Genomic DNA, 132,472 nt, shown 5'->3' on the forward strand with positions numbered 1-132,472 from the left:
GGGGGATGGGGGAAGGGAAAGGCAGCCTCCCTGGGTCCTCTCTGTCTTCCTGGAAACCTGGGTTGGTGGCAGCCAGGAGGCCACCTCCTCGCAACTCCTCCCCATGACTCAGGCCCTGAACTGGGATGGCTGGAGAGCAGAGTACGCCGGAGTCACCTCCATGAGTCCCCACGCTGCCTGGCCTGGGTGCAGGCTGAGAGCCACAGAGGGACTGCAGAATGTCACAGAATTGAAGCTGGCTGTGCATCTGCCCGGGAGCCAGGTTGTGCCTTGTCTCTGTCCCCCATCTTGGGATGCAGAGCCCTGGGTGGAGGGACTGGCTGCTTTCCTCCTCTGAATCCAGGCAGCAGATGGGGCCTCTGGGCACAGGAACCAGGGAGGGTCCTGGCCATGTTTGCCTTTGCTGGCTGATGGGTGTGCTGAGACAGAAGACCTGCAATGTGCCTGGGACACAGGAAGGGGCCATGCCTGCCAACCAGAAGACCAGGCGAGGCTTCCTGGAAAAGGAGGCCGGGTGCACCACACTGTTAGAACCTTGTTAACAGGAGCCTCTGCCCTCACTATCACTTGCTCTCCGACAGTCTCTTCTTTTCCCATCCTTCCTCAACATCTGCACAGTTTGGGGCACCTTCAGGCTGAGCTGGGGGTGGGAGGGGGGCCAGGATGCACCAGGACAGGCTGGGCAAGGGCAAGGCCTCAGGGTCCTGTATGGTGGTAGGCAGGGGCTCCAAGGGTCCTGACTGGGAGGCTAACCTAGACTTGCTGCGTCCACAGTTAACTCCTCTGCATGTGAATCCCCTAAGTACTCGCCATTCTGGTCACCCCCACACAGAGGCCCTTCAGCCTGTGGCTGGCAAAGTCCATTGAGTACCTCGAGAGGACCAGGGGTCCCCTTCCTCCTGCGCCCCCATGCGACCTCAGCCCTAGGAAGCACTGGCTGACACAAAGTGCCCTCATTCTGCCCTGGGGGTCCCTGCAGACAGCTCTGGGGGACCATGAAACGGGAGTCATGGAGCTGGGTTGTAGACTGCCCTGGCTCCCCTATGGCCTCAAACACACACCCCCCTCCCTGAGGATGGGACAGTCCTATGTGAAAATGGCTGGAAATACAGGACTTTGAGGCACACTTCCTGCTGCCCCACTCTGAGGCCTCATACCCCCCTTTCTGTTTCCCATCAATCAGGGACGCCTTAGTCTACACTTAGCCTTGGGACCAAAGCTCTGGATGTGTAAAGCGGCCATGAGATCAGGGCTCAGTCTGTACCAGGATGGAAGCTCGTGTGTGGCCAGAGCTCAGTGTGTGACCAGGATCAGGGCTCAGCATGTGACCAAGCTCAGTGTACGACCAGGATCAGGGCTCGGCGTGTGACCAGAGCTCAGTGTGTGACCAGGATCAGGGCTCAGCATGTGACCAAGCTCAGTGTACAACCAGGATCAGGGCTCAGCATGTCACCAAGCTCAGTGTATGACCAGGATCAGGGCTCAGCATGTGACTAAGCTCAGTGTGTGACCAGGATCAGGGCTCAGTATGTGACCAAGCTCAGTGTGTGACCAGGATCAGGGCTCAGCGTGTGACCAAGCTCAGTGTACAACCAGGATCAGGGCTCAGCATGTCACCAAGCTCAGTGTATGACCAGGATCAGGGCTCAGCATGTGACTAAGCTCAGTGTGTGACCAGGATCAGGGCTCAGCATGTCACCAAGCTCAGTGTATGACCAGGATCAGGGTTCAGCATGTCACCAAGCTCAGTGTATGACCAGGATCAGGGTTCAGCATGTGACCAAGCTCAGTGTGTGACCAGGATCAGGGCTCAGCGTGTGACCAAGCTCAGTGTACGACCAGGATCAGGGCTCAGCATGTCACCAAGCTCAGTGTATGACCAGGATCAGGGCTCAGCATGTGACTAAGCTCAGTGTGTGACCAGGATCAGGGCTCAGCATGTCACCAAGCTCAGTGTATGACCAGGATCAGGGTTCAGCATGTCACCAAGCTCAGTGTATGACCAGGATCAGGGTTCAGCATGTGACCAAGCTCAGTGTGTGACCAGGATCAGGGTTCAGCATGTGACCAAGCTCAGTGTGTGACCAGGATCAGGGCTCAGTGTGTGACCAAGCTCAGTGTACGACCAGGATCAGGGCTCAGCGTGTGACCAAGCTCAGTGTATGACCAGGATCAGGGTTCAGTATGTGACTAAGCTCAGTGTGTGACCAGGATCAGGGTTCAGCGTGTGACTAAGCTCAGTGTGTGACCAGGATCAGGGCTCAGCATGTGACTGAGTTCAGTGTGTGACCAGGATCAGGGCTCAGCATGTGACTAAGCTCAGTGTGTGACCAGGATCAGGGCTCAGCATGTGACCAAGCTCAGTGTGTGACCAGGATCAGGGTTCAGCATGTGACCAAGCTCAGTGTGTGACCAGGATCAGGGCTCAGCATGTGACCAAACTCAGTGTGTGACCAGGATCAGGGTTCAGCATGTGACCAAGCTCAGTGTGTGACCAGGATCAGGGTTCAGCATGTGACCAAACTCAGTGTATGACCAGGATCAGGGTTCAGCGTGTGACTAAGCTCAGTGTACGACCAGGATCAGGGCTCAGCATGTGACCAAGCTCAGTGTGTGACCAGGATCAGGGCTCAGCGTGTGACCAAGCTCAGTGTGTGACCAGGATCAGGGTTCAGCGTGTGACCAAGCTCAGTGTGTGACCAGGATCAGGGCTCAGTATGTGACCAAGCTCAGTGTATGACCAGGATCAGGGCTCAGCATGTGACTAAGCTCAGTGTACGACCAGGATCAGGGTTCAGCATGTGACCAAGCTCAGTGTGTGACCAGGATCAGGGCTCAGCGTGTGACCAAACTCAGTGTGTGACCAGGATCAGGGTTCAGCATGTGACCAAGCTCAGTGTGTGACCAGGATCAGGGCTCAGCGTGTGACCAAACGCAGTGTGTGACCAGGATCAGGGCTCAGTATGTGACCAAGCTCAGTGTACGACCAGGATCAGGGCTCAGCATGTGACCAAGCTCAGTGTACGACCAGGATCAGGGCTCAGCATGTGACTAAGCTCAGTGTGTGACCAGGATCAGGGCTCAGCATGTGACCAAGGTCAGTGGTCATTGATTCCAATGTCGGGGGCAGGGTCACAGCTGAGTGGCTGTGGCCAGGGATCATTTTGTGGCTATGGAGAACACTGAGAAGATACCATGGGTTACAATCCCTCTGGGCTGCGCGAGGAGGTTCTAGGGCCCAGCATCCAGCTGGGTGTGGTCCCCAGCAGGGACCGTCAATTCTAGCCTCCCAGTGCTGGGCCCACCCTGGGTTCTTCAGGCTGTGGACAGGACCCTGAAAGGAAGCTGATCTGGGCGTGAGACGTGCAGTGGCAGGCAGGGAGGGGGGTGAGCAGGTGAGGGGAAGGGAGTTCAGGGTGCACACTGAGGCAAGCCTCCTGAAAGCCAGTCGCCGGTTTAGGTTCTAGAATCCCGGAGTGTCTAGGCTGGAAGATACCTTCAAAGCCATTCAGACACACACGTGCCAACAGGGAGACGGGGCTGAGGTGGGGTGAGCGGGACTGCTTCAGGGCGCCCTGCTGGGAGCTGGTCTCGGCGGGCAGAACTCCTTACGCCTGACCTTCTCCCTCCCTGGGGAGGGGCTGAGGGCTGGGCCGGGGGTGGGAGGTGGAACCCTCTGAGTCCTGGATCAGGAGCTGGGCTGAGAGGGCGATTTTCTAAAAGGGGCGAGTTGGGGAGGGAAGCAGAGAAGGCCCCATGCTGGGAGAGGAAAGGCCCTGCCGAGAAGCTGGGCCCAGACGGGAGACCGCCTCACCCTGGATGGCCGCATTGGAGAAGGCCCCGGCCCTGAGAACCTGGGGCTGGATTCCCCAGCGGAGGCAACGGGATCGCTGCCACCCTCCGGGCTCCGAGGAGGAAGGCTGAGTCCTGACTCAGAGCTGCTGGCCTCCTGGCCTGACATCAGCCGCCCCCTGGTGGCCATGACTGCTGGTGCAGCGAGGAGACAGCAGGGCATCGCCGCCAGGACTGGGAGGAGGGGGTGCCGCTCGGCAGGGGATCCTCAGAGGCAGCCCGGGCACCCTGCCCTTTTGTCAACAATCCTGTCAAAGCCTTGGAGAAGAAGGCCTTTTCCCCAGGAGGAAGGAGGTGTGACACTGCCCAAGAGGTTGGACCGGGAAGCGGACTGCCCCCGCCCTTTCCTGGCTGCCCTGTGGCCTGTGTCTCTGGGCAACTTCTCGCAGTCCCTGTGGACACCCCTAGGAGCCTTGGCCACAGATCAGCCTTGAGGAGGGGACTGATATGGACACAACAGTGTCCGGCGAGCTGTGCGCCATGCCCAGGGGCTCGGTGGACTTGAGTTCCCTCGTCTCCTGGTGACCTGTGTTGACGGTGGTGACTGCCGTTGAGGGCCATGGGAGGACAGGGTGGGGTGGGTGCTGACATTCAGGTAGGGGTGGTGGTGGTCCTTGTGAATTCGTGTTGGTGGTGGCAGTGGTGGTACCCAGTGGAGACTGGCTGATGGGCTGACAGAAGCAGCCAGGCCGACGGTGGGCCTGGGAAGCAGCAGCAGCGTGACCTGCTGAGATGCTTCAGTGTACAGAGTGCTGGACATCCACACAAGGGGACTTGCGCTCAGAGTGGACCACACGTTGAGAGCTAGGAGAAAAGGGTTGAGGCAGAAGCATCTTGGTGGAGAAGGATCCCACAGTCACTTCTCCAAGGTCTTTCCTTCTGGGAAGGCTCCCTCTGGGTACCTGTCCAGCGGTCCTGGAAGCAGAAGAGGGGCCGTGGATGATCCAAGGCAGCCGAAGGGGCCATCTCCATCAGCTGATGAAGAACGAAACCTGAATATGGGGCTGGGAGGTCCCCCATGTCATCAAGTCAAAGGAGGACGGATGGTGACAATGGGAGGAAGTGCCTGGGGACAGCCACCCAGGGTCAGTGGTGGGTTCGACCTCACCTTCAAATCCATCTCCTGGCTCTTTCCCCAGCCACTCCCCTCAACATCTCTCAGCACAGGGTCCATGAGGAAGAACTGGACAAGCCCCCCCGAGCAGTTCAACTGGCCCTACCCAGTCCCCGCCCAGCCCCCACTCTCTGACCCTCTTGGATGGGGTCAGGAGTCTATGCCTCCACTCTCTCTCCTGCCCATCCCCCACTCAGCCCGCTCTCACCCCCATCCATGCCTGGTCCTTGCACCTGCACAGCCTTCGGCCAAGCCGACCTCCACTGGGTGCTGCCCATCCACTTACCCACCTATCCTGTCCATCCTCACCCATCTCTTCCCTCAATCCATCCTCACCCATCTCTTCCCTCAATCCCCATCGTCCCCCCGCCAGCTCTCCAGTCATCCGTCCATCCATCCGTCCACCCCACTTCCATCTACACCCACCAACTCATCCATCCGTCCACCGTCCATCCACCCACGCACCTGCATTGCCTAGGCACAACCCCTCACTTCCTTCCCTCCATTCATCTGTGTGTCCGTCCTGCCGTCCACCATCCATCATCCAGCCAGCCAGTGGGGCCACTCCCCTGCTCCTGGAGAAGGCCGAGAGCAGGAACCCAACTCTTGGCTTCTCTGCTGCGCGGGGCAGGCACCGGGCTCTCCTAGGTGTGCGCGCGTGTGTGCATTTTATCCGCCCCCCCTTATCTCGCTCCCCTCCCCCCACGCCCCCGCCCCCCGCTAGCGCTCCCCCTCTAATGTGTGATCTGGAAGCTCTATAAAGCCTGATGTAATCCGTAATGCAGTCTCTGGCTCCCGATTCGGGATCCAGTTTCAGAGAGCGAGAGATTGGGGAGCGCCGGCAGCCGGGTGGGGGGAAGCAGCTCTCGCCTCTCTCCTCCTCCTTCTCCTCGTCCTCGGCCTCCTCCTCCTCCTCCCCGCGCCGCCCCGCCCCCGGCTCGGCTTGGCTCGCCCCCCCCCCCCCCGCCAGGAAGGGGAAAAAAGGCGAGAAGAGCCGGGCAGGCGAGAGGAGCGGAGCGGCGGCGGCGGCCGGAGAGGGAGCGGCGGGCGCAGGCGGCGGCGGCGGGCGCGGCGTTGGCGGCGGCCCCGGCGGAGCGAGCGCGGAGCCGGCGAGCCGGGAGCACAGGCGGCCGCGCCGCGTCCTGGCCCGGCCCGGGCCCGCGCGCCAGCATCGTCCGCAGCGCGGGCATCCGGACCCTCCGGGCGCCCGGGGGGCTCCAGCAGGCGCGGGGGAACGGGAGGGGGCCTGCGTGCGCCGGCGGGTGCTCTCCAGGGGGCGCCCCGGCGAGGCCCAGAGCGGGCCGGGGGCGGCGGCGGCTGGAGGAGCCCCCCCACCTCCGGTCCGGCGCCCGGCTCAGCCGCCGGCGACGCGAGGCGCTCGCGGGGATTTGCAACTCGCCGGATCGAGTCCTCGCCGGCGGGGCCGCTGCTGCTGGGGAAGGTAAGGAAGGCTCCGGCGGGGGGCTGGGGGCGCGGCGGGTGGGGGCGCAGCGAGGGTGGGAGGGGGTCGGGGGAGGGGCGGGCGCCCAGACTTCCTAACTTCGCCGTTTGGGGCTTCGCAGCTCCGAGGTTTTGCGCTCAGAGCTCAGGAGTTTGGACCCCCACCCCCTACCCCCTCAGCCCCCTGCCTTCTCCAGCGGTGGCCGATGGAATGTGGCAGGTCCCCGCGAGCCCGCATTGGGCAGGCTGAGGAGGGGGCGACCCTGGACGCAGGAGAGGCTCCTCGGCGCCGCTCGCCTCCTCCCCATCCACACACGACAGCCTGGCACCCCTCCTCATCACATGCACAGGGCAGGCTGGGGAGGGCGTTCCCGCTGTACCCCCAGCACACACAGACGCTGGCGGGGGTCTAAGGGAGCCCCCCATGGCCCCCAACAGCCACACATAGACGCAGCAGGCTCCGGAGAGCCCCCGAGCGTGTCCCTCTCCTGCTAATCACGTCCAGAGCCCCCTACAGACATTGTAAGGGCCCGAGACGTCCTCCCCCCACGCACAGAGCTCGGGGCAGGCAGGAGAAAACCCCAGACTCCTTCTCGAAGCCCTCGCTCGTAGAAGCCCTCGCCTGTAGACCTGGCATTGGCAGTGGAGACTCCCTGGAGGTACTCTCCCCCACTTCGGGCGGAGGGCTATTTTTGCGCCCCCCACCCCCACGCGAACGCCCTCGCTCTTCCCTCCTTGTCTACCTTTCCACTGGGTCGGACAGGCCGCGCGGATAAGCCACTCTCAACTTTGGGCCGGCCCTATGCCGTCTCCGCTCCAAGCGCCGAGCACTCCCGGGCGCCGAGCATTCCCGGGTCCGCGTCGCCGGTGAGCAGAGGCCGCCGGCCCTCCACCGTCGCCGCGCTAGCTAGGAGCCGCGCGGAGCTGCCTCGAGGAACGAGCACGGCCCCCGCCCCCTCCTGGGGAGGCTGGGAGCTCTGGACCCGGCCAGGAGACCTCTCCGTAGGTCCCCGCGGCCCCCTGGGCGAGGTAGAGAGCTCCTCCGGCCTCGGGAGGGGGCGGCGGAGCTGAGAATCACCGCGAAGCGATGCGACCGGGAGGGCTTGACGGAGGCTGCGGCTCCGAGCCCGGGTCCCTCCTCCTGGCCGCGGCGGCTCCTGCTTGGCCACTCCCCGGCAGCCTGAAGAGAACGCCTAATCTGGCACCCCAGCCCCAGGCCGCTGGGCACCTTACCCCTTTCCACTTTTATTTTGGGCTTCTAAGTTTCTTGGAGCGCAGGCGCCCAGGCTGGGACCCGAAGAGCCCTAAGCCAGCCCTCTTTCAGCACCCGTCCCCGCCGCGACCTCCCCGTTCTTTCTCCGGGTCTGGGGCGCAGATTCCTGGGCTGCAACTCCGGAGTAGTTGAAAGGCAGGAAGGCGTGTGGGCGGGCAGGGGGCCTGCACTCCCGCCCCAGAGGAGCCGCTTGTCGTTTGTGTTGGGGAGGGAGCTGGGAGGTCTGCTCTCCCGCTCCATCCTGGGAACCCACGGAGACCCTCGGTACTCTCCCCACAGACACAAACACACGCCCCCTCGGAGCGAGAGCCGCCGCGGGGGAACAGCAGAGGCCGCGCGGGCGGAGGCGGGGGAAAGGGGAGCTGGGTCCCTTTTCTATCTGGGAGGGAGGTGGTATACGGTGTGTGGGGTCTGGGGAGGCGACTGTCACGTCTCCTAGAACCCTCATGCCTTCCACTCGTCTGCGACCCCGGCTGCCGAGGAGGCAACGAGGGAGGTCGAGCCGCTCCCTCCCGTGGGCGGCAGCGAAACTCTGCGCCCGCACGCCGGGGTGCCGCCGAGTCCGGCTTTGAGTACCCAGCAAGGTCAAGCAGGCGAAGGAGGGGGCGGGGGTTCCTGGGCGCGCCCCCGTCCGCGCACAGTCGGGGCCTTGGAAGGGGGTGTGCGCAGCCCGCCGAGTCAGTCCCGCTCGCCTGCCGCCCGCGCCCGGTCCCCGGAGGCGGACGTTGCGCGCGTTCGGGGATCCCGGAGCGCCCGGCGCCCCACGCCCTCCCTTTGGCTCGCTAGCTGCTCCTTGGCGCTGCTTTCAGACTTGTTGCGCCTCGATCTGGGGGGCAGAAGGCTGGCCCGGGAGACCCGGCGGCTGAGGGCCGAGCCGCGAAGCCCAGGGATGCGCCAGAGAGGCGCGCGGCTCCGCGGGTGGGCGCTGCGCTGGGGGGCTCGAGCCTGGGGTTTGCCGCCTCCGATCCCAGGGAAGGGCGCTTGTTCCTGCCGGGATCCCGCGCGGGGGCGGATAGAGGGCGATTCGTCGCCTCGGCCTCAGGCAGCACTCATCCGGATCCCGGGCTAGGGAGGGGGCGCAGCCAAGTTGTGGAGCCCTCGGAGGCCCTTCCCTCTCCCGCAGGCTCCGGCCCCTCTCGGACCTCGGTGGCCGCGTCCGTGAAATGGGGGCGCGAGCTCTGCTCTCGGATCCCTTCCAGCCCCCGACCCTCCGCACTTGTCCCGAGATCCAACGTGCCCGGTCCGCAGCGTGCTGGGTCTGCGGCGTCAGGGTGGCCCGGGTCCCGAGACCATCTGCGCTTGCGGACACAGCCGCGGGGCCTGGCATGAAGCGCCCCAGGGAGGGCCTAGCAAGCGCCCGGGGTCCGAGCAGCCTCCTGCGGCGTCCTCCGCCCCTGGTCGGCCCGACCCCGCCTCCGGGAGTGGGTCGTGGGGCGCGGAGCCCGTCCTCCGGGGACGCCGCGGGGCTCCAGGCCCAGGCGGCCGGCGCGGGGCCGCAGTGGCGGAGGGCGGAGGGCCGGCGCGCTGCCGCTGACTGCCGGGAGAGGGCGCCCGCACCGCGCCCGCGCGGCCCTGCCCGCCCCTTCCGTCTCCTCCGCGCCTGGCCCGCGGCTCCGGCCCCATCTTGGGCAGCCCCGGCCGCCACCTCCCTCCCGCCCGCCCGCCCGCTTGCTCGCTCGCTCGCCGTCCGCTCCCGCCGCCGGGTCCCGTGACGCGCCTCGGGTCTCGGCCAGAGCCCCCCTCGCCGGCCCGGCCCGGTCCCCGTGTGCGGTGCGCTGGCGTGAGCGCGCGTTTGCGTGCTGGTGTCCATGTGTGGCGCGCATGCACGTGCGTGCCCGTCCGGGAGGCTGGGGGCACGTGTGTGCAGGCATGCAGACTTGCACATGTGTGTGCGTGACGGGGGCGGGTCTCGCGCCGGTGTGGCCCCGGATGGCAGGATTTAGTCAAACCCCGTTTTACCGTCGGCTCTGGCTCTGGGCTGCCCCCGGGTCTGCTCTGTGTGCACGGGATGGACCCCTGGGAGGAAAACTCCAACACCCGACCCTCCGCAAAGACCCCGAACCAGGAGGGTATTGTTAACCCCTCCGGCCCCGCGAGCCCACGCCCTCCCTTTGTCCTCTGGTAGCCTCCGGCCTCCCTGGCTGCAGCTGCGCCATCGGCAGAGCTGTGACTTCTGGGTAAACACGCACAGGCCTGGGATCCCCCTGTAGACAGCCGGCGTGCACACAGAGGAAGTGGCACTCACTAGACGCGTGGGTGCCCATGTGAACACCCTCGAACTGGGAGCAGGGCAGGGGGCAGGGGGCAAGGGGGAGGGCGTGGTCCTGTGCAATCCCCCACCCCAAGCACTAAGGCTGCGGGAATATGCAGGAAAAAGCCCCTGACCAGCTCTGCCAAGGAGGCTCTGGGGAGTGCAAGAAGGCAACCTACAGAGGCCTAGAAGTGGGGCTCACCCAGGAGGTGTCCCACAGAAGGGCAGGTGGGTGGGTGATGAAGGGGTCAGAGGTCCGGGCAGAAGGAAGAGCCGGCAGTGCAAAGGCCCTGGGGCAGGGCATTGTGCGGGTGTGAGAAATAGACCAGAGCTGGAGAGGAAGGTGGGAGGCAGGACAGGGGCTGCAGAGGGGTCCGGACCAGACCTGAGCCCTGAAGGTCTTGGCCCATGTGCTGGGAGCTGCTGTCAGGAGCCATAGGAGGGTCTCGAACAGGGTTGGTGGCTTGGCCTGATGGGGATGCCAAAGAGATGGGGCGCCCCGTGGGCCGCCAGGTCATAGGGCGCATCAGGAGGCTGAGTGCACAGCCTGTTGAGTGCCGCTGCCACGCCCACAGCTGCATTGCACAAGACACAGGCCACATTCATCACAGTGGGCGGGCCGCAGCCAGCCCCGACGCCACCCAAAACCAACACACACCCCGGTGTGAGGTGCAGGCAGACACCCAGAGCAGGCACGCGTGTCCCCACAAAGGCAAGAAACACGGAACACCAGGGTGCCACGGCCCGAAAACCTGCGTCCCATTGTGGGCTCACGAGGACATGGGTCAGCACGAGCACACCGTGAGGTGCACACGGGTGCACACGGCACCCCCGCCCCGCGATGTGTGCCTGTCTACACACGCAGAGGGGAAGGAGCGGAGGTTCAGACCTACAGACCGCACGATCCAGAAGACACAGCCTGGATGTTCATGTCCAGGGATGGGGCAGGGAGGCCACCGCAGGCAGAGACTGGCAGTGGGACCCAGGGGGTGCTGGCCCTGCGTTCTGCTCTGTGACCTTCATCAGGCCCCAGCGCCTCCTTTCCTCATCTGTGCTCCACTCCTCCGGGTTAAGGTGAGGATCCCCCTTCCCCCGCAAAGCACATGCCACTGAGGAGGTGGCTCCGGACATCTCCACTCCTGCCCCACCCTCCCTCTCTTCTTTTTTCATACTAACTCATTTCTGTTAATTGAGGAAGCAACAAAAAATAGGATCAGTACCAAAGGACTAGCCTCCTTCCTCCACAGAGCCCTGGTCCTCTTGCCTTCTGCTACCCCGTTACAGGCTCTTGTTCGGGGCTACCCTGCCTGGAGGGACCGGTGGGGACCTCTGCCCCTCCTCCCTCCTTCCCTGCATGGGTTTCACAAACACAAACATGCACACACCCACCCCTTCTGTCCCCTGTCCTGCTCATCGCCAGCCGCAGCACCCTCATATTTGACACCAGCACCCTCACTGCCCCCCTACCATCTCACCCCACCCCATCACCCCCACCACCATTGCCCCCGAGGCTACCTCAGCCGCACCCTGCCGCCAGCACCACACTGCACCATCATTCCTATCTGACCCCACCTCCATCCCCAACACCAAAGCCAACAAACACCTTCCCCCCATCACTCCCACTCGCCTCAGCAGCACCTGGACACCCCTCACAGCCACCTCCCTCAGCATGATCGCTGTCACCTTGGCCCCCACCTTAGGCTCCTGTCCCCTTCACTGGCCCCCATGGCTGTCCTCCTGCTTGTGGCATTCTGTTCTCTCGGGCATCCCTCTCTGGGGCTTGGTCAGGGGAAGGGCACGACAGAAGTCCTCTCTGCAGCTTCGCTGTCAGGCCCCCAACCACTTGCCTTCCTGGGAGAGGAGCATGCGGCAGGCTGGTCCCCTGCAGCCCACCAGGCAACTGAGCTGTCCCGGCCCAGCGCAGCTGAGGTCAGGAGGACCCAGGGATTACTGGGAGCTCAGAGACTGGGGTGGACCTTGAGATGAGACAGAACCTGTGTCCTGGTGCCTGTCCCCCACTCCTCACTCAGCTGTGGGCCAGTTTTGGGGGTGCTGACTCTTGACTGAGACATGTGGTTGAGGGGTCTTTGAAGTAAGAAACGCAGAGGAGCGGCCAGGAGGCTGAGAAGATGGCGCTGGCTGGGCACTGGCCTGGGTGCAAGGCGGGGAAGGAGGCTTGCAAAGCCGACACCCCACCCCGGACCACCGGGCCCTGGGGGCACACGGTTGGTCTTTGGGCCAGCACCTCTCTGAGGCTAAGTTGGCATCTCTGTGACAGGAGGGTGGGTGGCCCTACCTGCCTGTCCTGGAGAGTGCCAGAGCGTCCAGGGTAGCGCCTGTGTAGTGCCGGGGAGGGTAGGGCTGTCCAGGCAAGTCTTGGTGAGGCCCCAGTTCCAGCTCGGGGGTAACGGCCACCCCAGAGGAACGCATTTCAATGGGATTTCAGAGCCCCGGGGAAAAGGAATGGGATTCAGGGAGGAGGAGAAGGGCCCCTGCACTCTGCACCCCCTCCCTGTTCCCCAGCCCCAGAGAGCCTGTCCCTGTGCCCATTCCAGATCTCACGGGCAGCTCCTCCAGAAAGCCTTCCTCTCCACCACAGCGCGCCCACATGCACACATAGACCCGCCTTGCCCCTCGCACACCTGAAAGACGTATGCAGACCCAATGCTGGCAACTCACTCTGTGCGCACACACTTGCTCACATACACCTGCACACACGCATGTGCACACAGCCCTTGAACAGTGTGCACACACACTTGTAATAACTCACAAAAGGAGCATGCACACACCCTGCACATGCACACACTTCCTCACCCCCCCGAAGCACACATGCCACGTGCACACTCACGTGTGCGACTCAGCTGGAACATGCACATTCTGTTCCCCACACTCGCTCACACACACACACCACTCACACCTGCACAGCTTTCACCTGTACTCACCACACGGACACATGCACACATATGTGCAGCACACACGGCCACACCTGCATCCTCTAGCCCCTCCTTGCGCCGAGGCTGCTCACCTACTGGACACACCTACTCTCTCCCTCAGTCTCGCTCCTCCCAAATGCTGGGCCCTGGCTGCAGCTGTTCCTCCCCATTGCCACATAACCGTAACACCGCAGGCCTGCCCGCCGTGGTGGGGTGGAGGCCTGGGTTGGGGCCTGCTCCCGGGATACAGCCTCCTCTCAGGGGTCCTCGAGCCAGGAGACCAGCCACTTTGGAGTCCAGGCTGAGTGCAGCCTCCTCTTCAGGTCCCCATACTGTTGCTAGGGGCTCACCAGCCTGGTGGGCAGCCCTGCCTTCGAGGGCAACTTCTAGGCAAGGTAGCCCTCCTCACTCTGGCCTCGGACCGGCCCCGGGGTGTGCCTGGAACCTCAGTGCAGCAGGGCGGGGACAGAGGAGCTTCAGCACGGGGAGCATCTTTAGGGCCTGCAGGTGGCTTGGGGTGATGAGCCCTAGACTACGGGAGATGCAGTGAGGCCCGGAACCTGAGGGCCGTTGGAAAGCTGGCCTCTGACGCTGGGCCAAGGTGGTCTGGGACAGTTGGGTAGGATGAGGGGTAACACAGCTCCTATCTTCCCCTGGAGTCACTAGGGGCCGGTCAGTCCCTCTGGGCCTGTATCCATGTCTGGGGAACTGCAGGCTGTGATCACCTTGCCTTCTGCAGGTGGGGGGTCAGATGAAGGTCTGTGTGCCAGGGCAGAGCATGGGGCCGGCCAGAGCGGAGCTTGGCACAGGACGGGGCCCCTTCTGCCTCAGCCCCACAGTGGTCTCTGTAAGAAGGGTCTTTCTCTCCCGGCCAGCAGCTCTGGCCAGATTCTTTGGGCACCCCTGTGCCCAGGCAGCTGGGTGGGGCTGGGCCTGGCAGGCTCTGTGAACATGGTGGGCTCCCACACCCTTGGGGGCGCACCCCCAGGGGGTCCGACCCTGCTGGCAGCCCTGCCCACCCTTAAGAGAGGCTTCCCTGGCCTGCCTCTGCTGTGGGTGGCACGTGACCTAGGCTCTCTACGGGCAGGCCTAGCTACCCTGCAGGTTGACCAGTGGGGGTGTGGTTGGCACAAGCTGGGGTAGGACAGGTGGCATCTGGGGGTCACCCTGTCGGGGGGAGGCTATCTCGGCACCCCCTCCTCGACTTGGCTAGTCCCCGACTCTCTGGCCCACTTCTTATGGCTCTGAACCCCTGAGACACCCAAATAAGTTGTCCTGGGCCCATGTCAGGGGCCCTGCCAGGACCTCACAGGCGGGGGACCGTGCTGCCTCTGCTTCCGGTACCAGGCCGCTTGAATGGGGGCCGTGGGCACCCTGAGCGGGGAAGGCCAGCCGTCTGCCTCCCAGCCCCCTGGGCAGTCAGTGACGAGGGCGCCCACCCCGCCCCTCCCCCCGTGCAGCCTTTTCTCAGGACACACAGGCGGGCACTGTTCAGAGGGCCGGCAGGACAACAGAGTGCCTTTTGTGGCTGGTGTCTGGGGATGCCATTGGTGGCCTAGGGTGGGCGGGGAGGGGACGCAGGAGGCCTGGGCCCAGGGTCGGGTCTGTCCAGTGTGGACTGGACCCAGAGCGGGCATGGGGTGCCGAGCCTCATGGAGGAGCCCCAGTGCCCCTGAGAGAAGGGCCTTGGACAGCATCCACTGCCCCGGGTTGGATGGTGGGGAAACCGAGGTGCAGGGTGTGATTGGAACCCAGGCCTGGTGGCAGGGTGGGGTGCGTGTGTGCAGTCTGCACAGGCCCAGGATGGCGGCGGGAGGCGGGTGTGGTGCCTCTCATCTGAGGGTGTCTGTGATGGGGGTTACTGCCTTGCCCACCTCATGCAGAAGCTGTGAGATTGAAGGAGGGGTTCGTATATCATCTCAGGCCCGTTGCTGGCCTGCGGTCAGTGTGTAGTGAACGTTGGTGCCCTCTTCCCCACGCTGTGGCTCCCAACTCTGCTTCCCGGCCCAGCGTGGCTAGCTCCTGCTGCCCCACCTCTCTGGGTCCCCTGTCTGCCAGCCCAAGCCCTCACCCTGTCACCTCTGCCCAGAGACCAGTGGCACCCCCCGCCCTCCCTGAGGCCACCTCGCAGAAGCTGGCCAGCCTCCTCTGCAGCAGAAGGGATGGGGGCTAGACACCAGAAAGAACTTCCTGACAACAAGGGCAGTTTGACCCTGGAGAAGGTGATGAGAAAGGCAGGAACCTGTGAGGGCTTTGCTGGTAATTGGTCACTGTCCTTGGGAAGCTGAGGGGCAGTGGGTAACGGGAGCTGCTGTTATCCAGGTGGAGATATGGAAACCAATGACCAGAGAAGTGGCCTGTGGTTCGGGGACCAAGACAATCGCCCACTTCTCTGCAAGAGAGTTGGTGACAGTTTTGCCATTAAATTGTAACACTTAAAGACAGGAGTGGCCAGCGCCCACACTGGTCCCCCAGCAATGGGGGCAACCCATGAGCCTCTCCCACCCTGTCACCTGTTGCCTGGATGCCCGGAGCTTTCTGTCCTCATAGTGGAGGCCTGGCATGGGGTGGGCTCAGGGGTCAGCCCGGCCTCAACCTTCAGGGTCCCTGACTGCTGCATGGAACACGCCTTTGGAGGATGAGGCTGGAAAAGCCTGCTGGGGAAATCAAGGCATCTGACGGAGAAGCACGGAGCATGGATTTTGAGGGACCAGGGCCAGGTCCAACCCCCAGGGCTCCCAGGGGATCCTCCCAACCGAGGGGACCTGGGAGCTGGTGTGGCCGAGGGGAGGAGGGTGAGCCAGCCCAGGGGAGCCGAGGCCAGAGGTACAGCTGTGCAGATACCACAGCAGCTGCCCCAGGGTGGAGCCATTGTTGGCTCAGGCCTGGACCCCTTTCTCCAAGGCTGTGACTGTGTGTGGTTCTGGCTAAACGCACCCTCTGGGGCACACCCTCCTCTCCCAGCCCCGTCTCTGTCCCCGCTGCCCTCACATCTCAGCAAGTACAGCACGAAGCCCAGGCTGTCCCACAGCCACGTGGCCTTGTACAAATGTGTCGCATGTGTGTGTTCATGCTCACATATGCACACTCACAGGCACACAGGAACACATGCACACACATATGCACGGGCACACACAGGCACACACGTATGCACACATGCACTTGTGCACACATTGACACACATCTGCTTCTCCCCCTCCACATCTCAGCAGAGGCCACCAGCCCCTCCCCCATTTGCTCTCTGGAAGTCTCCTGTGACCCTGTCCACATTGACCTTCCTCCTGGCCCAGACACTACACAGGCCCACCCCTGCCCCCAGCAGGCAGAGGGACCCACTCATCCTCAGGGCCCCACTCAGGCGCTGACGCCTCCTGGATGCCACCCTGGGTGCCAGGAGGGATCAGGAGTCTCCCCTGCACGCCCCACCCCATCTCAGCTAGACTGTCGGCCAACACTGCAGCCATGTGACCTGGGCTGCAGTGCCCGGCTGGGGCCTGGCGTCGGGGGGACAGGAGCCTGAAGAGATGGTCCCTGGTCGCCCCCGGCCTTGGCCAGCTCTCTGCCCGCCTGGGCCTGCCTTGGTGTGAGAAGGCTCCGGGGTGGCCCCGTTGGAGGGTGGCGGGCAGGTGGGGTGCAGGAGACCTCGGCTGGCTCAGGGATGGGTGGGTCTGCTGGGGGCAGGGCAGGGGGTGAGTGTGGCAGGTGGGGAGGCCCGTGCCCACTGGCAGGCTCAGGGGTCATCAGCCAAGACAACGGCCTGGGCTCCTGCCCAGCATTGCCCAGTGGCCCAGCCAGAAAAGGCAGGTTTGGGCCAGTACTGTGGGTCTCAAATTCATATCAGCCGGGCCAGCCTTCCGGCCAATATGGCCTCTCCCAAGGCCTGGGCGGGGAGCAGCTCAGTCAGAGATGTTCTAGGGGATGCTGGGGAGCCGGGAAGTAACCTGAGCCCTCTCTCCCCACACCCCCCTGACTTGCTGATGGCCCCTGTGGTCCCTCCTGTGGAAGCCCAGGGCTTCAAGGTTTAAGAATCCCAGGGATGGACACTTCTGGGCCATCTCCTGGCCCCAAGACAGTCTGCCGAGGCCCCAGGTCCCTGCCAGGGCACTGGGCAGTTGCGCTGCCTGGCCCTTAGCCCCTCTCCCTGAAGGTACCTCCTCCCTCCTCCCTCTCCAGGCCAGAAGTGGGCCGTGTGCACCTTCCATGCCTGGCTGGTCCTGGGGCCTCCCCCTTCCACCTCCTGAGCACTCTCCTTCCCCATGGCCACTCCTGGCCCTCATGCCACTCCCTCGCCATCACCCCAGGGTGACCCCAGCGCTGCCAGGGTGGCCCTTCTAAGGGGCGGTTCTGATAGGGGCACTGGCTGCTTCTGATCCCCTCTGCCACCTCTTGCCTACAGGGTGGGCCTCATACCCTAAGAGGGTTCAAGGCGTGGAGTCAGCTGGTGACAATGAGGGGCGACCAGTGATACCAGGGCCCTAGGGGATGCCAGGAGGCCTCCACTCGGCTCAGCTCTCAAGGGCCCGGGGACAGTGGCAGGGGTAGGCCCTCGTCCACCTGCTCTGGGGCCATGCTGGGCCGTGCTGTGCAGAGAGCATGGGCGGTGACCCGCAGGCCTGAGCTGCATTCTAGGCTCAGGTGCCCGGTACCGGCTGTGAGCCTCCACCAAGGCATGGCCCCTCTGTGGACCTCAGCATGCCCATCTGTCAAATGGATCTGTAACAGGGTGCCTCAGTGACAGAGTGCCTGGCACACATCCTATCTCCCTGTGAACCTGGGATGGACTCTTCCGTGTTTTCTCACCAAGCTGGAGCCTGTCCTGGGACACCCCTCCCAGGCCTGCACAGTCCACACGGCGTTGCGGACACCAGCCGCGTCGTGGCCAGCTGGGCTTATGAGGCTGTGCTCCCCTTCCAGGCTGCCAGGCTGTACCAGTTTCCAGGTGGGATGACCGAGGCCCTAGACTCCGTGCCCGGCCGCAGGCCCACAGAGGCTGGTCCTTGTACACCCCAGCTCCTGTGCCTGCTCCTGGCACCGCAGGCCCCTAGAACCTGCCCCGCCCTGGGAAGGCTATGGGGTGGAGCTGCCAGGGCCTGGGATGAGGAGGGGAAAGGTGGGCCTTGGCATCTTGAGCTGTGCGGGTCCCTCTGGGGTGAAGGTGGTGCATCTGGGGGTGACACCAACTCGGGGTCAGGGCTAACAGGATTGCCTGGGGCCTCCTTGGCACTTGGAGGGGCATATGGGGCAGTGAGGCTGGCTGACCTGTGGAGGAGTCAAGGCCACGTGGGGTCAGCACCAGGTGGGACTGGCACTCTGCCAGGCTCTGCCGACACTCACCCAGGACTGGGCTCACCCCGGGACTGTAGCGCAAGGTGAGGCTGGGGAGGCCTTCTGGCTGTGGGACCTGCCCACAGCTGCTCGTCTCCATGAGATGGTGAGGGGGCGCCCAGGACAGCCCGGCTTTTCCATGCCTTGTCCAAGCCCACCCAGCCAAGCGTGTCTGGGGGCAGGACTGGAGGAGGGCTTCCAGGAGGCAGGGGACATGGCAGCATCTTCCCAGGTCTGCCACGAATGCGCCAGGATGGGAAGATTGTTTTGTAGGTTTGTCCCTTTTAAAAAAAATTTTCTCTTGGGAGCCCAGAATGTTTGCCAGGAATGAGACCACAGAGGGCCAGGTTGGGCCATGTCTGTTCCCAGATCCAGAAGCCCCAGTCAGTTTCCTCCCCCTGCTGGGAGCACTTCCTGCACCCCCCTGGCTAAAATTCCCCCACCCAGCTCTTAATCTCTTGTTGAGAGCAGTGGGGTGCCCATCCCACTTTACAGATGGAGAAACCGAGGCTTTATGGTGAGAGATGTGTCCGAGGCCACTGTGCAGTCAGGAGCACAGCCCGAGTCCAGCCTCCGGCCTCCTGGCTCCCATGGGCTCAGAGCCTCTGCTCAGGCTGGGGCCAGACCTCGAGGCTGCCTGGGCCCAGCTCCCTGCTCTGCCTACAAGGCTGTGCAGGAAGGACGCCAGGAGGGGACTGCAGAGCAGTGACCGACCTTGTGTTGCCAGCCAGCTGGGCCCGGGCAGCAGGAAGCGGCAAGTCCCGTGGGCGGGCGACCGGCATTTGCGCGGTCAGCAGAGCGGAGGCATCCCCACCAGGAGGCCGGGTGGCCTGGGGGAGGGGGACTGGCTACAGCTCCCCTCCCTCCCGCACTGGCTCAACTGCTGGGTGGGATGGACGGCCTGGCCAGAGGCCTTGGGGGTGGTGAGGAGACTGAGGTCTGTAGGCAGAAGGAACTTGCCAAGGTCCACAGCGAGGTGGATGCCCGCTGGGCCCAGGGCAGCCCCCGATCCAGGGCCTTCGCTGTACCTCTGCTCACCCGTGGTGCTGTGAGTGGGCAGTCACTCAACCTGGGCCCTCTCCTGGAGCTGGGAGGTGTCTCCTGGTGGCACAAATTTAGGGTCAGCCTGGGGCTCACGTATGGGTTCTCCGACCCACTCACTGTGACGGGTAAATTATGGATTCTCTCTGTGTCTCAGTTTTCCCATCATGAATGATAGGAAGTAATGCTAGCCTTGCAGAGGAAGGGCAGAGGTGAGGTGGCTCCTGGTGGCTCCATCCCCCCTCCATCCCTCCCCAGGCCCTGTGCCTGTAGCTTTAGGGCACGAGGGCACACGTGGGAGGGCCGAAAGAGAGCTTCCTGGCAGGAGCACCAGCTGGGCACAGGCCGCTGGAGGCTGCAGAGGGCAGTCTTGGGGGGGCACCAAATCTGAACTCCCCTCACCCCAAAGATCCAGTCATTGCTATTGAGGCTCTGCACCCCCTTCCTGCTCCCCAAGCCTTTAGAAAGGGCTCGGGGGCCAGACGGGAGGCTGGGGAATGGCCCGAGTAACCTTTCTCCTGTGCTCCGGGCCCACTTCCCTTCCCACGGGGTTTGCAGAATCTTCCTGGGAAGGAGGAAGGTTAGAGAGGAGGGACCAAGGTCAGCAGGAAAGACAGAGCCTGAGAGAGCTACACCCTCCACTCACAGAGGGGCAGCCACGCAGAGCGTGGTGAGCGAGTGGGCAGGCAGGCCAGGGCCCCCGGGAGCCACGCCAGGCTGCGTGGGCAAAGGGGTACCACCAAAAGCCCCAGGTGGACTGCCAGCCCCTCCCTGCTCAGGCTTGGGTGGAGGCGGAGGTACTTTGTTCCCCAAGCTGGGCCGCTGCCCCTGCAGGTGGTCACATTGGTGAGTGGCAGACAGACAGGTGGACGGAGCAGGTGCCTGGGAGGGTGCCAGGGCCTGTGTCTGCGGCCCAAAGTCCTCCTGCCCTCGTTGGTAGCAGGCTAAGCTGCCTCCTCTGAGAGAGCTCACCCCCATGCCCAGAGCCCACGTCTCCCCAGGTGCTCACTCTGACCGTCTGCTCTTTCTCTTCCAGCTGCTGCTGGTGGCCACAGGCTGGCACCAGGGCCCTGGACTTTAGAAGCCGTTGCTGCCCTCTCTGTCACCTGAAGCGGGGCCCTCTCCCATCCCACCCTTGCCCCGCCTCCCTGCCCCCACCGGGCCGGCCCTGCCCGCCGCCGGACCCTGGCATGTCAAGACCTGGTCCGCGCCTGCCTGCCCAGCCCGCGGAACCCCGGCGGCCCCGCGAGCTAGGATGAGGGGCCAGGCCGCCGCCCCGGGCCCCGTCTGGATCCTCGCCCCGCTGCTGCTGCTGCTGCTGCTGCTGGGACGCCGCGCGCGGGCGGCCGCCGGAGCAGACGCGGGGCCCGGGCCCGAGCCGTGCGCCACGCTGGTGCAGGGAAAGTTCTTCGGCTACTTCTCCGCGGCCGCCGTGTTCCCGGCCAACGCCTCGCGCTGCTCCTGGACGCTACGCAACCCGGACCCGCGGCGCTACACTCTCTACATGAAGGTGGCCAAGGCGCCCGTGCCCTGCAGCGGCCCCGGCCGCGTGCGCACCTACCAGTTCGACTCCTTCCTCGAGTCCACGCGCACCTACCTGGGCGTGGAGAGCTTCGACGAGGTGCTGCGGCTCTGCGACCCCTCCGCACCCCTGGCCTTCCTGCAGGCCAGCAAGCAGTTCCTGCAGATGCGGCGCCAGCAGCCGCCCCAGCACGACGGACTCCGGCCCCGGGCCGGGCCGCCGGGCCCCACCGACGACTTCTCCGTGGAGTACCTGGTGGTGGGGAACCGCAACCCCAGCCGTGCCGCCTGCCAGATGCTGTGCCGCTGGCTGGACGCGTGTCTGGCCGGTAGCCGCAGCTCGCACCCCTGCGGGATCATGCAGACCCCCTGCGCCTGCCTGGGCGGAGAGGCGGGCGGCCCTGCCGCGGGACCCCTGCCCCCCCGTGGGGATGTCTGCTTGAGAGATGCGGTGGCTGGTGGCCCTGAAAACTGCCTCACCAGCCTGACCCAGGACCGGGGCGGGCACGGCGCCACAGGTGAGTGACTGGCGGGGAAACCTTCGGACAGGGGAGGTGGGCATATAGGGGGAGGTGGGCAGACAGGGGAGGCTGGCGGATGGGGGGAAGTGGGCGGACAGAAGAGGTGGGCGGGCAGGTGGAGGTGGGTGGGCATGAGGTGGGCCAGGGTCTTCTTCCGCAGTGCTGCCCTGCTAGGACCGCTGTCTGGGGAGTGTGTACCCTGGCACCCTCCCAGGCGCCTGCTCCATCCACCCGTGCACAGAGTAAGAGTGAAGGTCACTGTAGGTGTGCAGGGCCAGCCCGGGCACACGGCGGGTGCTGGTTGAGCATTGAAGGCCTAATTCCCTCCAGGATGGGAAAGGGTCATCCTCCTAGCTGGGAGAGGGCCCGCCCTTTCTCTCCGGCAGGACAACTTTAATGGGCCAGAGGCTGCAGCGGCCTGAGGCTGGGGACTGCAGGAGCCTCTGGGGCTGGATGATGGTCCTGGGGACTCGGGCTGTGTGGAAGGGTCGGCAGGTGGGCTCTGTGGAGACGTGGTCAGGAGATGAGGTTTCAGGTTGAGTATGCTCTCGGTGGATGAATCACATCTGCCACGCGCTCTAGGTGCTGGGGCCACGGCTGCAGCAGTGAAAACCCTCCAGAGCCCTGCTCTCAGGCAGCTGCGTAAGGGAGAGAGGAAGGCCCTAAGCACGAAGACACGAGCAGCCAGGCCTCGGGCAGTGATGAGAGCCTTGCACTAGAACCGGGCAGGGCTGGCCCCTCATGGCAGGGTTGCCATTGTACCTGGAGGTCAGGGAGGCTGCGAGGATGAGGGACCTTGTTCAAAGCTCTGCGAGAGGTGGGGGAACCTCATGCCAGGAAGAGAGAACGGCAAGTGGCGAGGCCTGGGTGGCTTTGTGCCCGGAGAGCACAGAGGGGCAGGGGCCAGTCCTGTGGGACTGCCAGCCTCTGGGACACTGGCTTTTCCTGCTCATGAGACAGGAGCGTGCGCAGGAGCAGCGTCCTCGGGGTAGAGCCCTGTGGAGGCCCCGTGGGCCTCAGTGCAGGAGATGGGTCCCGTACACACCTAGGGCATGGAGACCCCTTGCTGATGGGTGACGTGCAAGAAAGAAAAGGAAGCCCAGGGTTTTGGTGTTAGCATCTGGGAAGATTGGGGGATTGGAGGGGTTTGCGTTTGCAATGCCAGGCAGGGGCTGACTGCGTACATCGGGTGTTTGGGGGTGAGGCTGGGCTGTGTACTCGAGGCTGGAGGGCCATCTTGGGGCAATGGGACCCTTAGGGGTACCCAGGGGCCTTGACTTCTCTGGGGCCAGTGAGGCCTATGGACTTCTCCTCAGAATTTTGTGTTTAAAGGCACAAAATAGGCTACGCAGGGCTACAAAGGAAGCCATTTATGCTGGAGCATGGTTCTACCCACAACACGGGGCCATAGATCCCAGATAAGAAGCCTCTGTGAGGCCGTGAGTGGGGCTAGAGAGGGGCCAGAGGAAGGAAGCACAGGCGTGAGGCTCGGCCCAGCCCTCCAGTGGCCCGAGGAGGAGGGGGGCAGCGCCCCTGGGCAGTGGGGGGCCAGGAAGCCAAGTGGTCATGCTGTCTCAGGACAGGTGGGCACCTCAGCTGCGTCAGGTGCCGCCAGCGGCTGGGTGGGAGGGGCTGAGGACCAAGCCCCCACCAGGCAAAGTGGAGGTCACTGTGGCCTTGGTGAGGGCGGCTTCTGTGGTGTGGCAGGGATGAGTGTCAGGGGGACTGGGGAGAGAATGAAGTAGAGTATGGAGGGCTCTTTCAGGGAGTAGAGGTGGGGCGGTGGATGGTTTGGGAGGTGGGAGGCTGCAGGAGGACTGGGCCCAGTGGTCACAGGCACACCTGGCCGTGCATCTTGGTCTGCCACTCCTGGTCACTTCACCCCTCGAAGCCTTGGTTCCTTCCTTGGCAGAATACCAACTCCTTTGCAGAGCGTTTTCCTCCAATTGATGGGTCTCAGGGGCCCGGCCCAAGATTACACCCACTACTGAAGAGCTGGTCGTTAGCAGCATCAGGGGGCAGCAGCTCTGCCATTCCTAATAGTGCTCGGAACAGCGTGGAGCTTGTTGGAAAGAGCTGGGGGGACAGACGCATGTGACGCGTGGAGAGGCTGGGGCACTGTGTGACGTGGGTGTCGGAGGGAGCGCCGAGCTTCACTCCTCACTGGGCACCTACTGAGTGCAGGCACCCTATGGTGTAAGGTGGTCGGGCCTCCTGTGGAGATCCCACATTATCTTGGGAACCCAAGGGCCTTAGCAGGGCTTTGGGCAGAAGAGCCAGATGGTTGGGCTGTGAGTGCAGAAGAGATGTCAGCCCTGAGGGGAAGCCTGGGACGGGCTGGCAGCCGGTGCCGGCATTCAGGAGGGGACTGCCACTGGCCTGGTCAGGACGCAGCAGCAGCAGTGGGAGGGAAGAGGAGGGCCTTGGGGTGCAGCTGATGATCGACTTACTGATGAAAGGATGTGGACATGGGCAGGGAACCCCTCCCAGGTGTCCCACCAGAAATGAGGATGTCAGCTGAGTTGAGGAAGTGGGGCTGGGGGTTGCAGGGGAGAAGAAGATCTGGAGGTCAGAGTGGGACTTGAGTGTGAGCTGCCTGTGAGGCAGCCAGCTGGCAGTGTCATGTGAACCAGCAGCTCTGACACCTGGAGCACCAGGACAGGGCCAGGGTGGGGCAATGGATGCTTGAAAATAGCTTCTGAGCCACTTTTGCAGAGCCCCAGGGCCTGGGTTCAAATCCCAGCCTGACCTGGCTTGTCGTGTGTCCCTGGGCCAATTCCATCAGCTCTCTCATCCCCTCAGGCCCCTCGTCTTTAAAACAGGAAGGGTAAAAATATCTTGTTTCCTAGATTGCCCTGATGAATGAGAACTGGGGTGAAGTGTTTCTAAGCAGAAGCGATGTTGACGATGAAATATCAATATCCTCGCGTATTCTTAGGCAGGGAGACTCTAGAGGGCTCAGGGAGCAGAGACAGACTGGAGGCAGGGATATTCGAGCAGCTTGAGGTGTGCACGGAGATTCTGAGAAAGGGAATGTTTGGAGGTGGTGCTCAGAAAGAGGTGGGAGGATGTGTGTTCACGCATGCATTCATGCAAGTGTGTTGTGTGTGCATGTGGGTTCATGCATGTGTGTGTGCAAGTGTGGCATGTGCACATGTTTGCATGCATGGCATACGTGTGTGCATATGTGCTCATGCATATATGTGGTGTGGGTGCCCCCATGTAAGTATGGGTGCGTGTGTGTGTGTGTGCGCACGTGTGTGCAGTACATTACGCATGTGCGTGTGTGTGCCACATGCATGCACGGTGTGAATGTATGTATCGAGGCTGGGCTCTGTGCAGCGATTTTGACAGAACACAGGTAAAGGCTGTGGGGCAGGGGCCGTTGGTTTTGTGGAAAGACGGCTAGAGGGCATATTGACTCGGCTGCTGGCAACATGAAGCAGGGAGCTTGTCATCTTGTGCAGGATGGGGTGGAATGTCGTCTCCCAGGCCCAGAGACAGTTCGGACCCTAGTGCCCATGCTCTGTGCCCAGAAGGCCCTGATGCTTCCAGGACCACAGGAGCAAAAGTGATCTCAGTAGTAATAGTCATTTATTGAGTGTTTACTTTGTGCCAGAGGCACCTGCACGGGAGATAGACTCCTGTGGAGGCACGCTCTGCCTCAGGGCCTTCACACAGCTGTTCCCTCTGCCAGGAACAGTCTTCCCTAGAGACCCGCAGGGCTCCCGCCTTCCAGTCCTCACGCACATGTGACCTTTCATTGCAGGCTACCCTGACTGTCCTGTTGAAAATGGCAGCAGCTCTGGGCCCACTCTCTGACCCTTTATCCTGCCTCTGTCTCTGCACACATGTGTCACCTCTCAACACACTGCATAATTTCCCTTATTTGTTGTGTCCACTTCTGACTGTCCAGGCCAGGATGTAAGCAGCACAAAGCAGGCATTGCCAGTTCCCTGACGTGCCCCCCAACGTGTAGAACAGTACCTGGGAGCAGCAGGCACTCAGTCAGTCCACGTTGGAGAAAATCAGGCACAGACATGTTAAGGCAGCAGCCAGGGCCACACAGCTTGTAAGTGGCAGGCTGATGGCAGAGCCCCTTGACGCTGCCATCGAGTGGTAACACTAGGGCGTCTGCAGTGAGCTCTGCTCAGAGCTGTGCGTGTGTGCATGTGTGTGAATGTGTCTGCACATGTGCATGTGTGAATGTGTGCATGTGTATCTGTGAATGTGAATGTGTGTGCACGCATGCATGTGTGTGAATGTGTCTGCACGTGTGCATGTGCGAATGTGTGTGCATGTGCATGTGTATGAATGTGTGTACACGTGCAGGTGAGTGTGTGTGCGCGTGTGCATGTGTGAATGTAAATGTGTGTGTACATGCATGTGTGTGAATGTGGGAGTGTGTATGTGCACGTGCATGTGTGTGAATGGGAGTGTGTATGTGCACATGCATGTGTGTGAATGTGGGACTGTGTATGTGCACGTGCATGTGTGTGAATGGGAGTGTGTATGTGCACGTGCACGTGTGAATGTGTGCACGTGCGTGAATGTGAGTGTGTATGCACGTGCATGTGTGAATGTGTGTGTGCACGTGCATGTGTGTGCACGTGTGTGAATGTGTATATGCACGTGCGTGTGAATGCGACTGCGTGTGTGTGCACGTGCATGTGTGTGTGTGTGCACACATGCATGTGTGTGAATGTGTGTGTGCGTGTGCAGATGTGTGTGTGCATGTGTGTGAATGTGTGCACGTGCAGATGAGTGAATGTGTGTGTGCACGTGCATGTATGAATGTAAATGTGTGTGCACATGCATGTGTGTGAATGTGGGAGTGTGTATGTGCACGTGCATGTGTGAATGTGTGTGCACATGCATGTGTGAATGAGTGTGTGTATGCACGTGCATGTGTGTGCATGTGTGTGAATGTGTGTATATGCCCATGTGTGTGAATGCGAGTGCGTGTGTGTGCACGTGCGTGTGTGTGAATGTGTGCGTGCCTGTGTGTGAATGTGAGTGCATGCACATGCATGTGTGTGAATGAGTGCGTGTGTGAATGTATGCGTGTGTGTATGTCTCTGTGTGTGCACGTGCGTGTGCGTGGGGGGATGGGGTGGCATGAGGACCAGACAGGCAGGTGACCATTCAGAAGACACACAGCTGAGCGGAGGCAGAGTTGACCCCAGATCCTGCCAGCTGAGACCTGTGCCCAGGGAGCGTTGTGCCCTCGCTGTGGGCCCCAGGGACACTGGGACAGGCTTGTCCATCCGTCGATGTCCCTAGCAGGCAACACACAGCCAAGTGCAGGAGCAAGCAGGCAGCCCAGGCCAGCCCGTGGCCCATTTTCAGCCCTGCCCCCCGCACAGCCTGTCCAAGTGCCACATGGCCACGTCACGCGTCAGACTCTGCAAACACTCCTCAGGCCAAGCAACTGTTCCCCTCCACCTCGCGCTGCCCCACGCCCCACCGCCCCCCAGGCTGTCAGGCCCCTCTCCTGCCGGCTCTCTCTGGCCCTCATCACTTCCTCCCCACTGCCTCCCTTTGCATTTTTCCGCCTAGGGTGAGTGGGGCCATTTCTCTCAAGGGTTGTTTTAAATATTCATGTTTTAATTAAAGAATTTTATTGCACGAGCGACATGGAAGATCATGAAAAAGCAGCGTCCTGGGGCCTGGGAGCAAGTGTGTGTGTCCTCCTGTGTGTGTGTGTGTGTGTCCCTATGTGTCCCCGTGTGGTGTGTGTGGAGCCATTTTTTGCACAAGGAGGGACAGGGGAGCCACTCCTTTTGCACAAGGGCCAATTTAGTGTATGTGTCCCTGTGTGTGTGTCCCTCTGTGGTGTGTGTCCCTGTGTGTGTGTCCCTGCGTCCCTATGTGTGGTCTGTGTGCCTGTGTGTCCTTGAGTGTATATCCCTGTGTGTCCCTGTGTGCATCCTCTGTGTGCCCACAGGGAGTGGGTATGGGAGGCTGGGCTGGAACTGGGTGTGGAGTGTGAACCCACACATTCCGTTGGGCTCCTGGATCCTGCAGGGGTGTGGGAGGCTTACTGCTGGCCGAGGGGCTGTGACCGGCCACGGAGATGGGGTGACCTCCCCCTCCCTGCCCTGCCTCCAGGGTGAGTCAGGCTCAGCCCAGGCCCACCTGCCCAGTGACCCCACACTCACTCTCGAGGCTGTTGGAGACACAGGCTCAGCCCCAACCCCAGGAGCCCCGGAAGTCCTGGGAAGAGGCATCTGGAGGCCTGTCTGGGGTGTGCAGGGGCAGAGGGAGCGGCAAAGCCTGGGCTGGAATTTGGAGGGGAGTCAGGATTGGAGTGGAGTTTGGGACTCCAGGTAGTCTCACCGTGACAGGAAGCACCGAGGGGCTTGGGAAGGTGCCAAGGTCTCCACTGTCAGGGGTTTCTGGCTTGGACAGGGGAGCCACTCTTTTTGCACAAGGGCCAATTTAGAAAAATCTAGAAAACAAGAAAGCTTCAGTCCCCATCACAGACAACACCCATTTCAGATGGGGATGGCAGGATGGGGCCCCATGGGAATGATATGCTGGGCCCACCATGCCCTCAGCCCTTCACCTCCTCCGCTCAGAGCCAGAACGCACCCCACGCCCGCCTGGCTGCGAGAGAGGCTGAGAGTCAGGGCGCTGTGTTTTGGTTCCACTTCCCAGAAAGATGGGGAGAAAGGACGTGGAGCTGGCAGCAGACAACCGGGGTCAGGGCCCGGGCGGCGGGCAGAGACTTGTCCAAGGTCTCCGGGATGGGCCCTGGGCTTTCAGGCTTGTAAACAGGGCACCATTCTCAGGCCAAGGAGCACCTGCCTGATCAAGAAAAGGAAGCAACAAGACTCGGCCAGCTCAGGGAGCCTCAGTTTCCCTCCTGAGAGTTGGAGACGGGACAGTACCTGCTAGCAGGGCCTACGTGAGGCTTTAAGGAGATGGAGGCTTGACAGGTTTCGGGGAGCCCCGCTGCCCCAAGAGGCTCCTCGCTCTTAGCTCACCTGGGAAGTGGCCTGCCGGATGGTGGGCTCAGCTTCTCAGCCCCATCCTGAGATCTGCTGGTGCCCGCCTCTGTGGCGGGAGGAAGGGGGACCAGCCACTTGGGCACCGCCAGTAGGAGCGGCTGGCAGCAGGTGGGCTAAGTCAGGCCACCGGGCGCCCCATCCGCCCTCCGGGGCCCTCCCTTCCACGTCCGTGCAGGGGGCCCTGGTCTAGGTCTCAGAGGAGTCTGGTGCCCCAAGACAGACCCTAACTTGGAGCCTGGGCTGGAGGTGGGGTCATCCCTCGGGCACGCTGTGGGTGCCTGGGACCTGGTGGCAGAGCAGGGCGGGAATGGCAGAACTGACCCTCCAGCCCCGATGCTGCCCGACCTGCTGGACTCGGGAGACCTCTGCTGGCGACAGACAGAAGTGCACAGCTCTCCTCCAGGGAACAGCCCGGAAGCTAGGGAGGCCCAGCTGGAGGGAGGGACGCCCCCTGTGCTCCCCCGCACCCCCATCCCAGCCAAGTCGGGGTGCGGGCTGTGGGGAGCTCACAGCCTCCAGTCTGGGGCGCCAGGGTGGGAAGGACACCAGGAGGCCTCTCACCAAGCACCCTCTCCCCTGGGTGGCCAGGCTGCCTGGGGCCGTTAATTGGCTCTATTCATCCCCTTAATGAGATGGAAATGAGGCTTCCAGACAGAGCCGGCATTGAGTGGGGGAAGAAAGGCGGTTTCTTTCCGGTCCTGGAGGGGCAGCCCACCCCCCAGCCTGCTTGCTGCTCCTCTGCTGCCCCTCACTGTCCACCCAGCTCAGACACACTGTGGCCACCCAGCGAAGGGTGGCTTGAACACCTCTGCACCCTGCACTGCGGACCCCAGGGGCTCCATCCTGGCATTGATACATTCACTAGACAAACATTTACTGAGTGTCAGCTAAGTGAGGGGACACACATCAAAAACAAAACAAGAATAAAAATAGCAGCTACCATTTTCTCAGTGTTCATTAGTAGCAGGAGTGTGACCAAGATGGGGGATCAGTCTGTGGCTGGGATCAGGGCTCAGTATGTAACAGGATCAGGAATTCTGTGCCCAGGATCAGAGGTCAGTCTGTGATAAGGATCAAGGCTCAATATGTGACCAGGGTCAGGAATCAGTGTGTGACTAGAATCGAGACTCAGTATGCGTCCAGGGTCAGCTTGTGACCTGGATCAGGGCTCAGCATGGGTCCAAAGTCAGGGTTCAGTATGTGACCAGGGTCAGGCTTGGTTTGTGGGGGCAGGGTGATCCATCCTCTGGGCCAGTGTCCCGCCCCTCCGAAGCCTCTCCTGATGTGCCCCCGCCCTTTCTCCCCCTACCACATCCTCACCACCTGGGTCACCAAGGTAACCAGCCCTGAAATGAGTGGGTGTTTTGGCAGCTGAGGCCTAACCTGGGTCTATCCTGAAAGGCTGCATGCTGCAGCAGTTGCCATGGGAACCGAGTGGCATCCTCCGATGAGCCTGGCTTGGACACCCTCTGTCTCCCGCCCACTGCCAGTTTCCACGTCACTCAGGCTTCCGCGTGGGGGCTGGGCTGGGACGGCGAGGGGGGTGCCGCAGGACGTGCCACCCTGACCCATTGTCAGGCCCACCTCTTAGGACCCCGTCTGTGCCTTTGCCTCAGAATCGGGGTGGTGGGATGCCTTCAGCAGATGAGACCACTGAGGCCCGGAGCACCTGGGCCCCATACAGTCCTGGCAGGAGGCCTTAGTCTGGGGGATGGGGGCGTTTGGAATCTGACCACCAGTTCAAGTCCAGGTTCCTCTCCTTGTCCTGAGTTAGGGCATGTGACAGGGCAGCCACGAAGGGCCTGTCACCTGTTCCTGTGCTGTGGGCAGGTGCCACCCTGTCCCGCCCTTGTGCCCTGGAGGCCGTGCTGAGTCCCCCACCTCCCCTGGCATGGCACGGGCTAAGCACGCTATGGAGGAGGCAGCTCAACTGCTGTGCACCCTCAGCCAGGTGCTCTCCTCTCTGGGACCTGTGGGAGTATGGCTCTGTGAGTGAAGGAAGAGGGTTCTGCAGCAGGTGTGGGGGCCTGGAAGACTCCTCCCACCCTATGGACCCCACCAGGGAGAATGAGGCCTCCCACAGCTGTGGTGGGTCAAGTCCCTCTCCTGGGTCTCATCCCCATGCCCCTGGCACCCCCTGCTGGCCATTCCTGGCATAGGTGTGGGGAAGTGGGGCAGGGTGGGGGGCACTCTGGCTGGACACTGAGTTTGCTGAAAATCAAAGTGGGGCCCCAGGAGTCAACTCTGACCCAAGTGACAATGCCACACACTGTCCTCTCCACATCCTTTTTTGCTGTTTGACTTCCCACTGGTCAGTCCTGGGAGGTCAGCCATTATCCTCATGTTGTAAATGATGGGAGTGAGGCCAGTGGGTGGTGGGGCCACTGGGGGAATCTGGCGGCTGGAGCTACCCTGGGGTCTCCTGCAGTCCACACTCCCACTGAGGGAGGCAGGGCCCCTTTCCTGAGGCTCCAAGAGGCCGTGGGGCCCTTCTGGTGGGTCGGGGTGGCCTGTGCTTGGCCTGATTGCTGCCCCTGGGGCCTCCCCTGCTGTACCTGGGATCGAGCTGCTGGATCCCCAGTGTTCCCCAGTGGCAGCGGCCCCAGCTCCATGGTGGGTCCCCTCGTGGTGGCCGCCAGCTGTCTCCTCGCCACCATAGCCAGGAGCAGCACTTGGCAAGGGCTGCATGCCCTTTCCAAGTCGCCCGACCCTGCTGCACAGGGTGTACATGAGCCCAGAGTGCTGGGCAGGAGGCCCAAGCGGGAGGCCTGGACGCGGCAGCCCCTTCCCGGCCCCCTGGTGCTGCTGCCCCTCTCTGGCCCACAGATGGCAGTGGCCCTCTCCTGCTTTGTGCTCCTCCATGGCTACCCAGTGCTCCAGGACCATGGGCACTCCAAGCAGCCCAAAGTGTTTTTGGCAGCACGAGGACCCCCCGGGAGCAGAGACTCCTGGGGTGTGAGGTCTGGTTTGCTAGGGGAACACAGGTCCATGAAGGCCGCGGGGACTGTCGGGGCAGGGATGGAGAAAGACTCACTAGAGAAGCTGAACAGAGTGGCTGGGGTCAGGGCAGGGGCGTGGCGGGGAGGCGCCTGCAGGCATTTTTCCCAGGCTCCCTCCTCGGGTGGCCAGCTGGCCAGGTCCAGGGCAGGCTCAGTCAGGCTGTGCCCTGGGTTCGAGGCCCTGGTTGGACACCAGGTGTGAGGCCTTGGTCACCACTGGTATACCTGCGTGGGGTGAAGAAGCGGCTCCAGGTCACAGCTGGGGTGTGAAATGTGGAGCCCTGGTGATGAGAGTGGTGACCCTCCGCTGAGCCCATGAGGAAACTGAGGCTCTTATGAGCAGGGCCTGGCCAGAAACTGGATGGAGCCTGGAGAGGGCTTCCAGGCGTGCCAGGAACGAGAGCCTTGGAGGCCAGGCCCCTCTACCCTCTGCTTACCATCAGGACGCTGTGCTGTGAGGCAGCCCTCTGGTGGGCGGAGGTCGTCATCCCTTCATCATCCTGGCAGCAAACCTGCCCAGTGGCGGCTGGCACACGGGGACCCTTCAGGCTCAGACGTGACCTGAGCTCTCCACAGGGGGCCCGGGAGCTGGATAGACACCAGACCCCCAGGTCCTCCCAGGCCAGGCCTTCCCCGGCACTGCGGCCCCTCCCCACCCGGGCCGGCCTCGGCGGGCTTAGCACCCCCATGACTTACCCGTCCAGGCCACAAGCCCCTGCCCTGCCCTGATCCCCGCCCTCTGGTTTCCCCCAGGCGGCTGGAAGCTGTGGTCCCTGTGGGGCGAATGCACGCGGGACTGCGGGGGAGGCCTCCAGACGCGGACGCGCACCTGCCTGCCCGCGCCGGGTGTGGAGGGCGGCGGCTGCGAGGGGGTGCTGGAGGAGGGTCGCCAGTGCAACCGCGAGGCCTGCGGCCGTGAGTGCGGGCGGGGCGGGGCGGAGCCGGAGCCCTGGAGAGGCGGGGCCTGTGAGGGAGGAGAGGGGGGTGGGGCCCTGGAGAGGAGGGGCCCGTGGGGGCGGGGCGGGGCCTCGAGCAGAAGCGGCCGGTGGAGGGAGGGGCTTGGGGGCGGGACCAGGTAGGGGCGGGGCCTGGGCCTGGGCCTGGCAGACGCTGGGCGGGGCCTGCAGGAAGAGTGAATAGGATGGGTCTGGGCTCTGAGAAGCAGGACCTAAACTCGGGGCTGGCCCGTGGGAGTGGGGGCTGGCCCGTGGGAGTGGGGCCTAGCCGGGGGAGCAGAGGTGAGGGCCCCGAAGAGGGTGGTGCTTGGGGCTGGGTGGGACTAGTTGGGGCTTTCTTCCAGTTTGTGGATCGGGGTTTTTGGAGGGTGCGCGGAAGGCTGGCTGTGGGACCTCTGGCCAAGCCAGCCCGCCTGCCCCAGCCGGATACTGCCTCCAGAATGTATTTCTGTAATAAGGCTCTCTAATGACCCCATGCATTTTTTAGCTGCTTCCATGAAGTTAAATCACGTTGTAATGAGACTGTCATTGTTTGGGCTGTTTTTTCCTTGGTGAACTTTCCTGGGGAGAAGAGCTCCTCTCAGGAGCCTGGGGAGGGCCCCGGGGCATCGGCTGGGCTGCGGGAGGGAGGCAGGGGGCTGTTGGGGTGCCAGGCACGGGAGAGCAGCCGTCCTGCAGGTGAACGCTGGCCTGTGGGCGGTGGAGGCAGTGAGGGAGGTGGCGCGGGGTATGGGAGACAGGACCCACAGGAAGGGTCCCCTGGTGACCAGATGAGGGCTGGTGCCAGGCTGGGCACTCTGGTCCCTGGCTCCCAGCTGCCCAGTGGAGCCAGGTGGCCCAGTGCTGCCGAACTCAGAGCACTGTGGCCACAGAGAGAGAGGACGGGGGCAAAGAACCGCTCCTGTGCTGACCTGAGCCCGTCCTGCAGCCGCTGGGCGTACCAGCTCCCGGAGCCAGTCCCTGCGGTCCACAGATGCCCGGCGGCGTGAGGAGCTGGGGGACGAGCTGCAGCAGTTTGGGTTCCCAGCCCCCCAGACCGGTGAGCTGGCGGGAGGGGGGTGGGTGGGACTAGGGCTTTGGGAAAATACTGTAAGTTATCAATTGCAGCTAGTTATGGGTAGTAACTTGAATAACATGCCATAACTAGACTAAACCCTTAGGTGCAGGGCTCTTGTCTCCTGACTGCCTGGCATTAGGGGAACTGGTGTGAGGTGAAGAAACCTGTCCCTGGCCAGACCCCAGAGGCCCAGGGATGGCACAGGCCGGCCCTCAGGGCTCCCAGCCTTGTAGGGGAAATGGCCAGTTCTTGAGATCAGCCTGGTTTGAAGGCCCGGGGGCTCTGCCCCAGCCCCGCTGCCTGCTCCCCAGCAGGGCAGCCCTCCTGCTGCGGGGTCTGGCCCCGGTCTGACTGCAGCCCCATGGGCGGCAGGCCTGTGACGCTGTAGTGGGGCCTGCAGGTGACCCAGCAGCCGAGGAGTGGTCCCCGTGGAGCGTGTGCTCCAGCACCTGCGGCGAGGGCTGGCAGACCCGCACGCGCTTCTGCGTGTCCTCCTCCTACAGCACGCAGTGCAGCGGACCCCTGCGCGAGCAGCGGCTGTGCAACAACTCTGCCGTGTGCCCAGGTGGGTGGGACCTTGGGCTGGGGCAGCGGACGGCCAGGGCAGCGGGGGGCCGAGGCAGCGGACTGCCAGGGCAGCGGGGGGCCAGGGCAGCGGGGGCGGTGGCCGCAGTGGGCAGCAGCACCTTCCGTCCCTCTGCAGTGCATGGTGCCTGGGATGAGTGGTCGCCCTGGAGCCTCTGCTCCAGCACCTGTGGCCGTGGCTTTCGGGATCGCACGCGCACCTGCAGGCCCCCCCAGTTTGGGGGCAACCCCTGTGAGGGCCCTGAGAAGCAAACCAAGTTCTGCAACATTGCCCTGTGCCCTGGTAGGTGAGAGGGAGGGCGTAGGGGCAGGGAGGAAGGGAAGAAAGGGGAGGTCACAGTGGGCCACTGGCCAGGCCCAGGAGCCCAGCTTTGCCCACTCCAGACCCACCTCAGGGTGCTCAGAGGTTGGAACCTCAGACTGGGTTTAGGAAGCAGACTGAGGTGTGACCTTGGGGCATTTCCCACCCATATCCCAGGCTGGGTGTGGGGTGGTGGCCTCTAGGGTTTTCTCACCCATATCCCAGGCTGGATGTTCACGCCATGTCCCAGGCTGGGTGTGGGTGGGTGGCCCCCAGGGTTTACTCACCCATGTCCCAGCCAGGGTGTTCACACCCATGTCACAGGCTGGGTGTGGGGTGGTGGCCCCCAGGGTTTACTCACCCGTGTCCCAGCCTGGGTGTTCTCACCCATGTCACAGGCTGGCCGTGGGTGGTGGCCCCCAGGGTGTTCTCACCTATGTCCCAGGCTGGGTGTGGGGCGGTAGCACCCAGGGTGCTCACACCCACATTCCAAGCCAGGCATTGGGGTGCCGGGTGTTCACGCCCACTTTGTGTCTCCTTCCTCCCCCGGGCCGGGCAGTGGATGGAAACTGGAACGAGTGGTCGAGCTGGAGCGCCTGCTCCGCCAGCTGCTCCCAGGGCCGACAGCAGCGCACGCGTGAATGCAACGGGCCTTCCTACGGGGGTGCGGAGTGCCAGGGCCACTGGGTGGAGACCCGAGACTGCTTCCTGCAGCAGTGCCCAGGTCAGGGGTGCGCCGGGCTGGGGTCGGGGGGCACCTAACAAGCAGGAGCCTCTAGGAAGGGGACAGGCCCCGCAGCGGGTGGGGGTAACCATGGGCCCCGGCATGTGACTGAGGAGGGAGTGGGGTGCACAGTGGGGTCTGGGGTGGCTGTGGGGGAAACGGGGCATGGGGTGGCTGCAGGGTGAGTGAGGTGCACTGTGGGGTGTGGGGTGGCCATGAGGAGAGTGGGGCATGGGGTGGCCATGGGGAGAGGAGTGGGGTGCACAGTGGGACTTGGGGTGTCCATGGGGAAGTGGAGGGTGGGGTGGCCGTGGGGTAGCGGGGTGCACAGTGGGACTTGGGGTGTCTGTGGGGGAAGTTGAGTGTGGCCATGGGGTAGCGGGGTGCACAGTGGGACTTGGGGTGTCTGTGGAGAAGTGGAGTGTGGGGTGACTGTGGAGTAGTGGGGTGCACAGTGGGACTTGGGGTGTCCATGGGGAAGTGGAGTGTGGGGTGGCCATGGAGTAGTGGGGTGCACAGTGGGACTTGGGGTATCCATGGGGAAGTGGAGTGTGGGGTGGCCATGGATTAGTGGAGTGCACAGTGGGACTTGGGGTGTCTGTGGAGAAGCAGAGTGTGGGGTGGCCGTGGAGTAGCGGGGTGCACAGTGGGACTTGGGGTGTCTGTGGGGAAGTGGAGTGTGGGGTGGCCGTGGGGTAGTGGGGTGCACAGTGAGGTGTGGAGGGTGGTGGGGTTGGCTGCATGTGGGGTGTTTGCTTTATTTTGTATCAGGCTGATGACTGGTTTCTCCTCTCCTGGTCTGAATTTCCCTTCTTTGACCTCCTGCCCCACATCCCTGGGTCCCTATGTTTCACTGCCGCATGGCTCTGTGTGGGTCCCTGTCTTTGTGTCCTCCTGTCACTGTGGCTCCTGGACCCTGCCCTCCTTGTCGCCTGTGCCCTGTGTCTGGCCACGCCCTGCAGTGGATGGCAAGTGGCAGGCCTGGGCGTCATGGGGCAGTTGCAGCGTCACGTGTGGGGCTGGCAGCCAGCGACGGGAGCGTGTCTGCTCTGGGCCCTTCTTCGGGGGAGCAGCCTGCCAGGGCCCCCAGGATGAGTACCGGCAGTGCGGCACCCAGCGGTGTCCCGGTGAGGCCCCTTCCACCTGGACTGGGCTCTGGGGAGGGCTGATGGCGATCGGGCGGGCTCGGGCTCAGCTGTCACCCACGTGGTGTGTTGGGGGCTCCCGTCCTGTCCTCATAATGATGCCTGCTCCAGGCGCCTTGCACCTTCCAGAGCCAGCTGCCGGCTCTCAGTACCCCTTCCTGAACCCCTGTCCCGGGCCCCTTGGCAGAGCCCCATGAGATCTGTGATGAGGACAACTTCGGTGCTGTGATCTGGAAGGAGACCCCAGCGGGAGAGGTGGCTGCCGTCCGGTGTCCCCGCAACGCCACAGGTGAGGGCTGGAGAGCACGTGGTGTATGGGGGCTCCCGTCCTGTCCTCACGGTGATGCCCACGCTGAGGTGCTGTTGGCACTGGGAGGCAGCCCAGACACGGAGCCCAGACAGCCTGCGTGTGCTGGCGCAGGGTGGTGGGGCCGCGAGCCCAGGGCACCGTGTGAGAACTCTGTGGCAGCTGCTGTTCTGAGCACTCGCTAGGGGCTGGCACCCATGCTCAGCCCTAACGCAAGATGTCCACGGAGTCTAAGCAACCCAAGAAGCCGCCACCATTTACAGCTGGGAAACTGAGGCACAGGGAAGTGAATGCCCTTGCCCGGGGCTTGCGGGGACAGGAAGAGGAGGTCTCCGTTGAATGCCAGCCTCAAGGAGAAAGCAGGGCTCCACGGGGAAGGGCTCACTGCACCAGGGGCAGGCCTCCTTGGCTCCTCCTTTTTGAAGGAGTGCAGGTGCTTTATGTCCCTGACAGGCAGCAGGCAGAGAGGATGGGAGCCCGGGTTCAAACTCTGGTTCTGCCCTTGTTTGCTGTGTGACATTCAGAAACTGCCTTAACCTCCCTGAGCCTCAGTGTTCTCATCTGTAGGATGAGGGCAGTTGGGGTTCCTCTGCTCAGAGCTGCTGTGGGGAGGTGTGGGGGACGGCGGCAGGGGCGCTGTGTTGCCAGCTGCGGCTGCTGCTCCTCCCTCGCTCTTCTGATTACAGAACAGGGCATGTTCTTGGTAGCAGATTGCAAATGCTGAGAAGCAAAAAGAAGCACGTGAATGCCGCACGGTGGCGTGCCTCCCCTGGCCTTTGGTCTGCATGCGTGGCAGGGTCTCCCAGTGCCGCTCATTTTTGGCCCCATCTAAACCAGCATCTGCATCCAGTCCTGTGGCTCTTGTCAGGTGTCAGGGCTGTGACAGTTCTTTGTGGCTGCCGCCACCCTGTAAACACTCAGCTGTCCCTGTTTCTCTGATGATGTCCTGGGAGTGAGCTCTGTATCACAGGGTGTGCCGTGTTTAAGGCTGTTGTCCCCTTAATGCCCAGCGGCACCCCAAGGCTGCCCCCATGTCTCTGGGCCAGGCTGAGGCCCCTGTAGCCCTGTGGATGCAGCCAGGCAGGGGCCCAGGGTGCTGGCTCCCTCCAGGGCTCTGGGTTGGTTAGAAGGGGCTCCGAAGGAGGTCATGGCTGAACTCTGAAGGCCCTGCTCGGCCGAGATCTCCACCTCCATGCAGTGGGGTTCCTGAAGGCTTAGCTCCTGCTAGGTCCTGAGTCCTTGGGGCAGGTAGCAGCTGGAAATGTGTTGATGAAGGGAACGAGGTCCCTGCGTGGACTCTGCTCTCGGCGTGAGGCCATGGGCGAGTCCCTGTTTCTGGGGGCCACAGGGTCCCATCCAGAAGGTCTGCTGCCAGGGGCCAAGGGTGGGATTCCTGGGCCAGGCAGCAGGCATCCACCTGAGAAGGGGATGGTCTCCCCAGGACTCATCCTGCGACGGTGTGAGCTGGACGAGGAAGGCATCGCCTACTGGGAGCCCCCCACCTACATCCGCTGTGTTTCCATTGACTACAGAAACATCCAGATGATGGTGAGGGCCAGTTCCCGGGGGTCTCCAACCCCTCCCCAATCACCCTGGCCGCACAGGTTGGGACCCTGCAGAGGGTCCTAGGCATGGGAGGTCCTGGGTGGCTGCCTGGACGTGTTCCACAGAGGTGAAGGCACCCGCCCTCTCTGTCTTCCGCAGACCCGGGAGCACCTGGCCAAGGCTCAGCGAGGGCTGCCTGGGGAGGGGGTCTCGGAGGTCATCCAGACACTGGTGGAGATCTCTCAGGACGGGACCAGCTACAGTGGGGACCTGCTGTCCACCATCGATGTCCTGAGGAACATGACAGAGATTTTCCGGAGAGCGTACTACAGCCCCACCCCTGGGGACGTACAGGTGGGCTCCCCGAGGGGCATTTTGGAAGAGGGTGTCGGGAAGGTGTCTGGGGAGCCCTCCTCGACCTTAGAGATGGATCCCCAACCCTGGCCACAGCCCAGGCCCTAACCCATGTCATAGGTTGAACTCTGACCTTTGTCACACATTTAATCTTGGTCACACATTGAGCCCTGACCCTGGTCACACACTGAGCCCTGATCATAGGCTGAGCCCTGACCCTGATCACACGCTGAGCTCTGGTCGTAAGCTGAGCCCTGATCCTGGTCACACGCTGAGCCCTGGTCACATGCTGAGCCCTGACCCTGGTCACACACTGAGCCCTGATCATAGGCTGAGCCCTGACCCTGGTCACACGCTGAGCTCTGGTCATAAGCTGAGCCCGGATCCTGGTCACACACTGAGCTCTGGTCACACACTGAGCCCTGACCCTGGTCACACACTGAGCCCTGATCATAGGCTGAGCTCTGACCCTGGTCACATGCTGAGCTCTGGTCATAAGCTGAGCCCTGATCCTGGTCACACGCAGAGCTCTGGTCACACGCTGAGCCCTGACCCTGGTCACATGCTGAGCCCTAATCCTGGTCACGCACTGAGCCCCAACCCTGGTCACACACCATGTCCTGATCCTGGTCACACTCTGAGTCCTGACCCTTGTCACAAACTGAGCCCTGATCCTGATCATACACTGAGCCCTGACCCTGGTCACACTGAGCCCTGATCCTGGTCACACACTGAGCCCTGATCCTGGTCACACACTGAGCCCTGACCCTGGTCACACTGAGCCCTGATCCTGATCACACACTGAGCCCTGACCCTGGTCACACTGAGCCCTGATCCTGGTCACATTCTGAGCCCTGATCCTGGTCACACACTGAGCCCTGACCCTGGTCACACTGAGCCCTGATCCTGGTTACACTCAGAACCCTGACACTGGTCACCCACTGAACCCTGACCTTGGTCACATGCTGAACCCTGACCTTGGTCACATGCTGAACCCTGATCCTGGTCACATGCTGAGCACTGACCCTGGTCACACTGAGCCCTGACCCTGGTCACACACTGAGCCCTGACCCTGGTCACACTGAGCCCTGACCCTGGTCACACACTGAGCCCTGATCCTGGTCACACTGAGCCCTGATCCTGGTCACACACTGAGCCCTGACACTGGTCACATGCTGAACCCTGACCCTCCTCACATGCTGAGTCCTGACCCTGGTCACACGCTGAGCCTCAATCCTGGTCACACAGTGAACCCTGGCCCTGGTCACACACTGAGCCCTGATCCAGGTCACACACTGAGCCCTGACCCTGGTCACACGCTGAGCCCTGACCCTGGTCACACTGAGCCCTGACCCTGGTCACACGCTGAGCCCTGACCCTGGTCACACCCTGAGCCCTGACACTGGTCACATGCTGAGTCCTGACCCTGGTCACATGCTGAGTCCTGACCCTGGTCACACACTGAGCCTCAATCCTGGTTACATGCTGAACCCTGGCCCTGGTCACACACTGAGCCCTGGCCCTGGTCACATGCTGAGCCTCAATCCTAGTCACACACTGAGCCCTGGCCCTGGTCACACCCTGAGCCCTGATCCTGGTCACACTGAGCCCTGATCCTGGTCACACACTGAGCCCTGACACTGCCCTGGTCACATGCTGAACCCTGACCCTGGTCACATGCTGAGCCCTGACCCTGGTCACACACTGAGCCTCGATCCTGGTTACACACTGAACCCTGGCTCTGGTCACAGTGAGCTCTGACCCTGGTCACACACTGAGCCCTGATCCTGGTCACATATTGAGCCCTGACCCTGGTCACACACTGAATCCTGACCCTGGTCACAGTGAACGGTGATTTTGTGCCCTGTTCTCTGTCACTGGCCCTTCTTCCTCTTCTTTCCAGAACTTTGTCCAGATCCTTAGCAACCTGTTGGCAGAGGAGAATCGGGACAAGTGGGAGGAGGCCCAGCTGGTAGGGCCTGGGGCCCCTACGGTCAGCAGCCTCAGGAGGGGTGCAGGCACAGCTGGTGCCTCCCTGGTCTCCAGTCGGCCTGGGGTGGGGTCCCGCCAGGTGCTCTGGGTTTGGATCTCAGGATGGCCTCTTGCTAGTGTTGGCAGCACTGAGGAAGCTCAGCATTCCTAGCCTGTTTCCTCATTTGTCTAAGGACAGTCGTTTATTTCCTGGGGCTCAGTGAGGAGGTTCCAGAAAATACTGAGCACATGGGGATGCCGAGGCAGCTGGGACACAGAGCCTTCCTCATGTTGGGGCAGTGGGCAGTGCTCACTCCCCCAGGCTGACCTCCAGCCAGCCACCACTCCTAGCCCGGGCAGCACCCGGCATGGGGGCTGTGGGTATCCAGAGACGTTCCCCCATCCTGGGCTTCCCATGGGTGGGGCACAGCAGCCCCTCTGGGCATCTGCTTTCTCATCCCCAAAGTGGGGTACTCAGAGGTCACCAGCCCCACTTCTTCGAAATGTTAGGAAATGGCCAATAAGAAAAGGAGGGACAGGGAAGGGAAGGAGGCAGGGGCTAAGGGACAGCGGGGCCTCATCCCTGGGCTGCTCACCCCCCTGCCCTCCAGGCGGGCCCCAACGCCAAGGAGCTGTTCCGGCTGGTGGAGGACTTTGTGGATGTCATCGGCTTCCGCATGAAGGACCTGAGGGACGCATACCAGGTGACAGACAACCTGGGTAAGCCTGCCCACCTGCTGCCACCCCCCACGCCTTGCTTTGCAGCCCTGGGCCAGGCCCTTCTGCCTCAGCGTCCTCATCTGTATAAAGGGGCAGTGACCAGACAGCCTTTGTGGGCCCTCCCAGCCGATTTCTCAGATGGGTCCTGTTTTCAGTCTCCTGAGGGTTGATGATGTGGCCTAGGAGGGGACGAGACACAGCCCAGGGGGTGTGGACCTGGGAGCTCCGTCCCCAGCCAGCGCTTCGCATGTACCCACCTGGGGCCAGAGGGTATTCTGCCTGTCACCCCCAGTGCCCTCCCTGTGGAGCTTTAGAGGCAGGGGCTGTGCAAGCCACACCTTCCCTGCTTGTCAGTCCCAGTAGTGCCTTGCCAGAGGGGCCTGGACTCCACCCAGCTCCGTGGTGTCAGCCGAGTCTTAGTTTCCTCATTTCTAAAATGAGATGATAACGGTGCCCATCTCATGGGGAGGTAGAGACTGATGAGACGAGTGAGTGGCTGAATCCCAGGGTAAAAGGTGACTGTCATTACAAACACAGCAATTCTATTTAATGACTGTTACTACAGTGCCCTCAAATATCTCTCAAAAGCCACGTTTCTCAAACTTTCCCTGCCTTGATCAGAGAGTCTCTCAAAGCAGAGGACCCAGGAGTGGGTGCTGGCCCCAGCTGTGATCCCTGCTACTAGGGAGGCTGAGGTGGGAGGATTGCTTGAGCCCAGGAGTTTGAGACCAGCCTGGGCAGCACAGTGAGACCCTGTCTCTACAAATGTTTTTTAAAAAATTAGCACCAAGGAGGGAGAGTGTCACCTCCCCTGTGGGGATGCTTCACCTTTAGTGATATGACCAGGATCAGCTGAGCTTTGTCAGCACACACACCCTGGGGCCTTGCCCAGTGCCTATACTGGTGCCCAAGACATAACTGGTAGCCAGCTCCCAGAGCGCTCGGCACAGCCCACAGCCCCTGGAATGGCCCACACACGCTTCAAACCCTGAGCACCGTGGTTACCCCACATGCTTCATAACCCTGTCTCAGTCCATTTCCTGTTGCTGTCACTGAAGGGGTAATCTATAAAGATGAGAGGTTCTGGAGGCCGGAAAGTCCAAGATCACAGCTCCAGCTCTGAGTGAGCACCCTCCTGCTGCAGCACAGCATGGCAGAGGCAGCCCATGAGAGACAGAGCAAGTATGCCCGCTGAGGTCTCCCTTCCCATAATACCACTAAAGCCATCATGGGGGCCACCCTTGACCTCCCAAAGGCCCCACCCCCAAGTACCATTAGCAGATGAAATTGGGGATTCAATTTCCAACACGTGAACGTTTACAGGACACATTCAAGCTATAGCACACCACAGACACCCTGTGCATCCCGTATGCTCCACTCAGCTGTGCTCAGCCTCACTCACTCCCAGGACCCTGCTTCTCTGCCCAGGCCCCCACCCCTACATCCCTCCCTCACTCAGCTGCCAAGAACTGGACGCCAGTGAGAGTGGCTTCCCATCGCATCTCTTTATGCAAACCAGATGAAAGGAATAATCCCTCCCGACTGTCAGAGCTGTAGGCCAAAGTGACACAGAAGCTGCATGTAGACAGACTACGAAGGCTCGAACTCTGATCCCTGCAGCCAACCTTAAACCCAGAGACCTGCCATGACCGGGTTGATGACCCAGTGTTTTCACCAGTAGAAATGTCCATTTCAATATTCATCTCGTCAGAAGGTGCTTGGCACTCCCGAGGTGTCCCATCCCCAGGCCTAAAACAGACACAGTCCGAGGATATTTAAGTTAAGCAACCCTAACTTCCATGTGACCAGACCTGTACTGCAGGCGGCACTCAGACGTGTCTGGTGGAAACCATAGCTTCGGGCCTATTGTACTTGAACAAGTCCCACTAAAACATGTCCAAGACGGATCGACATTCTTATTATAATGTCTTTGGGAGGCTAACTAGCATTAACCTTTTAAATTAAAGACTGAGGTTAGGCACAGCGGCTCATGCCTGTAATCCCAGCAGTTTAGGAGGCCAAGGCAGGAGGATCGCTTGAGCCCAGGAGTTTGAGACCAGCCTGGGCAGCACAGTGAGACCCTGTCTCTACAAATGTTTTTTAAAAAATTAGCCAGGCATGGTGGTGCGCCTTTAGTCCCTGCTACTAGGGAGGCTGAGGTGGGAGGATCGCTTGAGCCCAGGAGGTCGAGGCTGCAGTGAGTTGTGATCACACCACTGCACTTCAGCCTGAGCAATAGGCTGTCTCTTTAAGGAACAAAAAAAGACAAAGTTCTGATTTTTCCATAGTGAAATGCCTCAGCTAGAAACATCAACACGACTGATTGCTACTACTTCAATAATTCTGCCACTTTTCATCTTGTTCCAATGAAATATTTCAAAGTTTGCCCCTTACCTGGGCACACCTGCCACAGCCCACCCTGGTGCCCATGCCAGCCCTCCACCGCCCCTCGATGACCCTGTGTCCAGCCTCCCACCCCTTCGCCTGCTCCAGGGCGCTGCTCCAGCGTCCGTCTGCCCCCATTCCCCGCTGCAGCTTCCCAGCAGCCCCTTGCCCCTGCAGGCCACCTGTCCTTTGACGTTTCCTCTTGTCCTCACCCCCGGTTCTCTGCTGGTCCCTCCTGCCCCTCCGCTCACTGGGTGCCCACCCAGTCCGAATTCCCTCTGCCCTCCATTGGGGCTGCCAGTGACATCCATGGTGCAAAACCCTGTTCTCGGGCGTCCGTGCCGCCCACTGCATTTGGCGCTACTGATGCACATGCCCTCTCCTCCTCTCCCTGCCGCATCTTGGGCTGCATTCTTGAGGCTCCACTGGGGCCTGTGAGGGCTGAGGCCACGGCCCCAGGGCCAGGTTCCCCCAGAACAGTGGGTCCCTGTCAGCACCTGCTTCCACCCCAGCGGCACTTCCCCAAACTCTCTTCCCGTCCAGTTGCCCCAAACCTGCTGCCTCGTCCCCACGTCCATTTGCCCCTAAACCTGCTGCCTCATCCCCATGCCCATCCACCCTGAGCTCAGGGCCCTTCCGCACCCTGATGCCTTCCTTCCCAGAATGGGAGGGAACATGGATCCCCTCTTTCACCGTGGCCCATGCTGCCCTTTGATGCCTGAGCCCTGAGGCAGGGCAGCCCCCATCCCCCTTCTACAGAGGGAGGGGAGGCGGGATCAGCTCACAGAGCTGGAGGGCAGCTGGGCTCCCCTGTCCCAGGAGGGAGTGGGGGGCGCTAAGGAGGTGCCTGGTCCCTGCGGATGCCTCCATGGCCACAGGACAGACCCCAGAATCTGCCTTTGACCACCTTCTGGGCCATGGAGGGTGGGAGGGGCAGGCTCCCTGCCCCTCACCGAGGCTCCAATTCAGCAGGACCAGGCCCGGCCCAGCCTCTGCCTGGTGCTCCTTGCTGTCTCTGCTCCTGGACCTCACCGAGGTTCTGGGGGCTGGGGCTGGGGCAGATGGCCCCCACACTCCTGCCTCTGAGCCATGGGCACCCCGCGGCATCACCCTGCACTGCCAGGCCTGCACCTCAACTCCCGCAGCTGAGGCCCCGCCACATCTGTGACTTTCCCTCCTCTCTGTCTCTCCCGCCTTTGACCCTGCTCCCAGTCCTCAGCATCCATAAGCTCCCAGCCAGCGGAGCCACTGACATCAGCTTCCCCATGAAGGGCTGGCGGGCCACGGGTGACTGGGCCAAGGTGCCGGAGGACAGGGTCACTGTGTCCAAGAGTGTCTTCTCCACAGGGCTGGCAGGTGAGGGGCCCAGGGAGTGGGGGGGACCTTCATGGGGGGCGTGGGCCCCAGAGTCGGACGGTCGCCACCCCTCTGGAGTCTAGCTGCTGCCTCAGAGTTGGGCGGTTCTCAAGGGGGTCCCCTTTTCCAGGAAGCCCTGCTTGCCCTCTCTGGGGCCAGGGCCTGCGGATCAACCCTGAGGCCCAGGCAGAGGGGTCAAGATGAACCACCTTGCTTCAGGGAGGGACAGGGAGTCACGTGTCAAGGACCCTGTTACCTGGAAGAGAGCCATGTCCTGCCTGCCCATAGCTCTCAGGATGCCCCAGGGAATGGCCCGGTCTCCCTCTTCCCACGTGCCTGTTGCCCCAGCTCCCTGGCTGCAGCACTGTTTCCGTGGGTGGGTGGGCCTCACCATCCGCCAGGGCCCTGGACACGACCTTGAAGATGGGCAGCAGATGCCAGTGACAGCGGGGTCCAGGCCAGGCTGCCAAGTCCCACCCTGGCTGTGGGGATGGCGGGCCGGGGTTGACAGTGCACTTTCTTCCAGAGGCCGATGAAGCATCCGTGTTTGTGGTGGGCACCGTGCTCTACAGGAACCTGGGCAGCTTCCTGGCCCTGCAGAGGTGGGGAGCGCCGGGCAGGTGGGGTGGGCAGTGCAGGGCAGGTGGGGTGGGCAGGACCCCAGCCACAGGATGTGAAGGGGGAGGCCAGGGGGCCTGGAGGAGTGTGGATGATGGGCTGTGGAGGGTGGCGGCAGGTACAGGGGCCCTCGGGGGCACCTGGGGAGGGGCCAGGAGGAGCCTGGGCTGGGAGGGCTCCCCCGACACCTGTGCCTCTGGCTCTTGCAGGAACACGACCGTCCTGAATTCCAAGGTGATCTCCGTGACTGTGAAACCCCCGCCTCGCTCCCTGCGCACACCCTTGGAGATCGAGTTTGCCCACATGTATAATGTGAGTGCCGTCCACGTGCACACTCTGATGCCAGCAGAAACGCGTGTGCACGAATTCTGTCCCACTCCTCAGCCACTAAGCCTTTGGGGCCTCCTCACAACAGCTTTAACCTTCGAGAGCTGCTTTTATCCCTGGATTACAGGTGGGGAAACAGGCTCAGAGAGGTGCGGTGACTTGCCCGGGGTCACACAGCAAGTGAGGTGCCGAAACCCCATCTGTGCCTGACTCCCCACCTGGGCTCCAACCACTCTGCCCTCCAGCCCCCATTGGCCTGGTTGTTCCCCTTCTGAGAAGTGGAGCCCGTCCCATGACTTCTGGCCCCCTAACGCCTGACCACCGAGAAGCTGGGGGTGTAAGTACACCCTCTGCCGGCCCCGCCAGGGCTGACGCCAGGCCTCGTCTGCAGGGGCCCTGGGATTTCAGCACAGGAGCGTCCTCCCAGGACTCCCTGGCGGGAAGCCCCAGCCTCCAGGCCACGGCTGCTATGTGAGCCCTGCTAGGTCCCAACCCTGCTCCTTGGAGCTCTCCAGAGCCCTTCCTTGGGCCTCAGAGGAGTAGGGGCCGAGATGCCCTTCTGATGGGCCGAGAACCAGGGCCCCCAGGGAACACGTTGCCTGGGTTACCGCACCAGGACTGGGCAGTGCCAGGCCTCCAGCCCAGGCCAGGGCTGTAGGAAGGCACGGGAGAACCCAGCCGTGTCCTTTCTAGCTGTGTGACCTTGGGAGAGTTATTCAACCTCTCTGTGCCGTGGTTCCCTCCCTTATCAAGTGGGAACAATAGGGCTGGGTGAGGACTGAGTCTCACAGCTGCTCAGAGCAGGCCGCACCTGAGAGCCACCCTCAGGAGCTGTGGCCATCTCTGCTGTCACTGCCCCATCTTGGCAGTGCTAGTGTGTGGCAGGCCTGGCAAGGCTGTGTCCCAGGAATGCTAGCAGGACATCAGAGCAGTGCAGGGTGCTCACAGAGGCCACTGTGTGCCCGGTGACCCCTGCTCACTAGGCCCCGGGGGAAGGGTCTTCCCATCACCCTACTTCATACCAGAGACGGACTTCAGCCATTGCTGCCCAGCCTGGCCACTGGACCTGGGCTCTGGGAGGGGCCAGGAGCTGCCCGAGGCCACATGGGTGGTGGGGGCTTGTGCCAAGCCCAGGTGACCTTGGGCCACTGCTGTCTCCACCCTGGACTCAGTTTCCTCCTCGCAAAACGCAGTCTGTTAAGGGGCCCGCACGGGTAGCATGCCTGGCAGCACACCTTTAGGTGGGTCCCATGGTGACCCGAGGGTGGGGGCTGGTCCTGGCTGCCAGGGGCCCTGACTCCTCTGCCCTCTCTCCCAGGGCACCACCAACCAGACCTGTATCCTGTGGGATGAGACAGATGTGTAAGTTCACTTGGATTTCATGGCCGTGGGGGTCTGGGGTGGGGTTCGTGGGAGGCTGGCCCAGTAGGGGAGGGGTGCAGGTTTCAGGTCTTGTCCACTTGCCCCCCAGCTGTCTGTGTACCCTCATGGGCCTCCGTGTCACCACCTGTCACTCACTGTCTGGCTCTGGAGCCCACCAGGCCGCCTCCCACCCCCTCCCAGGGAAGTCCACAGTTCAGGGAGGAGCGGACATGGAGGTCCAACCCCAGGCCAGGTGATGGGCAGGCGTCCTGGCCTGCCACCTGCCCCCAGCCCCATGCCCACAGCAGGCGGAATCCTGGCATTCAGGTCTGCAGGTGGGTGCCAGGCGCTGAGGGGCTGCGAAAGCTTCCATGACAGACCAGGGCAGCATGGGGTGGAACTGGAACTTCAGGCTCATCAGATGGGGGCGTGGGCCCCTGGGGACTTCAGTGGCCATATGTCCTGTGCCAGTTGCAGGCCAAGCACTTGTTGGGTGCCGGCTGGCCCAGGCGCTGTGGCATAGCTGGAGCAAGTTCCACGCCCCATGTGGGGTTCCGCAAGGAGCAGTCAGGCTGTGGGGTGCCATCTCGGGGCCCTGGTGGGTGTGCCAGAGTGGGGCCATCCTCCCAGACAGCAAGGTGGGGGCAGCGAAGAGAAGCTCGCCCAGTCACAGGAAGAGTCTGTGTAAAGGCCCAAAGTGCCAGCGCCCAGGGCTGAGCTGGGCCAGGATGTGGGGAGATGGATAGAGCGATGGCGGCCGGGTCCCGACATTTGGCTCCGGCCTGAGGGGTCCTCAGTGTGTGGTCAGCGACCTGGGTGTGTGCACCCTGCCACCCGCCTCCTCCGAGCATGTTCCTCCGGCTCCCTCAGCCCCAGTCCCTCCTGGCTGCTCTGACATCACCAGCCTCAGGCCTCCCTGCACCCCTTTCCCGGGCTGAGTGTGTGCGGTCAGCATGGCCACCTGGGTGCCAGTGGCACTTGTGATGGTCCCTTGCGTGGTGGGTAGTTCAGTGACAAGGGAAGGCTCCGTGAGTGGCAGGCGTTGGAGGACAAGGCTGCCTGACAGGGAGAGGGAGGCAGGTGGCTCAGGAGGAGACAGCTGGAGCAAGGGCAGGGAGGCTGAGGGCATGAGGAGCAGGGAGCCGGCCAGGAGGAGCAGTCAGAGGCAGGCAGGGGCTCAGGGGAGGCCGCGGCAGGGTGAGGACAGTTAGTGGGGGCTGGGTGTCATGACTCTCCACCTACCCACCACCCATCCACCCTCTCCTCTGTCCGCCTGTTCTTTAATCTATACCCACTGCCACCACCCTCCACCCACCAACTATCAACCCTCTCCTTCGTCCACCTGTTCTTTAATCTATATCCACTGCCACCACCCTCCACCCACCAACCATCAACCCTCTCCTCTGTCTGCCTGTTCTTTAATCTATACCCGCTGCCACCACCCTCCACCCACCAACCATCAACCCTCTCCTTCGTCCACCTGTTCTTTAATCTATATCCGCTGCCACCACCCTCCACCCACCGACCATCAACCCTCTCCTTCGTACACCTGTTCTTTAATCTATATCCACTGCCACCACCCTCCACCCACCGACCATCAACCCTCTCCTTCGTCCACCTGTTCTTTAATCTATATCCGCTGCCACCACCCTCCACCCACCAACCATCAACCCTCTCCTCTGTCCGCCTGTTCTTTAATCTATATCCACTGCCACCACCCTCCACCCACCAACCATCAACCCTCTCCTTCGTCCACCTGTTCTTTAATCTATATCCACCCTCTCCTCTGTCCGCCTGTTCTTTAATCTATATCCACTGCCACCACCCTCCACCCACCAACCATCAACCCTCTCCTTCGTCCACCTGTTCTTTAATCTATATCCACTGCCACCACCCTCCACCCACCAACCATCCACCCTCTCCTTCGTCCACCTGTTCTTTAATCTATATCCACTGCCACCACCCTCCACCCACCGACCATCAACCCTCTCCTCCGTCCGCCTGTTCTTTAATCCATCCGCCCATCGCCCACTGCTCACCACCCTTCCTCCGGCGGTCACTACCCTCTGATGGGCACTATTCTGGCAGGTCCCAGCCTTTAGCCTCCTCTCCCCAGTGAGGAGGGTTGGGGAACAGGGACAGACGGAGCAGTGTGGTGATGCCCGGCCGTGCATGGGCCAGGAAGGGAAGCTAGCAGGGTCTGGATGTGGGTGGGGAGGGGCCTTTGCAAGCAGGGTCATGCACGCCTCCGAGGGAAGGGGAGGTTTCGGCAGAGGCCTGGCAAGCACAGCTCTGCGCGTGAGTGTCTGGGGATGAGCGTTGCAGGGGAAGGAGCAGCCAGGGCAAAGGCCTCAAGGTGGGATTGGCAGGTCACGCCAGGCTCCTGCCTTCTCTGCACCCCACACGGTGGACTCTGCTATGTTTCCTGCCCTGGGTCTGGGGTTGGCAGCTGGGCTGGGGAAAGCTGGGTGCCCTGCAGCCCTGGGGAGCCAGCTTGGGAGCCAGCTCTCTAGCTGTCGTAAGGGTGGAAAAAGAAAATGCAAGAAAAAAGCCCCCCTGCTTGCATGACCCAGGCCCACCCCTGGGCTTTGCATTTTCAGGGGGTGGCAGTGCGGGGGCTGCAGGTGGGTCTCTCACCCCCACAGCCCCAGCACTTCCACCAGCACAGGCCCCTCCCCACAGTGCAGAAACCCTCCATCCGGGCTGTTTGCCGGCTGCGGCAGCTCTCGGGGGGCTGCGCCCTGGTTCACTCAACCAGCCCCTGCTGGTGGCCTTCAAGAGCCTTCCCTCTCTACCAGCATAAATGCCAGCGTGACCAGCGATCTTGCGAGGACAGCTTCACCCGTACTTCTGATTGCTCCCTGGGGATCAGTCCCCAGGCAGTCTTATCAGGTGGAGGGTGCGGGCCCCTGGGGGGCCTGCAGAGTAAATTGCTTTTTAGAAAGGAAAGCATCCCCTTTGTCCTCCAGGGCAGCAGGCTGTGAGGGGCCTGTCCAGTGAGCCGGGACAAGGACGCTGCCCCAGGGACCCAACTGTGGCCGAAGAGGACATGCTGCATGGCCTTGGGCAGAGCCTGTGCCCTGGGAGCCTTGGCTTCCTGACCCTATGGCCAGGGTCTGCCTGCTTTTAGGCGGGGGCGGGGGCAGCAGGACGGCGGTCAAGTCCTCAGGGTGTTTGGCGTCTGCGTGGCCTCTGTCGACCCTAAAAGTCACAGGTGTGGGGAAGGCCCAGGACCCACCAGTCACACCAGGTGTTCCACCCACCCCGTCACCGGCTGGGTGCACTGAGTGCTAAGGTCTTGGTGCCTGGGTCCAGGACTTCAGGACAGGAGGACAGGAGGCAGGTGCCGGTGTGGCCCACGCAGTGCCTGGCAGCATTGTGCCCAAGTTGCCTCTTGGGTCCTTGACCCTGCCCGGCAGCCAGGCCACGCTGCACACCTACTGCCTGTGAGGAGCTGAGGCCCTGAGACTCCTACAGTCCCGCTGAAAGCACAGCGCAGTGATCGAGGCCATCTGCTCTGGAACTGGGCAGCCTGGAGCCCTAGAGGGTGGGCCACGGCTGGCAGGGAGGGACTGGGGCTGACCTCGGTCCCCTTTCTTCTGCCCCTCACCTCCCCTCCACTCTGAGTTGGATGGCACCTCCCTTGACTGCTGCAGGGGCCACTCCTCGCCCTGTGAACTGTCTCCGGGGAGCTGAGTTTCCCAGTTGACCTGAAGTGGAGACCACGGGCAGGGGCCCAGGTCTGTTTCCACCAGGGCACCAAGGGACCGGGTCCAAGCTGGTGTGGGCCTGTGTCGGTGTGCACTTGGATGGGAAAGAGTCTCATGCGTCTGGGGAGGGGTTCTGTGTGTGAGGAGCACAGTGGTTTGTAGCGGGAGGGGAGTGAGAGCCATCAGTCACCATCAGCTGAGAAGTAGTGAACTCTTAGAGCTGTAATTGTTATTCATAACTGAACTGGTCACAGATAGAGCCCAGATCCCAAACTCAGACTGAGTTTTTACCCTGTTCACACACTGAGTTCTGATCCTACTCACTCACTGAGCCCTGATCCTGGTCATAGGCTGAGCCCTGATCCTAGTCACATACTAAGCCCTGATCCTGGTCACAGGCTGAGCCCTGGCCCAGTTCATACATTGAGCCCAGATCTTAGCCACACATAGTCCTGACCTTGGTCATACACTGGGCCCTGATCCTGGTCACAGGCTGAGTCCTGCTCTGGTGTCTTAGCTGGAATGACTTGTGTGTGTCACATGCTTGTAGGGCCACCTCCTCTTCCAGCCACATACAGCAACTGACCATGTGACCCACTCAGCCTAGAAAGACTTACAGGCTTCCACTGCAATGCAAGTCACCTGCCTGCCTCACCCCGGTTGTGCAGACACACTTGCACCCATGGGCTTAACACTCAAGCCCATGATGTCTGCTCATGCTCTGTAAACCCTGAGCCCTAAGAGCACCTGGTGTCCCTGCACCCCAGAAACCAGATCCGTAACCAAACCCCAACCTCCCAGGCCCAAACACCCTGGGTCATCCAGTCCTGAACGCTGGCCTGGCAGCATGGCTCAGGTGCTCCTGCTCCCCCACACCCCTGCACCAGCCTGGCTTGTAGTGCTGAGGGCCTGGGGACTGGGGATGCTAGGGAGGAAAATGGGGAGCAAAGCGGGGGGTGGGGGTTGCAGAGTTCTCATATGTTCCAAGCCATAGACACTGCCCCTACCGTAGCCCATCCCTGTATAGTTCCTTGACCACAGGTGTCTCTACTGGAGTGGGGTGGAGTGGGGGGACAGTGGCAGTTATGTCAAAGTCATGTCTGTATCCCTAGAATTGAGCCCTGACCCAGTGAGAATCAACAGTGGTTTATGAGCAAGGCAGTGATTACGTGGCTGAATGCAGAAATGGATGTGCGAAGGGGTTCTTGGTAGGCAGTGTGGACAAGCGAGGGTGTGGATAATCTGTGGGAGCCGGCTGTTTGCCAGAGGGATGCACCCAGGGTGCAGCTGTGGGTTGCTGGGGGATGGGGAGGCAGCGGAAGAACAGTCTCATGGCTGGGTGAGTGACCAGTGATGGCTGGCATGGGAAAGGGTGGGTGGGCGGACTGTGGATGACAGCATGCATGGAAGGCTAGAGACAGGGGTGGATGGATGGGTGACTGAGAGAAGGAAAGAAGATGGAAGGTGTCTGGAAGGATAGAGAATCAGTTTCCCAGGGCTGCCCTAACAAACTGCCAAAATTACCACAAACCAGGTGGTTTAAAACAACAGATATCTATTATCTCCCAGTTCTGGAGGCCAGAATCTTGAAATCAAAGTGTTAGTAGGGCCATGCTCCTTCCAAAGGCTCTAGGAAAGATTCCTTCCTTGCCTCTTCCAGCTTCTGGTGGCTCTAGGAAATCCTTGGTGTTCCTTGGCTTGTGGCGGCGTCACTCCGGTCTCTGCTGCTGTCTTTTCCTGGCCTTCTGTCTTGTGTATCTCTGTACTTTCCTCTTCTTGTAAGGACCCCAATCATGGATCTATGCCCCCCGCCAAATCCAGTGTGGTATCAGTCAAGATCCATAACTCAATTACATCTACAAAAACCATGTTTCCAAATAAAATCATATTCGTAGGTTCTGGGGGTTAGGACTTGGACATATATTGGGGAGAAGTGGATGATGGATGGATGGATGGATGAGTAGATGGGTGGGTGGATGAGTGCCTGAGTGGGTGGGTGGGTGAGTGGATGGATAGGTGGGTGGGTGGATGGGTGGATGGATACGTGGGTGGCTGGATGGATGTGTAAATGGTAGATAGATGGATGAGTGAATAGGTGAATGGGTGGATGGATAGGTGGGTGTGTGAATGACTGGATGTGTGGATAGAGGTATGGATGGATGGGTGGGTGGCTGGCTGGATGTATAGATGGTAGATGGGTAGACGGGTGAATAGGTGTGTGGGTGGGTGGGTGGATGGGTGCGTGAATGACTGAATGTGTGGATGGAGGTATGGATGGATGGATAGATAGGTGGCTGGCTGGATGTAGAGATGGTAGATGGGTAGATGGGTGGGTAGATGGGTGTGTGGGTGGCTGGATGTGCAGATGGAGGTATGGATGGGTGGGTGGCTGGATGTGTAGATGGATAGATGGGTGAATAGGTGGGTGGATAAGTGTGTGGGTGACTGGATGTGTGAATGGAGGTATGGACGGCTGGGTGGGTGGCTGGATACATGAGTGGATGAGTGAATGATGGGTGGAGAAAAGGATGGGCTGGTGGGTGACAGGAAGTTGATGGAGGCCAGTAGCACACATTGGGAGTTAGATTCTGTGGTCCTGAAAGGACAGCTCCCTGGGTGTTTTACACGTAAGAGTTGCAAATATCTTTCAGTCTTTTAAAACTGCTCTAAAAAATGTAAATAACCCAGAGTTTACCGAGTATAAAAGTCAGAGCTAGCAAGATCCTGAAAGATCATGCACTCTGTCTTTACTCGAAGCGTGGTTCAGTGGCGTCCCAGAGCGGGGATGTTAGTACAAGCCGGGCCACAGACCTGAAGCCCTTACCGTGCTACCCTAGCGTTTATGGGGTGTTCTGCCAGAAGCCAGCCCATCCTCATGGCTTTAGGAAGGGCAGCGTTCCGTGTGCTCCCAAGTCCATATTGACCATAATGACCTGAGAAGTCCTGCAGGAGACTCCTGTCCAACTGGGCTGGGAGTTTCCCAACTTTGCTGGCTCTCAGAACCCTTATTCTGCCGGACATGGTCCCCTCCTGGTAGGCGTGTGTGGAAGGAGGATGTGTGAGAGGGACATTTGCTGGACTCCTTTCCTGAAGCTCAGCCTCAGGCCAGGCACCATGAGAGCTGCCTCACTCAGTGCACACAGGCTGTCTCAGGTCACACGTCTTTATTAACCGATTTTACAGCTGAGGAGACTGAGGCCCAGAGTGCTCACTGGCAGATCCAGGGCCACCTCATGGTTGTTCCCATCTGGCCTGTGCGGGCCTCCAGCCCTGCCTCCTGTGGGGCCCCTGTCAGGTTCAGCTGTCCTGGCTCGGGACCCAGACCCTGGTCCCTCCCTGGGACCCCTGCCCAAGTGAGCATCCTGGTCCCTTTAAGAGCCTCTCCCTCACCCACCCCTTTCCTGGTTTCCTTGGAGAGGGCAGTGAGGGGGCAGGCCAAGGGGGGGGGAAGCGGAAGGAAGACTTGGCAGGGTCCCCGGGTCGCTGTCAGCAGCCGGTTCCCAGCTCAGTCTCTCCCACGCCGGCCGGTTCCTGATGGGGGCAGAGGAGGCTGGGGGAGGGGTGCAGGGGGAGGGGACGCACCCAACACAGAGGCCTCTTTGGTGGCCTGGGAAGAGCCTCAGTATCTGCACCATGATCGAGGAGGGAGGAGGAGGATGAGCCTCTCCCAGCTTGGGTGGGGCCTCGGGGACAGGGGAGAGGTGGAGTGCTGCTCTCAAAGATGAGCCCACCCTGGCCTAGCTTCTGCCCCTGCAGCAGCTTGGGCCTGACACCAGCCCCTTCCCGGGTACCCCTTTCTCTGAATGTCCTCTTGGTTGGACCTTGGGTAGGGGCAGCAGGGGCTGGCAGAGGCCTGTGTGGGCCTGTTCTTTCTGGGCGCAGGGTCCTCGCCCATGCAGGGGCTCGTGGCAGCTTTCAGAGTTGGAGGGAATGGACCAGGTTGTAAGGTCACGGCTGCGGGCAAGCCCCCATGGCCTGAACTTGGAGTGGGCTAGCCTCCTCCCAGTCCAGGACAGACCCTCGGGCCTGCCCAAGGTCTCTGCATCTGGGAATGGACCCAGCTCTTCTGCCTGGCCCAGGGGCCTCTCAGCTGCCCTTACCCAGGCCCTCTTACTCCCCCACAGGGCCTGCTTGGGAACTCTGGGACCCCATCTGTCCCTGCCCAGTGCCCTCTTCTCCACGTGCTCCAGGCTGTCTCTGCCCACTGCCCTGCCCCCCCACCCCTGTCTCTTTCTTCCTGGCAGCGGCTTCGATCTGCAGTGAATCCTTGGATCCGTGTGTGTTCGATCCGCCCTACCCCAGCAGAGCAGGAGCCCCCGAGGGCAGGGCCTGGGTCTCTGCCATGGCTCCAGGCACACAGCACCCCTCAGGAGAAGTTTGTTCAGGGAGTCTGAGTGTGCCCCGTGTTAACAGGGTCACTCCCTCTCTGGAGCTGGGGGCTTCCACATTCATTGGCTCACACACTCAGGCTGCCCAGGACGCAGCTGTGAGTTGCCCCGTGCCTGCTTGGGCCCCTGTGTCCTGAGGGCTGGGGGCGTGCAAGTCTTATAGTTGGGGCTGGCAGCCAGGGCAGCCCCTCCCTCAAGCACAGAATTCGTAGATCTGGCCACACTGGCTGTGCGCGCCCAGGCCTCAGTTTCCTTAACTGTGCAATGGGACAGGAGATCAGGGACCACTATATTGAGAGTCTGTGCCCTCCTCTCAGTCCAGGGAGCTTCCTGGGCAACTGGAGACCACCAGCCACCAGCAAGGGCCCAGGGCCGCTGCACCTCCCCTGCCTACCACTCCCCGCACACCTCCCGCCTGCCCACCCTTCCCCTGCCCACACTACCCCTCCTGCCTCCATTCTTTTTCTTCTATAGAAAGTCTGCCAGATGCATGGCCTGTGACAGCCCCCATGTGGCATAGCTGGGAGGGGCTTCGGCAGTGGAGGAGGGGACAGGTGGGCATAACAGACCCGCTAGTCTGCCTGCCAGACCTCTGTGCCACTGCCTCCCCGGGGCCCCAGCCTCTCTCTCCCTCTCTTGGGAGCTTGGCTGTGGCTCCCAGGCCTGCCCCAGCCACAGGCTGCTAGGGCTTTGCTCACCCCGTTCCTGGTGGGCAGTGCTATTCATCCCCCACCAACCCCAGCTGTGCCAAGTGGGGGAGCCCGTGGGCTGCGAATGCCCACTCCAGGCAGGCCCCTCACTGGCACCCACACACAGGGTAGCTTGGCAGTTGGGAGGGGCAGAGCTCCAGCCCTGTTCCTCACTGGCGGGGAGGCCGTGGGTGACTTTCTCCAGCCCCGGCCCTGTTCCTCACTGGCAGGGTGGTTATGGGTGACTTCCCCCTCCTCTAGTCTTGGCTCCCGTGTCTTTAAAGCCAGGCTGCTGTGAGTATTACGGAACGAGAGTTAGGCTGCTCAGCAGGTGGGCACCGTCCTACCCTCCAAGTCCAGGACGGCTTCTGAGAGGATGGCAGGCAGCTGCTCAACAGAGCGCCACCCTTGGGGGCCGGAGACTTGGGGTACAGCCACTCGCGTGCTGGGATTCGGGGCCAGTTCTGGGAGTGGGCTTCCTAGAGGAAGGGAGGGAGCATGCACCGGCTATGAAGAGGGAGCTGGAGTCCACGCCAGGCCCCAGGCACCTCAAAGGCCCAGAGGCCGAGTGCCGCGGTGGGAGCGCTGCCTGCAAGGTGTCTGTGAGAGGTGGGGTTGGGAGCGGCTGGGGTGGGTGAGGCTGCTCAGGCCCTGGGCCTCCGGGGGCCCCTTGCCTGCGTCCCCATGCCACCTTTTAGAAGCAGACAGGGTGAGCTCTCTGGCCCTGAAGGTGAGCAGAGATGGAATAGCTGGGGGTAGCGGGGGCGTGCAAGGAGAGGGCCGCCACTTCCTGGGTGCCTGCTCGGTGCCGGGCCTTCTGCCAGGAGCTTGGAAGAGCCAGACAGGCCCAGACCTGGACCAGAAGCTGGCACTCAGAATGGGGTCACAGCAGGCTTATGGGTTTGGGCCCAAGTGGAGCGACCCCTCAATGCCCACCCGGCTCCTTTGCACCCAGATGGCCCCTGGCAGCCATCTCAGCCGGCCCTAGGCCTGGAGCCCTGCCTGTAGGGCTGGCTCCTGGGCCATGTCTGAGCCTCCCTCAGCACGGACAGGTCTGCGACTGGGGCCCGCAGGGCTTCTCACGTTCCTCACAATGCAAGATGCCAGTCCCATGGCTGCCGTCCGGCGCTGCCTGGGATCGGGGCGGGCAGGCTGGACATTTGTGTTTCGCCCCCACCCCGCACCGCTCCTCCACCTCCCCCCGCGCCGCTCCTCCCCCGCCCCCCGCTCCGTTCCTCCCCCGCCCCCCACACCGCTCCTCCACCACCCCCCACACCGCTCCTCCACCACCCCCCCATGCCCTCCTCCCCCGCCCCCCGCGCCCTCCTCCACCTCCCCACGCGCCGCTCCTCCCCCGCCCCCCACGCCGCTCCTCCCCCGCCCCCCACACCGCTCCTCCACCACCCCCCCATGCCCTCCTCCACCTCCCCACGCGCCGCTCCTCCCCCGCCCCCCGCGCCGCTCCTCCCCCGCCCCCCGTGCCCTCCTCCACCTCCCCCCGCGCCGCTCCTCCCCCGCCCCCCACACCGCTCCTCCGCCGCCCCCCCATGCCCTCCTCCACCTTGGGAGCTCCTCTCAGTCGTGCCTCGTGGGGGCGAGGGCAGGTGGAGGGGTGGCTGCAGGGGTCCAGGCCACGGGGATGGGCCTGGAAGGCCGTGAGCCTCTTCCGCTCAGCACCCGTGTCCCTGTCCCCAGGAGCACAATGGCTCATTTAAGGCAGCAGAAAAGGCTTCATCAAAGCCCCACCTTCCCAGGCCCCTCAGTGTTACCCTGAGGTCAGAGAGGGAGGGTGGTGACTGACTGTTCTGAAGGATGTGGGAAGGCAGGATATGAGGTAGACAAAGGGAAGGACTTCCACGTGAGCAAGGATGGGAAAAGTGGCCCTGAGTGTCCATTCTCTGACCTTGCCCTTGGTGCACAGGTGCCTGGAAGCAGGGGGATGGTGGAACAATCTGGAGGTCACCAGAGATGACTGCAGGGAGTGGGGTCAGCCTGGAGATCCCTGGAGGGCAGGGGTGTCAGGTGTGACAGGCAGTGGTGATGGCGTGGATGCCCTGTTGCTGGTGATGGTGGTGGCCGTCCCTCCTGCCAGCCTGGTTCTGCTTGCACTGCGCCTTGGACATGGTGAGCACGGGATAAACACTTGTTGTCGAATGCTGGTGACTGTTACCAGGCTAGTGTCAGTTCCAGGGACAGTGACGGAGCTGGTTCTGATGAGGCGATGGCAGTGTTGGAGACGAGAATGATGATGTGCTTATAGTGGAGGTGACGCTGGTGACCATGGGTGACCGGTGGTCATTGTGATGACTGTGAAGGGACAGTAAAGGTGACGGTTGTGGTGACAGTGGTGGTAATGACTGTGCTGTTAATGGCAGTGGTGGTGGTGGTGGTGATGATGGAGGTGATGGTAGTGATGCAGTCATCACTGTGGTTTTGATGATGACAGTGGTGGTGGTGGTCGTGGTCATAGTGATGGTGGTGGTAGTGATGGTTGTGTGGTTTTGACGATGGAGGTGGGGTGGTGGTGGTGATAGTGAGGGTGATGTGGTGGTGGTGGTGATGGTGGTGGTGGTGATGGCAATGGTGGGGTGGTGGTAGTGATGGCTGTGTGGTTTTGATGATGGAGGAGGGGTGGTGGTGGTGATGATGGGGTGGTGGTAGTAATGGTTGTGTGGTTTTGAGGATGGAGGTAGGGTGGTGGGGTGATTATGGGGTGGTGGTGGTGATGATGGGGTGGTGGTAGTAATGATTGTGTGGTTTTGATGATGACGGTGGTGGTGGTGGTGATGGTGGTGATGGTGGTGGTGGTGATGGTGGGGGTGGTGGTGGTGATGGTGGTGATGGTGGTGGTGGTGATGGTGGTGATGGTGATGGTGATGATGGGGTTGTGGTAGTGATGGTTGTGTGGTTTTGATGGTGGCAGTGGTGGTGGTGATGGTGATGATGGGATGGTGGTAGTAATGGTGTGTGGTTTTGATGATGAAGGTGGGGTGGTGGGGGTGATGATGTGGTGGTGGTGGAGATGATGGGGTGGTAATAGTGATTATGGGGTGGTGGTGGTGATGATGGGATGGTGGTCGTAATGGTTGTGTGGTTTTGATGATGAAGGTGGGGTGGTGGTGGCGGTGGTGGTGGTGATGATGGGGTGGTGGTAATGACTGTGTGGTTTTGATGATGACAGTGGTGATGGTGGGGTGGCATTAGTAATGGTGTGTGGTTTTGACGATGAAGGTGGGGTGGTGGGGGTGATGATGGGGTGGCGGTGGAGATGATGGGGTGGTAATAGTGATTATGGGGTGGTGGTGGTGATGATGGGATGGTGGTAATGGTTGTGTGGTTTTGATGATGAAGGTGTGGTGGTGGTGGTGGTGATGGTGGTGGTGATGGTGGTGGTAGTGGTGGTGATGATGGGGTGGTGGTAATGATTGTGTGGTTTTGATGATGACAGTGGTGATGATGGGGTGGCGTTAGTGATGGTTGTGTGGTTTTGAGGATGGAGGCAGAGGTGGTGGTGGTGGTGATAGGGTGGTGGTACTGATGGTTGTGTGGTTTTGATGATGGGGTGGTGGCTGTAGTGAAGATGGGGATGGTGATGGTGGTGATGGTGGTGATGGTGATGCTGGGGCTGGTGGTAGTGAGGGTCACATTGTTGGTAGTGTATGGTTTTGGTGCTGATGATGGGGTTGGTAGTGGTGGTGGTTGTGATATAGTGGCAGAAAGAGTGGTATTTATGATGTTGATGGTGTCATGGATGGTGGTGAAGGTGTGGTAGCAATGGTTGTGTTGTTGATGATAGAGTGGGTGTTGCTGCTGTTGGTGGTAGTGACAGTACTGTTGATGGCGTGATGCTGATGGTCGTGTCTTGAGGTGATGATTGTGGTGTGATGAAGGCGGATGGTATTGTTGGTAGTGGTGGTGAGACCTGGTGGTAATGATGGTGTTGATAACACATGGAGGGGATGGTGGCGATGGTGACAGTGGTGGTCCTGGTTGTATTGTAGATGGTGTTGATAGTGATTGGCCTCAGTGGTAGCTATGAGGGTGGAGGCTGTGGTGACAAGTGGTGGTGGTGGTAGGCCCAGCTCTTAGGTGAATTTGCAGCCCAAGCCCCCTGAGGGAAGCGAGACCCCCCATGACACAGTTAAGGAACCAGAGCCCAGCAGCCATGCAGATGGCAGGCCAGGTGGGTGAGGAAATGGCGGGAGAGCCAAGGGAGCGCTTCCGAGGTCATGGCAGTCTGGGAGGAGATGAGGCTGGGCTGGCTGTAATGGGGGGAAGGTTTGGGATCTGCTAGAGCCAGGGCAGAGCTCGTGGGGGTGCCCAGTGCCCAGTACAGGGCCTGGCACAGGCCAGGCCAGGGAGGCACCTGCTGAGTGAGTGAGAGACTGTGCTGGCCCTTTGACCTTGCCACTGGGTACCAATGGCTGGAGCGTAAAAGGGTGTGAGGTCTGGGCAGTGGCCCCCCGCCAGCAGGGGTAAGTGACAGGCCAGGCAGAGCAGGGCTGCAGGTGCAGCAGGTGTGGGTCTGCATGAGGGGAGACGGCTCGGGGCAGGCTTCTGAGTGCCAGCCTCCTGCTGGGGAGGGGCAGCAGGCTGAGCAGCCCTGCAGGACCCCAGCCCTCCTGCTCCAGGTCACTTCTCTGCCAGGCTGGGCAGCCAGCACCCTGCCCTCTTCAGGAGCTCCATTCTGCCTGGCAGACAGCCTGGGGCCTCTGTGCCTTTGCCCAGGTGGATAAGTAGGTCAGGAGAAGAGCTGCTGGACCCTGGGGAGGGCTGGGTTTCCAGCCCAGGGGTAGCCCGTGGCCAGGAGCCCTGACTCAGTGTGGCGGCGCCAGGTGGGAGCCAGGAGATTGGCATCTTGCATCGTGAGGAACATGAGAAGCCCTGGAGGCCCTGGATGTGGACCTGTCGGTGCTGAGGGAGGCTCAGACATGGGCAGCTCTGGGAGAAGCCCAGGAGCCAGCCTCATAGACAGGGCACCAGGCCTGAGCAGGCTCCAGCGTCATCTGGCAAGCTGGGTTCAGTAAGACCCAGGTCAGGCAGGTGTTCAAATGCCAAGGTCGATGGGTCACAGCGACCAGGATCCCCTCAGGACCCCAGGTAATTGCCCCCAGGCCCTGAGCTTGGAGGGGCTAGAGCTGACCCAGGCCTGCCCTGGAGAGCCTCACAGACTGGCAGCCAGACAGGGGCTGGGCATGGAGTGGGAGTCAAGGAGGCTTCTTAGGGGAGGCAGTGGCTCCAGGAGCCCTGGAGGGGGAGGCTAATCACACAGGATGCGGGGCCTGTGGCCAGGGGACCAGCCAGGACCAGGGCCTGGAGGCAGCAGAGGGCGTGTGTTTGCTGGGTTACCTGCTGGGCTGGCCTGTGCAGGCAGGGCCACCAGAGGCAGGCCCACCAGAGGCAGGGCCACCAGGGCCAAGGGAGGCCCCTCTGGGATGGTCGCGGGGGGCTCTGGCTGCTGGGTGAGGCAGAACACAGGGAGGGGAGCCCAGCACAGCGGTGGGGAAGGGTCTGGCTGAGGGTCAGGAGCAATGCCCAGGAGCTCATGGAAGGGCAGGGGGGATGTCTGGTTATCCAGGTAGACTTCCTGGAGGAGGACACAATGCCAGTCTTGATCTATGGCCAAGAAGTCAATGGGCAGAGGTGGGAGCCAGGCACTCCTGATGGATGAAGCATGACTAAGGGGCTTGTACCTAGGTGTGATCGAGCCGCGTGTTGGTTTAAGGGGCACTGGGGAGGCCAGCCCATTAAGGCTCCTGAGGCCAGGCCTAGAAGCCGAAGCCTCTGCCTGCAGAGACACCATTTCCACTCCCTGCCTAGCGCCTGAACTCCCCCACTGCGGTGTGCTGTGCCCACTCCTGGCTTCTTTCTGTTATGTGGGAGGACACCCTGTGAGTCATTCACACTAGAGTGTGAATTAGCCCATCAAATCCAAGGGGACCCCGACAGCGCACAGTCCCATAATAGCACCTGCTTCGTGGGCCGGCAGGAGGCATCGTGAATGCAGTGAAGGCTCTGGCTTGGTGGGTGGGTGGGTGGGTGGGCTCTTAGTGCGCCCTCCCCGTCACTGTCCCCTTGTGTCCCATGAATGAGTAGGCCCTGTGCGGGCACTGTGCCTCTGCCATCCCATGGACAGGTGCGGGGTGAGGATCTGGGCACATTTCACAGGAGGAAGCTGAGCTCCGAGGGTGAGAATAGAGCTGGCTGCTGGACCCCCTGCCGGGCTGGACAAGCATCGTCTAGGCGCTTGCCAGGGGTGCAGGGCAGGGGCCCCAAGAGCACAGGAGCCACGGTGGGCTCTCCCAAGGCCTCTTACCTGCCCCGGGCTCAGTGGAGGTGCCTGTGGGGGCTGCCCGAGCAGGGCTGGGCCCAGGTCCTTCCCCACTAGCCAGCTGGGGAGGCCTTCTCTGAGCTGCCCTCCCCTGGGAGATGGGGACAAGGTTGTGGCCCTGCACTGGGGCTGAGGGCGACGTGAGGTGAGGATCCACACTGGGTTGGGAGCTGTCTGGGAGCTGCGGCCATTACTGGGTTTGGAGGGGTCTGCTGGGAGCCGTGGTTACTGACAGGACTGTGGCAGAGGAGAGAGTTGGGAGGTTGGGTGAGGGAGGTTGGGGCCAGTCCCCGCGGGCCCTGGGAGCACTGTGGCCTTTGCTCTGAGTGAAGAGGGAACCGCTGGAGGGCTCTAAGCTGAGGGCCATGCGGCCTGACATATTTCAAATGACTGGCGCCCTGGGAAGCCAGGCGAAGGAGGGCAAGGGGCGGCGGCCACAGTAGCCAGGGGCACGGGTGGTGGCTGTGGAGGGTGGGCACTGTGGGGCTCTCCATGCATTTTCAGATAAAGGCTGGTGGGATTAGCTGGTGGGCAGCTGCAGGGAGGTGGGGGAGGTGAAGGGGGGACCCAAGGCTCCAGGTGAGCAATGGCGGGCTGGCCGTGCCCTCCCCATTCATTCACGCGCAGGCGTCCTGGCTGTGCGCCCTACCTTAGTGTGCGGCTGTGGGCGCCTGTGGGACTGTCATGCACCAGAATGTGTCCCTGGGGCCACATGTGTGAGCAGCGTGCTGACTGAGCACCTGGGCGACCCCGAGGTGGAGTAAACAGAACCAGAACTTGTCCCTTGGGTTTCTTGGCATGGAGGTCCTTGGCGACCTTGGCAGGAGCCGAGTGGGAGGAGTCCCAATGGTGGCGGTCACTGGTGGTCTGCAGAGGGGTGGGCAGTGGCTGGACCTGTCATGGGGCCCTATCTAAGGGGAAAGGCACAGCCCTGCCCTGGGATTCCCGTCTGAGGGTCCCAGGTCACTCTAGGTCCCCACTCCTCTTGGGCAGGAAGGGGACCTGCTGTAGCGAGGCCCCTGCTCAGCTGGTCCTGGGTGGTGTCACTGCCCCAGCTCCTGCTCTCACCCTGGACCCATGGGGGTGGGGAGCAGGTGTAACTGACCCAGATTCCTCAGGCCTGGGCTCAGGAGGGGACCTCGCTCTGTGACCCAGATATTCCAAGTTTCTGTAGCTGACGAGAGGTGGCAAATGGTCTCCCACGTGCGGGAGCAGTCGCTGTATGCGAGGAGGGAATGACTTGCCTGTTTGCAGAGATGGGAACAGGTGCCCCCTGCAGCAGGAAGGATTTCAGTCAGACTTTCGGGGGAACTTCCAGATGTTGTAAGTCAGGATCTGGTACAAGAGGATGCGTCCCAGAGATTTTGTTGAAAGAGGGAGGTCTGAGGCTTTGCCACCTTGCCTAAGTCGACATGCATCCAAGATGCACACAAGGGCCTCAGTTCAGGGCCCAGCCCTCCATCTGTCCTGCTAAAGGCCAGTCCTTGACTGAGGTCTAGTGTAGCAAGGGAGGCTCGGGTAACTCCCAGGAAACCTGCATTGGCTGAGTTTATTTCCTGGCTCGGGATGGGTCTCAGGTTGCCCCTGACGGTCCCTTGCAGACCTGCATTTCAGTCAAGGTTCAGATGTTGTAGGCCCTGGGTGGGAGGGGGCAGGCAGCCAGACACATAAAAACTGGATTCCAGGCCCACTGCTGTCTTGCTGTGTGAACTTGGACAATCGCTGCTTCCCTGAGCCTTGGTTTCTTTATTTACAAAGCTGACCTAAGGGTTCCTGCAGAAATCAAATGATAAACTGCCAGAAAGCCCTTAGCACAGAGTAGAAGCCATTATCGTGGAGGTGCAGGGAAGGGTGAGGAGAAGGGTCCCTGTCCCTGGGCTGTGTGTTGGGAGGCTGTTCCCCTGACACATGCTGCCAAGGCCTGTGGAGCCAGGAGGACGGAGGAGGTAGAGAGGCTGAGGGGGGCACCTGCACTGCAGGCCTGCAGGGTCCCAGTGAACCCCACCCCAGGATCCAGGCCCTTACAGAATGGCCGGGAGCTTTCTGCTTCCAGAGCTGCCAGCCTGACCAGCTAGCTCTCTGGACCAGGGGCAGGTGCCTCCTTGGGCCTTCCATGGCCTGACCCTCAGCAGAGTAGGCAGCAGCCCGTCTCTCTCCCTGCCCCAGAGGCCGATAAACGACTCAGCACCCACAGCAGGAGCCCTGGAGGCCGGGTGCTGGCTCCCAGGCTGGCCTTCTCCCAGGCAGTGGTGGACAGCTGTCGGCCTGGCACCCTGCAGACTGGCCAGTGCGGCTGGGAACCAGCCAGGCTGCTGGCCCCAGCCAGCCCAGCTCCCTGCACCCTCGAAGTGCTCCCAGCAACCCTCAGGCAGTTGAGCAGAGGGCTGAGGTTGTGCTGTGCCTGGCCTGGGTTGTGCTGTGCCTGGCCCATGAGAAGCAGAGCTGTGACTGGAACCCAGTATCAGCTGCACAGAGAAAAGCGGTCTACAGGACTCTTCCTGGGGTGCCCTCTGGCCTGTACTGTGCTGGCCATCTTGGTGTCTGGTCAAAGGCTGGCAGGCATAGACCACAACCGCACACCCATCCCCAGGCATGGGGATGGGCCCTCTCGGTGGGAGATGGAGGCTCAGGGAGGCAGCGATTATCCAACGTCACATAGCAAGACAGCAGTGGGCCTGGATTCCAGTTTTTATGTGTCTCCCACCCGGGGCCTACAGCTGAACCTTGACTTGAACTGCAGGTCTGCAAGGGACCATCAGAGACAACCTGAGACCCATCCCAAGCCAGGAAATAAACTCAGCCAATGCAGGTTTCCTGGGAGTTACCTGAGCCTCCCTTGCTGCATGGCCACCAGCCAGGGCTTAGTGGCTCTGTGCCCGGGGTGGGTCTCAGGTCCCTGCTCCACCTGTTCCTCTCCAGCATGGGGACAGTGGCTTCTGCCCTGGAGGGTGTGGGGGATGGACGCAGGTGGTGAGTGGGATGTTCCTCGTGCACCTGAATGAGACCTTGGAAAACCCTCTGGCCAGGATGTAGGATCTGGGGTGTCGTTTGGAGCACCAGGACTTTCCAGGGACCCCACGCTCCCTTTCCTGTTCTGTCCATAGCCCCAAAGCCTGCCTGGGTCCAGGATTCTATTCTGTGGTTATCAGGATCTGCACTCTGCTCAGGGAGAGGGTGGAAGGGTCTCTCTGCCCCAGGTCTATGACTTTTCGGCCATCCTGTGTTGGGGACGCAGAACAGCCTGGGTTCCTGGCCGCCATCGCAGTGGCTGGGTAAGTGTGGAGGATGGCTGCCCTTTGGAGCCTGCAAAGGTCACATGGGCTGAGGCCCCTGGCACAGACAGAGGCATCCTCCGAGCCTGACGGTGCTGCAGGGCCCTTCCAGGCTCCCACGTGCCTCTGTGGCTTCCTTTTACGGAGGGTGCTGGAGATGGGTGAGCCTCATGCTTCTAAACCCTGGCCCGTGACACAGGAACCTGGCCTCACACTGCACTTGAGAGGGGAGGGGGCTTCCTAGGGTCACACAGCCCAGAGCCAGCCCTGCAGAGCCTGAGGCCGGCTCCCGGGCCTCCTCTCAGCTCTGCCTTGTCTGTGATCTCCGCCACAGTTTTCCTTCTCTGTAAAACAGGAGCAGGTCCTTCCCCTAGGAGGCGGAGAAGATGCAAGAGATAAAAGCAGATGCTAAGGGCATTCTCAGGGGTCTCCCCGGCCAGCAGCTCACAGCATGTCCCTTCTCCCCTGGGCCCGAATCTCAGGAAGTGCTGCTGCTGAGGGAGATTGAGCAACATCCCCAATTCAATAGAGACTGCTCTGGGCTATCAGACATGGGCACTGGTGACCCATGCTTGCTCTGAGCCCGGCCCTGTGCTGCTCAGCGCTGTCCAGAGTGGACTGGGTGCTTCCCTCTGGACACCCCCACCCCCATTTTAAAGATGAGGAGACTGAAGCAAGAGGTGGTATAGGTAACTTCCCAAGGTTACATAGCTAGGATAGGACACAGCCGAGGCACAAAGTCAGGTGTCTGATCAGAGGCGGCTCACCCAGGCTTTTCGTGTGGGGTCAGGGCTGCGTGTGTGGGCGGCTCTCCAGGCTCCTCTGGGGATAGCAGGCTGGAGAGAGCGCTAGCCACAGGGCACCGGGGCAGGTCCCTTCTGACTCCTAGCCTCAGCCCCCGTTGGTACAGTGGGGACAGGATGGAAGAGGTGAGCTGAAGACTCTGCAAGGCACCTTGTCGCACTCGTTCCTGGGTGGGGAATGGGGTAAAACTGCAGCATGGAGGCTCTAGGGCAGACCATAGGAAGACCCTCGACTTGGGCTTTTCTCCTGAAGTCCGGGGGCAGGGGCCGGGTCCCAGCTACTTAGGGAGGAATGAGGCCTTTTCAGCCGTGGGTTCGGAAGGAGACCAGCAGCTGGGGCTCCTGCAGCTGCAGAGCTGCACCCACAAACTCTTGGGGCTCATCTTTTCAGGAGGCCTGGAGTCCCTCCTCCACCAGGCAGGCCCAGGACCCTGGGTGGGGCTGGGGACTCAGCCTCAGAGAGGGCCTCCTGGGCAGTTTCTGCAAGCCAAGCCCCAGCAGGCACGAAGGCAGGCCCGGCTCCAGGGCCAGGTCTGTGAAGGAGGGACACGGTGGCTTCCGGACAGGAGGGCTGCCTTGAAGGGTGGGGGAATTCGGCTCCAAAGCAGGAGGAGGAGGAAGAGGAGGCGGAGGAGGAAGAGGAGGAGGTGGAGGAGGAAGAACAGGAGGAGGAGGTTGGGGGTGGAGAGGAGGAGGAGGGGTTTGCAGAGCAGGTCAGTCCCTGGTGCACCAAGTAACAAGTCCTGTGCTTAAATGCGTGCTCAGATGAAAAGCGGGGCAGTCGCGGCCCGTAGACAGCGGGCGGCTGGGTCAGACCGCAGAGGGAAGTTTCCAGCGGCAAGCCTCCCCGCGGGGAAGGCTGTGTCTGTCCCAGGAGATGAGCCGCAGGCACCAGGGGTGATGAGGCCCGGGGGAGGTGGATGTGGGGGATGGAGCGGTCCCAAGGTCGTCAGCTCCAGCCGGCGCCCTGGGCCGCGGGGCCGGAGAGCTCCGGAGCGGACCCTCGCCGCACTCCGAACCCGCCCCGCGCCCCCAGGCCACACCCGGCTCGCACCCTCCCCGCTCCACGTGCGCCCACGCGCCCCTCCGGGCCTCCCCCTCCTTCCCGCGCGGGCCGGGGGCGCGGGCCCCGGAGGAGCTGGGGGCGGCGGGGGCGCGGGGCGGGCGACTGCCGGGCCCCGGGCCAGCTCTCGCCCCCCGCCCCGCCCCCGCTCGCTCGGCTCCCCCGCCCGGCGCTCCCTCGGGCTGCGCTCCGCGGCTCTCGGCGGCGGCGGCGGCGGGCGCAGAGCGCGGCATGGGCGCCCGGGCCGCGGGGCCTGGCGGCGGCGGGCGGACGGGCGCGCGGCTGCGGGCGCAGGTGCGGGGCGGCGGGCCGGGGCCGGGGCGCGGAGCCGCCGCTCGGGGGCCGGGGCGCCCGCGTCCCCGCCGCCGCTGACGCTCCGCCTGTCTCCCTCCCGTGTCCCGCCCGCCCCCAGACCCTCCTCCTCCGCCCCCCCGCAGCTCGGGCCCTGGTCGTGGCGCGGCTGCCGCACGGTGCCCCTCGACGCCCTCCGGACGCGCTGCCTCTGTGACCGGCTCTCCACCTTCGCCATCTTAGCCCAGCTCAGCGCCGACGCGGTGAGACCCCGGCCGGGCCGGCGGGAGGGGCGCCGGGCAGGGGCGCGGGCGGGGGCTGCCGGCGGGCCTGCGGGTGGGGAGGGCCCGCACCCGTCCTGTCCCGGAGGGGTCGCTGTGCCCCGCAGCCGCCGTGGCCTGACCCGGCCGGCGGGGTCCATGCGCCTCTGGAGAGGGTGGGTGGGCGCCGAGCGGGTGGCAGTGTGGAGTTGGAGACGGGCCTGGGAGGAGTCGGGACCCCCGGAAAGTGGCTGATGGGTGGGTCCCATCTCCCCCGGCCTTGGAGGCCCGGGATCTCCGAGGGAGCCTGGGCCTGGGGAGAGGCTGGGTCCTGAGCCGGGGGCTGGGAGGCGTCGCCTGTGGAGGGGCTACCCTTTCCCTTGGTCCTCTCCGCCTGCCAGGGAGAGGGAGGAGGAGGAGCTGCCGCCTTGGCAGAGCCCTTCGACCCACCCCAAGTACAGCCTGGTCCGTGGAGGTGGCGGTGGCCCCAGGCAGGGGCCCTGGCCCAGATCCACCGCCCCCCAGGCCTCAGCACCTCGGGGCTTCCTTTTTGTTCCTGTGATTCCTGTGGGGGCTGCCGGTTTCTATGGAGACGGCATCTGGGGCCAGCCGCTGGCAGGGGCCCTGGGTGCTGGGCGCAGCTCCCTGGGGCGGGTGGGCTCTCTTGCTTTGGGCCGGCCAAGCTGCACCCCCTGGCCTGAGGTGGGCCACAGCCCTCTACTGGGGCCCAGGCCGAGGCCCAGGACAGCCCACAGAGCAGGAAAGGGCCTTGGGCGTGTGCTCACCAAGTAACCTCCGCCCAAACCTCGTGTGGAAGCCCTGGGGGGCAGCAGGGGTGGAGGATGCACTTGGAGGGGACCTGTCCTTCCTGGGTGTTGGAGGTGGCATTGCTGGCCCTTGGGGAACCCCGGGTTCGATGTAGAAGGTAGCGCCCAGCCTCTCGGACACTCCAGCCTCCTGGCTGTGTTCTCTGGAAAAGTGGGGGGCAGGTGATGTTGGCAGCTGGGGTCTCCCACAGTGCCAGAGCCGGATGGGACCCTCCAGGCCATTGCCAGTAAAATCCTCTGTTGACAGTCAGGGAGACTGAGGCCCAGAGAGAGGGCCTTGCTCAAGGTCTTGGGTGAGTCTGGGCTGGACAGGGGTCTGTGTCCCTGACCATAGTGCACCCCTGCTTGGGCTGTCCCCTCAGGTGAGACTGTTGATGCTGCTGGTTCTGCAGACAGAGCCTGGCAGGCAGCAGTCTGAAGGGCCATCTCGGAGGCTCCCTGGAAGAGGTGGCCTTCTGTGTAGGAGGACATAGACATTATGGCTTTCACTGGGCAGCCTTTCTGGGCCCCTTCGAAGCTGGACCAGGCAAGGCAGGGCCCAGCCTCCAGTCTCCGGGTGCTGCTCTTCCTGTGGGTGTTCGAGGAGGACCTGGGCAGGAGAGAACCTGCTATGGTGTGTGCCCCATCTGCCCCTTCTCCCAGCCCGGTGTCAGGCCTGCAGCAGGTCAGTGTTAGAGTCTGGAAACACAGGCTTGTCTCTGACGAACTGTGACCCTGGACTGGCTCTGCCTTAAGTCCCTCTGAGCCTCAGTTTCCTCACCTGTAAAAGGGAGGGGACCTGGACTACCCAGGACTGGCTGTGAGGAGGGAAACAGATGACTCGGAGAGAGTCCCAGGAACGGGGCAGTCCCCAGGCGGTGGCATACCAGCCAGTCACCAGGCTGACCTCCAGAGTGGGCCTGGCTTAGGGAACTTGTTCAGAGAGGGGCAGGTACATGGGCCGAAGGGGGTGCCCCTGAAATTCCAGCAGCAGGGGCCTTGATGCCGAGGGGCCTTTCCAGGAGGAGACCCACTATGTGCCCCAGTGCACGAGGGGGAGGAAGCGGCTGCTCTGTGGGACAGCAGCGGGGGGCGGGGGTGGAGGCAGCCAGATACACAGTCCTGGGCCTTCTTTGGCAGGGGGTTCGCGGCTGCTGTCGGGGGGCGCTTCTAGTGTTAGCCCAGCCCACGCACGCTGGTGTTCACAGGGCAGGATGCCAGCAGGCATGTTGGGTGCCCTGTCCCCCATCCCAGACAGGACATTTGAGGCCGGGGCACAGGGGCTGGCAGTGTCTGCAGAGCCACGGGACCGAGGGCGGGCTGCCTGGACCCTGGGAGCCTCAGTGTCCTCATCTGTGAGATGGGAGGGTGGTTGGCTCTGCCACAAGGGCAGACCATGTGTGGCTCAGTTTGGGGTCTGGGCACCAGCAGGGGTGTGAGCTGACAGTCAGAGTGCCAGGAAGAAGCCAGGGTGGTTACAGCCTCTAGCAGGTGCTCCCTGGCACCAGAGCCCCTTGGGGCTTTCCTGTCCTTTCCACACCACCTCTCCCTCCTCAGCAAGGGCTGGCCCCCTTGATGCTGGGCAGGGAGAGGCCAAGAGTGAAAGAGAGACTGCTCTCTGGGTGCAGCCTGCCCCTGGCAGGTTCCTTTGTCCACCGTGCCGATCCCTCTGAGGGCTGTGGGCTGGGGTGCCAGGGCTGATGCGGGAGGCAGATGTGTGCACACAGGGGTCTGCAGCCGCCCAGGTGGAAAGGAGGAAGGCTGCGGGTGGGCTCTGGGTGCATGGCCACAGCCTTCTCCCCTCCTGAGTGTGGTGTGGGGAGAAGTGCACGGGGCTGAGACTTGAAGTGGGGTCCTGAGGGATGTGCAGGAGTTTACCAGCCGAGCATTGTGGGGTGAGTAGCAGCCATTGCAGGGTGAGGAAGGCATGAAGCTGCGGGGAAGTGGGCACAGGCGTGGGCTCAGCAGGCAGGAGAGGCAGAGAGACTGGTGGCCCGCAAGGCCTGGGGGGCTGGGGGGAGCCCGAGCTTACTCCAGGGGCGTGAGGAGCTGGCTACAGAATGGACTGGTGGGAGGCTGGGAGGTAAGAGGAGAGCAGTCAGGCCTGGGCACCCAGGGGTCCCAGCAGGAGTGAGGAGCGTGAGCCCAGCTGGCAGTTGGGGAGGCGGCCAGAAGTGAGCCTGGCTGGGCAGGGAGAGAGAGGGGTGCTGCCCAGCTTAGCCTGGCTGGGGTTGGATGGACACGTTGGGTGTGGGGACTCTGGTCTGAGTGGGCAGAGGCTGTGGCTTCGGGGGTTCAGAGTGGCCTACAGGGGCTGCTGACCAGGACAGGGGCCTGAGATGGTGGTAGAGGCGGGTACGTGGGCACCCCGGGAGCCAGGGTGGGATGAGATCCGGGCAGGGTGGTAGAGCGAGGGGAGGTGACACCCACGAGTCCTCCTATAGAGCTGGCCTGGAGCCAGGGTGTCGGTGCAGATGCGGGCTGCGCAGATGCCGGCTCTGCGGCTGCAGCAGGCCTACGACGGCCGGAAGGTTGAGTAACCGCTCTGAGTCACACCTGTGAGGCGGATGATGCCACCTGTCTCAGAGTGGTGGGGACTGAACTAGGTGATATATTTATGGCACTTGACATAGTCTGGCGTGTAGTAAACAGTCTGAAAAGGACAGTTGTTGTTGGCATGACTTCTGTGATGTGCCTCAGACTGTATTGGAAGGTTGTGACCAGGGTCACAGTTCATTTGCAACCAGGTTCAGGGCTCAGTGTATGACCAGGGTCAGGTTCAGGGTGTGATCATGGTCAGGGTTCAGCACGTGACCAGAATCAGGGCCCAGTGTGTGCCCAAGATCAAGACTCACAGCCTGACTGGGATCAAGGCTCAGAATATACTTGGGTCAGGGTTTAGTGTGTGGCTGGATTCAGGGGACAGGGTGTGATGGGAATTGGGGCTCGGGGTATAATCTGGGTCAGGGGTCAGAGTATGATGGGGGTTCAGGGCTTAGTCTATGACTAGAGACAGAAATTAGTTTTGTGGGCATTTGGGAGCCATAGACGGTGTTGGGGCAGTGGCAGGACGAAGGTGGTACTGTGGGGAGAAATGAGTCCTTAGGGGGCAAAGGGTGGATATAGGGTTCAGGAGAAGATTGGGAGTGGGAGTTCATGTGGTGGAAACTGGCAGAGACTCGGTCACCAGCCAGGAGAAGCCATTGGTGGGAGGGGGCCGGCTGGTTCAGACCTAGTATGCAGGGAGGGCCTCTGAGAATTGGTGACTTCCGTGCTGGGAGGAGAGCCCGGCGCCTGAAGGTCAGGGAAGGCGTGCAGGGCAGGGGGCCTGGCATGTGCAAGGGCCTGGGCCGCGCTGTGCCTGGCTTGGGCCAGTCTCTGGCGGGGGCCCAGCCTGGCTCTGCCTCCCCTCGGCGTGAGTTGAGGCCGGTCTTGGTCTACCCCTCCTAGTGAGGCCTGCCCAGGCCACCGCCCATCCCTTCTTCATCGCCTGGAACCTGCTGAGCAACGGCCGTCGGGAGTGACTGATGAGCCAGGCGGGGAGGAGAGGGATCAGGTGGACCAGTGGGAGAGCTGGCGGGCTTGCAGCTGCCAGGCCTAACGAGGGCAGGCGGAAGCAGATGGCCACAGAGGCCTGGGCCTGAGCCAGCCTCAGAGCAGGCGCGAGACACTTACTCGGCCGCCTGTGACCTTTGTGGCCGGCCGGCCTCAGGCCAGCCCAGTGTCTTGGAAACATTTACTGGGGTCACCCTGTCTCCCACCTGTCCCTGTCCAGCTGGTTTCCTAGCCCTGGACCTCAGCTCTGCGCTGGTAAAGTTACCGGTGACTGATGAGCCAGGCTGGGAGGGATCGGGGGGCCGGTGGGAGAGCTGGCAGGTGAGTTTTGATGGGAGAAGTACCGGGTGATGTGACTTCAATTCCAGAGGACCACCGGTTTGAGGCCTGAGCTCCAGGCTGTGGCATGCGGGAGTGGTGCTGAGCAGGGTTTCCTGCCGGGCACGGCATCACTGTTCCCATCTTGCCCTCCCAGAGCGTAGTTTGGACAACCGAGGTGAGCAGCGCTACCTGGGGTAGTTTGAGGGGCCTGTGTGGAGGCAGTGGCTTTTGAAAGCCTGGTGGGTTGGCAGTGCTTCTGCACACAAAGAGAAGGCGACTCTTGTTCTGGGGAGGCACAGCTGGAGCCGTGGCACCTGGTACACTTGGGCAGCACAGCTTGGCCCTGGAGGCGAGTGCCAGGTGTGGGGGGTGTCAGTCGTGTGTGTGGGCCCCAGGTGTGCGTGTGTGTGGGCCCCAGGTGCGTGCGTGTGTGCGGGCCCCAGGTGTGTGTGTGCATGCGAGTGTGCAGGCCCCAGGTGCTTGTGTGTGTGGGCCCCAGGTGCGTGTGTGTGTGCGGGCCCCAGGTGTGTGTGTGCGTGTTTGCGGGCCCCAGGTGCGTGCGTCTGTGCGGGCCCCAGGTGTGTGTGTGTGTGTGTGTGCGTGCATGTGTGCGGGCCCCAGGTGCGTGTGTCTGTGCGGGTCCCAGGTTCGTGCGTCTGTGCGGGCCCCAGGTGTGTGTGTGTGTGTATGTGCATGCATGTATGCGGGCCCCAGGTGCGTGTGTCTGTGCGGGTCCCAGGTTCGTGCGTCTGTGCAGGCCCCAGGTGCTTGTGTGTGTGGGCCCCAGGTGCATGTGTCTGTGCGGGCCCCAGATGTGTGTGTGTGTGTGTATGTGTGTGTGCGTGCGTGTGTGCGGGCCCCAGGTGCGTGCATGTGCGGGTCCCAGGTGCGTGCATCTGTGTGGGCCCCAGGTGCATGTGTGTGTGTGCGGGCCCCAGGTGCATGCGTGTGCAGGTCCCAGGTGCATGCGTCTGTGCAGGCCCCAGGTGTGTGTGTGCGTGTGTGCGGGCCCCAGGTGCGTGCATCTGTGCGGGCCCCAGTTGCGTGTGTGTGGGCCCCAGGTGCATGCGTGTGTGCGGGCCCCAGGTGCGTGTGTCTGTGCGGGCCCCAGGTGTGTGTGTGTGTGTGCACGTGCGTGTGTGCGGGCCCCAGGTGCGTGCGTGTGCAGGCCCCAGGTGCGTGCGTCTGTGTGGGCCCCAGTTGCGTGTGTGTGGGCCCCAGGCGTGCGTGTGTGCGGGCCCCAGGTGCGTGTGTCTGTGCGGGCCCCAGATGTGTGTGTGCGCGCACACATGTGTGCGGGCCCCAGGTGCGTGCGTGTGCGGGTCCCAGGTGCGTGCATCTGTGTGGGCCCCAGGTGCATGTGTGCGGGTCCCAGGTGTGTGTGTGTGTGTGTGGGTCCCAGGTGCATGCCTGTGTGCGGGCCCCAGGTGCGTGCGTGTGTGCGGGCCCCAGGTGTGTGTCTGTGTGTGGGTCCCAGGTGCGTGTGTCTGTGCATGTCAGGCGTGTGGCCTGCACCACCCCGAGGACAAGTCAGGCATGGCGGTTCAGCCTGGCTTATGACTCAGGTGATGGGTTGGGAAGTTGCTCGGGGTGAACTCATCCATGTAGAAGCGATGTCAGCCTGAGTCCCCTCCCCAGCTTTGCACGCCCTTCAGCCACCTGACTTCCCTGTCTGTCTTCAGGCCTGGCATGCTGGGGCTGTGCAGGGCCATGGGGTCGGGAATGGCAGGGTCTGTGGCCGGCCAAGGCCCTTTTAAGGAGGGAATGAGCTGAGTGCAGTGGCCAGAGGCACAGTCATGTGAAGAGGGGAAGGGTCTTCTGGGGGCACCGCTGGGGAAGAGCCCTGAGGGGAACCAGGGGGCCTGGGGGGCTCGGGGCATTCTTGTCAGGAAAGGGAGGCTGGCCAGGGGCAGGGCCAGGGCCAGCCCAGCAGCCTTTGCAGAGCCGGGGGGGACATTTGGACAACGCCCAGGGCAGGAGAGTCAGGGAGGAGTGGGGGCCCTCCCTAGGAAGGGGCAGTCACCTAAACTAAGTACCCCGCAGGTGGTGAGGAGGAAGGGCCCACTTTATTCGGGTCACCCCGGCACCCGGATGACACCCCAGCTCCCACACTCTCCTGCCTCTGAGCAGGGCAGAGGTGCCCTCCAGTGCGCTGATAACCTCCCCCATGCCACTGTGGCGGGAGAGGAGCTCACAGGGGGCAGGGCTAGAGGTGGGGATGCCTGGGGCCAGGGCTGGCGGCTAGGCCTAGAAGCTGCAGGGGACTGAGGGGCTGTGGAGGTGACACAGAGTCACCTGCCGAACAGAGAGCGAGGGGTGGGAGGGGGAGGGCTTTGGTGCAAGGAAGCTGTTCGGGATGTGTCCGGGCAGTGGAGGGACACGTGGGTGTGGGGTGTCAGGGCCTGGCTGGGTGGCATCTCGGATGGGGGTGGGCCGGCGTCAAAGCGGCTGCTCCCCCCGGATTTCTCGAAGCCTGGGCCCGAGAGGACTGTGCGTGTGGGTGGGCCTGGACCTGGCACCTCCCTGGCCCCGTCTGCAGTGTGGGGCTGGCGCCTGCCTGGAATTGACGGGGTTCTGAGACATGATGGCGGCAAAGACTTATCTGGCATCGGGCTTGGCGTATGACTGTGGGGCACAGGCAAAGGGCCCATCCTCACAGAGCACAGCCCCGAAAGGGAGTTCTGGAGGGCCTGGGCTGGTAGAGGAAACCCCTCGTCTGCAGGGGGCAGGCGGGGAGGTGGAGGAGGGGCTGGGCCGAATGCTGGAGGTGTGACCCGGGGCTGCGGGCTCTCGGGTCTCAGTCTTCGGGTCTGCCGAGTGGGCGTGTGGGGTGCCTCACTCCCTGCGGTCTCTTCCCGGTCCCCACAGAACATGGAGAAGGCGACTCTGCCGTCGGTGACGCTCATCGTGGGCTGTGGCGTGTCCTCTCTCACCCTGCTCATGCTGGTCATCATCTACGTGTCCGTGTGGAGGTGGGTGCCGCCCAGGTGCTGGGCATGGGTGGCTGTGGCTCCTGCATCCCACGCCTCTTCCCCGAAGGTCACGGGCGGGGTCATGGGTGCCCCTCCCTCCCTTTGTCCTCACCTTCCCAGTCACCTCCGCCTTTGCCAGGGACCCAGCCCTGCTGTGGCCCCTCCGAGGCCTCCACAGGTTCCTGAGGCCGCCCCACACACTCATACTGTGTCCATGCCGCACAAACACAGGGGGTGGGGCCTGGTTCCTCCCCTGAACGTGTTCCCTGGCAGTGCCAGCCTGAGTTCCCTCCCCAGTTGTGCGTGCCCCCTCTGCCTGCACTTCCTGACTTCCCTGTCTACCCTCAGGCCTGCAGGCCAGGCCACAGCCTTCCCCAGACCCCCAGTCAGGCCTTAGGGCCCAAAGCCCCTGCTCACTCTCCACCCCAAACCCCCTTTCCCCAAGGCCACAGGGCTCTCAGCCTGCTGTCCATTCTGATTGTGGCCAGTGGGTTTTTGGGGCCACCCAGGCAGGTGTGGAGAGATGTGGAGGAGAGCTGGTGTTTGAGCAGTAACATGCCTGTTGAGTGTGTGGACACGCCTCCAGGCACTCCCCGCTATCTGCTCCTGTCCCATTGAGTAGAAGTGTGGAGCAGGGAGCAAGGGCTCAAGGTCACTCACTGCCCATGGGGCCGAGTGGGGACTCCCAGCGTGTCCAGAGGAAACGTGGCTCCGGCTCTGCAGGCAGTGCGATGTCAGCCGATAATCGGAACTGACTGCCTGGCTGCTGCCCAAGGTCGGGCATCGGGAGGTCAATGTGGCTGGTGGGGGAGGGTGGCTGAGCTTTCCCGGAGACAGTGACTGGGTTGTGGGTAGTGGCAGGGGCTCTCCACTGTCCTGCCTGAGGGGACAGCATCCACTGGGCTCTAGGGGGACCATGGTGTTTCCTCTTCCCGGGACCTGCCTTCCCCTAGGGCCTGGATTCCACAAAACATCTGGGGAATGGGGTTCAGGGGCTCTGAACTCAGCTCTGATGTCCTGAGTTCTGAGGAAGTTTTCTGCCGACAGTTTTCAAAGCATCTCCCTTGGTGAGCTCTCCTGGCCATCCCTGTGCCCTATGAGCTGCCGGCAGGGACTGTTCTGTGGTCCCCATGAGGAAGTGGGGACCCAGAGAGAGAACGTGACCTGCCCAAGGTCATGCAGCACATCAGGGTCATGTCAGAGCCCCTGAGGCTCAGCCCTGTGCCCTCTGCTCTCCAGCTGGGTGGACTTCAGTCCTCAAGGGCTGCTGGTGATGATGGTGATGGTGGTCCTGGTGGTGGTGTTTGTGGTGATGATGGTGGTAATGGTGATGGTGGGGGTGGTGCTGCTGCTGGCGATTGTGGTGATGGTGGTGGTGGTGGTGATTGTGGTGGTGATGGTAGTGATGGTGGTGGTGATGGTGGTGCTGGTGCTGGTGCTGGTGATTATGGTGATGGTGATAGTGATGGTGATGGTGGTAGTGGTGGTTGTGATGGTGTTGGTGCTGGTGCTGGTGATTGTGATGGTAGTGATGATGGTAATGGTCGTGGTGATGGTAGTGATGGTGATGGTAGTGGTGGTTGTGTTGGTGTTGGTGGTGCTGGTGATTGTGGTGGTGGTGATGGTGATGGTAGTGATGCTGGTGGTGATGGTAGTGATGGTGATGGTAGTGGTGGTTGTGTTGGTGTTGGTGCTGGTGCTGGTGATTGTGGTGGTGGTGGTGATGGTGATGGTAGTGATGGTGGTGGTGATGGTAGTGATGGTGATGGTGGTAGTGGTAGATGGTGATGCTGGTGATGGCATGGTGGTGTTAGTGATTGTGATGGTGATGGTGGTGGTTGTGGTGGTGTTGGTGCTGGTGATTGTGGTGATGGTGGTAGTGATGATGGTAATGGTCATGGTGATGGTAGTGATGGTGGTGGTGGTGGTGGTTGTGTTGGTGGTGCTGGTGATTGTGGTGGTGGTGGTGATGATGATAGTAGTGATGCTGGTGGTGATGGTAGTGATGGTGATGGTGGTAGTGGTAGATGGTGATGGTGATGATGGCGTGGTGGTGTTAGTGATTGTGATGGTGGTGGTGGTTGTGATGGTGTTGGTGCTGGTGATTATGGTGGTGGTGATGGTGGTGACGGTGATGGTGGTAGTGATTGTGATGGTGGTGATAGTGGTGCTGATGGTGGTGATGGCTGTGTTGGTAATGGTGATGGTAATGATTGATGATGGTGGTGATGGTGGTGGTGGTGGTGATGGTAGTGATTGTGATGGTGGTGATGGTGGTGATGGTTGTGTTGGTAATGGTGATAGTGGTAATGATTGTATGATGATGGTGGTGATGGTGATGGCGTGATGGTGGTGGTGGTGGTAGTGGTAGTGGTTGTGATGGTGTTGGTGCTGGTGCTAGTGATTATGGTGATGGTAGTGGTGATGGTGGTGGTGGTGATGATGGTGATGGTGATGGTGGTAGTGATTGTGATGGTGGTGATAGTGGTGCTGATGGTGGTGATGGCTGTGTTGGTAATGGTGATAGTGGTAATGATTGTGTGATGATGGTGGTGATGGTGGTGGTGATGGCGTGATGGTGATGGTGGTAGTGATTGTGATGGTGGTGATAGTGGTGCTGATGGTGGTGATGGCTGTGTTGGTAATGGTGATAGTGGTAATAATTGTATGATGATGGTGGTGATGGTGGTGGTGGTGGTGGTGATGGTAGTGATTGTGATGGTGGTGATGGTGGTGATGGTTGTGTTGGTAATGGTGATAGTGGTAATGATTGTATGATGATGGTGGTGATGGTGATGGCGTGATGGTGGTGGTGGTAGTGGTAGTGGTTGTGATGGTGTTGGTGCTGGTGCTAGTGATTATGGTGATGGTGATGGTGGTGGTGGTGATGATGGTGATGGTGGTAGTGATTGTGATGGTGGTGATAGTGGTGCTGATGGTGATGGCTGTGTTGGTAATGGTGATAGTGGTAATGATTGTGTGATGATGGTGGTGATGGTGGTGATGACGTGATGGTGATGGTGGTAGTGATTGTGATGGTGGTGATAGTGGTGCTGATGGTGGTGATGGCTGTGTTGGTAATGGTGATAGTGGTAATGATTGTATGATGATGGTGATGGTGGTGGTGGTGATGGTAGTGATTGTGATGGTGGTGATGGTGGTGATGGTAATGGTGATGGTGGTAATGATTGTGTGATAATGGTGATGGTGATGATGGTGATGTAGTGGTGGTGGTGATGGTAGTGATTGTGTGACGATGGTGATGATGGTGATGGTGTGGTGGTGGTGATGGTGGTACTGATTGTGATGGTGGTGATGGTTGTGTTGGTGATGGTGGTGATGATTGTGTGATGATGATGGTGTAATGGTGGTGATGGTGGCGGTGATGATGGTGATGGTGGTGGTGCTGTTGGTGACAATGCCTGCAGGAAGTGGGGTGGGGCTCTGGTCTTGGTGCCACAGGACCACAGCCCCTGTGCAGATGGGGTTCTGTTGGGTGCTGACCTTGGGCCCCTGCACTCTCCACAGGTACATTCGCTCAGAGCGTTCTGTCATCCTCATCAACTTCTGCCTGTCCATCATCTCCTCCAATGCCCTCATCCTCATCGGGCAGACCCAGACCCGCAACAAGGTAGGCAGCCTTGCGTCCTGCCATGCACCTCCCAACATCCTTGGGTGGTGAGGATGGACCCCAGGAGGGGCCTGGACCGTGGGATCCCTGGGAAACTCAGGCAGGCAGGTGTGGGGGCAGGAGGAGGCTGCCCCAGCTACAGGGAGTTCCCCGCCCTCTGCTGTGGCTGCAGGAGCCTGTCAGGGGCTGGTCAGCCAGCCAAGAAGGGCAGCTTGTGTTCCAGTGTCTCTGCTGGACTTGCCCTTCAGGATGAGCCTGCTGCAGCCCTGCCCATCCCGCTGTGGGCAGTGGACTCGGCCTCAGCTCAAGCTGCCTCAGGGGTGGGGAGTGGCACTCAAGACAAGTGGCACTGTGGTGACAGAGGCTCCCACAGTCCACCCTCTCACCCCCACCCTCGCTAGCCTTGAAGCTGGCAGCTCATGGAGGGCCCCTGCCTGCCCACCCCAGACCCCCTATCCCTGGTTCCTACCCTGTGGTCTCCAGCCCCATCCCACTAAATGTGGCAGGCGCAGCCTTTGGCTGGGGGCCTCTGCTTCCTCAAGGGGCCACGCTGACAATGTAGGAGAGAAAATAAAGCAAGAGGGCCCGCAGTGAGACAGAGAAGGCCTGGCCCCAGGGCCTGCCGTGTGCTGTGGCAGAAGCTCAGGGCCGCTGTGTGGGTGAGGTTGCCTGCGACTTGCTGTGTGTCCATGGGGTGTGACATGCCCTCCCTGGGCCTTGGGCTTACTACCTCCTGAACGCATGGGCGGGTACCTGGACTTTTGAGAAGGCCCCTGGCTTAGCATTTGGTGTGGCTATGAATGGTGCTGAGAAAGATGGGGAGGGAGGATCTGTTTGTCCCAAGGGGGCTTAGATGGTCAACAATTCATCTCGGGGCAAGGACCAGGTGATCTCTGGATTGCCTTCTGCCTAGGGACCTGGTCGGGTCCCAGTGAGGGTGCTGGGTGCTGGGCTGCCAGCTGCAGACAGGCACTCAGTGGGGGCAGGTGCGGGGCCGGGGAGCACCTCCCCAGCCTGCCCCGCCCTCGGCCCTACACAGGTGGTGTGCACGCTGGTGGCCGCCTTCCTGCACTTCTTCTTCCTGTCCTCCTTCTGCTGGGTGCTCACCGAGGCCTGGCAGTCCTACATGGCCGTGACGGGCCACCTCCGGAACCGCCTCATCCGCAAGCGCTTCCTCTGCCTGGGCTGGGGTGAGCCACGGCCTTCCCGACCCTCCTGGACAGATATCCTTCCTCCCCTACTGCTTGTTCTGCCCTGGCAGCCCCTCCTCTCCCCATCCCCTGTGGACCCCTGGGGCCTCAGTTGCTGCTTGGGTGGGCTTCCCCCTCTGGGCCCTCGTTCTTCCATGGAGTCACCAGATAAAGCGCAGGACACCCAGTTCCCTTTCATGTCTAGATAATGAAAACGTTTCTAGCACAAGTATGTCCGGTGCACTATTTGGGACGTACATTTACAAAAAGATGATTCCTGATTTCTCTGCGAGTCAGATGTGCCGGGCACCCTATGTGTTCTCTGCTCATTGGACCACCCTGCGCCCAGCTCCGCAGGCCCTTGCCTTGTTCACCTCCTGCCCCATCTCTTGCTCAGCCCCATCCTCTGTTGGGGGCTTCAGAAGCGCCTGCCTGGCCCCCGCCCTTCAAGGCAGGGCTAGGAGGAGGTGGAGGCTGGCTGGGGACTTGGGTGGGGCCAACACCCTCTCTCTGCTCCTTCTCCAGGGCTCCCTGCACTGGTTGTGGCCATTTCCGTGGGATTCACCAAGGCCAAAGGGTACAGCACCATGAACTAGTGAGTCGGGGCATTGGGGGTGTGGTGGATGGCCACATGGCCCCCCAGAGACTTCCACCACCCTGGAGGGTGAGGGCTGGCCATGCCCTCCCCCCGTGTGACCCTGACCATCTCACAGAGGCTCAGGGAGGGTGGGGCCCCAGGGGCTGGAGGCTGAGCCCCTTGGGCATCCCCTCCCTGTTGGCCAGCCAGCTTCTCCCTGGCAGTGAGCAGTGGGCAGCAGTATTGAAAGAAACCGGGCCATCAGGGCCTCCCCCTCTGTCAGTTGGTCCATTAGTCACTCTGAGCCTCAGTTTCCCCATCTGTTCGGTGGGGAGCCCCCCTCTGTACGGTGCTGGTGAGAGGGAGGGCTGTTTGAGACACGAGCTCTGGGCACAGTGGGCACACCCCCACAGCAGGCCTGTGGCAGGGAGGGCAGGGGTCGGAGGCTTATTTCACAGATGATGTCACTGAGACCCTGAAGGGTCAGCTGGACCAGGTCCTTGGGGCCTTAAATGGCAAGCCAGGAAGCTTGGGGTCATCCTAGAGGCAGTCTGGTTCCCCAGGTAGGGAGAGAGGGTCTGGGGCTCAGGATGGGCAGAAGAACTGGGATGGGGAAGGGGAACCGAGGCTTGGAGGGAGGGCCTGGCTGCAGGGAGGGGAGCAGTGGGGAGGGCGAGGCAGGAGGAAGTGACTGATGCTGGCTGAGTGGGAGGGGCGGAGCAGGCCTGGCTCCCTGTGGAGCCCCTGGGGACAGGATGTGGCACCCCCTTGGAGCACTGCCCTGTCTGGGTGGCAGTAGGGAGTAGACATAGCTGAGGGCCCAGGGGGTGAGTGCTGAGAGGGAAATCCAAACACTGTCCCCAGAGATGAGAGAAGCAAATACCTGGCCTGCCGAAGTCAGGGGTGGATCAGGAGGGGATGGGGACATTGAAGTGGGGTTCTGAAGGATGAAGAGGAGTTTGTTTGACAGATGATATGAGGTAGGCTGCTCAGGGTAGAGGGAACGGTCCTTATTGGGTTTCAGGTTTCCATGGGCACCACAGGTGGTGTCCAGAGATCTGGAGAATGTGGGGCTGCTTACTGGGAGGGGGGTGGGGAGGGGGCAGGACAGATGTGTGAGCATAGGACCAGGTGCTGAGGCCACGGGGCCTGAGCCCCAGCATTCAAGCATCGCGTCAGGAAGGAGGGTGGGCCAGAGACCCCGAGAGAAAAGCCAGGAAGGGCCCAGGCCTGGGGAAGGAGGGACAGTCAGGTGGCCTTGGCCCTGCCAGCCTGGTGCCCCTGCTGTGTGGCTCTAAGCAGGTGGGTCCCCCGCTCTGGTACTGTCCCCATCTGTAAAATGAGGGTGACAGTGGCTGCCTGGGGTCTCCTGAGGATTCTAAGGCTAAAGAGTGGGTGTGACCTGCCCTGCACGCCGAAGGCGCTTAATAAGTGCCAGTTTTCTTCTGCCACTTCCCAGCTCACCCCTACTCCTGAGAGGCCGGCAGCACCTCTCTGCACGCCCCTCTGCACACGGGCGGTGCTGATGGCCTGTCTCCTCCCCAGCTGCTGGCTCTCCCTGGAGGGGGGACTGCTCTATGCCTTCGTGGGACCTGCCGCTGCCGTTGTGCTGGTACTGACCCGCCCGGGCCCCACTCCCCGCGACCCCACCTGGGCCCCCCACCTGCCTCCTGGGCCTCGGTGCTGTCTCCTGCCCCAGGCTGTGCACCTGCTGTCCCTTCAGGATGGCCTTCATGGCCCTCGTCACCAGGGGGTGGGGGTGCCCACAGCCCCACTCTGACCTGCCCTTGGCATGCAGTGCAGGGGCTGGGCCAGGGTAGTGACCCTTCACACCTGTGAGTCTCGGCTTGCCTGATTGTTGGGTGCCAGCTGTGTACCTGCCAGGAGATCCCCGCGGGTGTGGTGAGTGAGTGGCATGGGAGGAAGCTGGGGACGGACGGATGATGCGAGCAGCGGGGAGCTGCAGGCTGGACCTGGGTTGTGGGTGTCTGGCCCCAGAGCGCCAGATGTGAGGCTGGTGACCGGGGCTGCTTGCCCCTTCGAAGGGGGCCCCAGTGAGGACCTTCCCTGTGTGGGTCCTTGGGCTTTCCTTCCGGCTCTCCTCCCACCTTAGTGTGGAGGAAGGCAAGACTGTGGCAGGTGGCACGCAGGGTCACCGTCCTGGGGTCACAGATGAGCTGCGGCAGCCTGGGGTCACTGGCCTCTACTGGGTCCAGCTCTGAGCCCACTCAGCCAGCCCCCACCTCTCTACTCTGGCAGAGCACCAGGGTTCACACCCACCCTCACATCCCCTCCCCTCTCGCCCCAGGAGAGGCCATCCACGTCCAGTAATTCCTGCTGCCATGAGCGGTGTCTCTGCAGGGCCACACCCCATCCTAGTGGGGACTCAGGCACAGGCTGGGCCTAGCAGAGAAACGTGCATGAGGGGTGATGGGGAGCTAGCCCTGTAGGGGCAGTTGGGGAGCCTACTGGGGGTTGGAGGGGCAGTGGGGCGCCATCCTTGGGCAGCCCCAGACCCCTCCCCACAGCCCTGGCTGTGGAATCCTACCTTCTTTATTCCTTCCTCCAGGCGGGAGGCGGGAGAGGTGTGGGGTACCTGGCGGTGCCCCAGGCACCTGGGGATGGAGGTTGTGGGAAAGGGGACAGAGACAGGAGTCCCACCCTGTACACCCCTCCCCAGGATGTGTCAGGAAGGCAGGCTGACCCTGGCGGCTGTGGGACCCGAGCCCCAGCAGCCCCTCCTGTCCTTGGGGCCACGTGGGGCAGGCTGGGCAGAGCCTGCTGCAGGCAGTGGCCCGTCACTGGTGCCCATCCTCTCTTCTGTGCTCCGGCCACATCAGAAAACTAGGCTGCCCAGGAAAGAGGCCACCACCCATCAGGCTAGCCAAGGCTGTGACGTGGGTGTCTGGGAACTCTGCATCCATTGTGGAAAGCAGGCCGGCTGTGTGGTCATGAGCCCTGAGCTGGAGGGCTACACGGTCTACCACCCTGGTCTTCTGGAGGTGAAATGCCTGGTCAGGGGTCCATGGAGTCCTGGGGTCTCCCAGCCTCCAGCTTCTGGAACCTGGGCCTGAGGAAGTCAGGCCTTGCCCCTCGGGGTCCTAGCAGCATCTTTCTGCAGAGTGGGGATGCAGGAGGAGGGCCTCAGGGAGCCTCGGGCAGTTGGGGAGCAGAGAGTATGGCCTGAGACTCCTCCTTCCCCCCAGCAGAGGAGGCCAGGAGACAGGGGGAGACCCCAGGATGCTCAGGGCCAGTGGCTTCCCGGGGGTGCTCCGGGAACAGCTCTTGTCTTGACTGGTAGCCTGGACAGTGGCAGGCATGGGAGACTTACGTTAGAGCCCAAGAAGAGCCTCCCTGGGTGCAGGCGCCCAGCCAGGGCCCTTACGGGGTGGGCAGTTAATCTGATAGGAATAGGAGAGGGAGATCAGGAAGGAAGTCTAGAGAGAGGAGGTGGCCTTCGCCCAGAGCAGAGAGCCAGGAGGAGTGTGACCCCAGGGAGAGCCAGGATTGGTGTCCCTTAGACAGGTTTCAGCTGCAGGCTGGCAGGGGCCTCCGGGCCCTGTGGGTGGGGAGCTCCCTGGTGGAAGGGATGCAAGGAGTGCAGCAGAGGTGCCGACGGTGCGGGTGACACACAGAGAGGGCCCTGCACGGTTGGCAGCTGGGCTGGAGGTCACCTGACGTCCCATCAGGCACTGGGGTTCCTGTGATGGAGGCACGGGAGGTGACCCTGGGTGGGGTAGGGGGTCGTGGTTGGCGTAGCCAGCGTCGGTCTGGCCAGTGTCAGCCCCTGAGCCTACGGCGGCCCCCACCCCCACACCCCCATCACTCTCTGCCCGGCAGGTGAACATGGTCATTGGGATCCTGGTGTTCAACAAGCTCGTGTCCAAAGACGGCATCACGGACAAGAAGCTGAAGGAGCGGGCAGGGTAGGACCGGGGCTACACGGCTCCTTGCCCGCCCGGAGTGCAAGACCCAGAGCCCACCCAGCCCCGGGGGATGGAGAACGCTCCATGCCCAATCTGAGACTGCAGGTCCAGGGACCCCGGAGCGGGTGGGAAACGGAGGCACTGAGTACAGAGGCCCCTTAGGCTCAGCCAGCCCCTGCCTCTCACCGTGCCTCAGTTTCTCCATCTGACCTGGACAGGGTGGGCCCCATAAAGTCCTCAGAAGCTGTGAGACTGATTGTGCAGGGATACCCCGCCTCTGCCCAGCTTGCAGGGTGGCAGCAGGGTGCCCCCAAGGCTGGGTGCTGGGGGTCCCTGGCCCCCCACTCCCCTACCACAAGGCTTGCTCCATGGCCAGGGGGAGGATGTCGCCTGTCCGTGCAGGGACTCCCTGTCTTTGTGGGACCTTCATCATGGGGAGGATGGTGCAGAGGACAGGTGGAGCTGATGTTCCTCCCTCCGGGGAACCCAAGCCCAGGGAGTGCTCTCAGCACAGCAGCTGGACAGGGCGCGGGAGCAAGACAGAGGCGCTTGGGATGTGTGGCTGCACCCACCTTTGAGGGACAGGGCCCTGGGCACAGAGGGGAAGCTGCGGGGCGTGGGGAGCTGACTAGGGCGGACAAGCCCCTCTTTGTCCTCCTGCCCCTAACCTCTGCCTGCTGCTCTGTGTCATCCAGCCCTGGCTGGTGTCTGCGTGGGCCCCTCCCCTCCGTGCCAGTCTTGCTTGGATGCTTGGTGTCTCTCTGTCTCTCTCTCTGTTCCTGTCTCTCTCTTCCTGGCTCCTCCTGCTGTCCCCAGTGAACAGACGCTTTCAGGAAGCCTTCCCCTTGGGTGCCTGTGGGTTCTGGTCCTGGTTAGGAACCAGCCGAGCTGGTGTCTGATGCTGAGTGCGTGCCGTGGCCCTGGGGTCTGTCACTCTGGGTGGGAGTCGCGGTGCTTTGTCTCCTGGCCTGGGAAATGGAGGCTGGAACAGGCCTCTCTAAGGCCTTGCCCTACCTGTCCCCGGAACACCCTGTCCCACACTGCTCCCAAGACAGTGGTCACACTCAGAAGAGGTCCCCAGGGCTACACATCCGGGGTCTGAGCATGGCAGACTGCCTACCTGGTCGTAAAAGCAGCAGTGATCTCAGGGGCTCACCCAGGGTGGATGTTTTGTTTGCTGCTTAGAATAACCATTGTGGCAGATTCTATGGTTATAGTCCCATCTTACAGCTGAGAAATGGAGGTTTAGGGAGGTTGAGTGGCTGGTGGAGCTGAGCTTCCAGGCCAGGTGGGCACACACTAGAACTAAGCCCAGGCGGCCTGCACTCTGCCCACCTCGCCCTGTGTGTGCCACGGGGGCCAGCTGCGTTAGGTGCACACAGCCCAGGAGCGCACCCAGACTCGCCTGTGTGGCCGTGTAGGTCTCGCCGCCCACGTAGACGGGATGGAGGTTGGGGTGGAGGGGCACCCAGTACACCGGTCTATGTGTGCACGCACACCCACACGCATGGGCACACACACGTGGGCATACACATGCCACGAGGACCTGCATGAGGTCCCTGCCCAGGTCAGCTCCCTCGCAGACACACGGAAAGGGGACTGGAAGGCGCAGTGGCCTCCCTCTGGGAATTTTGCCGCTTTGTGCAGACGGAGGCAGGGTCCACCCTCAGCTGAGCACAGGGACCCCTCACTACCTTCCCCCCATGCCTGCCACGTGCAGCCCTCAGCCCTGCCCACCACAGCGCCCACGCCCCAGGCCTGAGTTCGTGAGGTGGCTGAGAGCCCCCAGGACCATCCCTGTTGGGGCCCAGGCTGGACTCCTGAGTGGCTGGTTTTGCACTTTGGCCCCGCCCCTCCTGCCTGGTTTCCGAGAGCAGAGCGCTTGCTTTCGTTTCAGCCTTTTAATTTCACTTGCAGTCAGCCGCCCCCGCACCCCCTCGGGCGCGCCCTCAAGTGTGCCGAGTGTGGAGTCCTCTCTGCCGCCGATGCCACCTCCGACGCCACCAGTAACGCCATGTTAGTGCCTCCGCTGCCACCTCCCTCCTAGGCCCACCCTTGGGGCTCTGCGCTCTGAGTCACCTTCTGTTTGTTTTATGTTTATCTTTCATTTCTTCCTTTTCTGCCGTCCACTCTGGGTTTCTAGGCCACTCCCGTCCCCCCGATCCACTGCCCTCAGCTCCTCCTTCCATCCTCCCCACAGGCCTGCTCTAGGCCTGGCAGCACAAGGCACTGCGGGTGCAGGGCGTGGGGCCTGGCCTGGGCACAGGCGGAGTGCAGCTGTGGGCTGCGCTGCGGTAGGGAAAGAGCGGTGGTCAGTCCTGTCCCTCTGGGGCCCGAGTGTGTGCCAGGCTGCAAGCTGTGGTTTCTTGCTTCTGGAGTTGAACCTCCACCCCCACCCCTGGTGCTGCTGGCACGGAGCCCAGGATGGCTGATGCCTGGGCAGGGGTCTGCACCCATGACACCCCCGCAGCTCTGTGGTGGGGCAAGGAGACTGGCCCTGGCCTGCCTGATGGGAAGCCTCCCTCCCTGTGAGTGCACGTGAGCACACGTGAGAGCATGGCTAGGTGTGTGCATGTGTGTGAGTGTGCATGCATGCCACTGGGGGTGTGTGGGTATGCATGTCACCAGGTGTGTGTGTATGAGTGTGCATATGTGAGTGTACATGAGTGTGCATTCGTGTGAGAGCATGACCAGGTGTGTGCAGATGTGTTTGTGTGTGTGCCCATGTGAGAGTACTTGCTTTTGTTTCAGGCTTTTAATTTCGCTTGTAGCCAACCACCCCCGTACCCCCTTGGGTGTGCTCTCAAGTGTACTGAGTGTGGAGTTCTCTGCCGCCAGTGCCACCTCTGATGCCACAAGTGTGCAAGTGTGTGTGTACATGTGTAAGAATGTGCCTTGATGTGTGCAAGCATGCATCTGTGTGTGAGTGCAACCCACTGTGCATATGTGTGAGCGTGCATGTATGTGAGTGCAACCCAGTGTGCATACGTGTGAGCATGTATCTGTATATGCGTGTGTGAGTGTGCATCTGTGTGTGTACCTGTGAGCGTGCATCTGTGTGTACCTGTGAGCATGCATCTATGTGTGTGAGTGCAACCCAGTGTGCATATGTGTGAGTGTGCATCTATGTGTGCAGACGTGTGAGGATGCATCTGTGTACCTGAGTGTGCATCTGTGTGAGTGCAACCTGGTGTGTATACATGTGAACGTGTATCTGTGTGTGGATGTGTGAGCATGCATCTGTGTGTGTACCTCTGAGCGTGCATCTGTGTGAGTGCAACCCAGTGTGCATACGTGCAAGCGTGCATCTGTGTGTGTGAGCACAACCTGCTGTGCGTATGTAAGCATGCATCTCTGTGAGTGCAACCTGGTGTATATACATGTGAGTGTGCATCTGTGTGTGAGTGCAACCTGATATTTTGTGTTAGTGTGTGTGTATAAGTGTGAGTGTGTATATAATTGGGCATGTGCCTGTGTGTGCGTGTGTATGAGCGTGTGAGCATTGTGTATGTGGGAATGTGTTTATAGGTGAGTGTGTGAATGCATGTGTGTGTGTGTGTACACATGTGTGCCTGAGAGCAGGAGGCAGCCAGGGCCAAGGGAACAGGGAAGGAAGGGTTCAGGGTCAGGGGCTGATCTGCTGACCTTGGGCAGCCTTAGCATCTGTGCATAGGGCAGGGCGGTATGGCCTCAGGTGGGTGGGGCCAGTTGGGCTTTCCAGCCTGAGGGGTCATTTTATCCGTGCCCTGCCTCCCTCAACCCAAGGTGAGGGTGGTACGCCCAGGTGCATACCCCTGTACCCTCCTGCTTTGCTCCCTGAGCCAGGCACTAGGGGTCCAGGGTTTTAGGAGCCGTGGGAGAAGGGCTCTCGGCCCTGGCACTGTGCAGATGCGAGTGGGGCGAGGCTAGCCAGGGTGGGAGGAGCAAGCCCGGAGCTGGGGCAGCGTCCACACTGGCCTGCCAGGCCCCGGGAAGTTCAGGTTCTTTGGGGCTAGTGTTGCCCTTTCTTTGTCTCAACACCAGGGATGTGGCAGGGGCTGTGGGATCCACCCCATCTCATTCCATCAGAGAGAAGTGGGGGCCAGAAGGATGTTCCCTTTGAAGTCACTCAGAACCTCTCCCCGCACCCCGGGCACCTGCCTCTCCAGACCGGAGCAGGTGCGGTGCAGCTGGGCACTCCTGGCCTCCCCTTCAGCAGCTCCTGGACCTTTCTGCTTCCTTCCCACCGCTCTCTGCAGAAATGTTTCCCAGCCGCAGAGGCTGAGCTGCTGTGTGGGAGTAATTTACAGGTCCCCAGGCCCCAGGCCACCTGCCAGCCGCAGCAGATCGGGCTGTAAATGTCAGGCCTGGAGACCCAGCTGCACCACTGTATCCCCTGACGGGCAGCAGCAGGGGTGACTGACAGCAGGCAAAGAAGTCTCCATGGGGAGGGAAGCCCTGCACCTCCTCCCTTAGGACTTGGGTGAGGAGAGGAGTCCAGGGTCCCGGCTCAAAGAATACCAGCTTTGGAAGGGAGAAGAGAGATTCTCCAGCTTATCGCCATGGGAAAACCGAGGCCCCAGCCGAGGGGTCCTGCTCTGTGTCAGTGAGTGTTTCCTTGGCTCTGCGAATATTGATGGAGGGCCTCCTCATCACAGGCCCTGTGCCAAGTGCAGGGACACAGCAGTGAGTGACAGCCAGGGCCCTGTCCGCTGCTGCAGCCTGGAGGGAGCAGCACGGTCATGGGCAAGGGAGGCCTCTCCGGACACCTGAGTTCCCAGGCGTGGGGTGCACAGGGAGCAGGGGCAGGCTCTCCAGGGCCAGGGGAAGGGCCAAGGAGGTTGGTGGCCTCTGGTACACTCCAAAGTTGTACAGGGAAGAAGGAGTCCCATGAGGCTGTTAGAGCCCATCCTATGTCCAAGAGCAGGAGGGGCGGGTGCGTGGCCAGGGCCACCGTACCCTGAGACCCGGGAGGCACTGGCCATGCAGGACCAGGCCCTCTGTCCTGGTGCTGCTCTGGGCTCTGGGCCTGCACGTGTCCTAGCCATGGGTATGTGGTCATGCCTGAGGCTGGGGCCAGACAGATCACTGCCGGACAGCATCACTGAAGAAAAGCAGACCAAGGCCTGGGGTAGAGGGCCGGGTGGAGGAGAGGAGGAAGAGAGTCCAGGAGGCAGGCATGGCTGGCTGTGCCTGCTGAGAGGTCCTGAGAGATGACGACACAGATATCCCTTGGGGGCTGGGCCCTGCACAGGTGTCCTGCACTAGGGGTGGGAGCAGCATTGGTGACCAAGCCACACTATAGAGGGCTGAGGAGCAGAGCGTGTGGTTTTGGAGGCCCTTGTCCTGGCAGACTCCAGGTCATTCCAGCGTCTCTCCTGCCAGCCCTGGTGTGCCAGCTCCTGCCTGGCATTCTGACCGCACACCTGTGCCCCCTACTCCCTATTCAGTCCTCCTGCCCCAGCTCCCCCTGTGTAGGAGGAGGGGAGGAGGGAAGCTGGCGCCAGCACCCATTCCGGGTGGTGATGACAGTCCTGCGGGCTGTGGGGCCCCCTGCGGGCAGGCACAGGGCCACCTCCCGAGCACTCACCACAGCCGGGGTCCTGCTGGCCTCTGTCTGTGTTCCACAGCCCCGGGAAGCAGGTTGGTGTCCCCACTGTGAGCAGGAGAGCACAGGCTCAGAGGCCACGCGCGGAACCCAGTGGGTGGATGTGGGGAGGGGCCCAGGCCTTCACTGCTCCCAACGAGGCTGGGCTGCAGGGGCGAGGGCTGCTGTGAGGCCTCCTGGGAGGGGGTGGCACTGAGCGGCAGAGGCAGCAGGAAGGGTCTACAGGCAGGTGGCCGCTGGGGCTCAGGAGGCATGGGCGGAGCTGGCCCACGAAGAGGAGGAGGCGACTGTCAGTCTGTGTGTTGCCGTCTGTCTCTGTCTCTCCTCTGCTCCTCCCCTGCTGGCCTTGGCCGTCTGTCTGTCCTCATCTCATTCCCTCTAAGCTTCTCTCTCTCCAGGTCTCTGAATTCTGGGCTCCACCCTCCCCTCCCGACCATGGCCATCTTGCTCTGCCCTTCAGGGCCTGGACCCCTCGCCTGGGGCCTGTGGGCTCTCTGAGGGTCCTGGACCAGGGGATCCTCCTTGGCCCACCCCACACCAGACAGCCCATCCCTCTCCAGCCTGTCTCCCTTCCCCTGTCACCTCCTAGACTGTCAGGAACCTGGATCTTCCCAAAGAGCCCTTCCCCCTTGCCCAGCTTCTCAGGACCTCCCTCCTGAGTCCTTGGGTCCACTCAGAGACCTTGGGCTTGGGGAGGGGGTGCTGGGACCTCAGTGTTGACAGTGGGCTCCTCCCCAGCCTGGGGCAAGGGCTTGAGAGGGGAGGGGCAGAGTGTGGGACAGGATTGGGGGAGTCCTGGGGAGGAGAGAGGGTGCAGACGCAGCCTGGGCAGTGGTGGACCCCTAGGGAGACTCACCCCAGAGAGGAAGGGCTGCTTGGCCCAGGCCCCCAGAGACAGAGACGGGGACTTAGGGCTGGGTCCCCACCGAGGCCTGGAGATGCAGGGTTCAGGGCAGTGTGTCCCTGGGGGCAGGGGCAGGGGCGGCAGCGCTGACGCCCTCCATCCCCAGGGCCTCCCTGTGGAGCTCCTGCGTGGTGCTGCCGCTGCTGGCGCTGACCTGGATGTCGGCTGTGCTCGCCGTCACCGACCGCCGCTCCGCCCTCTTCCAGATCCTCTTCGCTGTCTTCGACTCGCTGGAGGGCTTCGTCATCGTCATGGTGCACTGTATCCTCCGTAGAGAGGTGGGTGAGGCAGCCTCTGTCGGGCCGGGCTCCTGCGGGGTCCTGGGGCTGCCGAGTGGCCTCCTCCTTCCCCGAGGACCTCGGCAGGGAGATTGTGGGTAGGCGCAGCATCCATGACCCTGACACATCTGCAGGCCTCGGTGGTCCACAGAGCGGGGCCTGCAGGTGAGTGTGTCCACCCCACTCTCCCTGGGAGCGGCCCAGGCAGTGCAGCACCTTCCCAAGGATGCCCTGCGCCCGCACTGGCTTGGGGGCATGGGGGACGAAGGCACATGGGGCCCCCATCCTCAAGGGGCCTACAGGAGTGAGGAAGCTGGCAGCAGAAGTAGACAGCTTCCAGGGCAATAGAGACTCCGGCTTCCGGCGTTTTCTGGATCTTTCCAGAAGGTGTCACTAGAAGGTTTTCACCAAACTACATCCCAACTACCGCCTGGCTGGTGGCCACGATTGGGATGCTCTTGCGGAGGCTGGAATGTGGGAAAGCATGCATGTCGACCTGGGTGGCGTAGGACACCTGCTTCCAGATCAGCGCCAGGAGGGCGGAAGGCCCAGGAGCGGGGCGGCCACCTCCCCCTTCCTGGGTCCCCCTGGAGAGACGGCAGAGGGGCTGTTGAAAAGCACACAGGTTCCCGAGGGTGAAGAATACAGGAGAAGCCGACAGCAGGGGAGCCGGTAGGCGGGGAAGCAGGATGAGAGGTGCGGTCCCAGCTAACTGGAGACAGCCCAGGCTTCGGCCAGCTGCAAGGAGCCAGACGGTGTCAGGAGTGGGGCCCGCCCCCTCCCCAGGATCTCTGGCTGCCACAGGAAGGTCAGGCGTGGGAGGCCTGGTTTTCCGGCCTTAGGTGGCGATTTCCATCCCAGCCTGGAAGGGCAGGGCTGCCCTCTTGGCCTCCACGGCCTGGGCTTCACTCTCTGGGCAGAGTGAACAGAGGGGCTCTGGCCTGGGGCAGCCGGCACAGCTGAAGATGGGGATGCCGCCTGGAAACAAGTCAGGGAAGTGGATGTGCTGAGCCTGGGTCACGTGTCAGCGCAGGCCTCCCAGACCCAGACCTCTGCGGGGAGGTGTGAACGCCCCTCTCAAGGCAATCTGACTTCGAGGAAAGACAGGAGGAGGAAGAGCCGGAGTTCTGATGTCCAGCAGCGAAACGGCTCTTGTACCAGTCAACCACCAGCCGGGCAGTGCTCCACACTTACATCCCAGCAGCTCCTGATGAGGACAGCAGAGCTCCTGTTGGAGTTGCAACCCAACCAGACAAGCAGGAAAACAGCGTGGGGACAGAGGCAGCCCAGGAAGGAGAAACCTCAGTGGCCCCTTCTTATCCTCACCTGGGAGAAGCCGCTCACCCTGGTGCGCGCCACATGGGCCAGGCCCTGGTCCCAGCAATGAACTCGTGTTAGTGAATCTCATGACAGCTTCTAAAGCAGGTGCCACCTGCTCCGTTCCACAGACAGGACAGCTCCAGGGAGCTCGTCACAGGAGCTCATCACCATGGCTGGGATTTCAGGCCAGGCGGTTCTTCTCTGAGGCCACACTCCTGGCCCCCAGTGCCTGGCTTCTGTGAAACAAGAACAGTAGCCTATGAAAAAGGAACAAAAAGAGCCTTGTGGAAATTAAAAACAGAGAGCAGCTCAAAGCTCAGTAGAAGGAAAATGGAGGCAAAATATCTCACAAAATAGAAAAGACGGAAATTGGAGAGATTTCTCAAACAATTAGGCAAATCCCCAAGGACCAACTGACCGGTGACGGGAGCTGCAAAGGAGACAGCGGAGAGGAGGGGCTCCAGGGAGGCAGAGCCCAGGGCCAGCTGGAGCAGAGGACTGGCACTGGGGGTCTCAGATGTGCAAGAAGCCTCATGGTTGGCAAATGGGGTCAGGGAAGGAGGGGACCCAGCATGCTCCTATGGTGGGCGGGGACAGAGGACACCAGGGCCAGACTTCCCCGAAGCCCCCAGTGAGCTCCCAGCCCCTGCATGTGGGCTCCATGCTGCAGGGCCTTCAAGGTCCTGCCCAGAGATGGCTTCCGCCTGGGCCTGGTAGCAAGGGGCCTTGCCTACCCAGGTCCTCAGCCTCGGGGGTGGTGGCCAGGGCTGCAGAGCATGCTGAGGAGGCTGGGCCAGGTGGAGGCCATGCCGGGCAGCCCAGCCAGCCCTGTGGCCTGGGACACTCCTGCAGGTGGGCAAGTCAGTCCCTCGTCTGCCCATGAGGCTGGGGCCTCCTGGGCTGAGGCTGGCTCGGGTGTTCCCGGAGAGGGTACCAGAGGGACTTGGGGAGCCCCAGCTCCTCTGCTCGCCCACAGAGAGCACTTCCCTACCTGCCTGTGGGACCGGGCACACGGTAGGTGCCCAGTAGGCATTTGCGGGGCAGGTCCATGAGGGAGAGGATGGCAGGAAGGCACACCTGCTGTGGCGGCCTGGAGTCCTTAGCTGGTGTCCGGGGGTCAGAGGCCACTGAGACCCTGGTTTCCAGGCCTGGCCCTGCCTCTGACCAGCTGTGTGGCCACAGACAATTCTCTCGCCCGCTTTGGGCCTCGGTCCCCATCTGCCTGATGAGAGGGGTGGGCTGGGTGTGCTCAGCCCCCCAGCAGCATGAAGCAGAGCACTAGGTGAGGGAACGGGGCCACAGGTCTGTGGTTGAGTGGGTGGGTAGGTAGGAGGGTGCTTGGAAGCCAGGAGCCCCAGCTTGCCCTCTTTCTGCCTCTGCCAACTTCTGTTTGGATGCCTCCTCCAGGAAGCCCTCTGTGCTTTCATGCCCCCCACCACCCCCAAGGATTCCCTTTATACACTGTTACCACCAGAGTGTCAGCGTGCTGCCCAGAGCAGCCCGCAGGAGGTGGCTGCCGGCCCCACGGGAGGGACAGTTGGCATTCGTAGATGATGTCTCCTGGATATCCAGTCTTTACCTCCTTGGGAGTTCCCTGTCCATAAGCTCTGCTGGCCGCTGGTCTTCCCCTGTAGCCCCTCCTACAGAGTCTGCTGCCGTCCTCACCACTGTCCCCCCTGAAGAGTGGGTGGCTGTGAAGGGTGAAATCCCCCTTGACAGAGTGCTGTTCCCAGTGGGGTGGCTCTGGGGAGGGGCCGGGCTCAGGCACCCTGGCATAGCACCCCACACTCCCAGGGCAGTGAGGGCCAGGCTTTCCACTGGCTCAGAGGAGGCAATGACGTTGAAGCTGCTGGAGATGCAGGCCAGGTCCAGGGACATCTTCGGCCCGCTGCAGGTCAGGGCAGGTTCTCGCAGGCAGACTCTGGCCCGAGGGCCTGCAGCAGCTCTCGGTGGCTGGGAGCTTGGTAGAGAGAATCTTAGACAGGAGAGGGGTAGGCTGTTCCCCTCCTGGGGTCTCTTTTCCCCTTCTCCACCCAGTGGGTCATGACTCAGCAGACCAGAGGTGGCCCTGTGGGGAGGCCTCCTGCTGACCAGCCCTGCCCTTCCCCGAGACGCCCGCCCCACCACAGGTGCTGCTCATCTGATCTGGCGCTAGCGCAGGGTGGGGACGTGGCTGCCACTGAGGTACTCGGCTCTCCCTCCCCAGGTCCAGGACGCTGTGAAATGCCGTGTGGTTGACCGGCAGGAGGAGGGCAACGGGGACTCAGGGGGCTCCTTCCAGAACGGCCACGCCCAGCTCATGGTAGGACTCAGGGCCCGGGGACTCAGGCTGCCCCACCTGCCTCGTACCCCTGCCGAGTGCCTCCAGGCCCTCACCGTGCCCCAAGCTCCCCTAGGCCCCAGCAGCCCTGCTGAGAGGAGCTCTGAACCCAGTGTGCAGTTGGGGAAACTGAGGCTCGCCAAGTGGAACCCCTGGTCCGGGGTTTCCAGCTGGGAAGGCCTGAGCTGATGAGTTTGGAGGTCTCAGCGGAGGCTGGCATCCACCCCACACTCACCCCCGCTGGCAGCAGTGCCCATCTGGCTGGACACCACCCTCTGAGCATCCCAGCCCTCAACTCAAGGTCCTCATCCTTACACCTCCCAGGCCCACCCTCAGTGCCCTCCATCCCCACCCAGGAAAGTCCTGCTCAGCTGCCACCTAGGGGTCCAGCCTAGCCTGCCCATCCCCTGCCCCTACCCCGCATATTCCCACCTGCTGCCTCCCTGGCGCTCCCTGGGTGCTGCCCAGTCCTCAGCCCCTGCAGGGTGACCCTCCCGTGTGGCCCTTGGCCATCCTGCCTTCACCCTCTCTGGGCTCTCTGCCCTCCCCCTGCCCATCTTGGTGTCCTCAGCCGTGTGTTCTGCACCCCCCGCCCCTGCCTGTGCCTGCGCCTGTCCTCTTTACAGCACAGCGTTCCCACGACACGCACAGGCCCTGGGAGGGCGGCCTGAGTGGCGGTTCCTATGTAACGGCCCCCAACAGCCCCCTGTGGAGCCTCAACTCTTCACACCTTTGACCTCAGCATCTTCCTCCTGCAGCCCTGTGCCCCTGGGGCTCAGCCAGGACCCACCACGGTCACCAAGTCTGCTCCCACCCACACCCGTCACTAGACCTCCTGCTTCTGCACCCAGGGGCTGGCACACAGGGTGGAGCCAGGCCCCCTTCTCCACCCTCTAGGCCTCAGGACAGCATCCACGCCCTGGCCTGGTCCTGTGCAGAACCCGCAGCTGTGCTGGTCTTGCTCCTGCCCCTGTGTCCTTCACACAAGCTTCCACCCCAGTTGTTGCCCACCCTGCGCACTCCCGTGGGTCCCCTCCTCCAGGGAGCCCTCCTTGACTCTTGCCCCATGGTGCCACCTTTCTGGGCTCAGGCCACGCCCCTGGTGAACTCTGCACGGCTGGCGCGCGGGAGGTGCTCCCTGGGTCCCGGGGTGCCCAGCCACCTCACGGTGGTTGTGAAGCTCACAGGCAGGGCCTCAGCAGATGGCATGTCCAGCCCCGGGTGAGGGTGAGGTCCTTCAGTGAGAGACGGCCACTTCGGTTCTTGGGTGACGTCCAGGCAGGCCCCTCACGGCTCCATGCCTCAGTGTCTCCATCAGCCAGGGAGCAGGTGTCCACCAGTGGCTAGCTTGTCATTTTGGGACACAGCTTCCCCCTCCTCCAGCGTTTCTCCTGGCCTGACCTCTGATCCCAGGGGGAAGATTTTGTTGTCTCCAGCCAACCCAACCCCTGCATTTGCAGGGAAGAAACCTCCAGGTTTTCAGTGAAGGGTGGGCCTGTCCCCTGGAGCCCCAGGGTCCCTGGAGAAGGACAGCCCCAGGCTTGGGCAGGTCCTGAGCTCCCTGAGGGCGGGTCTGGGCCGCCCACTCCTGCCTCCCCAGCTGACTGTCAGCTTGGTGTGGCTGCCTGAGGGTGGTGGGTGCCGGCCTTGGCCCAACATCCCCCCCCCACCACCTCTCCCTCCCCAGACCCTGGATGGAGCCCCCTTGGAGGGATGTGGGGGACCAAGGGGGAGAGTTCTGGTGCCGCAGGCCCAGAGCCATTCCTGAGGCCTCGGGGGAGAGATGAGACCAGAGGAAGCAGGAGGTCATCAGCTCCCAGATGCCTTGGAGAGAGCACACATGTGTGCCTCACAGTCTCACACGCACCTCAGAAACACACACACAGCCACATACAGAAATACACACGCATGTACGTGTACAAAACACTCAGATGCATTCTCTCACGTTTACAAACACCTGAATCCACACGCAAACACAGGGACACAAATTCACCCACTTATACACAGACATATCCACAAACACGCACGCATACTCACACTCACACACGCATCCACCCAGAGACACAAATGCCCACCACACAGGCAGGTGCATGGGGAGGCATGGTCGCCCACGTGGGGCACTGGGCTGTGGACATGGACAGGGGTTCCTCGGGGCAGCAGGAGCACCGTGGCCCTCCCGAGCGGTCTGTGCACGCGTGCACACACCCCTGCTCCCAGAGGCGCTCACCCTGCCCTGTTGTCTCTGTCCTACAGACCGACTTCGAGAAGGACGTGGATCTGGCCTGTAGATCAGGTGAGCGCCCGACAGGTGAGAGGACAGTGCCAGCCCGGCCCCCTGCACGGCCCCACTCCACGCCTCCGCCTGTGCCTCCCCCACATCACCCATCCCTGTCCATTCCTGCTGCCCCCACCCACACCCAGCCACACCGTCAGGCCCACCCGGACCCAGGGGACCTGCCCTGGGGGCCCAGCCTTCCACCCCCGCCCACTTCCTGAGGCCGAAGGAGGGTCCATGGGGCATGATCAGAAGCTTCCAGAACACTGCCCTGGCACTCCTGCTGGGCAGGTGCCTGTGGAGCCCCTGGCTGCGTCCCCTGCCCACCTGACATCTCTTCCTCTGTCGTGGCCCCAGCGAGGAGCACAGCCCCACCCTAGTGCCGCTCCCCCCACCTGCCTCCTGCCCACCGCCCTCTAGCACCTGTGTTCTGTGCCACCTTCATTTCCTCATTGCCAGTCCCAGCAGGGGCAGAAGTGAGTGGGGCTTTCAGGCTAGGGGGACAACGGGGAGCAAGAGGAAGGCGGGGAGAAGGACCCACCATGGAGCCCCCGGCCAGTGCTGAGCTTCCTGGAACCAAGTGCAAAAAACGAACGACTGCCCAATAAAGGAAGCTCCGCCGCCCATCCCCAAGCATCAGACTGCGAGGGTCTGTTTCTGTCCCCACCACTGTTCTGTGAACCAGGTCCTGAGGCAGTGACAGGCAGTGGCTTTCTGAGCTGTGGAGAGGCCAATGGACCATGCTCCCTCTGGTCATTTAGATATTTGAAGAGCACCTTCTCTAGAGACAGCCCTGGCAGAGGAGCTGGGACAGCCCCAGGTGGGGAGTGTGTGCTGGTGCCAGTTGGGCCCCAGGAGGGCTTCCTGGAGGAAGTGACTTCAGGGCTGGGCTGAATGGGAGCTGGACAAAAAGCACCTTCTGCCCCCTTGGGGTCTCCTGTGAACCAGTACCACAGCCTCTCAGAGGGGTGACCCTAGGACTTGGGGCCTCAGGTGGCTTGGGTGTATGTGGGCCTCTCTGAGCCCCTGATTCCCTTTCATTCATGCGCTGGCTACAGCGCCTGGTGGATCCACATGCAGCTGGTGGATGCGCCATGAGCAGCTGGTGCTGAGCGCCTGGGAGCTTCCTCAGAGCAGGAGGGTGGGCGGGGTGCCAGCGAGGGGCCTGGGCCTGGGGGGAGCTTGGCTTTTATTGTGCCCCAAGGTGGGTACATGCGAGGGAGGCACATAGACCCCTCACGTGCCAGGCGCTCGTTCTGCCTTGTGGGGAGCAAAGTGTGAGGTGTGTGGGAGGTCGGGAGCCCCAGGGTCTGTGCGGGGTGGGGCGGCCTTGGGGACGTGCGTCCCGAGAGTGCTGTGGCTGTCTGGGTGGGGCATGTGGGTCTGACGGGGAGGATGACGGGTCACTCTTGGGTAGGGACGAGGGGAGGGGCGGGGCTGAAAATGGGCACAGGGTGTTGCTGTCCAGAGGGTGGAGGAGAGGACCAGGCCGGGAGCATGGCCTGCTGAGCTCTGAGGGGGACGGGGAAGCCTGTGTTCGGGAGAGAGTGACCCCTGGCTAGGCAGCTCGGGGGGCATTGGTGACCCTGGGGCCCGTGTGCCTGGCAAGGTGGCTGAAGGGAGCAGCTGGTGAACACAGGCACCCAGGGCTGGCTTGGCGTGGTGGGTAACCATCCGCCAGCCTGCACGGGGCAGGACACAGGGGGCAGGCCAGGCTTCCCAGGAAGGGCCCTGGGGTCTGGATCTTTGGAGACTGGGTCTTGGAGAAAGGAGGGGTGTGGAGGGTGGGCACCCCTCTGTCAGGGGCAGGCGGCTGGGTCAGAGTCAGCTTGGGGCTCTCCGCCAGCCAGTAGGGGCTAGATTCATTGGCAGGAAGTCGGGGGCAAACTGGAGCCCCACTCAGAGGTCAAGGCGGCTGGGCCCCTTGCAACTGACCAGAGACAGAGTCAGAGGTGTCTGGGTATGGGGACCTCTCTCCAGGGACCAGGCGGCCCTCAGGGCAGAGCGGGGAGGCTTGCAGGCCCCAGGGGCAGCGATGCAGGAAGGGCTGTGACAGAGGGCCAGGGCCTCGTGGCTGCACTCAGCACCACTGGGCTCCCGCACACTGCCCCCCACCCACACAAGGGCCAGGGCCGTGGGCGTCAGGAGCATTGGAGGGCTGGCTGGGCTCTGCCACCAGAACAGACCGTTCTGCCTGTGTCCCTGTGCTTCCGGGAGTCAAGGCCGCCCTCGCCTGCTCTTCTCAGTGCTGGGGAGGGCAGTGTGTGGGTGACAGCCATTTGTCTTCTTGGGGCCAGTGGAGAGGGCAACCCTGTGTGGCAGCCTCATCTGAGGACACAGGAACCCTAGGGGCCGTAGTGCCAGGCTTGGGTAGGGTGGTACCTGCAGTCGGCCCTCCGATCAGTATCCAGCAGGACCTGGCCGGGGTCTCCCAGGAGGTGGCGGCCTCGCAGGGCAGACTGGGCCCCTCTCCTGCTGGGGACCGTCCTACACCATCCTCACCCCCACACCTGTCCCCGCTGTCTCCCCCGCGGCCCCTGCAGTGCTGAACAAGGACATCGCGGCCTGCCGCACTGCCACCATCACGGGCACACTGAAGCGGCCGTCTCTGCCCGAGGAGGAGAAGCTGAAGCTGGCCCATGCCAAGGGGCCGCCCACCAATTTCAACAGCCTGCCGGCCAACGTGTCCAAGCTGCACCTGCACGGCTCACCCCGCTACCCTGGCGGGCCCCTGCCCGACTTCCCCAACCACTCACTGACCCTCAAGAGGGACAAGGCACCCAAGTCCTCCTTCGTCGGTGACGGGGACATCTTCAAGAAGCTGGACTCGGAGCTGAGCCGGGCCCAGGAGAAGGCTCTGGACACGAGCTACGTGATTCTGCCCACGGCCACGGCCACGCTGCGGCCCAAGCCCAAGGAGGAGCCCAAGTACAGCATCCACATTGACCAGATGCCGCAGACCCGCCTCATCCACCTCAGCACGGCCCCCGAGGCCAGCCTCCCCGCCCGCAGCCCGCCCTCCCGCCAGCCCCCCAGCGGCGGGCCCCCCGAGGCACCCCCTGCCCAGCCCCCACCGCCTCCGCCCCCACCGCCACCACCTCCCCAGCAGCCCCTGCCCCCACCGCCCAATCTGGAGCCAGCACCCCCCAGCCTGGGGGATCCCGGGGAGCCTGCCGCCCATCCGGGACCCAGCACGGGGCCCAGCACCAAGAACGAGAATGTCGCCACCTTGTCTGTGAGCTCCCTGGAGGTGAGGGGGGCAGGGGTGGGCCACACCCCAGCCAGCGAGGGCAGGGCTGCAGCAGCTGGGTCACCCCTGCAGCAGCTGGGTCACCCCTGCTGGGTGGGACCCCCACGCCGTCAGCGGGGCGGGCTGGCTCTGCCTCCTAGCTACACCCCCCACCCCTGGCCCTGCTGGGTGTGCTGAGTATGTCTGACGTGTGGTCCCCACCCTAGGCTTGGCAGGGTGGTCTCACCCCATTTCAAAGGGGCTCAGGGACCCACAGTCTGGACCCACAGAGCAGGACCTGCACCTCGCACAGTCGCTAGTCCAGCCCTTGGGGCAGCCTGGCAGCACATACCTGCCTAGGTCAGCCTGGATCCTGCAGCTGACCCGGCCTCAGTCAGCCTGTAGGATGTGGTCTTTGGGGGAGCCCGTCCCCACAGGATATGCTCCCACCACCTGGCTCCTGGCCTCTGGTGATGCTGCCCTGTGTCCCTGAGTTCTCTGTCGGGGGACCCAGCCATGTGGCCCCAAGTTCAGGTCTCCTTGATCCTGGGGAGTGTGTCCCGGGCAGGCGAGCCGGACACCCCAGCCCAGCCTTGGTGCTGCTCGCTGGCACCCAGCGCATAGCTGGAGGAGCTGCCTCAGTGTGCCCCCAGGCATGTCCCCTGGGTCTGGCCTGGTCCCTGAAGGCAGGCATGGGGCGAGTGAGTCCCTGATGCCCTCAGTCTGAGGCAGGGAGAGGCGTGGACTTGTCAGGGACCCTTGGCGAATGTTCGCAAACCCCTTCTCCCTGCAGCGGCGGAAGTCGCGGTATGCAGAACTGGACTTTGAGGTGAGTTCTGGTGTCCCCCACCACCAGACACTTAGGGCCAGATGTGCTCTGGGCTCCCACACGGCCAGGCAGCTCCCCGGCAGCCAGGGGACGGGCGGGGCAGGCAGGATGGGCCATGCCCTCCTCCTGGCCCAGGACTCACTGCCCAGACCCCGCCTGCAGAAGATCATGCACACCCGGAAGCGGCACCAAGACATGTTCCAGGACCTGAACCGGAAGCTGCAGCACGCAGCGGAGAAGGACAAGGAGGTGCTGGGGCCGGACAGCAAGGTCTGGAGGGCAGGGAGGGGCGGGGTGGGGAGAGCCCTTAGGTCAGGCCGCTGTCTCCCTTCTTCCCTGGATTTGCGCACTTCATTCATTCATTCATTCATTCATTCATTCGCCCATCCCTGAGGGCTGGCCTGACCCTGCCATGCCAGACTCTGGAGGCCATGGCCATACTGGGAGCTGAGCGGTCACGAGCCTGCTCCTGGGGCCAGGGGTCTGGATTGGGGTGGAGCCGATCCAGGGCAGGGTCCCCACAGCCTGACCCGACCGTGGGGTTCGCAACCTCTGCCAAGGCTGGGGAGAGGATCTGTGCCTGCCGCTGCCCAGCTCTGTTCTGGGCTCTTGTCCTGAAAGCCTCATCCTGTCCCCTGTCCCCTGTCCCCCACCTCCCGTCCCTTCCTCACTGATTCGTGTCTGCCTCCTCCCCGCTACTCCTCCGGCTCATGGCTCTCCCTCCGGGCCCCACCCCTCCTGCACCACGGGCCACCCAGCAGCCGGAAAAGCAGCAGACGCCCAACAAGAGGCCCTGGGAGAGCCTCCGGAAAGCCCACGGGACGCCCACGTGGGTGAAGAAGGAGCTGGAGCCGCTGCAGCCGTCGCCGCTGGAGCTTCGCAGCGTGGAGTGGGAGAGGTCGGGCGCCACGATCCCGCTGGTGGGCCAGGACATCATCGACCTCCAGACCGAGGTCTGAGCGGGTGGGCGGCGGCCACGCACTGGGCCATGGAGGAGGGATGCTGCTCCGCCCGCTCCTGCCGCAGACGGGCACAGACACGCTCGCGGGCGGCGGGCCAGGCCCGCACCCCGGCCTCAGGGCGCTCAGACGGCGGCCAGGCACAGGGCCCGCAGTGCTGGGACCAGAGCCAGATGCAGGACAGGAGGCGGCCCGGCCAGCGGGCACAGGGCACCAGAGGCTGAAGGTGCCTCAGACTCTGCCCTCCTTGGGCCGAGGCCCAGCGGGCAGATGGGCGGACGGCTGTGGACCGTGGACAGGCCCAGCGTGGCCAGCGTCCCAGGGTACCCGCCTGAGCTCCTGCTGCGGAGGAGCTGCCTGCTTGGCCCGGCCGGCCTGGCACCGTTTTTTAAACACCCCCATCCCTCGGGAAGCAGCCAGCTCCCCACACCTTCCAGGGCCCTAGGCCCCTCCTAGACCCAGGTGGAGAGCACAGCCCTCCGACCCTCGTGGCCCCCAGGGGCAGGACTGAGTCCCCTCCAGGAAGAAGCAGGGGGGAATCTATTTTTTCTCTCCTTTTCTTTTCTTCAATAAAAAGAATTAAAAACCCATCTCTCTGTGTGGCCTCCCTCTGTGCGGCCCGGGGCCCTGACCCAGCCCTGGCTGCTGGGGTGAAGTCCTCTGCCTGGCCTTGGTGTCCCCGCATCCCTGGGCCAGGAGGACTGTGGAGGCCAGGTGGGCCCTGCAGCTCCTGCTTTGCCCTGGGCCTGGACGTCTGGGCCTTGGACTCCCAGGCCAGCGGTCACGTGGCTCCCAAGGCGTCCCCTCTCCCTGGGGCTCTGGGAACATTCAGGGAACCCCAAGTGCTGGTGCCCTTGGCTCCCCCCGACCCTTCTCAGTACATGAGCTTCACACAGCTCTTAGGCCCCTTGGTGGGGACACATTTCACTCCCCTTGTTCCTTGAGTCATTTTCAGGAGGGACAGCATGAACACACCAATTCTTTAAAACAGTCTGACACAGTGGAAATGCATGTGGGGGCAGGGACTCCAGGGGAGGGAGGAAGCCTCCCTCTCAGTGCTCCCACCTCCTTCCCGCCCACCTGGGGCTCTGCCCTCCTCTGCTCCTGCCTCTGCCCTGGGGCAGGCACAGTTCTGGGTCCCCTCTTCATTGCTGGGGCACTTCCTGTCTCCAGGCCTCGGCCCCATCTGTCCGGGGAGGCATGGGGAGCATATGTGAACACCCCTAGGCTGTCCCCCACCGGCCCAGAAGGAGGACCCTCCTTCCCCACACCCTCCTCCCACCCCAGGAGCTTTGAGATGCACGTCCTGCCTCCCTCTGTGTCTCCAGCAGGGGGCAGCCTGACCCCCCGAAGGGAGCCTAGTTGGGGGAAGCCACAAGGCTGGCAGGGACAATAGCGGGGAAGGAGGGGCCCCCCTCCGACTGTGCGCTGCACCCTGCAGGGCCCCAGGACCGGGAGAAAATGCTGCACAGAGCCTGGGCCTGGAGAGCAATGCGCGCCAAGGTGCAGAGGCGGCTACAGCCTAGCACCCCCTCGCCCCTACAGCCTCAACTGTGCCCTGTCACTCCTGACCCCAGAGTCCTCACCAGCAGACAGGGTGGGACGGGGAAGGTGCTTGGAGGGTGCAGTGACCACAGTGACCATGGGTGATCACAGATGGTCACGTGTGGCCATGACTGACTGCATTGAGTGGGTGGACGTTAAGCAGATGACCGGGAACGGGGTGGTGTGTCTGCAGTAGCCCAGAGGAGATGGTGCAAAGTCACCAGGTTCCAGCAGTTGAGAAGCACAGTCCCTGAGCTGTGGATCTGAGCACCCCAGAAAACCAGAATGTTTTGACGAGATTGGACAACAAAACCTGATGGAAACCGAGTCACACTACATATCTAAAGCTCCTTTGAACTGCTGCACGCACACACACATATGTTCTGCAGCAGGGATGCTGATGCACTTTACTATGCCCCTCCCAGGATACTAAGTGAAATATCACACACATCACACCTTCTTTCTTAACCCGGACAGATCCCACTTGGCACCAGGGTTTCAGATGAGAGGCTGTGGACTGTGGTCCCTTCCTCATCCTAAGTTACGGAAAGAACCTGGGAGGCCCCTGGGAAGCAGGTGGAGAAAGCGCTGAGCACCCAGCTCCTCCCCTGCAGAAGGCAGCACAGAGCCTGGGGCAGGTTCTGGAGGTGGGGCTTCCACTCAGGTCACCCCGTCCTTGTGGAGTGGCCAGAACAAGTTCTTGGCCAGCTCCCTGACCTCCTGGCCCCATGTTCACACCCAGTAACAGGAGAAGCTGCAACAAAACAAAACAACAAATAACAAGAAAGGACCCAAGCCACACAACCCTGCATGCGAAGGAAGCAACTCAGGTCAGCATGAGCCGCTGGGGTCAGACACACAGAGTGACCAGGGGCAGGAGCAACTCAGGACAGTGTGAGCCGCTGGGGTCAGACACACAGAGTGACCAGGGGCAGGGCTCAGTGTGTGGCCAGGGTCAGGGCTCACAGTGTGACCAGGTCAGGGATTAGCCTGTGACCAGAATAAGGGTTCAGCCTGTGGCCGGAATCAGGGCTCAGAGTGGCCAAGGTCAGGGCTCAACGTGTGATCAGGGGCAGGGCTCAGTGTCCCCATGGTGAAGACTAAGTCTCAGCCAGAGTCCCGTTTCTCCTTCACTGTGGTCCACCCCTTCCCAGAAGGCCATGTCTGTGCCAGGAGAGGCTATATCCCATGTCCTGCCCGACCCCAATGTTCACAGCTGTTCAATATTCTGTGACCTCTCACGATGACGCATCACAGAAATTGCTCTCTTCCCCCTGTCTCTCAGAGCAGGAAGCTGGCCAGGGATCATCCCAGGAGATTCATCAACCCTTGAGCCCTGCTTGCGTCTGCCCCAGGCACCTTCTTATGGTGAGCCCCGTGCTGGGCAGTGCTTTGGGCCAGAGGCCACGGAGATGGTCCAAGCTGGAACAGGCGCCTCTTCCCAAACTTCTGCTGCTTTCCCTCTGCTTCATCCAGCTGCTCGGAGTGATGGGCTCTTGACACTGAGCAAGGCAGGGACCATGATTCTGTCTGTAGGGGAGTACACGCAGACTCCGGGTGGCTGGTGTCCCACAGGCTTCGAGAGCGAGGCTGTACCCGCAACCCAGCTCCCCCACCTTGAATTCCCTGACCCTCCCCACAATGGGTTGCTTTCCTGTGGACACCAGTGTCATGTCCATCTGCCACTGCCTCCACCCGAAGCTACTTCTTTCCTGTGGAGTCCAGGGCTGAACAGTTTGCCAGAAAGATCTTCAGGGGCCTTGTGTTTACTCTATTGTCTTGGCTTCCTTGTATAAGTGCCACTCTCCTCAGCAACTTGTCACTGGTGAAGCTGAGACCACCTCCTCTGACACCCTCCATCTGTCACCATCAGCGGCACCTGCCCTAGGGAGAACTGCAGGGCTGAGAATGGTGGAGGCACTGTGATTGGCAGGAGCACTGTGGGGGCCAAAGGTGGTGGTGACAGTTTTGTGGACAGATCTGGGGCTGCAGATATTGGTGGTTGTGATGATGATGATGATAATGATGGTGACAGTAGTGCTGATGGTGATAATGGTGGTGATGGTTGCGACGGTGATAGTGGTAATGATGGTGATGATGGTGATGGTGATGATGGTGATAGTGGTAATGATGGTGATGATGGTGATGATGGTGGTGATAATGATGATGATGGTGGTGATGGTGATGGTGCTGGAGAGTGATTTTGGGTGCTGGTGATGCCCAAGACAGCAGCCACCACAGTATCTGTTGTAATGATGGTGCTTATAGGCTTGGAAATTATTATCTTGCCAGCTTACTCTGTTCCTCACTCATAAACTGGGAGCGTCTGGAGGATGGATGGGTGGATAGATGGAAGGATGGATGGGTGGAAGGGTGGATGGGTGGATAGATGGATAGATGGATGGATGAATGGATGGATGAATGGGGGATGGATGGATAGTGATGAATGGATGGATAGATGGACATGTGGATGGATGAATGGGTGGATGAGTGGATGGGTGGATGAGTGGGTGGATGGATGGGGGATGGATGGATGGTAGATGGATGGATGGTGGATGGATGAATGGTGGACGGATGGATGGTGGATGGATGGGGGATGGATGGGTAGATGGAAGAAAGGATACATAAGGACAATGACTAGAGTCTCTGAGTCACCTGGAGGTGGAGCAGACAGGAGTGGCAGCCACCCAGGCGCTGTGCGTCTCGTCAGCACCCACACTCCTGAGATGTGGAGGAAGCTCCTTCGCACCTAACTCCTATCTGCTCATTCCCCTTCCTGTCGCCGACACAAACAATGCCAGAAGGGGAAGGAAGCCTAAGAAGGTTTCCCCACCCCCTGCACCAAGTGGCTTTGTCTCTAGGCAGGCCAGAGGCTCTTTCTGGCAAGGCCCTTCACAACCACCTCTCTCACCCCACTTCCCTGGCCCCAATCCAGCAGTAATAGAGCTTGCTGTCAGGAAGTCTTTCCGTGAGTCAAACCTGCATGCCTTAGGCTGCAACGTGAGGGCCCCTGTTCCCCTCAGCAGACTCTGCTCTTCGGTTCTCCCTCTTCCCCTTCTCCATCCTGACTGACCACCCCCCCACCGACCACCACCACTGTCTGGGCTGCATCACGACCATTTAGTGGGGCCATCCCCTAACCTCTCTTGGTCTCATTCAGCATGAAGGCCTGACCCTCCCGCTGGGCCCACCCACCTCCCCAGGCCCTGCTTCCCAGAGGGCTCAACTCCAGAGGAGCAATTGCATAGTGTGTGTCCTACTCCAGAATTTGTTCCAAAACCTTCCATTAGCCAGGAGTTCCCTTTTCAGCCCTGCTGCCCTGACCCCCAGCTCCCTATGATCTGTCCTGAGACTGGGAGTAGGGGAGGCATCTGCGTGGGGGTCCATGGCCTGGAGAGGCCTCAGCCTGGAGCGGGAGTGCAGGACCTGGAGAGGCCTCGGCCTGGAGGGGGAGTGCAGGGCCTGGAGAGGCCTCAGCCTGGAGGGGGAGTGCAGGGCCTGGAGGGGGAGGGCAGGGCCTGGAGGGGGAGTGCAGGGCCTGGAGAGGGAGGGCAGGGCCTGGAGTGGGAGTGCAGGGCCTGGAGGGGGAGTGCAGGGCCTGGAGAGGCCTCGGCCTGGAGGGGGAGTGCAGGGCCTGGAGGGGGAGTGCAGGGCCTGGAGGGGGAGGGCAGGGCCTGGAGGGGGAGGGCAGGGCCTGGAGGGGGAGGGCAGGGCCTGGAGAGGCCTGGGCCTGTGTCTGGAGTGCAGAGCCTGGACGGCCCCTGGCAGGGGGTTCTGAAGTGCCCTGAGGTGACAGAGCAGCTGGTGTCTCACCCAGGCACTGCCTGCACCCCTCCAGCTGCTCACCGCCCTGGGAGGTGAGCAGGATCAGGAGGGACCAGGCAGCCTCTTCTGACCAGCGCCGTCTCCCCAGCAGTGACCGGCGCCATCTCCCCAGCCCTGCTAGAGCCCCACAAGCTTCTTGGCTCTGAGGCATTGTCCTGGGAAGGGCCGAGCACCTCCCTGGAGGCCCAGACCTGGGAGTGCATGAGTGGGAGGGGCCAGTGGGCTTCCACCACAGCCCTGCTCTGCAGCCTGCTCCCTGTGGCCCCGGGGGCTCTCAGACCCCTGCAGTGATGGTGCAGTCCCCTCTGAAGACCCCGAGCAGCACACCTCTGCCCGCCCGGTATCCTGTGTCTCTGGCCGGCTCAGCTCAGAGCAGCCCCCGAAGGGACCGGCAGACAGGTGACACTCCTCCCAGGGTGCCCAGCCACCCAGGCCCGCTCCTGGCCCTGCCTCAGACCCTCCCCGTCTGGGCCTCAGTTTCCCCACAGGTGCCAGCTGAGAGCCCTTCCAGGGCCAGCAGTCTGTGACTTGGTGCTTCTCAAGGTGTCGGAAGCAGCGGGCTCTGGAGTATCTTGTCAGGTCCTAAAAATAATCGGGAGGGAGGAACATCTCCGAATAGCTGGTGAACGTGCGAGCCGCCCACCCCACACACAGCGGAAACTCCTCCAAATAAGGCCTTGGCAGAACCGGAAGCCTGAACCATCACCACGCACGTCAGCTGTGTTCCAGAACCTTCCCTCCCAGGGCCACAGGGTCTCCCCAAGAGGGCCGGCGGCCGGATCAGAGGCCTGGGCAGCCTGGCTCATTCTAGACACCCGGAGCCCACTGAGAGATGGCAGCCCTTCCCATTAGAGTCCTGAAATTTATAATTACGGAATCAAAGCATCTCCTAGCCTAGAAACTTGTATTTAAACGTACAGAATCTTAGAATAATCAAATTCAGACCCTTCCCCCAAGTCGCAGAGGACATTGGCTCCAAAGGGCAGTGCCCCTGCCCGGCTCCCGGGAGAAGCAGGACCCCACCTGGGGCTGGGGGGCAGCATGGTAGCCTCCAGGCCAGCCTCTGGGGAAATGGGGGATGGCTCCCAGCTGTCCTAGGAAGGCAGAGGAGGTGTCGCTGGGCTCAGTATGGCTCTCTGGGAACACCATATGGACCTGCCCAGGAAGGGGAGGCGGAGGGAGGAAGGAGGCAACACCCCCATCAGCAACCTCCTCAGCCCCTCCCAGGAGTTCCGGGTTGGGCGTGGCCCCTCCTGCCTTGCAGTGTGCACAGGGGTGGGGTGCTCCTTCTCTTCCCACCCCCCACCTCTCCTCCGTGTCCTTCCTGATCTTTCCCTGCCCCTGCTGAGCTGAGGGACCCCCCGCCCCTAGAAGGGAAGCTTCTCATGGACTCTGCCCAGTTCCTCCACCGGGCCACGCTTAACCTCCCAGAAGGACAAGGGTGTGCCTTGGGAACCAGGGCAGGGAAGAGGAGGGAGAGGACAGGTCTGGAGGGGCTGCTTTATTGGAGGAGAGGGATGGGCACAGTCTGGTGACAGGACCTTGAGGGTAGGCAGGGAGGGTGCAGGGCAAGGACTGGATCTCCCACTCTTGATGGCTTCCCAGAAGAGGGGACCTGGCTGAGCCTGGAGGTGGTGGAGGCGGGTGGTAGTCGGCACCCATGTAGGGCCAGCCTTGAAGGATGCTGATGTCACCAGTGGCCGCTGAGCCAAGGCTGGTGGCGTGGGCGGCATGGGCCAGGGCTTGTACCCCTTGGAGGTTTAGGAAGTTCAGGCTCTCAGCCAGAGCCCGCCCCCTGCTGGCTTGGAGAGAAGGGCTCAGCGCTCAGGCCCCACCCCGGGGCTGCTGTGGGGAATTTCTTTCTGGGCCAACCCCAGGTCACTAACAGGTCACTAAGATGTGATGTGGCCAGGGTCACACAGCTGGGGCCTGGACCACTGCTTGGCCAACCCTAGAAGAGTCCCAGTCCGCGCCCCCACCCAACTGTTGCCATCCTCCAGGCAGTCTGTGCCTGTAGCTGCCAGAAGCACTCCTGGCCCCAAACCTCAGTGGTGCCTCCCTCTTCACTGTCCTGGCCTCGCCTTACCCCTGCCTCTGAGTCTCTCCAAAGCCACGTGCCTTATAGCAGGCTTTGGCGGGGGGCAGGCAGTTTCCTGCAGTACAGGGGTTCCCCCGAACCTGGCATGCACACCAGGTGTGCTCAGAGGAGGCTCTTGTCAGCATCTGACAGCTGAGAAGTCTGAGAGGGGCCCTGGGTAAAGAGGCCACAGAGTGTTCTGGGAAGGGGCCACCTGCCCCTGCCTCCAGGTGCGTACCTGCAATGCACCAGGAACAGGCAGCCATTGGAGGAGAGGTGGGCAGATTAAGCCGAGCAGGCCTGGCAAGGAGAGGTAAGGTGGAGGCCAGGCCATGGGTCCAGGCTGAGGAACAGCAGCCATGTGCAGAGGGCAGTGGCTGTTCACATCTCACGGGTCCTGTTGGTCTCCGTGGCCCACGGGTCTCTATGCAACACCTCCCAGGTATGTGCCAGGCTTGCAGAGATGATGCTGATGGCTCAAGGACTCCTAGTAGAAGCTCCCAGAGAAGGGACCTCAGTGTAGACCTCAGTGCAGACCAGAGAAAGCACAGAATGACGTGTGCCCTTACCCATGGCACTGATGATGGGGATGAGGGGACAGTGATGCAGGCCTTTGTAACCACCACCCAGCACAGAAGAGGAAACTGAGGCACAGAGAGAGTAGGTGACTTGCCCAGTCACAGAGCTAAACCAGTGGTGGGATTCGAACCCAGGCATCCAGGCTGTCGTGGTGGTGTACTTAGGCGTCATCATCATTCGAGGTTTACTTCACCAGGTTTAAGGATTATGACCCATGACACAGCCTCAGGAGGGCCTGAGGACCTGCGCCCAAAGTCGCTGGGGTACAGCTTGATTTTATACATTTTAGGGAGACTTAAGACATCAATCAATACACATGACGTATATATTCGTTCTAGAAAGGTGGGACATCCTGAAACAGAAGCTTCCAGGTCATAGGTGGATTTAAAGATTTTCTGATTCACAATTGGTTGGAAGAGTTATTATCTAAAGACCTGGAATCAATAGAAAGGGTGTTTAAGTTAAGATAAGAGTTTGTGGAGACCAAAGTTAGCATGTAGTTGAAGTCTCATAGGTGGCCACCCTTAGAGGCAGTAGATGGCAAATGTTTCCTATTCAACCTTTAAAAGATGTTAGGCTAGACTCTCAGCTAATCTCTTCAAGGTCAGAAAAAGACCTGGAAAGGGAAGAGGATTCTCTACAGAATGTAAATTTCTGCCACAAGAGACAGCCTTGCAGGGCCATTTCAAAATATGTCAAAGAAATATACTTTGGGGTAAAATCCTTTGATTTCTTTCAGAGCCTACTGTTATGCTATGCTATGCTGGAGTCAGGTTCGAATTTGCTGTTATTTCTACAAAGAGTCTGTTCAGTCTGTCCTAAGATTTCTGTTTAATGTTAATGCTGATCAGTTTTGTGCCTGAATTCCCAAGAGAGGAGAGTGTAATGAGGCATGTCTGATCCCTCCTTCTCATCACAACCTGAACTTGTTATTTTTAGGTTTCTTTGGAATCCCCTTGGCCAAGAGGGGAGTCCATTCGGTCGGTTGGAGGACTTAGGATTTTATTTTTGGTCTATACTGGGCACCTGTGGATGACGTATTTGTAATGATGGAGTATTATCAGGGAAAAAATAGAGCAATTTCCATTTCCAAAAACAAAACAAGAAGTAAGACCCCATGTTGATGTACTAATTATCTGTGCCTGGACTATTCTAAGTGCTGGTCAAATAAATTTTAAGGGTAGGCCAGGCCCTGACACAGATCTCAGGTGGGAGGCACCTACAGCATCTTCAAAGCTGCACTGGCTCTATATGCCCCACCTCTCTCATTCTCCCAGAGCTCACAGTGGAGAAGTTGTGCTCTCTGCTTCTGCTGGGTCTGGCACCTCCAGCCCCAGCCTGCCTCCCTCCCAATCAGCGCCTCATAAGGTCTTTTACACCAGGCCTTTCCCTCCCTCCACACTCTCCAGCCTTTCTCCTTAAGAGTCCTTCTTGTCAGCAACTAACTATGGAGCTATTCAGGCTTTTTATTTCTTCTTGACTCACTTCTAGTGCATTGTGCTTTTCTGAAATCAAACTATTTCAACTAAGTTTTCAAATGTATTGGAATCACATTGCTCCTAACATTCTTTTATTTCTGATGTGTCTGCAGTCAGGTCCCCTTTGTCACCCCTAACACTGAATTGTGGCTTCTCTCTTTATGTTATTCAACTTGCTTATTTAATCATTCACTTCAAAGAACAAACTTTTGCCTTTGTGGTTCCCCTGTGTTATGCCCCCCGCTTCACTCATTCCTGCTCCTATCTTTATAACCTCCTTCCTTCTTCTTTGTGTTTATGAGGAATGAAAAAACTTTTTATGCTGAAAGTTGAACACATTCATTTTTAGCCTTTGTTATTGTCTAATATAAGCATTTTAGGCTACAAATTTCCCTCAAAGTGTTACTTTAGCTCCACCCTGAAAGTTTCTGTGTGTATTATTTTCATTACCATTCAGTTGTATTGGTTTTTAAATTTCCATTATGATTGCTTTGTGGATATATGTTGTTTTATATGTGTTTTTAAAGTTCCAAACCATGAGATTTAAGAAATCTTTTTGTGATTTCTAATTATGTTGTCATAAAATGTAATCTATATGTGAATTGCTTTGTTGCATAGTATGTGACTAATTTTTATAAATATTTCACACCTCTTTTACAATTGCTGAGTGTGTAGTTATTTATATGTTAGTTAAACCAAGCTGGTCAATTCTATTGCTCAAATCCTCTGTACCCTTGCTGATGCAGGGCAGGTGAGCCCCTAAAAGCGGGGCTTAGCCTGGGAGGGTTCTTGGCTTTGTTCAACAAAAAATTTGAAGGCGAGCCAGTGGTGTTCGAAGCACCTTTGATTGAAGTGGTGTGGGCAGCCGCAGCAGAGGGACTGCTCCTTGCAGCGCAGGGCTACCCCATAGGCAGTGAGCCCAGGGAAGCAGCTCAGAGACACTTCCGCAGTCATAGTTATACCCACTTTTAATCGTATGCAAATTAAGGGGCAGATTATGCAGCAATTTCAAGAAAAAGAGTGGTAAATTCCAGGTCGGTGGGTCACTGCCATGGAAAGGGGTACTAACTTCTGGTGTTGCCATGGCAATGGTAAACCAACAGGCACACTGGTGGGCATGTATTCTGGAAAGGTCTTTCTACCCTGCCCCTATTTTAGCTAGTCCTCAATTCAGTCCTGTGTCTGAGCCCCACCTCCAGAGATGAGTCCTGCTTCCTACCTCATTGTGATATTGTGAAATATATATTTAATCTTCACCCCCATTTCCTGACATACAGCTCCTGAAACTCTTGGAATCTTCAGAGCGACAAGTGCTTCTTTTGTATGTTAATGAGATGACTGGTGTCCCCGAAACAGCTTCAAGATGGGGCTGGTCACTGGAAAGACCAAGGCAGCATCAGAGGGTTGGGACTTTCAGCCCCACCCCCCACCTCTGGGCAGGGGAGAGAGGCTGAAGGTTGATCACCAATGGCTAATGATGTAATCAATCATGCATTCCTAATAAAGCTTCCATAAAACCCCAAAAGGACACGGTTCGGGGAGCCCCCAGATAGCTGAACACACGCAGGTGCATGGAGGTGGTGCTGGGAGGGCCTGGGAGCTCTGCGCCTCTCCCCGTGCCTGCCCACACATCTCCCCCACCTGCTGTGCATCCGCACCTTCGTCACAGCCTGTGTCATAAATGGGTAGACGCGGCTCAGTGTGTCCCTGAGTTCTGTGAGCCGCTCCAGCAATCCATCAGACCCAAGGAGAGGGTCGTGGGAACCCTGATTCCCACGGTGCTAGTCAGAAGCACTAGCATTGGAAGTGGGGTCGTTGTGTGGGACTGAGCCCTCAACTTGCGGGATCTGACGCGACCTCGAGATGGATGGCATTGGGATTGAATTGAGGATACCCAGCAGTGTCCAGGGCAGTCGCTCAGTGTGTGGGGAAGCGACCCCGTGGCTGGTCACACAAGTGTCTTGTGCTGTATTTGAGTATGTGAGAGGGAGGAAGAGAAGCACTTCAGTTTGGATTTCTTGTCTCCTTTAACTTTCAATTATTTTGAATCTGCTGGACCTGTCAAGAACTGAAAAGAAGTATTGAAATTTCCCACTATGATAGTAGATTGTTTCTTTTTTCTTTGTAATTCTACCAAATTTTGCTTAGTATGTTTTGAGGAATATGAGTTTAGAATTATTATGTGTTCCTGAAGATTTGAATTTTTGTCATTTTGAAGTAACCATCTCTCTATATAATAATGTTTTTTTCTTTTGGCTTAAAGTCTATCTCACTTGATATTAATATAAATACCCTCATCGTCCTTTGTTAAATAACATTTTTGTGGGTTTATTCTCAAATTTTAGGTATGTCTCATGTAAGGGCATAGAACTGGACTTTTAAAATCCAATCAGAGAATCTGGCTTTTAATTTTTTATTCCTATTTTTGGGTGATGGCTGCTGTATTTGGATCTGGTACTCTGTCTTAGTGCCGCATTAATGTCTTGTTTTTACTCTACTTAAAAAAAAAATCTCATTTCTCAGCTGGGCATGGTGGCTCAGACCTGTAATCTCAGCACTTTGGGAGCCTGAGGTGGGAGGGTTGCTTGAGGCCAGGAGTGTGAGACCAGATGGGGCAACATAGTGAGATCCTGTCTCTCAAAAAAAAAAAACAAAAACAAAACAAAAGAACCACAAAACTCCTTTTCTGATTTTTCGAAGGGACTGCATTTTTAAAGTATTTCTTTCTTCATTTTAGAGGCAGGATGTCACTCTGTCACCCAGGCTGAGCAGAGTGGCACAATCATAACTCACTGCAGCCTCAAACTCCTGGGCTCAAGTGATCCTCCTGCCCCTGCCTCCTGAGTAGCTGGGACTACAGGCGGGCACCACCACACCTGGATAATTTATTTGTTTGTTTATTTGTTAGCAGAGATGGGGTCTCACTATGTTGCCCAGGCTGGTCTTGAGCTCCTGGGTTCAAGTGATCCTCCTGCCTTGGCCTCCCAACGTGCTGGGATTACAGGCGTGAGCCACCATGCCTGACCTATTTATTTTTAATGCAGTTTTACCTCTTATTCATATGGAAATCTTACAGATTCTTTCTATTCCTTTTCAGCTTACCTTTGAAATTATAACCATTATTTAACTGGTTCTAAAATGCATCAATCTATGAACTCTCTTTCAAACGGTACAAGGACCTCAGAAGACTTTACTCATTCTTTGGGCTTCCATGGTAGCTTTGTCTATCATTTGAGCTCTGTATGTACAACCCTATGAATGAGACAGGATTATCCTCATCAGTAGACAGCCCTGGTTATATGGACTTATATGTTTAGCCATTCCTTTGTCACCATTCCTTCTAAGATGTCATGCTCTCCTTCTTCCCGGAGCACAGGCTTTCCAAGTCCTGCTAGCAAACACCTGTTGACTGTAACTCTGTTGTCCGTGTGGAGAAGGCCAAATTAATCCCACTCATTGCCTGGCATCATGCTGGCCCATGGGAAGCCCCGTTCTTGCTTATTTATTCTCTTGAATCTCCATAATCCGCCCCCCAGCCGATAAGCAGCTACTCTAATTTAGTTAATGTGTCTTTTTTTTTTCAAGTGTTCTTTTTATTTGATAATAATTTTAGGCAACAGAAAGTTGCAAAGATTGTATAGAAAGCATTGCTCTACCCCCTACAAGTTTCCCCCGTCATTAACATGTTATATAACCATGGCATAATTATCAAAGTGTCTATTTATTTAAACTATATTGTTATAGATCTCAATCTGTTTTTAACTTTTTTCCATAAGCACTTTTTAAAAAAGATCCATCTGGGTTGCTATGTGTGCATCTTGTCTGTTCTTTTTCATTTTTTTCTTGACGTGGTTTATTTTAATATAAAATACAGCCAAACATATACCACAGATGAGACGGAGCCATATGTAATGACATTCTCTGTGCATGGCGAGTAATATCGGTGTGCGCACTTGAATTTTGCATTTTTGGTTTAACTTGGAGGTACAACTTAAATATACTAAGATTCATCCATTTTAAGTGTTGGATGGGTTAGGCCGTATGTATACACTCAGCCACTGCCACCATCAGACGGTGCATAACTCTGTCAGACCCATGCAACTGTCACCATGAGTGGGACAGTGCCACCAGCCCCCAACATCTCCTCAGGAGGTCCCTTTCTAGTAAAATCCTTTCCCCATCCTCCCCCCGGGGCAGCCACTGCTCTATGCTTCGTTCCTGTACAATCGTATGTCGCTTCACGACGAGGATGCATTCTGAGAAATGTGTCCTTACGTGATGTCCTCCTCACGTGAACATCACAGAGTCTACTCGCACAGGTCTAGAAGGCAGAGCCGATGCGCCGAGCCTGTATGGTACAGCCTGTTGCCCCTGGGCTACAAACCTGGTCAGCCTGTGACTGTACTGAATACTGTGGGCAACTGTAACACAATGGCAGGAAACTGTGTGTCCAAACGGGGTGCAGTGGTTGCACCTATAGTCTCAGCTACTTGGGAGGATCACTGGAGCTTAGGAGTTCAAGACCAGCTTGGGCAACATAGTGAGACCCAATCTCAAAAAAAAAAAAAAGCCCACAGAATTTGTGTAGCTAAACATAGAAAAGGTACAGTAAAAATACAGTATAAAAGATTAGAAATGGCCCATCTGTATAGGGCACTTAGCGTGCATGGAGCTGGCAGGACGGGCAGTTACTCTGGGTGAGCCAGTGCCTGAGTGGCGAGTGAATGGGACGCCCTCTGATGTCCCTGTGCACTACTGGAGACTTTATAAACACTGTACGTGTAGGCTTCACCAAATCTGTTTAAAAATATTTTCATTCTTTGATATCTTACTGTAATGTTTTTACTTTATAAACCTTTTAATTTTCATAACTTTTTGACTCTCTTGTAATAACATTTACCTTAAAACACAAACAAGTACAGCTGTACAAAAATATTTTCCTTTATTATATCCCTATCCTATAAGCTTTATTCTACTTTAAAATTTATTTTTATTTTTTTCCTTTTTAAACTTTTTTCTTAAAAGCTAACATACACACACACACACACACACACACAGTAGCCTAGGCCTGCACAGGGTCACAATCACCCACCTCACTGTCTTCTGCCTTCACGTCTTGTCCCATTAGAAGGTCCTCAGGGGCAGTGGCATGTATGGAGCTGTCCCCTCCTAGGGCAGCAATACCTTCTTCTGGACCCCTCCTGAAAGCCCTGCCTGGGGCTGTTTTGCAGTTCACCTTTTTCTATATAAGTAGAAGGGGTATACTCTAAAATAACAAAAGTATTGTACAGTAAACACCTAAGCCAGTAACAGAGTCATTTATTATTAAGTATTATGTAATGTGCATAACTATATGAGCTTGATTTTATAGACTGGCAGCGCAGTAGGGTTGCTTACGCCAGTGTCACCACACATGGGAGAAATGGCCGCTAGGATGTCACTAGGTGACAGACACTTTCATCTCCATTACAATCTTACAAGGCCACCATCGTACATGGGGTCCATCACTGGCTAACAGGTGGGGAGGCAGCACATGGTCCATCACTGGCTAACAGGTGGGGAGGCAGCACATGGTCCATCACTGGCTAAGAGGCGGGGAGGCAGCACATGGTCCATCACTGGCTAACAGGCGGGGAGGCAGCACATGTCCATCACCAGCTAACAGGCGGGAATGCAGCACATGGTCCATCACTGGCTAACAGGCGGGGATGCAGCACATGGTCCATCACTGGCTAATAGGTGGGGATGCAGCAAATGACTGCACCGCACTTTTCCTGTTTCCAGAGTGCCATGTCCATGGAATCATGCAGGGTGCAGCCCCTTGGGATGGCCCCCGCCCCTCAGCATTCGTGCTGCTCAGATCCATCCCGGTGCTGTGCACCAATCCTTCCTTTTTCTGAGCCGGGGTCTCACTCTGTTGCCCAGGCTGGAGTGCAGTGGGGCAACCACAGACCACTGCAGCCTCACTCTCCCAGGCTCAAGTGATCCTCCCACTGCAGCCTCTCTAGTATCTGGGACTGTAGACACACACCACCCTGCCCAACTAATTTTTTAAGGTTTTTGTAGAGACAAGGTCTCATAATATTGCCCAAGCTCATCTCAAACTCCTGGGCCCAGGCAATCCTCCCACCTCAGCCTCCTAAAGTGTGGGATCATAGGGATGAGCCACTGTGCCTGGCCTGTTTTGTTTTGTTTTGAGATGGGGTCTTGTTATGTTGCCTAGGCTGGTCTCAAATCCCTGGGCTCAAGCGGTCCTCCTGCCTTGGCCTCCCAAAGTGCTGGGATTCCGGGCATGAGCCACCATGGCCAGCCCATCTCTTTCCAATTCTTGAGTAGAATTCCATTGTATGGGTGTACTATAGTTTATCTATTCACTCACAGAAGGACATTTGAGTTATATCCAGTTTTTGACAACTATGAAAAAAGCTGATATAAACATTCATGCTTGAGTTTGTGTAGAAACATCTTCATGTCTCTAGGGCAAATGCCTAGGAGTGGAACTGCTGGGGCATAAGGTGAGTGTATCTTTAACTTTGTAAGAAAATGACAAACAATTTTCCAGAGCAGCTGCTCTGTTTTGCATTCTCACCAACAATGATTTGAGAATTCCTTGCTGGCTATTGTCATGGCTGTTCTTCTAATTCTTTCAAGAATATCTTTTGCAGAACAAAGTTGTCTTCCCATTGATTGAGCTTTTGGTGTCATATGTAAGACCTCTTGCCAGGTCACAGGGATTTTTCTCTGATATTAAAAGTGTGATAGGTTTGCATTTTATGTTTAGATACAGTCTGAGCTAGCTTTTATATAAGGTGTAAGAATTACATCCAAATCCTCCTTCATCTGAGGATGCCTTTATTCCAGCTCAATTCCCAAAGAATGTTTTCACTAGATATAGAATTCATATTGACCATTCCTTTTTCTTCAGCATTTAAAAAATTTTGCTCCATTGCTCCCCAACTTCCATGGTTTCTGGTGAGAAATCCGTTGTCTTTCAAATCCTTGCTCTTCCATATGTCTACAGCATTTTTGTTCTGGCTGGCCTCAGATGTTTTTGCCTTTCAGCAGCTTGATTAGGATGCTTCTTCATCAACATGGATTTCTCTTTGTTTATCCTGTTTTGTGTTCATATCTGAATCTGTAAGTTTCTGTCTTTGCCAACATTCAAGCAATTTGAGCTGTTATTTATTGAGTCTTCCTATACCATCCACTGTCTCCTCTTCTTCCGGAAGTCTGATAATCTGACTGTTGGTGTCACGGGCCCTAAGGTTCCCTTCATTTTTGGTTCATCACTTTTCTCTCTGTTGTTCAGATTGGATAATTTCTATTGATCTTCAAGGTCACTCTTCTCCTCTTATCTCCATTGTACGCTATTGAGACGATCCAGGGAATTTTTCTTATTTCAGTTATTGTACTTTTCAGTTCTAAAATTTCCATGTGGTCCTTCTTACATTTTTACTTTTCATTTTTAAAATTTTATTATTATCATGTTTCATACACACACCTTCACCCTGCCCCCAGAGTCTCCTCTATTATTAACATCTTGCATTAGTCCCCAGTATCACCCAAGGACCCCTGCACTAGGACCTGGGCTACTGCCCCCAAGTTCTTCAGTGAAGAGGCAGACACTGACTACCCCAAGGGAATGTGTGTGTGGCAGGGGTAGGGGCAGCATGAACAGAACTTAGGAAGCTGGCCTCAAGCTGCCTTCTCATTGCCATCTCTAGCAGTCTGCCCACTTCCCAGGCTTTTGGCCCAGGAGACAGGATCAGCCACAGTTGTGAAACCTCGTTCCACCCTCTTCTGGCTTCCATGGTTGCTATTCTTGATTCCGCTGCTGGTTTGTTATTTCTAGGGGGTTTGTGTCTGTCTCAGCCTGTGGAAAAAGATGTTTTCTTCAGGGTGATAACCATGGTCAAGCCCCACAGGAGGGTTTAGGGTTTCAGTTTCCACCGCCAGCATTCAGTGGGGATCCCAGAGCTGGGGAGTTAATGCAGAAACTCATTCCGTATCAGCGGCAAACACAAAGACCCTGGCACACATAGCCTTGAGCCCAATGCCAGGGCTTCACAAAGAAGCCCACGATATGCAAGAGAAGCCCATGATATGCAGGAGAAGCCCACGACACGCAGGAGAAGCCGATGTCACACAGGAGAAGCCCACGATATGCAGGAGAAGCCCACGACATGCAGAAGCCCACCACACACAGGAGAAGCCCACGACACGCAGGAGAAGCCCACCACACACAGGAGAAGCCCACGACACGCAGGAGAAGCTGACAACATGCAGGAGAAGCCCATGATATGCAGGAGAAGCCAATGACATGCAGGAGAAGCCCACGATATGCAGGAGAAGCCGACAACATGCAGGAGAAGCCAATGACATGCAGGAGAAGCCCACAATATGCAGGAGAGGCCCACGATACACAGGAGAAGCCCATGATACACAGGAGAGGCCCACGATATGCAGGAGAAGCTGATGACATGCAGGAGAAGCCCACAATATGCAGGAGAGGCCCACGATACGCAGGAGAAGCCCATGATATGCAGGAGAGGCCCACGATATGCAGAAGCCCACCACACACAGGAGAAGCCCACGACACGCAGGAGAAGCCCACGACACGCAGGAGAAGCCCACGACACGCAGGAGAAGCCCACCACACACAGGAGAAGCCCACGACATGCAGGAGAAGCTGACAACATGCAGGAGAAGCCCATGATATGCAGGAGAAGCCAATGACATGCAGGAGAAGCCCACGATATGCAGGAGAAGCCGACGACATGCAGGAGAAGCCAATGACATGCAGGAGAAGCCCACAATATGCAGGAGAGGCCCACGATACACAGGAGAAGCCCATGATACACAGGAGAGGCCCACGATATGCAGGAGAAGCTGATGACATGCAGGAGAAGCCGATGACATGCAGGAGAAGCCCACAATATGCAGGAGAGGCCCACGATATGCAGGAGAAGCCCATGATATGCAGGAGAGGCCCACGATATGCAGAAGCCCACGATACGCAGGAGAAGCCCACGACACGCAGGAGAAGCCCACGACACGCAGGAGAAGCCCACGACACGCAGGAGAAGCCCGCAGGAGAGGCCCACGACACGCAGAAGAAGCCGACGACACGCAGGAGAAGCCCACGACACGCAGGAGAAGCTCACAACACCCAGGAGAAGCCCACAACATGCAGGAGAAGCCCACAACATGCAGGAGAAGCCCACGATACGCAGGAGAAGCCCACGATACACAGGAGAAGCCCACAATACGCAGGAGAAGCTCACAACATGCAGGAGAAGCCCACGACATGCAGGAGAAGCCCATGACATGCAGGAGAGGCCCACGACACGCAGAAGAAGCCGAAGACATGCAGGAGAAGCCCACAACACGCAGGAGAAGCTCACAACACCCAGGAGAAGCCCACAACATGCAGGAGAAGCTCACAACACCCAGGAGAAGCCCACAACACGCAGGAGAAGCTCACAACATGCAGGAGAAGCCCACGATATGCAGGAGAAGCCCATGATACACAGGAGAAGCCCACGATACGCAGCAGCAACGTGAGCAGGTGAGAAGCCACCATGAGCAAGAGACAGAAAGCACAGCCAACGGCAAGGCCAGACCCTGAGAATGTCCCAGAGGTGAGCCATGCAGAGGAGATGACAAGGTGTTTGTTAAATGATTACACTTGTGGGAAACAGGAACTCCTAAGAAGAAGGCAAGACACTGCAGAGAAGGAACAGGCACACCTGGAACAGAGAGCAGGAGACAAAGCTAAGACCATCGCTGTTGTGACAAAGTCGGCGGATGTTTTAACAGCCAATCAGGGATAGAGCAAGAATGAACTGGGAGATAAATCAATGCACCATCGAGACATAAAAGAGACGGAAAATGTGAAACCGGGGTTAAGACACATGGACTGGAATGGGGTGAGAAGATCACTCACAGCAAAGGTGTGAGATCTTTGTGCCCCTCACGTGCTTTTTGTTTTTTGGCTTTTTTTTACCTCTCCAAGTTCAGCTGTTTTTCCTGGTGTGTGAAAATGGATGTGAGCCCCCTGAATACCTTCCTCTGCTGGTGGGTCCTGGGGTGTGGTCAGAAGACAGCAGTGAGACGCACCGAAGGAGGGAGCCCCTCTGCTCTGTGGGCTGTAGGATCTCCAGGGCCAGGCTCCTTCAGGGAGGCCACTGCCCCAGCGCTCAGCTCCTGTGGAGCATGGGGCCAGCCACGGGAAGGGGCAGCTGTGCCCGAACCCCCTGGGGCAGTTTGGTAAGGGAGTATCACCCGTGCGACACCTCCCTGTGAGCAACTTCTCCTGCATCTCAGAGGGCTCGTGTCCAGCAGTCTCTGCACCCACTGGCTTCTCTGCTGCAGGAGCGAGCTGCCCAGGAGAGGAGGTCTGCTGTGGGCACTTGCCTCAGCCCAGGGAGGGGCTCTTCCGCCTTACATGACAGGACACCCGCTAGTGTTCTATAGACGTGTCATTCCTGCCGCTGCTGCATTCTTCAGAGCTCTCTGTACTTCTTACTAGCCAGCCCCTTCTAACTCCCATTCCCCGTGGCACTGAATCATTCTTCATATTACACTTCCCTGCTCAAACTGCTGTGTGGTGCCCATCTCAGGAACAGGCACCGAGGGATACAGAATACTCAAGTCCTGATTGTGCTCTAGCGGTCAAGTGCAGCAGCCCTTGGGCTCCCAAGGTCAACGTTTCCGCTGTCACTGTCACCAGCCAGGGGTGACAGCCTGAGGACAGACGGCACCACGGCATGCAGTGGGCGACCAGCATCCCATTCCCATGTCGGGAGCTCGGCGCCACACTCACATCCTAAGGCACAGCCCTTCCCAGCCCCGAGCCTATCACTGCTGATCTATCTCCTGGACCCCTCCCAGTACCAATACAATTCCACAGAGCAAGGAGGAAGTTCTCAGTAAGATCCCAGCCGGGTGCAGTGGCTCACGCTTCTAATCCCAGCACTTTGGGAGGCCAAGGCAGGAGGGTCACCTGAGCTCAGGAGTTCGAGACCAGCCTGGCCAACATCGCAAAACTCTGTCTCCACAAAAAGTACAAAAATTATCTGGGTGTGGTGGCAGGCCCCTGGGGTCCCAGCTACTCGGGAGGCTGAGGCGAGAGGATTGCTTGAGCCCAGGAGTTCAAGGGTGCAGTGAGCTAGGATTGTGCCTGTGGATGGCCACTGCACTCCAGCCTGGGCAGACAGAGAGAGACCCTGTCTCAAAAAGAAAAAAAGGCCCCGAAGCACGAAGCACAGAAAAGGAATACATTTGGCTCCATTAAAACCAAAAACTTCCGTCCAACCAGAAACACCATAAACAAGGTCAAAGGACAGGTCACTGTGCAAAAACATTTGCAATGCCAATAGTTGCCTAAGGTTGCAGGCACAGCGTAGAAAGAATTCTCACACTTTTCCAAGTGAAACACAGACAACCTCATATAGGACACGGGGAGGATCTGTGCAGGTGGCTTGCAGCCGAGGGGCCCTGCCCGGCCAGCTCTGGCTCTCTGGCTTTCAGGGTTCCCTGTAGAAGCCAGATGTATCTCTTCCTGGGAATCTTTGCTCCATCAGATTCCCGCCCTCCCCTACCTTTGAGAATTACATCGCCACCCTCTCAGGAAATGTTTGTTCCTTTCCCCACATCCAGCCCCAGCCTCTGCTTCTTCCAGGAAGTTCTCCCTGATTGCTCCTGTCCAGAGAAACATGGCCTTCTTTGACCTCTAACTGCTCACCTCTGCCACTGCGGCTGGGGGACAGCCTCAGGAGCTTCCCCCTGGGATTTCCCCTCCCTCTGCATTCAAGCTGGTAATGGCTGTTCCCTTCATCCCCTGGCAGGAAGGAGGTGGCAGGGTCAAGGATGCAGACAACAGGAAACCTTTCAGCTTTCGGGCTCCTCCTCAGCCCTTTGGGAGCCTGGTGGGGTTTTCAGGCAGAGGAATTCTGCCAGCAGCTGGAGTGAGGCAGGGCCCGCAGCCAGCGCTGGGCACCCAGTGCCCAAATGCAGGGACCCCGTGTGGGCTGAGATCAGTACGGGTGGAGATCAGGCCTGCTGGGCCCACTGGCGACCTTGGCCCTGCTGAAGAGCCTGGCGCTGCTGCCCTGGCAGCCTGGCCAAGGCCGGGGGTCTGTTTTCCCCACTTGTAGGACAGAATGAGAGATGCAGTCAGAGATGAAATTGGCAGCTGGAAAACAGGGGAGTGGTGTTTCTCGCTCACCCCCGCCCCCTTCATCTGCCTCTTGCAGGGGTGTGCTCCTGGCCAGAGAGCAGGGTGGGCTTCTAGGAGCTGAGGGCCCTCCTCAGGTTGGCCCTGGGACTTGAGGCCCGCAAGGCTCCCCTCACTGTGTCCACTGCCGCCCGGACCCTCCAGCAGCTGCTCCATCCTCACATGGACACCCCTCAGGGTGCTGGGCAACCGCACACAGCCCTCCCCTCCTCCCTGGCCCTGCTTGTCCTCCTCCGAGAGGGCGCCCACATCTTACCATGAAGATAAAAATGTGGTTCTCGGCGCCCAGCCTGTGGCCCCACGCCAACTTGCTAAACAGCTCCTTCCGGAACTTCCGCTTCAGCAAGATGGCTCAGCGTAGGAAGGTGAGCGTGGTCTTCTGTGGGTGCACAGCAGAAAGATAGGTCACCCCAGGAGGTCCGGGCTCCCCTCCCCATCACCATGCCCCTCCCTCGAAGAGCCCAGGGGCCTCCGCAGCCCTGCTGTCCCTGGCCACACAGTCTGCTGGTGCCCCGGAGGGGCTGGCCTGCCAGAGGGAGAGGAGGTCTCACAGCACTGTGTCCACCTCAGTCCCCATGGGTGTCCTGCGGTAACTCACACCAAGCTCCCAGGGAGGCCAGTGGTCACCCTGGCTGCCCAGGCCTCCTTCTTGACCCGAGGGCCTCTCTCGAGGACCAGAGGGATGAGGGACAGGGGTGCAAGGGAGGGCCAGAGGCCACCAGCACCCATAGCCACCAGCCCAGGCTCAGGCCTCCCTTAGAAAAACCCCTGCTGTGGGCTGAACTCTGGCCACCAGATTCACATGCTGAAGCTCTGAACCCTGGACCTGAGCTATCGGGGGCCACTGTGATTGGAGACAGGGTCTTTAAAGAGGTGATTAAGGGCCAGGTGCAGTGACTCTTGCCTGTAATCCCAGCACTTTGGGAGGCTGAGGTGGGCGGATCACTCAAGGTCAGGAGTTTGAGACCAGCCTGGCCAACATGGCGAAACACTAAAAACACAAAAAAATTAGCTGGCCTTGGTGTGCAAGTAGTCCCATCTACTCGGGAGGCTGAGGCAGGAGAATCACTTGAACCTAGGAGGTGGGGGTTGCAGTGAGCTGAGATTGCGCCACTGCACTCCAGCCTGGGCAACAGAGGGACATCCTGTCTCAAAAACAAAAACAAACAAACAAACAAACAAAACAAAAAGAAGTGACTAAGGTAAAATGAGATCATTAAGGTGGGCCGCAGTCCAGGATTCCTGGTGTCCTTCTAAGAGGAAGAGAGTAAGGTACAGGCACACAGAGGGACGGCCTTGTGAGGGCTCGGGGAGAAGGCACCCGTCCGCAAGCCAAGGAGAGAGGCCCCAGGAGGAGGTAGCCCTGTTGACGCCTCATCGCGAACTCATGAACTTCAGAACTCAGAGACAATGCATTTCTGCTGTTTTGCCACCCAGCCCACAGGTGGCCCTGGCAATCCACGCAGTCCCCATCCCAGGCCTGGCTTCCCTGCCCCTTGCTGAGCTGGGAGGACTTGGTCCATCTGGTTTTCATTCTCCAAAGCCCTTAGCCTCCTCCTGAGTCCACTCTGCCGGGGCCCCTGCCTGGTACTCTGGGGCTCACACATCTGTCCCCATAGCACTGTGCTCCTCATGGGGAGGGGCCGCCTCCTTTCCACACCCACAATGAGGGTCCCACTCACAGCAGGTGCTTGACAAATCCATGGATATCAACAGAACAAGGGGGACTTTCTGCTCCCCCGCTAGGCCTCAGCCTCACCTTCCTGCCCTTGCCCATCTGCTCAGAGAATGCAGTGGACCTCGGCCTCCAGGTAACTTTTTAACTGCAGCTTCTGAGGTCTGGAGAGGGGTCAGCCTCCCCCAACAGGTATCCTGGTGACCTCAGCCTTCTCTTCCTTCTGAACATATGGCTGCATCCCTCACTTTCCCATTTGGTTACATCCTCCTCAGTCTGTATCCGACAGCCCCCAGACACCTCTGCGAAAGGCAGCAGCTCCCTGCCCCACATGGGATCCAGCTCCGGAAGGCAGCAACTATCTCCCACCTGGGACCCCACCTGGGGCCGCTCCCGGCTCTCCACCTCCCCAGGGTCCAGTCAGTCCCTGGCGGCTGTGGGCTCACGACACCCTCATGCGGTTGCCCTGCCGTGGGTCAGCCCTCCACCCTGCACTCCTCACCTTCCCTAAGTGATTCAAAGTCCCCATCCATTCTCACCTGGTCGACCCAAGGGTCTTTCTAAACCCCAGCCCACTCGCCCTCCCAGCTGGAGGGCCCATCCCTTGGCCCCCAGCCTTCCTCTACAGTGGGAGTGCACGAGCCCCGCGGGCAGAAACCCCCTTCCCTCCCATGGTCCTCGCCCGGCAGCTCCACCAGCCCGCGGGCAGCTCTGGCTTCTTCCAGGGGTGGGCTTGGGTGAGGCCATTTAAGCACCCTGCTGGCAGGGGTCCCCCTCAGCCGGGACAGCCAGGGGTCAGAGGGCCTGAGGTCCCCTGGGGCCCACCCACCACCCCTGCCCATGGCAAGCCTGCTCAGGTCCTCGACCAAGGGCAGCAGGTGCTGGGCCATCATGACGCTGGTGGCACCGAGGCCCTGGGTGCCCAGGCGGTGCAGAATGTCACCCAGGATCTCCATCAGGCCTGTGAGGTCCTCGGGCTCAGTCTTCAGGAAGCTGTCCAGCAGCCCCATCAGCTGGACCTGGAGCAAGACCACCTGCGGGGAGACCTGGCCCTACACGTGGGACCCCTGCCCAGCTGCTCTGTGCAGGAAACTTCCCCAAGCTTCCCCTAGTGGGGCGGCTCCCTGGCTGCTGGCCACAGGGCTCTTCTGATTCCCAGGGGGCTCTGAGCTTCCTGAGTGGGGAATGTATCTGCTCTGCCCCAAGCCCAGCCCATAGCGACTGCCTCTGAAGTGGCTGAGTGGGCAGAGGGCGGACGATTGAGCCCCTGGCAGAGGTTGGCTGCAGGCCACTCCCTGCCTCCTTTCACACCACTTAACAGAGGGAAGAAAAGCCTGGGGACCTCAGCCCCAGCTGAACCACAGCCCCAGTGGGAGGCTGCTGATGCGGGGTTCCTTCCCACCCGCAAAGGAGGCCGGAGGCACTGACCTCAGCTCAGAGATTCTGGGCTTCCCAGCCCTGTGCAGTGCCACAGGGGCTCCCAAACACTGCTGCCCTCCCCACCCATTCCTTCCAATGCGATGCCTGCAGCAGAGACTTCCTGGCACCAGCTCCTCCCCGTTTCCTAGGATAGAAGTGGGTGCCCTCCTGGAGCACTCCTGTCTCCTCTCACCTTCTTGGGGCGCATTAAGGCACTGCCGAGGCCCCTCAGGCTCCTGACCCTCACCAGCTGGCTGGGATGATTCAGGCCCATGCTCAGGAAGTTGTTCACGGTTTTCCGAGACGCCCACTGGGAGACCTCCGGGCTGTTGAGAAACTGAGATCAGCACAGTTAGCCCACCAGTCAATGACAGCAGCCAGGGAGAGTCAGCCTGTACACCACGGGAGACAGAGGGCGAGACACAGGAGGCCCTCGAGACAGCCATCAAGTGTTGCATGTGGAAGGCAGGAGTTAGTGTGCCTTTATAAAAAAATGTGTTTTGAGACAGGGTCTTACTCTCCCCAGGCTGGAGTGCAGTGGTGCAATCACAGCTCGCTGCAGCCTCGACCTCCTGGGCTCAAGACATCCTTCTACCTCAGCCTCCCAAATACCTGGGACTATAGGCGTGCACCACCACGCCCAGTTATGCATGTACCTATGTGTATGTATATGCATGTGTGCATGCATGTACTGTGTATGTATGCGTGTGTACATGTATGTACACATGCATGTGTGTGTGTGTGTACGTAGAGAAGAGGTCTCCCTTTGTTGCCCAGGCTGGTCTCGCACTCCTGGGCTCAAGCAATCCTCCTGCCTCGGCCTCCCAAGGTGCTAGGATGCCAGGAATGAGCCACTGCACCCGGTGGGTGCCTTTATGTTGGAGGACGGGAATGGATGGCTGGTTCTCTGACATGCTTCTGAAGGGGCAGAGGACAGTGAGAAGCAGAGGTGAACCGGGCTGGGGAGGTGGACCTCTGTGATGATGAGGATGGCCACGACGCTGTCCCGCTCTTCGGCGCTCTGAAGAGCAATGGCTGCCTGCCCCAAGACCGCCTTGACCTCACAGTCATAGCGGGCCATGGCCCTGTCAGATGGAAGGGCAGGTGCAGGGCTCCTGCAGGCCCCATTCTCGGGCCATGCCTGGGGCAGAGGGATGGACTCCTGACACCCCACACTCCTGGCTGACTTCGGTACTTAGGGAGTGGGCCCAGGAGACTGAGTCTGGGTGCAGGGTCCCAGTGTGAGGTGGGGTGCAGGCAGGAGCCCATCAGGGTGCTATCTGGGCCCCAGGCATGGGGCTAACCTGGCCAAGAGGGCCACCCACCCTGCATAGGTTTCCAGCACTCGAAGAGCTCCCAGCCCTTCCGCAGCTTGAGGTAGGCAAACACCTCCCAGCAGCCCTTGATCCAGAAGACGCCCTTCAGGGCTTCCAGGCACGTCCTGGGGGACAAGGTCAGGGAGGGGGTCACTCTCCACCTGGTGCCAGGGGTGCTGTCAACCCTGGGCTCCCCTCGCTTGGGGTCCTCTCCTGGCCAAGATTGAGACTCAGTCCCCTGCTCCCCCACAGGCCCACAGGTGGGACCGGAGTGCATTCTTTCCTGGGTTCCCAGCCCTTATCCCAGGGTCTCCCGAATGTGTGGGAGGAGCCAGGAGCAGGGGCAAGGCCTGGGGCTGGGCGCAGGTCCCACCTGCAGGGTGTCCAGGGCTCCATGTCCAGGATGTCTTCCTGGTATTCCGCCATGCCCTCCACCATGCCCAGCTCAAACAGGTAATGCAGCTGTGTCAGCAGCCCCAGCAGGACCCCTGCAAAGGCCCAGTGGACTGTGGGCTTGTCCTCCCGGGTGTAGAGCAGCTCATAAATGGTGTCCAGGGCCTACAGCGGGCGACAGAGCAAAGCCTAAATGAGGCCCCGCGAGAGTAAGAGCTGGGAGCAGAGCCGCACGGCCTCTCTGCCCCCGGCCCCTGCAGCCCACGGTTGGTCCCATCCTGGGGTCAGCATCAAGAGCCCTTGGTGATTTCTGGCTGAACCTGGGCTGGCTCCTGCTTCCCCTTCCTGCAGTAGCCCTGTGGCAGGGCCAGGAGAGGCAGGCACGGCGAGAGGCAGGACCAGGAGTGCCCGTGCAGGGCCCTCATCTCATGGCTTTGCCTCAAGCTCCAAGCCCCTCCTGGCCCCACACACCACCTGCCTCCCTCTCCCTGGCTCAGCTCCACCAGCTGGTGACATTTGGCCTGGCCCTCACCCCAGCTCTCCAGGTGTCCTTCCCCGCGGCTGGGGGGTTCTGCCCAGACCACCTGCTCTTGCTGGAGACCACCCCAGGCTTGCTGGCCTGTCCTGGACCCTGGTTTCTGGTGTCCACCACCAGCTCACAAGGCTGACCCCCAACACCCTTTCTGCAGGGTTGGGCTGAGAACAGCTGCTGAGCCCTGCCCCTGGCACTTCCTCTGAATGATTCTCTCATCAGTTCTGTGGCCAGTGAGCCCCCTGCCTGCTGTGTCCCTGGATGCAGTGCAGCCTTCTCTGGCCCCTCCCCTCACCCCAGAGTCCTCTATATTTTTCTTTATTTTTCTTTTTTTTGAGACATAGTCTCGCTCTGTCACCCAGGCTGGAGTACAGTGGTGTGATCTCAGCTCACTGCAACCTCTACCTCCCTGGTTCAAGCAACTCTCCTGCCTCAGCCTCCCGAGTAGCTGGGATTACAGGCGTGTACCACCACGCTCTACTGATTTTTGTATTTTTAGTAGAGACGGGGTTTCACTATGTTGGCCAGGCTGGTCTCAAAACCCTGACCTCAAGTGATCCACCTGTCTTGGCCTCACAAAGTGATGGGATTACAGGCGTGAGCCACTGCGCCTGGCCAGAGTCCTCTTTTTCAAGGGCAGAGCTAAGGGAGTCCCTCTTCAGTGGAGCCTCCTGTGGCCTCTTGCATGGGGCTCAGGTGCTGGCCATGGCCCGGGCTCTGTGCAGTCAGGCCCAGCTTGCCCCTCGTGCCAGCCTGGCCATGGATGCCCTTGCCCTGTGTCCACCCTCACTGCCGCTCCCCAGGCCTCCCTTTGGCCTCCCACCAAGCCCAGCCCTGGGGCCTCGTTGTTCTGATGGCCACGGGGCCACACAGTGCGTGATTGCCAGTGACTGAGTCCCCGAGGGCAGCCTGGGCCGCTGCTGTCCCCAGTGTGCTCTGGAGGCTGCTTGTTATGACAGTGGGGGCTTGACCTTCCCTCTGGCGGGATGCAGAGAGACAGCTGCTGACGGTGGCCAAGGTTGACCCCTCAGTGAACACACCAGGCGCCTGGCACATCCCTGGTGTGTGCAAGGGCAGGAGTCATGGTGAGCAGTGACATGGTGCCCACCTCCACAGGTGACAACAGCCCCCCACAGGTGACAACAGGCCCCTGCAGGTGCAGCCCCAGGCCATGAGGAGGGCCCAGGGCTATGGGCACTTGGTGGCACTGGTGAGGGTCACCCTGGCATCTCGTAGGCCCCTGAATGACAATGCCATTGCAGAGGGGGACTGGGGTAGGGACGCAGGGTGAGTGTGTCTCGGGGACACGGGTGCCACTCACCAGCAGGGAGATGAGCTGGGCCTGGGGGTTGGGGCTGATGAGCTCCTGGGGGGGCTGCAGTTTCAGCTTCATGTAGAGCAGGGTGATCACCTTGTGGGCCAGCTGGAGGTTGGCAGCCAGGGCCTTCCACAGGGGAAGGGTCCATCTGGGGAGACAGGGGTGGGTGGCCCCAGTGCCTCACGGGTCATGAGAGGGACTTGCGGGGGCAAGGCCTTCAGTGCACTCTGAGTGGTGGCTCCCAAACAGGCCTCGGGGTGGCCATATGTGAGAGCAGAGACGGCTGGGTCTCTGCATGCAACATAGGACACACATGCACAACACACATCCCCCTCCTACACAGGAGCCTTACCACCCACGCCTCACGCTGTGCACCCCGCACCCCTCCCCAGGCGCCCAGGCAGCTGCAGCGGCCGTGCTCTTGGTGTTTCCCATGCAGTGTTTGGATGTGGGAGCACTTGACTTGTTGCCTTTTAAAGCAAAGGGCACGCCCACCTCCTTAGGCCCAGGGCTGTGCGGAGAGGGGGCCCCACCACCCTCTGCCTTCTGCCCTGGCCTTGTTAGGCCTCACCCCAGCCCCCACAGCCAAGGTGGCCGGACCCAGAGCGGCAGGTGATGCTGGGGTGACCTGGGGCTCGGGGAGCAGCACCTGGGGTGGGCTCCGCCCGGTCTCATCCCCCACCTGAGCCCTGCATCCCCTTGTAAGCGCTGCCTCGGGAGTCAGTGCTGGATTGGGTGAGGTGACGGCAAGGGGCCTGTCACCTAAGCTGCTCCCTGAGTGTGCGGCCCCCGGCCTCCGTTGCCTTTCTCTGCCTTTCGGTCCCTGCTGTGCGGGGGACTCCCGTGGGGGCTGGATGAGAAGTAGTACACCATCCTGGAGGCAACGTTGTCCACCCAGGGCAGGATCTTCTCCTTGGCATGCAGGGCCATCTGTCCATAGCACAGCAGGGTGGTGCTGCTGACCCATCTCCTGTGCAGGTCGAGGCCTGGCTGTTGGGGGACGGGCAGTGGGAGCTGGGCCTTCGGGGGACTCTCTGCTCTCAACTCGCCCCTGACACCAACACAGCTCCCACCCCTCCCACGGTGGAGAAAGCTTCAAGCCCTGTGCACAGGGTCAGGACAAACGCCAGCCGTGTCCACACCCTGCGTGGGACCATGTTCCCGGGACTCGTGCCAGTCCCCTCCTCCAGGAAGCCCCTCTATTTGTGGGCCCTCGGGGAACCCCGTGCATGCCCGGGCAACACCTCCTCCTTCCAGTGTCTCTTGTTCTCTCCCAGCGAGGCCCCAGGGTAGGGACGGCCAGGACAATGAAGTTGCTCCACATGTCCTCCCGGCTCAGGTGCACAGGTGAGGACACTGAGGCCCAGCCACACACACCACCTGGGGTCAGGGCAGGCCCCATGGCCCTGGTCCTCAGCCCAAGTGCAGCTCCAGACCAAACTTTGGGGTCCCAAGACTCACCTCTGTGGCCAAGGCAAGTACAGAGATGCTTTCGCCATGATCCAGCCTGGGTCCCCCACACCAGCCCCTCAGGGAGGACAGCGGGGCCAGAAACCCCTTGTGTCATCAATGAGCAGACCGAGGCTCAGAGACAC

At 60.6% G+C, this 132,472-nt stretch overlaps 1 protein-coding gene across 14 annotated transcripts; it reads left to right on the top strand.

The window, feature by feature from the left end:
* Positions 1 to 5,951: 5,951 nt before the first annotated feature.
* ADGRB1 (adhesion G protein-coupled receptor B1) lies at positions 5,952 to 103,072 on the top strand. 14 transcript variants are annotated; one of them, XM_055117043.3, is made up of 31 exons: positions 5,952 to 6,407; positions 20,266 to 21,268; positions 32,037 to 32,198; positions 33,168 to 33,278; positions 33,697 to 33,861; positions 34,000 to 34,164; positions 34,742 to 34,906; positions 35,869 to 36,033; positions 36,239 to 36,340; positions 37,800 to 37,906; positions 38,063 to 38,257; positions 40,161 to 40,229; positions 40,840 to 40,948; positions 44,546 to 44,689; positions 45,216 to 45,291; positions 45,517 to 45,619; positions 46,953 to 46,996; positions 67,665 to 67,806; positions 75,354 to 75,457; positions 78,986 to 79,088; positions 80,128 to 80,278; positions 80,804 to 80,873; positions 82,401 to 82,467; positions 84,696 to 84,781; positions 91,379 to 91,550; positions 95,077 to 95,172; positions 97,444 to 97,483; positions 100,009 to 100,715; positions 101,488 to 101,523; positions 101,686 to 101,793; positions 102,285 to 103,072. In XM_055117043.3, exons 2-31 carry the CDS (start codon positions 20,485 to 20,487, stop codon positions 102,480 to 102,482), a joined length of 4,746 nt encoding a protein of 1,581 aa, XP_054973018.2. In that variant the 5' UTR covers positions 5,952 to 6,407; positions 20,266 to 20,484; the 3' UTR covers positions 102,483 to 103,072. The 14 variants fall into 14 exon arrangements, with proteins under 14 accessions (XP_054973018.2, XP_054973011.2, XP_054973012.2 ...); XM_055117036.2 differs by having other exon boundaries at positions 6,220 to 6,407; positions 34,000 to 34,163; positions 34,732 to 34,906; ... (1 more) ...; positions 101,659 to 101,772; positions 102,282 to 103,072; XM_055117037.2 differs by having other exon boundaries at positions 6,220 to 6,407; positions 34,000 to 34,163; positions 34,732 to 34,906; positions 97,444 to 97,498; positions 101,659 to 101,772.
* The last annotated feature ends 29,400 nt before the right edge of the window (positions 103,073 to 132,472 follow it).

The sequence above is a fragment of the Pan paniscus genome, chromosome 7 (genome assembly GCF_029289425.2).
Source record: "Pan paniscus chromosome 7, NHGRI_mPanPan1-v2.0_pri, whole genome shotgun sequence".
NCBI lineage: Eukaryota > Metazoa > Chordata > Mammalia > Primates > Hominidae > Pan > Pan paniscus.

Bases quoted from the DNA above. Each gene is read 5' to 3' on its own strand.
- ADGRB1 (XM_055117033.2), top strand. From the start codon at position 20,485: ATGAGGGGCCAGGCCGCCGCCCCGGGCCCCGTCTGGATCCTCGCCCCG. The intron at 21,269-32,036 runs GTGAGTGACTGG...GGTTTCCCCCAG, and splicing joins GGGCGGGCACGGCGCCACAG to GCGGCTGGAAGCTGTGGTCC. The intron at 32,199-33,167 runs GTGAGTGCGGGC...CCCGTCCTGCAG, and splicing joins CAACCGCGAGGCCTGCGGCC to CCGCTGGGCGTACCAGCTCC.